General features: G+C 48.2%; 1 protein-coding gene across 2 annotated transcripts; it reads right to left on the bottom strand.

Moving 5' to 3' along the window:
• Nucleotides 1-1600: 1600 nt before the first annotated feature.
• Nucleotides 1601-112384, bottom strand: CABLES1 (Cdk5 and Abl enzyme substrate 1). Of its 2 annotated transcripts, none has more exons than XM_028098323.2 (10): nucleotides 111456-112384; nucleotides 63772-63843; nucleotides 58487-58579; nucleotides 40921-40998; nucleotides 23513-23609; nucleotides 22135-22291; nucleotides 20987-21090; nucleotides 7324-7430; nucleotides 5961-6168; nucleotides 1601-3023 (listed from the first exon to the last, which is right to left on the bottom strand). In XM_028098323.2, the coding sequence occupies exons 1-10, from the start codon at nucleotides 112307-112309 to the stop codon at nucleotides 2883-2885; spliced, it is 1911 nt and encodes a 636-aa protein (XP_027954124.1). In that variant the 5' UTR covers nucleotides 112310-112384; the 3' UTR covers nucleotides 1601-2882. The 2 variants fall into 2 exon arrangements, with proteins under 2 accessions (XP_027954124.1, XP_027954125.1); XM_028098324.2 differs by lacking the exon at nucleotides 111456-112384 and adding an exon at nucleotides 68759-68827.
• Nucleotides 112385-144179: the final 31795 nt, after the last annotated feature.

Consider the following 144179-nt stretch of genomic DNA (forward strand, 5'->3'; position numbering starts at 1 on the left):
CCTTCAGCTCAGGTCCTGACCCTGGAGTCCCGGGATCGAGTCCCGCATTGGGCTCCCTGCTCGGCAGGGAGTCTGCTTCTCCCTCTGACCCTCTTCTCTCTCGTGCTCTCTCTCATTCTCTCTCAAATAAATAAAATCTTTAAAAAAAATAAAAACAAGGGTGGGGGGAACACAAAGAAACGAATAGCTTTGCATTTGGTGTGTTTCCTATGTCCATGGAGGTTTGCCTGGGGGGAAACGGAGGGCAAATAGTGACCTCAGGCCCCTGGGGCAGCTACGCCAGGGGCGGGGGAACAGACCCCTCCCAGGCGGGGCCCCTGCTCAGGGACAGAGCAGCTACGCGCGCCTGTCTGCTCGGCTGGTCTCCATCTCTGATGAAGAGGCAAGGCTGACTAGAGAGAAGCCCAGGCTGGGGCACCGAGCCAGGCCCAGCAGCTCGTCTAGTGCGGGCCTGCGGGGCACGCGGCTAGGAGGGCTCCCCTGAGAGAGGCAGGGCTGAACCTGCCCCTTGTGGTGGAGGGTGAAAGGGCAGGGCCTCCAGGTCTTCTAGAACAGTCGGCCACGTGGCCTCCGCCTCTCCATATAGGCACAGAGTCCCTGCCTCCTTGTCAAAGGCCCAGGCTGGAGCAGTGTCGGGGACGCATGTCACCGGGGTGGCTCTGGCAGTGGGTGACCTTCGTCTCCTACCCTCGGTCTCCTCCTCCTACCTTTGGAAAGCTCATGTCAAGGACAAGCAAAAGAAGCCTCTTGACAAAATCATTCTTAGACCCCTCCCCGCGCCACAGGCCAAAATAGTTTAAAAAGAAGTCTTAGGAAATTGTTGGTCCATTTTTTTTTTTTAAGTTCATCTTGTAAATGCTGAAAACCAAACATCCCCAAATTCAACACTACTAGCCTGATTTTAAGACCCAGGAAAGACCCTGGTGGCATGTGTCACCCATCAGCCGCCCCCCTGAACTTGGCAGGACCTCCAAGGCAGATGGACGGTGGGGAGCTCTGTGGGCAGTTTCTAGATGCCAGTGGCCTTGCTCCTCAGAGAGGCTTTCCCTCTGCCAGGGACTCGCCAGGGACTCACCAGGGAGCCGAGCAGGCTGCGAACCTGGGGCGGCTCATCAGAGTGGCAAATGACAGACACCAGGAGGGAAAAGGGCATGTTCAGGCGCTAGAGGTGCTCTGAACACCTCGTGCTTCATTCCCCATTTGCCTCATTCGCAGGAGGTAGGTACCCCTTAACGGTTAGCTGATTTAGAGATTATGTTCATCGTAGCCCCTGACAAAATCAGGGTCTTGCCACTGAATCCAGCCAAGGAAATTGGTTAGCACAGTACTCAGTACTAAATTCAGTTAAAACTAGGACTCTGGAGAAAGGGGAGTGTTCTGATCTCTCCCCAGCTGTTTCCTAAGTTCCTCCATCCTGTAGGCCCCTCAGATTCTTTCTAGCTCTAAGTAAAGCTGTGCTCGGCCTCCCCGGCACCCCTTCCCTGGGGGGGATGTAAGAAGCTCCAAATCCGTGTGCAAGTGGGGATGGTGGCAGATGAATCCGTAATGCAGGGCAAGGGGTGACCGGTGACACACAGGTGTCTACACATATGCATACATGTATATAGAAACAAAGTATTTTAATTCTCTTTTTACATGGCCCGAGGCCTCCTCCTGTCAGAACTCCAGCAGCCCCCCCCCCCCCCACCTTGTGGCTGCGAGGTGCGATGGCCTTTATGGCCTTTAGTACGGGTCGTCCCGGCCAGCTGGGGCAAGTCACAGCTGAAATTCTGCACAGACCGCTGTACGGGGCCATGAGCAGCCCCTGCCTCTCCAGTTGACCGAACCTCAGCTCCAGCTGCAGTGTGTCCCAGCTGTCAGAAGCCTCCAAACACCAGTCATGCAGCTTACACCTACTCTGGATTTTTAGAAAATATTTATACAGAGCGAGCACAATCAACGTGCTTATTACGCACTCTAACGTAGAGCACAGGCATACACACCACGGAGCGCAGCCCCGGCTGGCTCCAGCGCGGGCAAAGGGCGGAGGTCAAATGTGCGCACGCGGCCTGGCAGCGGGAAGAGGCAGAGCACCGCAGGCCACACCCTTCCACGTGCCCCGGCCGACGCCGAGAACCGTCTTCTTTGTCCCGTTGGTGGCAGGAGCAGTAACCGAAACTCTGGCATTTTCTGAGGGCAGAGGATGTCAGACCATCTGTTGCGGAGGGAGGGAGGATGGCGGAACCCAGAGATTATGTAGAACTAACTGCCGAAGGTCAGGCTGGCTCAGGACCCCCAGGCAGAGGTCTGCTCTGTGGTGGCCGGGACTGGCTTTGGGGGCCGAGGAGGGCTGACATGGAATCTCTCAGACACACACATTCTCCCCCCTGCGTGCCCCGGGTCTGGGGGGGGGGGGGGCGTGGGAGTGCACTTCCAAGAGTGGACACACAAATAGATTGGCACACTCTCTTGACACAGTGAACCCTCTTTTAAAAGCTCCTCCCTGGCTGCTGCAAATTCTCTTCCCCACTCTGCTCTAGAACTTTGCACTCCTAAGTTGGACCAGGTCTGGAGGGGAGGCCCCTGGACCATGCTTGCGAGGTTTGTATGTGCCCAGGAAGAACACCAGCGTGGGGACAGCTGGGAAGTCTTGCCAGGGGAAAGCCAAAAGGCCTTCTGCCACCTTCCACACAGGTCTCCCCTTTCCCTGCTGCGTAATAAACCGCTCACGGCTCATCCCGGCTCACCAGGACTCCCTGAAGAGTTTCCGGTACTGCTTCTACTCAAAAACATGTTGGGAGGAAAAAAGGTTGGTATGTCGAGTTCTGTTTTTGCATTTCCAGTAGTAAGTGCTGTTCCACGAGCTCCGAGGAAGTGGGCCCTAGCCCTCCTTGGGGCCTGTGCTAGGAGCTCTGGATTAGGCGTCTGTAATGGGGCATGACTTCATGCTCCGGCAGATGAAGAGCAAACTCCAAGGCCACTAACACTGGGAATTCAAAGGCAATCAGTTCTCGTCTATTTAGCCGGAACTTCTCTTCCAGTTTCTGCAACAGAATGAAAGGAAATCAAGAGCATTTTAGCTTTGAAATAAAAATCTCTCTCCATGTGTACGCTCTCTATCCACCCGGCAGTGAGTGTTTACGGAGAAACCACTTAGGGGCAAGACTGTGGAGGAAGAAAGGGGGGCATCAGCTGTACTTCCTGCTCTCAGTCCTAGTGGAGAAGGAACTGAACCACCCCAAGGATGCGCGGCCTGCCAGGCGCCTGACATACGGCCCCTGACTTCATTTAATCTCTCAATAATCATGCAAAGTCAATGCTATATTCATGTCCCCTTCACGGGGCACAGAGAACAGGGTCAAGAGAGCAAGAAGTTTGTCTACGGGGACACGCACAGTCAACTGCAACGCTCAGCTCCAACCTCAACCGGGGTTCAAACTCCACCTGTTACCGTAGATGATTCAGGTGTGGAGGGAAGACGACAAAGGTCACAAATCCTCTACGACAGTAGTAACTCTGTGGTAAGTTCAGGATTGGGGCAGCTGACTATGCAGCTTGGGCCTTTCGTTTCACACGCAAGGACCCAAGACCTGCTGCGATCATCTGCCTTTCAGGCCGTGGTCCAGCTGGAGCCTGTGGGTGTGAAGGGCCTGAGCATGCAGCTGTGCTCAGCTCGCACCCAGGGCCTCCCCCTCCTCCTGCACAGCCTCTCGTTCCACCCAGTGGTGGAGGCTGCGGGAGCCGAAAGGAAGGAGAACGGGGTGGGGGTGGGGAGGTAGGGAAGGCCTTGTTTTCGCCAGGGTGCATTCTGCTCTGGCTTAATAAAAACAAGGACAACAGAACTCATGGGCAGAGCCATTAGTGGCCATGTTCCAATTACAACTGGGAGGGGACCTTGAGTCAGCCTCACAACTCCTGCCAATGTCTGACCGTGGCCCGTAGGTTCTGCATGGACACTATAGGCTTTTGCCGGATGGTCCATTACTCGACTACCAATAAATGTGCATAACATCACACTCGTAGAGATTAGTTCAGTGAATATGTAAATCTGTTGATTCTCAGCTCTGATTTGGTAACCAAAGATCCCTTCCATGTTCCTAAAAGTATATACAAGTTAGACAATTATGCGCCATTTCTTAGAAGCAGTAAAGCACTGACTTAACACTTTCTCCCATCTATGGATGAATGGATAAGCAAACTGTGGGATATACAGCCAGTGAGGTATTATTCAGCCTTAAAAAGGAAGGAAATTCTGACACCTGTTACAACATGGATGGATCCTGAAAACCTAATGCTAAGAGAAATAAGCCCGTCACAAAAGACAAATAGTATGGGATTCCACTTACGCGAGATCGCTCGAGTCAGGTTCAGAGACAGAAAGCAGAACGGTGGTGGCCAAGGCCTGGGAGGGGAGGGGGAGTCAGTGCTTAATGGGGACAGAGTTTCAGTTCTGCCAGAAGAAAAAGTTCTGGAGATGGATGGTGGTGACGGCCACACAAGAGTATGAGTGCGCTTTATACCACTGAACTGTACACTTAATAAAAACGGTAAGTTAAAGCAAAAAAGAATACTCTTTCTTATGTGGGAAGTACCTCCAACAGCTCCCTTTCTGCTTTTTCTCCTTTGCCGCTGAGCCAGCCGCACAACCAGACACACAGGGCATTGTTGTAGCCACGACTTGTAGTTGCTGGATTCTGAGCTTTGCAGTCTGGGGCCTCGCTGACCCTGGAGGCTCAGCCCCTTTTAGGTAGGGTTAGCCAGTTCCTAGAGAGGGTGCACAACTAGCCAGTTCCCAGAGAGGGTGCACATCTTTAATGTGCAAAGCAGCCAATCTGAGGCCCACACCTCCACCATCTCCCCCATCTGCCTCTCACACTCCACTTGCCCTCAGCACCCAGGGCCAGGGAGACAAGTAGGGACAGCGCAACTGCCCCAGAGTCCACTCAAATGACTCTAGCTAGCCAGTCCGAAGCCTGCGTACCCTGACTGTTCCTTCCTGCCCAGTTCCCCCTTCTCCTTCTGCCTCCTGACCAACCACAGTACGGTGTTTCCCGCCCCCCCCCCGCCCCAATTCATATGTGGACACCCTATCCTCCAACGTGCTGATATTAAGTGGGGGGCTTCAGGAGGTTGAGGAGCTGATGAGTGCAGTCCTCAGGATGTGATTAGTGCCCTTGTAAGAAGAGAGCAGACAGCCTGCTTGTTCACTTGCCCTGCCACGTGGGGACATAGTGAAAGGGAGGCCGTCACAAGCCAAGGAGGGCGTGCTCACCAGGACCTAAGTCGCTGTCACCTTGATCTTGGGACTCCCTGGCCTCCAGAACCGTGAGAAGAAAGTGTCTGGTTTAAGCCGCCCCGTCTATGGGATTTTGCTATGGCAGACCGAGCTAAGCCACTTCTCTTGGGAACTGTGATAAGCAGCTATCTTTTCAATGGCAACGGTCTTCTGATCTGTTGGTTTTACTGTTTCTCAAATTTTCTATGAAAACACTATTTTAAAACAGGCATTCACATAGCCACCCAAGATTGGGGTTTCCTTGCTTTGAGGGGGCTCTCCTTTAAAAGGAGGAGGGACCCCTCAATCAAACCCATGCCCTTCCTCAAAGAAGAGGCAACTAAGGCCACAGGAAGCCAAGGTCTGTTGAGCCAAAGTGTCTGACGGACGCTCTGTGGTCACACTGCCCCCAAGTCCCCTTCCCGTGACAGTGGCTTCTGTGGTTTGAGAATAATTTCACCCCTCATGGTGTCTGGAAATGGATTTTTATGGCCAGACCCAATACTGGGGATCTTCGGTCTTGTCAAAGTGGACCATCCCTCTGTTCCAAGACAGCCTGAGCTGTGGGGGGCCCGACCTCCACTGCAGGATGACCTCACAGCCCCAGTCTCTCCGTGGCTACTAACAATCAGAATTCTGCCGGGTAGGATCACCACCCAGGTTCTTCCCATGTGCTCCCTCAGCCAACAGGACTCAGGTCACTCACGTCAATTAAATGCTTCACTTCGTGCTTTTTCAGGTCACTTCCGATTTTGGCTGCTAATAGTACACATGCTCCAGCACAAAGCTTCCGGTTCTGTTTGTTTAGCTTTCCCTTGAGAGCGAGCTTCTCAAAATAGACAAAGGCCATGGCCACTGTGGGCTCCTCGAAGCCACAGTCCTCCTGGGCAAGCTTCCGCATCTCTCGCTTCAGACTAGAGAAAGACAGGAAGGAACATTATCAGAACTTGGCAGTTTCAGGACTCCAAAGAGAAAGACTAGCCCGTCCTGAAAGCATTTCCTTTTTCTCATTCCCAGAAGGATGACATGGAATGGGACTAAATCCTGAGGCGTAAGAAATTTCCATTCTACGTGGGTAACAGACTTAAGCTGCTGGGGCTCTTTTCTCTTGGTGGAACTGTAGACCACATCAACAAGGGACACAGAAGGCCACACTGAACCCAGGTGGTGTCTGAGGGTCTCTGGAAACTAGGTGTAGAGCTGTCCAAAGGGAAACTATGAGGGGAACTACGATCATTCCAGACAGACACCTAGAGAAATAAACTAGGTCCTTGGTATCAACCCTACTGAGGATCTGCCATGTTCAAACACTATGACGAAGAGGGATTAGGACAGCACAACAGCCAGGGTACTGAGGAATGCTACCCAGCAAACGGACAAAGTGTGACTACTTCATTTTTCTCACATCTGGCTTGGAACATGCCAGAATCAAATCAGTATTGGGCTACACAGCATGTAAGTATTGGCACATACTCCCACGCTGTGCTGGCATATAGTCTAGCTTCCGTCACTATGTGCACTGAGCGTCTGTCCTGATAGACGCAACCCCAGGCAGCTCCTCTCCGACCCGGCAGATGTGGGTCACCACAAAGTCAATCCAATCAGCTGCAGGGGAAACATGGGCCTGACTTTGCTTTGGCTGTCAAATCTCGGGTGGACGACTGTGGGCGAAGAATTATCTCAAATGCCATCAAACCAACTCTTTTCTGTTTTGTCTACATTTGAGAAAGCGGGGAACTGAATGTTTCCTATTGAGTTTTCTGTAACATAACCCTGACTGAACTGCTAAGCCTCAGACAGTAGGAAATACTGATTCTTTCACTTAAGGAAACTCCCCTCACACCCATGTCAACTCGTGTCAAGAGCTCTGCCTTCTGCCCTGCTTCTCTTGGCTCTCACTCACGGAGGCAGGAGTCAGCCAACACCGGGTGAGCCGCTCCTTGCCGCACGCACCTGTGTTTTACTTCCCCAAACTACACGAGGAACCAGCATACAAAGCGTGAGGTTATTCATGCATGCCAGGAGAGGGCTTGAATGGAGAGTTCAAGTGGATGTCGAGCCTCACGTACCTCCTTATTTTGCTGAGTGTTAACTTAATGTGAGGAAACTTCTCCTTGAAGGTCTCATTCATGTCCTTCTTGAGATCTGAGGGCTTCACGTAGTCGATTACTGTGGTCTGTAACAGGTCGGGCAACTCAGGTCACTCTTTTAAAAATTTTTTTAAAGATTTTATTTATTTATTTGAAAGAGAGAGACAGCCCCAGTGGGGAGGGGAGGGCAGAGGGAGAGGGAGAAGCAGACTCCCCACTGAGTAGGGAGCCTCACATGGGGCTTGATCCCAGGACCTTGAGATCATGATCTGAGCCGGGCTCCCTGCTCAGCGGGGAGCCTGCTTCTCCCTCTGCTGCTCCCCCTACTTGTGCGTGTGCTAAGTCTTAAAAAATAAATAAATAAATAAAATAAGGGTCATGGGTAACAATTATGTGCACATTATGGCCAACTTATGCCACTTCTGACAGCACCAAGCGGTGAGGAAGCCCGGAGGAGAGGCACAAGGGCCCCCTGAGCCCGAGCACCTGCAGGGACACGGTGTCTGGGACACAAATCCCTGCTCCAGCAGGCGACTTTGGGAAGCAGTGGCCTCCACACAGCCAGCAATCAGTGTCTGGCAGGGAGGGAGCCCCTCTTTCAGTTCCTGGGCCTCAGCCTGTTACTTAGCAGCGTTTAGGGCACGGCCGGTAGACCCGCACACGTGAGGCTTCAAGCCACACTTGACCATCGCTAGTCGTCCGGCTGTGGGACATTTATCTAACTACCCCAAACATCAGGTTCCACATCTGTAAGACGAAAACAGCTAACAGTGCCTACTTCACATGGCTATTATAAGAACGACAGGGGAAGTCAAGGGCTCGGTGCTGCGCTTGGCATACAGCAAGCACTCGATAAACGTTAGCTATTTTTTCGTTGTGGGAAAATATACATCACATAAAACTTACCGTTTCAACCATTTTAAAGTACGCGGTGTGGTGGCATTAAGTACATTCATGCTGGTGTGTGGCCATCACACCACCCATCTCCGGAACTTTCATCATCTTGCAACACCAAAATTCTGTCCCCCCTTCAACAACTCCCTGTTCCCCCACCCCCACCCCAGCTCCCACTGGCAACCGCCATTCTGCTGTCTCTGAACCTGACTTCTCTAGGCCCCTCGTACAAGTGGAATCATAACAGTGTTTGTCCTTTCGTGGCTGGCCTGTCTCCCTCAGCATCATGTGCTCCAGGTTCAACCACAGTGCATCTCAGGTCAGAATTCCCTTCCTTTTTAAGGCTGGGTAACCTTCCATTGCGTGTACATGATGTCAGCTACTAGTAACAGTCCTTTAAACCTTCCGTTTCTTTTTCTTCACCTCCCCTTCTTTTTTTTGGCAGGCTCTTAGCCCAATGTGGGGCTTGAACTCACAACCCTGAGATCAAGAGCTGCGTGCTCTCCAGACTGTGCCAGTCAGGCGCTCCTCCCCTCCCCCTTTCTAATCCCATCCATCTTTAAAGACTGGTTCCTTCGAGCCCCTTCTGAGGCGCCGGGTCTTCCTGGCTCATCTGTGCTGTACGGTATTAACTCTGAATGAAACACAGTCTCTGGCTGGGTCTCACTAGGTTGGCCTCACTCCCCCTCCTCGGGATTCTGCTTTCGAAGGGCAGCAACAATGCCTGATGCCATGGGGCGCCTGGGTGGCTCAGTTGATTAAGCGACTGCCTTCGGCTCAGGTCATGATCCTGGAGTCCCGGGATCGAGTCCCGCATCGGGCTCCCTGCTCAGCGGGGAGTCTGCTTCTCCCTCTGACCCTCCTCCCTCTCGTGCTTTCTATCTCTCATTCCCTCTCTCTCAAATAAATAAAATAAAAAATCTTTAAAAAAAAAAAAAAAAAAAAACAATGCCTGATGCCTCTCTGGCTGGCTGTTGGCAATAACCTTCGCCAGGCAGAGCCCGGGAAAGGAGCAGGTACGGATTCTACCCAGAAGTCCCGTTCCTGGGGACGGCTTCTGCGGCCTGGCCTCTCCCGAGGGACACATCATCACGTTCCTCCATGGCTCTACACCAGCGGGTGGCTAGCTGTAAACACCTCCGTTCAGAAGACGCTTGACCGGACAGGATTTTAGAACTGGCACGTGGGAGGCCTCCGGTGTCCATTAATAACCGAGAGGAGACACAGCCAGCATGTCCCGATTCACACTGATCTAAACAGCACCTTTGTAACAGCAGCTTTGGCGAGTAAAAGCGAAACCATGGCAAGATGAACTCAAAACGGTTCCACCAAACTTGTTCAGAACCTTCTCAAATTCTGGGTGGAAGCAGACTTGGTGCGATGCCAAGAGTTCTTCCATGGCGCCATGTCTTTCTGGCCCGATCCAGAGGGCTCTCCCTCAGCTGGCCCAGGACACAGCCGTTCTGGGAGCCGCCCTGTGCATGCACCTGTGATGTGCTGGCAAGGAGCTAGGGAGTGGCTCCGTGGCCCCAGTGTGCAAACACGAGCATGCACACACTTGTGTGCAGTGATGTTGTGCTGGGCGGCAAGAGGAGTGGGGCATGGGACTTCACGGAGGCACTTACTGTCTCGCAGAGTGGGCGCTTCCCCTGTGGCAGCCCTCCAAGATGCGTTTATCATCCCTGGCAGACGGGGCTGAACAGGATGTATGATTTGTCATTTAGGAAAGCGGCAGCAGAATGGGGAACTACCTCTAACACGGTTACCTCAAGCTGGGCCCACTGTCCAATCAGCCAATTCTTCTGTTCCCAAAATACCCAGCCCTCCCTCCCTCTTCTACCCCACACCAGGCACCCCGAACTCTCAGGGACAGACTCTCCTGCTCATCCTTGGTGGATGCAAGTCTCGAGCAGACTCACAGGCCTTTGCTGGGGACTGAAGCCCGGTGAGCTCCAAGCAAGGATATCCCAGAGCGGAAAGGGGTGGTCTGGATCCTTCCCTGTGGCAGCCACAGCAGCTCTGCTCTGCCCTGTACGCAGATACACACACAGAGAAGCGGCCTGCAGCTGCGAGCCAGCCACCTCGTCTCCCGGACGTGGACGCAGAGGCTCAGAGGGGGGAAGGGGCAGGGCCAGCCCCGGAAGCCGGGGCTCCCAGCTCACCACCTGCACTGCCTTCCTGCGTTTCCACTCTTAATCGGGCTAAAAGGAGCAGGGGAGCCAGCTCGAGACTGCCGGCAGGTAGGAAGGGCCAGCTGGCGGTGGGCAGCTCTGCCTCCAGCAAGGTGGCAGCCCTGAGAAAGAGGTTCAGCCTCCTGAGGCCTCGCCTCTGCTTCCCTGAATGAGGAAAAACACCTGGCGCGGCTGCTTCACAGGTTTCTCCCGAAGCGCCAACAGAGAGAACACCACATACCTAAGGGACACTGGAGAAGTCTATCAGTCTATCAAGAGCACAGAGACAGGAGATGGCAGATGACTGGGCTCTGCTCCAGTCGCGCTGAGTCAGCGTGTGAGGGTGGCGGGGGGGGGGGGGGCGGAGGGGGTCTGGGATCCATCCCCACAGTCACGTTGCCCGGGTGACTTGCACACCCAGCAGAGTCTCCTTGTCTGGCTAGCACCCAGCCACGGCTTGGCCTGGAGCTGCTTCTACGGGATCATCTTCCCTAAAGCCCCAGCGGCCAGGTCACTCTTCCAGTGATTCACCTTCACTACATGCTATGGTCTGGAGAGCCGGCCCTCTCCCAGGATGCGCCCTGCTGTACGTCCGGATTCCTTTGCAGCTAGGATTCCAAATACCATTCTGGTTCCTCCTGTCCCACGCACCAGCACAAGAAGGTACCGCTGAAGCAGAAGCTGGGCTTCTTTCTGCTGTTCTTTCCATCTCAGAAGGACCTCACAAACACCAACAACCCAGCTCAGCTTGCAGCCTTGAGCCCAGGCCTTGCAGGAGAGACCGTTTTCACAAGTAACCCCGTCCTTGCTCTTGGGGTACAGAGCCCAAGGCCTACTTTTCCTGAGAGCAGAAGTGGACACGTACATTTACTTCCAGGCTGGTCCTGGAGAGGGGGGCAGATGGCGGGCCAGTGAGCCAACACAGAGTCCCTGGGCCCAATGCCTGGCTCCCAGTGTGGGCAGCACACAGCAGCTGCAGGGAGAGCCAAGCCCTTCAGTCACCTAGAAGCCATCTTCTAGGTGACAGAATTCCTCTGAATCCAGCTCTGCTGTCCAGAGGTACAGAAGCAGCATTCTGTCATTCTCCCTGTGTGGAGTTTCCAGCCTTAAGGCCATGTCCTTGCCACTGTTCCCGGCGTGGAGTGGGAAGCCTGCTGGCAGCCTAACCCTCTACTTCTTTATCTGGCTGTCACTGGGCTACTCTGTGGGTCTTTTCTAAAGTAGGTATGGTACATTTAGGGGTGGGGGATCTCTGCAAACCTCCATCTCTGTCAAGCCCCCCCATTTCCTGACCCCCATGTGGCTGGCAGCCTTCAGGACAGTGTGGCAGAGAGAAGGGCTCCATTGGATATGGGAGAGCTGGGCCTGGCCTTTCCAGGCTGGCTGCTCTGAGAAGTCCAAAGGCATCCAGGGAAGGAGAGGAGAATACGGACTATTGGAGGTTGCAGCCACCATCCCCAAGGCACGGGCCCAGTGATGCCATTACTTCAGTCTATCTGCTGACATCGATGGCGGTGGGGTAGGCTGGCTTCTGGGGCAGTGAAAGGCCTCCACGACGCAAGACAGCAGGAGAATGGTGGTGGACTGGGGATGCCAGTCTGAGCACCTTAGGCAGGTAGAGAACCCAACAGTGTTTGCATCAGTTTCCTGTGCTGCCATCACCCAGTACCACAGGCTGTGCGGCTTAAACAACAGTCTCCCGGTTCTGGAGGCTACGAGTCTCAGATCAAGGTGCCAGGTGGGTTCCATTCTCTCTCAAACTATGGCTAGAATCCTTCCTTGCTTGTTCCTAGCTTCTGGTAGTCCCAGGCACCCCCTGGCTTGTGGATGCATCCCTGTAGTCTCTGCCAATCCTCACCCGGTATGCTCCCCACGTGTCTGCTCACATGGCTGTCTTCTCTCTGGCTCTCTGTTTATAACGACATCAAGTCATACTGGGTTAGGCCCGCCTTACTCCAGTATAACCCCAGCTTAACTAGTTTATATCTGCAAACAGCCTAGTTCCAAATAAGGGTCACAGTCTGAGGTCGTAGGGGTTAGGATCTCAACCGTTCAACCCAGTGCAGCGGTGCTTGATCGTAAGGGTGCTGCTACACAGCCTTGTGGGGCTCACTCCAGCTGCTCTTCCCAGGCTGGACACAGCTGCCCCACTGGCCGTGGCTCTGACCCAGGCAGCAGGTGCTCTTGGCCTTGGCCTCGCTGTGTGGGAGCCCTTCTAGTTTTTTCTTTCTCCACCTCCCTTGCTTGCTGGGACGGCTCCATCTTCAGTCTTGCTATAGTCTCTGCTTCTCTGAACTGCGGCTCTGTGGGGGAAGATCACAAACTCTGGAGCCATAACCCCTGGGTCGGACCCCAGTTCCACTGCCCAGTAGCTGGGGGGCCTAGTGAAACTGCTCAGTGTCCTGCTTCAGGTTCTTCATCTGGCTTCTCCATCATCTGCTGCATGTCGACAGATTTGTGGGTCTGTTTCAGATTTGACTTAAAACTCAGCAGGTTGGGGCCCACAACCAGGGCAGCTGAGTGGGCAGCCCCCAAAGCGACTGTCTGCTCCCTGCTGACCCCGCACAGCCCAGACTCTGGGTACTGGATGAATGACCCCGAGCCCACAGCTGCCGGGTCAGGCAGTTCCCAGAGGGGATGACGTTCCTTGCTATCCTCCGCTCCAGTTCCTATTGAGAACCGCTCTCCAGAACAGAAGCAGCCACGATTCTCCTGCGTGGTCCTGTCTTGAGGGTGCCTTATGACCTCTTGAGAGGCAGGACCTCTCGACCACCCGGAAGGCGGCTACCCTCTTTCCAGCGACAGAGGTGAGCCGAGGGGGCAGTACCAGAGGCTGAGCTGCACGCATGGGGTTACAAAGGGCCCCCAGTTACTCAGCCCTTCTGGTTTGAGAGAAAAATGAACTAAAAGTGAGGCCACTGCTATGCACCAGGCTCCCCTTCAAGTCTAACTGTATAGAGACTCATAATGCCCAGGTTTTGCCCGTGCACGTTACTATGAATCAAAGAGCTAATAAACAGGCTGTGGTTCCTTCCTGGCCTGGGACGGCCTGGGACAGACGGAGTGACCACTGTTTCCAATGCCACCTAATTCCAGGCCGTGGGATTTGCCAGATGTAGGGCCCAGGGCAGAGGCCGACAGCTGGGCCAGGCTGCGTGGCACATGGAGAGCTCCAGTCCGGTGGTGCTTGCAATTTTGCAGAGGGGGCCATTCCACTCTTGGGATGAAAGGTAGCCTGAGTGCACGTTCGTGCGGTGGCCTGCCTGCAAGGAAGCTGTGTACGCAGCTGCATGAAAGGGGAGAGAGGAAGGTCAGCTGGGAGGAGACCACCCAAAACGCAGAGGCGCGATTCAGAAAGGGGCCCAGCCCGCTGGGGAGGGGAGGCAGCGTCACGAAGGCCCGCCGTGAGGCTGACACCTCAGCTACCTTCCAAGACACCAGGAAAAGAGGGGAAGGCCAGAACTTAGCTATCTATCTGGAAGAGTCTACCATATGGACACATTGAGAGATCTTTGGCTTTTTCAAGAACAAAGACTAACTTAGGAGAGGAGGGAAGGAAGGGACCTGGGTCCTCCCCGGGCTCACAGCACCGGCCACAATGCTGTGCAGGGGGGCGCCTCAGGGGGCGCTGGACGCAGTGGGAGATGGGGGGGGGCAGGTGAGTCAGGGAGCTGAGGCAGCAGGTGTGTGTGGGGGTACCTATTCCCCAATAACAATGCTGGAGAACAAAGAGGGGCTCAGAGCTGACAGGCTGCTGGATTGGTTTCAACTGAAAACAATATAAAAGGTGCTTCCACTTTGGGGCCTGGTAAGTCCCTCCTGTCTTCCCTACCCTCCGGCCCTGCACATCTCCCCGGGAGTTCTTATGAGCAGCTCAGAACAGATGTGCACTTGCTCTAGACTCAGCTACAGTTCCCCTCTGGGTCAGAGGAGCTCCTGGGGCAGAACATTCCAAAGGAAGGAGGGCTATCAGGCAGTGCTCCCTGCAGCTCCTTCCAGCCCCCAACGGCCCCCTACACAGCCCCCGCATGGCCGGGGTCCTCCTGCCTGACCGTCCCGGCCCCCCAAGCTCAGCCGGGCACTGGAACGCAGATGTTCCGTTCTCACTCAGGTCGTTAAGCAGAGCGGCGGCCCTCCCTCCATCCATCTAACCACGAACAGCTGGGCATTTCGGCTCTTCTCGGCATTTTCCCCTTTCAGTAAGAGAACAAGTAAATCACAAGGAAAACTGTGGGAACGAGTGGAAGGCCTTCATAGCCTGGGGCAGCATTTGTTGCTATTTCTACCCATCGGATTCCAAATCCATAACCCTGGATTTACTCTCCCGTCCTAGCCCTGAGGGGGGCAGCTCTTCAGTTTCCCTCACTAAAATGAAATCGTTCGCAAATCAAGGAGAGAAACACAGGAAAAACTGCTTTTGCTTCAGGTTTACACTGCTAGTGTGGATTTACCAGGAGGTGCAAAGCAGGCCCACAGTTTCAGGTATTTGTCAAATACTTATGTGGTACTACAGAAACTTCTAGAATAGTGTCTTCACTCACTTGAGAGGACTCTGGGTGGGTGTGGCCCTGAGTTCACTCACACACACACACACACACACACACACACTATTTGGATGCACTTCTAAATACATGCTTCTTAATTGGTTGCCTCAGAGCAGGAGCTGATGAACTGTGCACGGGGTACCATGTTAAGACCACAAAATGGTCACTGAAAATCTGAGACAACACATAGAAAGGAAGCAGATGCTACAGCATCTTGCGTAAAATGTAAAGCTAATATTTCATTTTGTATTCTTAAGAAAAGATGAGAAGAAAACCACAATATTGATACACACTACAACATGGATGAACCCTGAAAACATTATCTAAGTAAAAGCCAGACACAAAAGACCACACAGTGTATGATTCCATTTTTATGAAGTGTCCAGAACAGGCAAGTCTACAGAGACAGGAAGATTCGTGGTTGCCGAGGGCTTAGGGGTGGAGGGCCAAGGGTACAGGAGCTTCTTCTGGGGATGATGAAAACGTCCTGAAATTAATTATGGTGATGGCTGCACAACTTTGTGAATGTTCTAAAAACCACTTAATTATACACTTATTTTCTATTTTTAGTGGGCGCTATGCCTAATGTGGGGCTTGAACTCAACCCCTGGACCAAGAGTAGCATGCTCCACCAACTGAGCCAGCCAAAGCGCCCCTATACACTTTAAAATAAAGTCAACTGTATGCTATGTGAATTATATCCAATAAAGCTGTCACATACACACAACCCAAAAAAACCCTAAAGCCAGAAAACAAACCCACCACAATGCAATAGGGCATTTAAGAAGGCATTTTATTTTAACACGTGCACCAAAAGCTGGTGGGCCTGAGATCCCACTGCTCAGCTCCTATGCAGGTGCCTGGCAGATTTACCGTAGAGCTGGGGAAGCTCTAAAGCCCTTCCAAGTCTCAGGAGAGGCCTAGCAATGGTGTTATTGTAATGACTTATTACTTTGCCTAAACTGAATGAGCTTCAAGCACCTTGAAACCTGAGGGCCCTGGAAGGAGCCTTACAAGGGACGATCCCCTGGGGCTCAAGCTGCTTTAGCTTCTCTGTAAGCCCACCCTGCAGACAGGTAAGTACCTATGTCATCAAGATGGCTTTCAGTGGAAAAGAAATACGGTGAGGAAAACCAGAGCCCAACTGCCTGCCACACAGAAAGTTGACTTTGCCTTCCTTTTATTGAGTCTTAAATTTCCCACCGCTCAGCCATCTCATACTGTGCCGAAAAAGTTCTAAGACATATTCCCACAACACTGGGGAGGTCTGGGGGTAGGAAGGAGGAGTTTTTCTAGGAGTAGTGAATAGGCACTTTATCAAGAAGATCAATCCAAGAGATGTCCTCTCGAGATTTATATACCTACAGATATCATAAAGGTTATTAGTCGGTTTTCCTTCTGATGTCAAAACAGTTTGAGAGGGATTTCTTCCTGAGACAGGAAAAGGAACCAGATACACATTCAAATAATGTTAACTTTGTTGGCATTATCTCAGTCAGCTCTTTTGCTTACTTTCTCCTCTTAATTGCTCACCACACCCAGAAAAGGAAGAAAAAACAAAACCACTACTGACTTCAGCTGCCAGGTTCTAATGATAAACAACCACTTTCTGGCAAAACTTTAATTACAAGGCAGGCGGCGCACAGAGCAGGAAGCACCCGGTTCTCACTCGAGGCCTCGAGCCCACCCTCACCACACTGAGAAACACCATTATTAAGCTAAGGCCCTATAAGAACCTGCATGTAGCCAGGAGGCTCAACATACTTTCCTACTCTGTGGTCACCGTCTAGAAGCTTCAGGGCCAAAACCACAGGGGCAGCTGCGACTTCGGTTTCTAGACTTGCCCCACGAGTTTTTTTTTTTTTTACTTCAAAGTTTCCCCTTTGCCCTTCCACAGCGGCTAATCGTGGGAGTGACTTACACAGGTGAAAGTTAAAAACCAGTGTCACTCTGAATGCAAGGCCAGCTCTATAAACGGCTGCCACAAACTTTGTACATGACAGGCTTCCTTCTAGGCCTCAGGGAAATGTCTGCCTCTGGAACTCTCCCACTTTTGAAGGCATGGAAACTGTGGCCACGAGTGGCCTTTTTATCTCGTACTTAGAACACACATGAATGAAAATACACATCCAACCACATCCTGGCAGGTTAACATCAGCTACACTAGGACCCAAAAGCCCGCTCCTGGGTATTTACCCAGGAGAAATGAAAATATTTGTCCATGCAACATTTGTGTAAGAATGCCCATGGCAGCAATATTCATGGTATCCCTACCCAGGAAACCACCCAAATGTCCATCAATAGGAGTGGAGATAAATAAATTGGGGTATGTCCTTACAAGGGAACCCTACTCGGCAATTTAAAAAAACCCAAACTACTGATATGTGCAACATGAGAGAATCTCACCTATTCTATGAAGGAAGAAGGACCAAAAAAAATAAAAAATAAAAAGCACATAGTATATGATTCCACTTATATAAAGCGCTAGAATAACTAGTTTATGGTGACACAGTCAGAACAGTATGGACAGGAGGGAACTTTCCATGCGGAAAGAAATGTTCTATCTTGATTGAAGCAGAGGTGACAAAATTCATGGAACTATACACTTAAAATGTGTGCGTTTGATCATACATAAATTACAACTTAACATGAAAAGAGAAAACAAGTAAATGGTGGCTGGGGGATGCAATGGGGCGAAAGGTTTAGCGCATCACTTTCTGGGTTGCTTGATTCTGCAGAGGCCGCATGAACATCTCAAACCCTGAAATGCCACAGCCCCTGGTTCTCAGAACAGCCCCTGGTTCTCAGGCTTGAGGCCTCCACTGGGCTGGCCTCCCCTGAACTGCGCTGGCGACCTAAGGGAGGCAGGCATAGGCTTAGGCACTAGGACCCCACAGGCCTCGAGGGCCAATATGAAGGGCGGTGGGCAGTGCTGCGTATACAGTCAGCCTGGCACCTGGCCGCACCCTTGCCCAGCCTTCCAGCAAAGGCCACTGACAGGAAGACCTGGGGGAGGGGACAGAGGAGTCGGGGCCTCACAGGCTTCGCACAGGTCTGACATCCACCTGCAGGGAGTGCCCTGCCAATGATGAGGGTTCCTCTAAGCTGGGTGAGTTTGTCTAGGCAGAGTGCCTCCCACCCACCCACAGGCCAAGATGGGCCCCAGACCCTCAAAGAAGGTTTTCAACAGCCTGGGTCAAGTAACCGTGTAGCTCTGTTTACCCTGGTAGTCAGTGCCTATTACAAGCACAGCTCCGTGTGCCTGGGGTCGAGTAAGTATGGAAAATCTGTCAGGATCATCATTCTCTGGGCTTGCCTTCTCCACTTGTGTGTGTGTGTATGCATGTGGGTGCACGTGTGTAGAGGGAAGGACAGTGACTGTCATTGTTAAAAATACTGACTTGATACACTCTTCCTCTTTCACCCCCCCCTTGACAAGACAGGGTCTTGCACATGGGCCTTTCCCACCAAGGCCTGGAATGGCTGCTCCTTCTTACCCCTCACACTCACCTTCAATGCCATTTCTTCAGGGGAACCTTCCTGGAGGTAGACCTCCCACCTTCACCCCCCCACCCCACCCCCATCATCTCCTACCACTTTTCTTCACCCTCCTCATGACCGCAGTGACTTGTCTGCTTGCTCACCGTCTGACTTCCCCACCTGCTGTAAGGCTGAGGAAAATGGGGATTGTGGCCAGTTTGTTCTCCACTATATAAGGAAGCATCTGGCCTGGCACACAGTAGGGCCTCAGTCAGTACTGGCTTAGTGGACAAATTCTGTATCTTCAAGCAAACCAACCAAAACCAAAACCCCCATGCATACTTGTGCAAGTTTGCATGTGAAACAGCCCCATAATCCCTGCCTGCTCCTAGAGAAGTCTCCTGGGAGCCAGTCTGAGGCTCTCTGTAATACAAGACATGCATGGCAGTGACAGAGGAGAATGCTGAAAAGTGGCTGTCCCATATCTGATCAAAGTACAAATCTCTGCGGCCAGAAGAGGAGATGTACATCTTATGGAACTGACCAGAAAATGCAGTTCACGAGCCATTTCATTCTCTAAAACACATACTATTACAGGAAGCAGGGGCTGCAGATGCAAGCTGGGAAAATGAAAAATGAGCCAGTAAGGAACATAAAACACAGAGGAGAGGACATATATGCTGACTTCGCAAGTCATCTAGCACACTGCCCAAGGAGGAAAATGGCCTGTGTGCACAGGCACGTGCATGTAGCTGCGGCCCAGAACCTTGAGGCTCACAGTGAAATCACTTAAAGAAAAAAATAAATAAGATCTGGCACCAGACTGCCACCAGGCCTACAGGAGAGGCCCATGTCATCGCCAGACATAACCCAGCCCAGAGAAGAGCTCCCTGCCACACCCCAGTCGGTCAAAAATAGTGCCCCCTCTTATTCTCTTGCTTACTTAAAAATCTGTTAAACTGTTGGCCCAGTCATTCTCACGTCCTCCCCTGAGGTCGGCCGTTCTGCCACTGACTGCTGAGGGATGTGGGAGGCCCAGGCCAAGTGAGAAGAGCACCAGCCTCAGCCCCCACTTCCTGTCAACTGTGACAGCCTCACTGACTCCCCAAGCCACAGTTTCCTGACCATTACTTAGTTAAGTAAAGCAATGAACAACATAAAGAATCCTATTCTTACACAAGTCATGACGTTTCAGTTGCTTCCTCCTTCACATGAGGGCGGTGATTCTAGCCATTTATTAAACACTTATTATGTGCTAGCTTACATGAATATGGCCTGGCGCTGTAAAAGTAACAACTAATCTTAACAGGTCTCGGAGTGGGGGGAAAAAAACATACATGGCTCTGGTTCTGCTTTTTGTGTTAGGAGCTGGGAAATAAGGTTGGGGGAGTGAGAAGCAGGGGCAATTTTAAACTCAATGCCTTTGGCAATTCATGCTGACTCAGCATAGTGTATTAGAATAGGATTTTTGCTGGAAGCAACTGCGAAGGACCTGAGTTCTGCCTGGTGTCTCTCTGATGGCAGCTACTTGCCAAATGTTCAGGGAAGAAAGCGAGGCTGGAGGGTGGAACCCCAGTGCTGAGACCTCTCAGCTCAGAGTGAGTGTTCAGGGGCCCTCTGAGTAAACGGGGTCCCACTCTGGCCTCTGCAGACACAAGAGCCCAGAAGAGAAAAAGGACCGTTTGCTCATTCCCAAGGCTGGGGCTGCTGAGAACGGCAGGGGCTGTGGAGGAGCAAGGGAACTGGAGCGGGATGTTGTGAGCTGCGCCCGCCCCCTTGGGGCCTGTCAGGGAGGTGGTGGGAGCGTTCTGGATTGGTGCTGTCCTACCTGATGCTATGTGCGGCAGACCTGGCCTGGCAGCTTTCCCACAAGCCCAGCTCTCCCCTTCTCCCACAGCTGCCCAGGATCCGCCTGCCGCTGAGTTGGGGCAAGTCTGCCCCAAGAAAGTACACAGGACCCAGACAGGCCCCACAGGCATCTGGAGAAACGGCAGACCAAGTGGTGGGAAATGGTGGTCAGCCAAAAGCAGAAACCAAAATTACACAAAGGGAAAACAGGAAGAGTCCATGAAGCAAAAACGGCAAGTAAAGGTTTTGCATTTAACGCCCAGAGTGGCCTACCTTCGCTCTCTCAAGAATTCTCTTGACAGAGAATTCTGTCATCTGGAGCCCAGTGCCCACTGTTTGCCTGGAGTGCACGTGGAGGCCTACAGTCACCAGGGAACTCCAAACAGAGCTGAACCTGTGGGGCCTGGCCCTCCCCTAGCAGGGTCTACAGATGTAGGAGCTCAGGTGTGTCCCCCCAGAGGTGAGGGTCCCTGACCAAAGTGGTGTATGCAGGCCAGGTGACCAGAAGAACCCAGGACCAGCCTATGCTGGGCCTTCTGTGAGCAACCTACACTGGGGAGTCCCCCAGAAGCTTCCCAGGCCGCGCAGTGTTTGAACCAGCCCCCTGATGCCAGAGAGCAGCCGCCTATTAGGGTGAGCATGCCTGAGGGGGCAGCAGGGGTGAGGCTGAGGGGGTGAGCAGACTGTCTCTCCAGCACTACTCACCATGTACGAAGGAAAGATCAGAACTCGTTTGTGCTTGCCACAAGGCCACTGGGGGTCATCCAGGAGATTTGGGTCATAGTCCATAAAGTCTCCCAGGTCGCTACCTGAGGATCACACACAAAATAATCAATAGGGGCCCCGGACTCCCTGAAGCAGAAGCAGGAGGGCGAACGCCAAGACTAAAGTTAGACTGAAGCAAGGCCGGCCTCAGGTCGTTGAGCCCAGAGTCACAATGCACACTCTGCCCCTCAGGAAACATCCCTACATGCCAGTGAAGGGTATCCCCTGCACGAGGGGGGGGGGTCACAAAATACTTAACGTTCTGACAGTTTTTCCACTTTAGAAAACTATGTATCACTCCCCCGGACCTGGGAGAGCACAAAACCTCACAGAGCATGAAAGATAAAGCGAGCACTCGGGTTACAAAATGGGGCACCAAGAAGGCGCACTTGCTAAACCTGCAGATCAAACGAGTAACTCAAGTCCTGCCACGTGAGCTGCATGTTTCTGGTGTGAAGGCTTCCAGGCAGGCTACCGTGTCCGTCCACAGATCAGAGCGGCGCCAGGGCAGACAGCTGTCAATGGCTAGAGCTGGTGGGAACCGAAGGACGGTGCTTCCGAACTCAGCACCCAGACAGGCCTGAGGAACTCCCCCTTCACCTGGAGTTTCTCTGGAGTTTTCTCCCTTGTTCGCGTCTTACAAAGGTGTGTAGAGGCAAAGCTAGAAGCAAGCAAGCCCTCCTTCACACTCACAGGCCACGAGAATCACAAAAAGTTCTCACACCTGATCCCAATCGGAACACTGGGAAAATATCGGCAAGAAGCACGGTGAGATAAGGAGCTGAGTGGGGGGAGAGGGCGGTCCAGCCATTATCTGCACGCTACAGATGGCCTTGGCATTTGTCCTTGCGGGAGCTTGGGAGTTGGTGGCTAAAACATCTCATTGGTGAGGCCCCCCTGTGGCCTGGCTGTGAACTTGTATGGTCTGAAACTGGGCTTGCCCCAAAGTCACGTGGCCTGTGGGATGGGTTCATGCTCCGTCCAGAGGCACCCGTCCTCCACTCTGCACACAGGGAGACCCAGCCCACACGGCGCACCGAGGCACCCTTCTCCACGCGCTGCCCGGCCCTGGCCCTGCCCAAGGTTACCTGTGTCCAGGCTCCCCTGGGTGCTGCTTGCGCGTCCTATGGAGAGGCTGCGGTGGCTCAGGTTACGGAACTGGGAGAAGGAGGAGGTGGAGTCTATGGTATTTCTCCGGGCTCCGAAGGCATTTGTGGGTAACAGAAATTGGGTGTAAGAAACAGTCTAAAAGGAGAAGACAAAAACGGACAAAATGGATTACTCCCAGGCAATGATAGGTTTGCATTCATATTCTTACATCTGCACTTCTAAAATCCAATGAGATCTGAGATGAAATTTGTTTTGGTATTTGTGCCAAAACCTAAACTCAACTAATTTGAGGCTACGTATAGTTTTAATTTATTGCACTTTGTGTGAATATTCGTGTCATATGGTAGTTTGAGAACTATCCCAGAAGCACTGGGATGTTGTGTAATACACGAGGCACATACCGCACTGGCTTTTTCTCTTTTTTTGAACACCACACGAGCTTTATACCCCACCAAGTGCAGAATTCCAGAACACGTCAGGCCCCAAGAGTGTCTGATAAAGGGCTGTGGCCTTCTGCATGTTCCGTTGGCAGATGTGATCTCTGATGCTTGTCTCTCGCTCACCTCCCTCATTCCTGCGTGAACACTCAACCTTCAGGAATGGACACAGAACAAGTGTTTTTCTTTCCACCTACTTGGAGAAGCACGGCCCATATACCCCCTGCTCGTGGGCTCAGGGCTGATGACGTCCGGGCACAGTGGTGACCAGCTGTTCTGGCAGAGGGGAGGTGGGGAGGTCACTAGCTGCCCCAGCAGCTTCAGCTGGAAGCAAGCTACCCTGAGATGGCTTCCCCAAATACTTGCTTCATCTCCATAAACAGGCTTTTGAAGGGTTTACAAAGATTACCTGGATCCAGCACAAAAAGGTCAAGTTCATCTTTGAACTTTCACCCCTCAGACTTCCACCCAGCAGCTCACTGGATTGCAGATAAGGAGGAATGTAACAGCTCTCCTGCTAGGTGCTCACTAAGGCTGACAGACTCAGCTTCTCAGGACCGTGGGAAGCCTCCCTCCCCCACCCCCCCAAAACAAACTTTCTAATAGCGGGAATGTAGCTTGCTGACACCATCGGTTAATGCATGCTCAAACCACTCGATTCCAGAACATGCATGGGTGTGTGGGATACTCGTCAGTATCCGGCATTCCATCATAAATAGCACTGGGGGAGAAATACTATGCTGCTATTTCCTCACTGGCTCAGTGGGTTTCTGAGGGCACGCTAGGGGAGAGGGGACGGGCTGGCCCCAGACCTGGTTCCTCCACCATAAGCAAGGGTCGTGGTCTGTCACGCTGCTTCCAAGTCCTGACCCTGGTGGTGTCGGCAGCGACTTGCCGATTGGAAGCTAGGAAGCCTTACCTTCCCGTCAGCTCCCAGCTCCACACCTTCAAGGCCAATAATCTCTTTCAAGCTCACAGCACCTGTGGACTGCTTCCCTCCATCCAACTTCAAGTCCCTGGGGAGGACAAGCCCAAGGAAAAAAATGCTTTGGTTTGTACTCAAAAGAGCCACGACGATGTTTACTACACAAGACACCACAATCACACTGACGAAAACGAGCACGCAGGCCCTGGCCAACAGGATATCCCTCTGACCCTCCTGGGGGCCCGTTAGCACCACCTTGTTTCATCCACTTTGATATAAACGAAATGCAACCCTGCAGATGAAAGGCAGGCTCAGAAGCCGAAGGACAACTGATGATCCTCTATACAAGGCCCCTCAGCTCACAGTCCACTAACAGGAAGCCAGGGAGCATTCCCTGGGCATCACGGGGCAATGGTTGGTTCTCTTAGGCTCTGGCTGCTGGTTTCATTTTAAAGCTGGCAGAGACCACCTCTCCTGGCCGCCCCCTTTATTAGACAAGAGAAATCAATTCTTGTCCTAAACTGTTCCCAGGAGTACTGCTGGTAATTAAGGGATTAATGCCACCACAGTCACCCCAGCCTCCTCGCCAGGGGACCGGGAACACGATCATCTTTCTATAAAAGAACAATCTCCAGTATTATCAGGCATTTACACAGCACTTCACAATTTACAAAGACTTCTATGCATCATCTCTGCCATCCCTTAACATGAGCCTATCAGACAGGTATTGCTATTATTATCTTATTTCACAGAGAAAAGCCCACAGGAGGCTAAGTGGCTTGCCAAGGTCACCAGGATAGTAGGCTGTAGAGACTGGTTTTGCAGCCAGGGCTGTTTCTAGCACCTCAGGTTGCCTGAGAGACGCAAGACTGAGCTGGCTGTGGTTACGCTCAGGTGTAACTGCTCACATTGTCAAGGATAATCCCCCTCCTTGCAGTGGTCCTCGGGCTTGGATGCTGATTAGAATCACCTGGGGATCTCTGACAAACTACCGCAGCCTGAACCCCACCCGCAGACATTCTGTTTCAGTTGGTATGGGGTGCAACCTGGGTGTCAGTTTTAAACACTTGCCAGGGGATTCTAAAATGCAGCCATGTTTGGGAAGGACTGTCTTCCAGTTTCTGGCTCTAGGATGTGGTGCTTGTTAGTCAAAAGTCATCTCAGGCTCGGCAGTGTTCTTGCTGTGTGGCCTGGAGAGAGGCACCACATTCAGGGGCTGGCTCCCACAACCTAAGCAAGAACAAGCAAAATGTAAAGGCAAGCCTCTCCAGGCCGAAGATAAAGAATTCAAGAAAAAGAGAGGGAGCCGGGTGAGTGAGGGAAGAGACAAGGAACCTCCCCTTCTGAGAAGGAAAACAGGGCTTCTCTGATTTAGTTGAGCGATCACTGGCTCTGTAAGCCTACCTCTAATGCAGAAGTGTGATTAATGACAGTTTTAAAAGAAATAGCCAAGGGGCACCTGGGTGGCTCAGTCGGTTAGGCATCTGATTTTCAGCTCAGGTCATGATCTCGGGGTCCTGGGATCAAGCCCCGAGTGGGCTTCGCGCTCAGTGGGGAGTCTGCTCGTCCCTCTCCTTCTGCCCCTCCCCACTGCTTGTGCATGCTCTCACTCTCAAATATTAAAAATAAAAAAGGGAATAGCCAAAATTTGCATCCAGTAAGTACTGCATTTTTTAAAGGTAGTCTCCTTAGGACGCCATGGTATTGCTATGCTCAAAACTTTCTGGAGCCCGTCTGGGAATCAACACTAAAGTCACGCAAAAAAAAGCAAATAACCAACCCAATCCAGTCTGCAAACTTTGCATTTATACATATTTTTGCTCTGAACACTATTACTTGAATCAGTGCTCCCCCCCCCGCCCTGCCTACTGACTGGACTGTAAATGAGTGTGAATGACTTCAAGTAATTCCAGGCATCAAGCTCACCCCCTAGGGATGGTGCAGAACAGTAACTCATAGAGCTGTAAACACTGCTAGAAGTTGCAGACCCATCCAGAGCTCCAAGCATATTCTGAGCAATGAGAGTACTTTCGGGATATGCCTCCTCTGCAGGGGGCTGTGAGGTCCAGGATGATTGAAATCACGTCACTTTATAAACATGCCCTGTGAAAAGAGACCTGCATTCCAGGTATGGATCTTAAATGTGCAGCTGGAAGGACCACGCAAGCAGGAGGGGAGCCGAGCGGGGCTCAGCAAGGCCACCAGAATCCAGGGATGGCACATGCCAGAGACCACCCACCCTGCTGCCCTGCCTCCTGCGGGAGCCATCCAGGCTGCCGGCCCTCACAAAGGGAAATGCCAACAGAGCAAGAACCTGAACCAGGCAACGAGGCAAAAGTAGCCGTGAAGGGCAAGAAGAAAGGGGACAGCCATGGCAGCCCAGGAAGGGGAGCAGGTACAAAGAGCGCAGCGCCTTGCATTTCATGAAAGGCTCTCCGGCTCGCTTCCGCGACGTCCTCCTTGCCCGAAGTGCACCCTGGCAAGCACGTGCCTCAAATTCCCAACTCCCAAACAACTGTCTCCTTGTTTCCATTTTGCCAGACAGAAAATGTTATTTAGGGCTGAAACTAATTTAAAAGCAGGGCCCATCTTCATGAGGTAAGGAAACCCAAAGAAATAAGGATATTAAAATATGCCCATTTTAAGAGTGCTCCTGAATGGAGAGTTGGCTGCAGGCAGGGACAGAGGCTCATTCCATGTTTGTGTCCAGATATACACGATGTCTGATATGTAGTATTTACTTAAAGAAGCCAGGCAGCCTGGCTCTTTGCTGTCTCATCAGTGCTGGTTCCTTAGCTAAGTGCTCTGCTGAAGGCTGGTATTAACACGAGCCACACGAAAATGCTGTTATTTGCCCATTTTGACCTATGTGCACAGTGATTTCACATGGCACCACCTGATTTACAGAAAGGGTGTAGGACTACTACAGATAGGACTTACCCGTGAGTGAAAAGCAAGCAAGAGACCTATGGCCCCGGACGCCCCCCTTTGAGGGGAACTGTGAATGGTGCAGCTGCTTCACTCAGAAAATAGCTTTTAAAAACTCCAGTGAAGGGACGCCTGGGTGGCTCAGTCAGTTAGGCGTCTGCCTTTGGCTCAGGTCATGATCCCAGGGTCCTGGGATCGAGCTCCACATTAGGCTCCTTGCTGAGCAAGGAGCTCCTTGCTTCTCCCTCTGCCTGCCTGTCTCTCTCTCTCTGATAAATAAATAAAATCTTAAAAAAAAATCTTTAAAAAAATCAAAACTCCAGTGAAAAAGGACTAAGCAGAAGTCCCCGGGGAGTAGTGATAAAATCTTGATGTTTTCTTTCTAACATCATTATTCTGAATTCTCATTAAAATGGTGTAGGAAAACAAGAAATATCGGTTTGGCTCAAAAGCCGGCATTAACCCTCCAGGAGCAGGAGAGAGCTGGGGAACACAGAGCTGCAGCTGTAATTGAAAGCAGACTGAAGTCGGACTTTCCAGTTTCTTTGAAAAGCCTAGGAGATTATTTTTCCCAGATACATGTAGAGTCCAAATATTAATTTATTTATGTTCCACCTCCTTCTAAAAATGGCATGGAGGCAAGTTCAAATACCAGATGTGGATACTGGCCAAAACCGTGTGCATTACGGTTTACATGCTGTAGCTTGCACTCACAGACAAACATGGCTAGGCAGGTCCTACGGAAGGATCTCATTTGGACCTATGCACTAACAGAACCAGGGGTCAGGAACCATGGACAATGCAAGGGTCTGTTTTCTTCTCTTCCGCAGGCCCGGGGACACTATAGCTCAGACCTACTTAGCTGCAAGAGCTCATTTCTCATCTATTCAAGTTTCTTTTGCAAAGGCTGTAAGCAACAGACACACTCTGAAAACCCAGCACAAAGGTTTTCTTACAAAGTCTGGCCAGTGGGGATGGGGATGGATGGGAGATGGTTTAAGGGGGTACGGGGTAGGGGCTTACAGAAGATGCGGGAGGTGGTGAAAACAGAAGATGAAAATGCATTTGGGGAGACAGCCATATACCCTTAAGCAAGGGGCAGAAATAGAGGTTCTTTGTGGAGCGAAACCCTATTCTTCAGAGGATGGCCCTGCAGTTCATTGAATGTAGCTCTCCTCGAAAGCCTGTGACTTGGTGGTTGGAAACCCCCTGGACGTGTCTTAGTTTCGGCTCCCACGGCAAAGAGCAAATACACATGATTTTGCAGTTGTGGAATCATCTGGTCAGAGCACATGGCCAATCTAGATATCCTGGTGCCCAAAGGGGATTACCTAGGTCACTGTAACCACACTACGGCCACTCCTGATTTCATCCAGTGTAACGGGCAAAATGATCTTTCATTACCTTTTCTGATGCTCAAGGAGCCGTAATGCATGGAACTGATCAAACAAGATTCCCTATTAAATAACAAGAAGTTTCGGGGCACCTGGGTGGCTCAGTCGGTTAAGTGTCTGCCTTTGGCTCAGGTCACGATCCCAGGATCATGTTGCAATGTTGCTCATGATCAATGTTGCAAATGGGGCTCCCTGCTCCACGGGGAGCCTGCCTCTCCCTCTGCCCCTCCTCCCCTGCTTGTGCGTGCTCTCTCTCTCTCTCTCTCTCTCTCTGACAAAATCTTTAAAAAAGAAAAAAAGAAGTTTAAGGTAAGGCCTTTTCCTTAAGGAGCATATAATTAGTGAACCAATGTTACTCCTAATAAAAAATGATTTAAATCCTTAACACCTGGAAAGTAGATGGAACTGTGTGAGTAATCCAATTAACTAGTTTCCAGGGCTTTCAGCCTCCAAGATGGCCTGACTGCCACTTGTGATCATTTAATGGTGCTCTAAACTTGAGACCTTGGAATGCCAAACAGAAGCATCACTGGGCACTTGCTCGTTAAGGGACAACAATAGTTTGAACACTTTGATGCATAAACAATTTAAAAGCCAGTTAAATATTAGGTTTTCCAGATCTTTCAGAAAAAAAAAATTTGCTGCAGAGAGCAAAGCTTGAAAGCTGATTAGGAAATACCACTTGTGAGCTAGTTTTAATTAAGAGATTATGCATCAACTGGAACTCAGTGATACAAGCATTTATCATAGTTTAGGAAGTCCTATTTCTCGCCTCTTCAGATACAATACAGCTGCCATCTTGGATTGGATCTGCTTACTTGTATCAGAGCAGAGCGTTACACCACCACAGTTCAGAGTCAATGGGACAAAGCCCAGGGCTGACAGGAAAAAGTGAAATCAAAGCGGCTTTTAGTCTACAAGTCCTGCCCCTCACACTCAGCACTCCATCGATAAGCCATCCCCTCAAGGTTAACTGGCAGACAATGAAGGGGACTTAATGTAGCTTACACCAAAATCTTTGTCTAAGGGCAGCTCTTATAAATAGCTGGATAACGGCATGATTCATCCATCAGATCATTCCAGAATCTGTCTGTGTGGGAATATGGCTGGTGTGAGGAAAGAAACACAATTTGTGAATGTGTAATTTTCCACAACGAAAAGAGATGTGCAGGGGGAAAGTGGGTAGGGAGGAAGAGGGGGATAGCAGGGGGCACTTAGGCTTCCAGGCCCCCTCTCAGAAGCTATGTCACAAAACAATCAACACTCAGGAAACAGACCCAAGAGAATGACCTCATCTGAAATGCCCCCCATGCCAAAAGCTAAGAAGGACATCAACAAATACCACGTGGGCACTGCTCTTTTATTTTTTTAAGATTTATTTATTTATTGGGACACCTGGGTGGCTCAGTCGGTTAAGTGTCTGCCTTTGGCTCAGGTTATGATCTCAGGGTCCTGGGATCGAGCCCCACATTGGGCTCCCTGCTCAGCGGGGAGCCTGCTTCTCCCTCTGCCTGCTGCTCCCCCTGCTTGTGCTCTCTCTAGCAAATAAAATCTTAAAAAAAAAGATTTATTTATTTGAGAGAGAGTGAGAGGGGAGCTGGGGCGGGGGGTGGAGGGGACGTAGAGGGAGAGGCAGAGGATCTCAAGCAGTCTCCCCGCTCAGCGTGGAGCCAATTTGGAGCTCGATCTGATGACCCTGAGATCACAACCTGACCCAAAACCAAGAGTCGGACACTCAAATGACTGAGCCACCCAGGCAACCCTGGACACTGCTATGTTAAAACATGCCCCCAGAAGTACCTTGTGCTGCGCTGCGAAGCCATGTTCTTCACCACATGGTCTCACACATATCCACAGTAAGCGAACCCAGTCACTATCGTTCAGTCAGGTCTGGTTATCTGAATGGGTCCGTTCCTACACACACACATCATCAAGCTGGAATCATCCGACGTGGTTATTTTACATAACCGAAGTTAACTGGGTTCACTGCTACTTCCTTCTGATTGGATCCCTATATACAGAAATACCTACTGATGTCAGTTTCAGGAAATAAAGTGCATCTGGGCGCTTGTGTCAGTCCCCGTATGCAGACAGTCCTGGGACTAGCCCTCAGTACGATGCCTGCAGTCTCTCACTCACCAGTGGGTTGTGTTCCAAAGCTTTTGAGTTGGCCTTCTGGAACTCAGAACGCATTTCCCACTGAAATGATGTTGCAAATGGAGATCAGCCCACAGTGTGCTCTTTTAGCCTATAATGTCACCAAACTAGCCCCATAGTAAAGCAAGAGTTCTGGTTTCAGGAGCAACAGCTCAGAGGCATGTAAGAGGGTGAAGAAATAGGAAAAAGTGGAGTCTCTCTCATGGTTTCCTGGTTTGGGGCTAACCTTCAACATTTTAAAGGCGATCAAGTTTGCATTATTTCCACTTTCCTCTCTGGACCTCCTTTTCCTTCTCAGGACCCCAGGATCCTCACTCCTAAGCTGTTCCTGTCTCACAATTTCTCCCCTCTCTCTACTTCTGAACCCATAGATTGCTTGGCAGCTCCTGGCCCCAGGGTGATAGCACAGCAGCCCAGAGGACAGGACCAGGGCCCAAGAGGAGGGGACAGTGGTCTTAGCTCTAACACTAAGAGCTGTTAATCAAGTGGGGTCTGCCTACTTAAGAGAGTCGGGAAACTTACTTGCAATTTATTTTGTAAGCAAAGGGTTGCCAAGCCAAACCACAGATCCACACTAGAAAAGAGAAGGCAGTGACTCATGTGGATAAAAGGCAAAAAGACTCCGTCGGGCCTTGGCAAACTGCTGGTTGAGAGAAGAGGAGCTGGTTCAAGGCTGGGACTCTTCCCAGAAAATAGTATAATTTACAAGCTTAATCTGAGAGGAGTGTTTACAGCTATGAGAAGGTTTGATGTTACAGTTATAGTGAAAGAGATGGGCAACATCTGTTCCTCTTCTGTGACCAGCTTCCAATAGCTTGTTTTGAAAGGTGGGATTTGGCAAAGCTTCTTCCCACCAGCAAGAGAGATGAAAACAAAACAATCAGCTCCTCATATCCCATACAAGCACATGTAGGGGATAAGAGAAAAAAAAAGACTGGAAGGAAATAGGCCAAAATGTTAATGAAGGTTTTGTTCAGGAGGTAAGGGCTCAGTAAATTTTACCTTCCTTTCATTTTCACACACATTCTAGATGTTTAAAAATAAGCATGTACCACTAAGGAAAACAATTTAAAGACCAGATAAAAGCAGATCTGAAGATGAATCCCTTGTTGTTTGTAGAAACAGGGCCGGCTAACTCATCAAAAATCGGACTGAGATTTGCTGTGTTGGGGCAGACTTAAAAAGAACAATGAAATAATTCTGTGACTCGACAAAAATGGAACCAAAGTGAACATTTAATGAGTACCTACTACGTACGGCCTGGCAGGCTGCTCAGAGCTTTCATATTTAATACTGTCAAAACTCCAAGGCTGACATCATAGCCAGTTTTACAGATGAGTGGGCCTGGGACCAGCAAAGCTAATTAATTTGCTGGGACTGCGGATTCTGCCTGACTGCCGGCTCTATCCCACGCATCCTATGCTCCTTGGCTTCAGATGCCCCTCAGCACCAAAGGCAGGGATGGAGGACTGTGGTTTTCCTACTGGGACCATGAAGGATGGAGTGGAAATGAGTGGGCTTCTTATTCCCACTCACTTTTCTGGAATAACTGTGGTTAGCTATTTTATTTATGGGCATTCTGTGTAAACTTGTATTGGAGGAATGATTTCTTCAGAAAAAAAAAAAAAAAAAGTCTGAAAACCACAGGACTGAACAGTCTCCAAGTCCCTTCTAGCTCTAAAGATCTATCTTTGGAGTTGAAGTGTGCTCCTTACCACTGAACTCATGAAATAGCATGTGGCGAATCTTCTGGGTCATGTATCCTTTAGGGAGTTAGCCTGGGGATACCCCGAGAAGTGGCAATGCCCTCATGTCCAGGAGGGGCTTCTACACCCTTGCAAGTGGTTTTTGCTCATTGAGCTCAGCCCACAGGCCTGTGTTATGAATGACAACTCACCCTTGTTAATGATTAGTGGGACTCGGGCCCAACTGCAATTTACTTGAAAGGAGTTAGCGCAGCCTGTAAGCCAGTCTTCAGTCTAAGCATGCAAGTAAATCCCAACATCTTCCCAACACATGTGCCTGATTAGACATGGCCATGCTGGGCCCCAGAAAAGGCCAGACAGCGAGGACCAGACAACACGCCAGTGTGTGAAGGTGTCAGTGGGTGGTGGGAAGGACCAAGGCAGAGCCTCACTTCACCTAACATGGAAAGGGCACCAGTGACAAGATGAAGCTCCCCACTGCCCCATGGGTAGTACTGGGCCTGGGAAAACCAACCCCTTCTAACTGTGCAAAAGTCAACTCAAAGATGACCCTTGCTTTAAGCAAAAGCAGTATATATGAAAAGGAAAATCACATGTTGATCAAGGGCTGGAAAAGCCAGCCAGCTGAAAGCCAGGAAACTGATGGGGCTTGGGCAGACCAGGTGTGACATCAGCAAAAGGCCCTTGGCATTCCTGGGTTTAATATGCGGGGTGTTAATATTTGTGAGCAACTCAAGGAGCACAGCACAAGTGATCCATTGTGTTGGTGAGGCTAACATATGGGGGAGTCGTCTGGCTGGGTAGGTCAGGCGAGGGAACCTAGTTGGGGCTTAGCACCTGCATCTGGGTTCAGCCTGACCCCACCTTTAGTCACCACAGACTTAGCAGCTTTCACTGTGGCCATGACAGTTATTTGCAGAAAAGCAGGGCGCAGAGGTCCATGACCGATCATCCTTGTTGGCATCTTCCGGGCCCCTCCTTCTGACTGCCCATCGAGTGCTGCCATTTCTATCAAGATGCCCACAGGGATGGGGTGCCAGGCTGAGGACCCCAGGGAGCACCTGCTCCTGCTGAGGCAGACAGTCTGGCCATCATTTTTAGGGGGCAATGATATAGTCATAAAATTAGCCATTCTCCAAAGTCTAGAGACACAGTCCTCAGAAATACCATTTGTATCATTCATTCAACAAATACAGTGTCACTAGGCACACTGCGGTGTGAGTGATGCCTTGAGAACTAAGACAATCCACCCTCAAGGAGGGTTAAGGTCAAATACAAAGACATGAAAATGTATTTGTTAAGTGCTCAGACAAGCCTAAGGGTACCATGGAACACGAGTGGCCTCTTAGTAGGGCCTTGAGGCAGGGCGTTAGGGGGGACTATGAGGGTGGCCTGAGAAAGGGCCCTGGAGGAGAGGTCTGAGTTCCATCAGTAAGAAGCTCCAGTGGGATGAGGGGCAAGAATAGTCTTTCAAATTCTGCACCAAGTATAAATGCCCCAAAGGCAAGGAGAACCTGTCATGGAGCCGGGTATCCTACTAAGGCCAACAAGAGAGGCCATGGGAAGAAGATGGGTCTGAGAGAAGAACTGAGGCCAGAGCCTAAGGCCCTGTCTCTGTGCTCACTACTCTAGAAAACCACAAAAGAGACTTTCAGCAGGGGTCATAAACCTCGAGTTGCAAAAATGACAAGCATCCAGGGTGCGAGGGCTCCCACGTATCTGACTTTGGTCCTATTTTCCTAAACTCAACACTAGTTCCGGCTGAGGGCTGTGGTCAGGAGCCCACAGTGGCACTGGTGAGAACCGAGGGGGCTGGCAGCACCAGTTTCGGGGCCCAGGCTGGGAGGCTGCAGGGCTGGGGGTGCTGCTTTCGCCTGGGATTTGGAGATGTATGGAGTCTGATTAAACATTGTCTTCTCAATAAAATTGAAAAAAAAAAACAACAAAATGAAAGTGAAACAAAGACATTTTCCGATAAAACTTGAAGCAATGGATCCGTACTAAAGAAATAGTAAAGGAAGAGCAAGTTCTTCAAGATGAGACCAAAAGATAGCCACCGGGAAATTTAGAAGTTTGGGAAAGAATGAACACTGGAATGAGTGTTTATCTGGGTAAATGCAAGGTCTATGTTTTTGTTCCTTTCTGCCATTTCCCTCTATTTCTTTACAAACTACACGACTGTTTGAAAACACTAAGAGTTTCCTCTTTCAGGGAAGCATGTTTGCGGGGGTGGGGGGGGCAGAGTAAAGGGATCCTTACATCCTGAGGGTTCCCTCCTGGGACTGATGCTGGGTTAAGGCCTGGGGTCCTTCGGTGGCCTCCACAGATTCAGTGTGGGCACAGGTGGATTCTCTAGTGAGCCACTTATAGCAGAGATGGCAGACAGGCCCACAGTACCCAGGAAGGCCAAAGACTACATTTCCCAGATGCCCGGAGGCGGCCTACGTTCTGCTGAGCCCAAGCCCTCCTGTGGAGGCTGGAGGTAGAAGTAACACAGAGTGGAGCCGGGGGTCAGAGCTGTGGGGTGGAGACATCCACAGCAGTGTTTCCACAGGAGAAGCCCAGAGTGTGGCCGCACGTTTGTCCCAGCTGCACTGCTTCCCACGGGCTCGCTCCTGGGTGTCTATACTGCTTTCTCTCTTTCCTGGACATTCTGTGGACCACCCTAAGTCCACTGCCTGCCCCCAACAGTCAGGGAGGATCCTGTTGTCTGAGCATATCCCACCCTGTACTCCATCTCTCCGTGCCCATCAGAGCCACAGCAAGACTCTGAGTTCCTAAACTGGAAGAGCAGGAACGAAGGACAGTTATTAGAAGCATCTTGTTTTATCTAACAGATGATTTCTTGAAGTGCTGTATGCACGCAAACTCTGCTAATCAAATGATATTTTAAGAAAGAAGAGAGCTCATTAAGCAAGCAAGGAGGCCTTTTATTTAAAAAAAAAAAAAAAAAAAAAAAAAGCCCTGTCACCAATCCTTTTGTGAAGGAAAGACATATTTGGTGCTAATGTAACTACTTAGCACACTTTCTCAAAGAGCAGCATTTTCCAGCATGGTGTAAAGACAGGAAGAAGACCCTTACCAGTGTCTGAATCGCCTCCTGGTGGTGTTTGTGGGGTGACTGGCTAGGGCTGGGTGGGTACTGGGGAGACCTCAGCAAGCAGCACTTCAGGATCCTGAACCAGCGACGCCCACACGCAGCCTGGGTGTCTGCACCACGCTGATACCTGCATCATGCTACCTCCTCCCCACTTCTATGGACCCTCCTATTCTCTAGCCAACAAACATTCAGATGAGGGGAATCACAAATTATTTTCACCCAAGACTCCACCCAGAGATGCCTGGGGTTTGCCCTTGGAGGAGCCAGGCTGCAAGGTGAAGTACAACCTCCAAAGCCTTTGGAAGGTCACCACCCAGCACCAACGCCACTGGGTCCCCAGGACATGGCCCTCCTAGGGCACATACACAGAGCTCCACCAGCACCCAGATACGCACTAGCCAGCCAGTGTCTCGCACTGGTGGTCCTGAGCCAGCAGGCGGAGCCCCAGGGCATGACGGTGAAAAAAATACACACTCGGCTCTCAGCTGTGCGTCAGTGCTTTGGGAACTGCTCCTGTGGGGTCCGTCTGCCCCAAAGCAGAGAATACAGCACCTCACAGAGCCTGCGGTCGGCCTGCCCGCCCTCCCTCCTACCTTGGCCACCACTGCTATGCCAGTCTGCCCCAACCTCATACCCGCAAACTGAGAATTCCAGAACCCACCTCATGAGCTTCTGGTGAAGATTAAATGAGTGAATGTATAAAAAGCCCTTAGCATGGCGCCTGACATACCATAAGCCTTTTTTATGCTTCAGCTTGTGTTCCTACTGTTACTGTGTTCACACAGATGTGGGACTACCTAATCAGCAAATCCTAAGGAAATAGGCTCTTTTTCTCAAGTATCTTTATCTATGAATCAAGGCAGGAAAGAACAGTTTGAAGAGTATAGTATTTGCTAAACAACCAGAGCGGTCTGCTTCAAGCAGGAGCTCTAGAAATCACTGTGAATGATTCTACTGTCAGCTTGGAAATATAAACCTGATGGCATACAAAATGACCCCAAACAAGCCCACACTGGGAGACCATGTACCAAACAAAACTGCAAAGTCACCAGACCTGTGCTTAAAACAAAAAAAACAAAAAAACCTCAAATTTTAAAAAACTGAATGGAGAATCATTATTCAGATAGGAGCTCTAGTTCTAGCAGCTGATTGTCAGTGGATGGAAAGTGTGAACAGCATGCCTCATTCATAAACTCCTCATTCAACCAGACTTAACAGCTTCCACATTAGCAAAATTGACAAGGATGAGAACGGAGTGTGCAGGATCTCTGGAGAGTCTAGTCAAACCTCCACACTGTACGAACTGAGACCTGGAGCAGGCTGAGTGATGGGCCTGTGGCCGTGACGTCCAGGACAGCTCACTACTGTCTCTACCCCCTCCCCTCACTACCTAGGGGAAATCGCTGCAGTCTGGGTCAGCAATGGGGGTCCTGCGGGGATGGTGCTTTACCCAATTCTCTCAACGTGCCAGGCGTTATAGAGAATCCCCACCCCACCCCCAAGCAGTTCACAAGGGGCCAGACCACCTTCTATATCCTCAGACATCAACAGTGAGGCTGGAAAAATCCTTCTCCGCTTCTCCAAGACCTCATACTTCTAAGTCTTGATTAAGAGCTGCTGTCTCTGGGGAGCACTCCCTGATCCCTGAGTTCCTTGAGTACCTTCCTCTGTGCTCCAGCTGCACACTGCTGAGGACTCACTTCATTGTTTGTTCTTGCATCTGATGGTCACTGTCTTTACTAGCTGGTTTGTGTCTCCTACCCTTAGAGGGTGACAAGTCAAGAGACATTTTCATGTTCACCACTGTATCCCTACTGCTTAGAACAGTGCCTGGCACATGTAGGTTTGATGGGTTCTGTGGAGTGAATGAGTAAATCCTGCTGTGCCGTAGTAGTGCCTGAATTTCTACTCAGGAGGCAGGCATGGGTGGCAATATACTTGGGAGGGGATGGAGACTTACACAGCAAGCTCTTGGCTTTTACTGCCAATAGTAGATACAATATAAATGTGGGTGTTGCTAAAGATCTGGGGGCAGTTAAAGCACTCCGTAGCACTTCTCTGGGACTCCCAAGTTGTGCTGGGTTGGTTGTTTACATGTCTGGCTTCCAGCTTGGTAATAAGCTCCTGAAGAGTGGGTCTTACTCATCCCTAAACCCTCCCAGCCTCCATCAAGGCCTTGTACCCATAGGGGCAGAAGAAACGCATGAGTAAATGAACGAATAACTAGTAAAACCTCTCCTCAGACTGGCCTGTCTGCTTTGTTCAACTGATGTCAGGAGCCAAAGTAAGTGCTCAGCTCAGTTTAAAACCAAGAACAAAGCTTTGGGGTCAGGGCCAGCCAAGACGTGAGAGCCAGACTTGGGAAGCTCCAGCGCAGCAGGAGAAGCCAGAAAACAGAGCCGGAAAGAGATAAGGCCATCCTGATAGATGCTTTCCTCATAAAAGAGGTTCAAGTACACACTGGATGAACTTCTGAGTTTCCTGTTTTTAAAACTTCCTTATGATGAAGTTGGAGCTGGACACCATCCCTTTTAGCAGGGGGGGTTTACGCTTGTCTGGAATAATCAGGCGCCTGTGGCTCAGTCCATGTGCATAAGCACAACAGAAAAATGGCGACCAGAAACCACAAAGTCAATGGGCTAAGGTGGCTGGAGTACTGGGTTCTGGAGCTGCTGGTTCTGCTGGGCATCCACCCCTGTGCCCAAGGGGCCCCAGCTATGAAGCAAGGAGGCCAGGCCACGTCATCTCTGAAATCCTTCCCACCCCTGCAATGCTTGGATTTGTGTCCCAGTCACACCGAGAACTCCAGCAGAAAGGTATTAGTTAATACAGGCATGAACTAAAGTACCGTAAAGTATGTATGTATATAATTTACCAGTATAAATACTTCCATTACTTGAGTATAGCGATTTCCCAATACTTAATAAAAACAACCCTAGTTTTAAGTGGCAGTTATTCATGAATAGGATGTCTGCTAATCAAAAAATTTACAAAGCAGTACTGCTTCTTCATCCTGCTGCTAAACTACAATATTTTGAATGGTGTTCGTAGTTTCTTGTGTGAGTTCTTAAGCAGAATATACTACAGAAACAGGCATGTTCTTTTCTCTGTCAGGCATTACAAAGGACCTGGTGTTTTTCTGTTACAGAAAATTAACCTTACTGCACCTTGGTTTCCTCATTTGTAAAGTTTGAAGGAATAGAGTTTATTCATGTCAAAGATCTAAAGTTTATGCCCTGTGATCCCCCTAAACACACTTTGTTGCTTCCTCTGGGGCCAGCAGCTGGAGAGCTGAGCGAGCCGGCCACCCTGTGCCATCTCCCCTGTAACACACGGGGCCCTCCCAGTGGGAGTCAAGGAGACCCAGGCAGTGACGGCCGCCCCTCTCCCTGTACCCTGGTGGCCAGCTAGCATTTCCTCCAGGTGTCAAAGATGGGGACGGCCATGCATTTCTAATAAGGATATCAAACAGATAGTCTGGGTGATCTCTTCCTGGGCAGTTTAAGTTAAAATATGTTCCCACGAGCTCTGCGTAAAATGCAGTGATCTTCAAAGTTAATGACACCGGTAGCAACTTGCGATCCCCATCCTACAGAGGAACAAAAGCAGAGGCTCACAGAGGCGAGCGATTCGCCCAAGCAGAAAACTACAAGTCTCCCGAGTTCTCCTCATCGATCCCCACATTGCGTTTACTTAAGAAATGTGGGGTCCTTGGGGCACCTGGGTGGCTCAGTCGTTAAGCATCTGCCTTTGGCTCAGGTCATGATCCTGGGGTCCTGGGATCAAGCCCCATATCAGGCTCCCTGCTCTGCGGGAAGCCTTCTTCTCCCTCCCCCACTCCCCCTGCTTGTGTTCCCTCTCTCGCTGTGTCTCTCTCTGTCAAATAAATAAAATCTTAAGGAAAAAAAAGAAATTTGGGGTCCTTGACAAGTTGGCCCCATCTACCTCTGTGTGAGGTGCTGTGCTGGACCCCGTATAGTCAGTCGCCCTGTGAGTCTTAGTTCACCTCTGCGAGACAGTTATCATAAAAGCTCCATTTCACAGACGGCTTTCTGTGAATATGGAACTTGTTTTGCCTGTTGGCCAGAGTGAGTCGTGGAAAGTCCTACGGCTGGACAGACTTGGGTTCAAACTCCCATTCTGGCCCAAAGCTGATGTTTGAGACCGTAACTCTTGAGGATCAGTGGTCCTATCTATAAAATGGGGATAAGTACTTGGGTACCATAGTAAGGGGGCCCCAGAACTTGGAAATAAAGGCACCATTCCAGAATGAAACAAACACGGAACAGTTCTAAGACAAAAGCACAGAGAAGTGAGATTACGTTACAGAAACCGAATGAGTTCTCAGCCAGGAAGAGCTGGCAGTCACCTGACCGAACATCTTTAGCATTAATTAAAAGTGCTAATTAATTGTATGTGAAATTTTAATGTGTCTCCCCCTCTTGGTTTTAAGTTCCAAGAGACAGGAACCAGGCCCACCTTTATCCCAGCACCTACTCACATAAAAGGACTCAATAAGTGAATAAATGGACCATGGCCAAAGGAAGAATACATCAGTCAGAAAGGTCAGCAAGGGAAGCCCAGAAAAATAGAAAAATAAGGCCAACCCCACAGTGGCCATCCAAGCTGGCCATGAGAGGACATACTTGCACAGAGCCTTCCACGGCTGATTCAGATCTCCCTGGAAATGTGCTCACAGGCTGGTCACACTGAAATAATCTGGGCCCTGGGGTGATGATTTGTGTAAGATTAATGAACTGGCCTTCTGGGTCACACAGAGGTCTGTGAGCTGGTACCACCTAGTGTCCACAGGGAATAAGCCTGCTCTCAGGTGCAGCCAAACCTGGGACCACAGCAGGTGGGTAAGGTCACGCAAGCCTCCTCATGAGGTCTCTTGCGGGCAGCTCTGCCGGCCACGCCCAGGTGATCCTTGAACCCCTGACTTGAAGGGTTTGCTGTTACTTTTTCGAGAACACCTACTTTGCAAGGTTGTTGTAAAGATGCAGGGAGTGAAAAGGACCGGCACAAAGTACGTGCTCAATCAACAGTAAGATTACTGCTACTCTTTAAGGCACACGTCTAATAAATGACTGAGTCAGAATTCCATGAAGAAGATGTGTTACTTTCTGTCCAAAGAAGCTTACGGTGTAGAGTACAAATAAGGACCGTGGTGAGTTGAATGGGTGCGAGTCTGACAGATCTACGGTGGGGGGAAGGAAAGCCATGGTGAACAGGCATGACCACGGAAGAGCTCGTGCAATATGGTGGAAGATGAATAAATGGTGAATCAGCACCAGGGGCCACACCACCCTCCCTTGGGGCGATGGTCATGAGTGGGTAGTGTGTCGTTGTCACAGTGTCTAGGGGGCAATTCCAGCACTTAGTTTGTAGAGGCCAGAGCCAACATCCCGCAAGATTCCTGGCATCCTATGGGGTGAGCTGTCCTACCCTAAATACCAGCAGCTCCCTGACAACACCGGATGCAGTAACAAGTGAGGGGCAAGGCTGCAAAGACTCAGAGGAGATGAGCACAGAGTTTGGCACGGGGACTAAAGGGGAGGCTCTGCAAGGACAGAGCCTCACTTACCTACTTTTCTTCAGAGCAAAAGGAAGGGCTTGTTGAGCTAGAGAAGTAAGCGTTCCTTTGGCCTGTGGTGAATCACAGAGGTCTGTTCCTGGTACCATTTTGCTTTGTTATTTGCTCCAGCTTGCTGGTCAGTTTCCAGCCCCAAGCCCAAGATGCAAGAGGCAGGACGTTCACATGGTTTGTTTTGATTCCTTTCTTCACCTACCTTTCTCCAAAAGTCGACATGGCCCTGAGGAATGGGGTGGGTCCCCGGATTGCTCTTGCTTTACAGTATTGGAAGAGGTGACAAAATGCACATTTGGAAACAGCAGGCCACACGGTGAGGACACACACACGCACACACGCAAAATAACAAGGAAGCTTTCTGGCTGAAAAGAAAGTGGAGCTTTCTTTCTTTCAAATTTACAAGTACTGAATTTGCAGTGTCAAAGCAAGGCAAGTTCTTTGAAATGGGAAGGCCAACCACATTACGCACATGGTGTCACAACTTTTCACCCAGAGAACTATAAAGCAAGCATGCATATACATACCCAACTTGGGCACTGTCACGATAGGGCAGCACTGAAAATATACTACAGAAGGATCTTCTGCCACTGATAAGGACTATTCTAAAAAATAAAAAAAAAAAAGAACAAACAACAAACAAACAAACTAAATGCAAAGACTGTTAAATTAAAAAAAAAGAAACAACTGTAGCAATTAAGCATTTGTGGAATTCACAGCAATATTTGCACACTCCCGCGCCTCCCCTGACAGATGGTATTCTGTGCTCCTTGCAAAATGCAACCTCAGCGCAGCAGAAGTCCGCCGCCTCTCCTCAGCCAAAGGTTAACACGCCAGACGCTGGCGAGGGTCTCTAAGGAGTACACACGAATCCTCTCTAGCGAGAGTTGGCTGTGGGTTGCACGGCAGGACAGAGCAGACAGAGCCATGAGTCTGGAGCGCCCAGTGCTGCCAACAGTCATGCCACACTGGAACCATCCATTTCTCCTCTGCAGTGAATGATGCAAAAGCAATAGTGCCAGAAACCGTGAGCAAGAGTCACTTAGATGCCATTGTGATCGTTGGGGTTTTTTTTTTATATGCTGGCAGCATGTTAGGTTCTGAGAATAAATTAAGGGAACAATTACATAATCAGTCTTAGCCTCCATTCCGGCTATAAAGATACTACTGGAAACAGTTCTGCATGATACTCTTATGCAATCAAAGGCCACTTAAGAAAACATTAAAAAAAAACTCTCAAAAGTACTTATCCTGGCATATGAAAATAACTTTTGCCAGAGAATTGCTGATAAAAAAAAAAAGAGAAACAAGTGGAGGAGATTAAAAACCCAACATTCTTTAACACAGTAGCAACACACATCAGATTTTTCTTCAATAATCATGATGATAAAATCAGAGGAAAAAAAAAAACTAATACTACTAACTGCATCAAGGTTTGGAGATTGTGACCTTATTTTTACAACTATGATATTAAATTGTCTACCTGCCCAGTATAAAGTTGGGTTCCTTGGCACGGCAAAGCAGGCCCTCTGTCTTCTGGCTCTTTCTGCTCCTCCGGTCTCAACAAACAGGACTACCCACTCCCCACCCCCCCGCCCACTCTTATCATTCACCCATCCATGCTAAAGGACTTGCTGTCCCCCACCTTTAAAAGACCCTGCTGCCTGCCGTGTCCAATTTAGTATGCTTAGTGAATTCCTATTTATTCCACCAAACCTAGCTGAGAAGTCATGGCCCCAGGAAGCATTTCCTCCCCCTTCACCAAGTTACTCATTCCCTTTTTGGATCCTTTCTCTCTGGCTCTTTATTTCCACTGCCAGAAGGACACCGATCACAAAGGGCTGCTCACCGTTGCCTCCCTCCTCTTCCAGAGGATGAGTCCAAGGGTGGGGCACATGGCAACCCCTCCATAAACAGTGTGGGCAATGCTGTGCTTCAGAGCAGCCCCTGAGTCCCTGTCACTGGGAAGGCAGGACCAGGGCTAACCGTTCATCGCACAGTGATTCATGTCGACAATGGTTTACAGGACTGAAGCCATGGTCCCAGCCTCAAATATCAGCTGTATCATCTTTGTATGACCTTGCACCCTTTACTAACTCTTCTGAGCCTCAGTTTCCTCAACGAAAAGGACAGGATAAAATTACTAACTAGCCTATAGGAATGCTGTGAAGAGTAAGTCAGTCTATACTGGGAAAGCCCTCAGAGCAATGCCTGGCAAATAATGACACTCAATAAATATTAACTAGTTTTACTGGGAACTGCCTTCTTGAGTTGAGGGACGTTTTACCAGCATAGCAGCTGGATTCCGAACCTCTTCAGACCTCTGTGCTAAAATACACAGGCCTGCTAAGATGTCAAAGGTGTGCTCCAAGGGCAGGTGAGGGATGACACATGACTACAGATGTGTAACCCTCACACAGAGCTGTCTCTCCTCTCTCGAGGGAGAGGCTTCTCATCAGATACCATAGACCCAAACCCTGTCACTGCTGCAAGGACAAGAGTGCCACATCCAGAGTGGGCCACTAAGGCCTCAAGGGCCAAGAGCTAAATAAATCATGAGCACACCACCGTGTTAAACACCAGCCAGCCTCCTCGGGCTCTCTGGGTGACCAGCAGCAGATCCGGACACTGTAATGCTTGTGTACGTTTACTTAGGCAGACATAATAATAGTTAAAGCTAAGTATCCATTAGATGCCCAATTCTAAAAGCTTCAACTGATGAAAGCAAGTCAAGTGACATGCCAAAGGGGACACACTAGCAGGTGAGACCAGTCGGGGATCCGAAGCCATGCTCTTAAGCACCATGTGCCCTGATGCTTTGCCCTTCTCTAAGACTTACTAGAAGAGTCTGTCCCTGTGGGTTTGCCTGGGTATCCACGGACTTCCTGGACACCAAGCAGTCAACCTTCATCCACATTCTCTAGGGTGGCTTTTCAGCCTGGCCTGCAGGTGACCAGGCTGGGAATGGGTGGGGCCAGAGGGTGACCTATCACAAACTGCCCTGACATCAGAGCTGCCGGCGCCTCATTCTCCTGCTCTGCTCAGCCTGAGCGCCTTCCCAAATGGAAGGACAGAGGTTCTCCAAATAAGCCCCACCAACTCCTGCCATCCACCCAGGAGAAAAGCCTGGAACTACTCATTCCTCGAGGCGCTCAGCATCCAAGTCTCCTGCAACACAGAAGAAGGAACGTATCGAACAAACTTAAATGGCTTAGTGTTAGTGCGTTTTCCTCATTACTTAGTGCTAATGTGTGCTTCCTTCCCACACACTGAATTTGTTTGGACATTTCTAATAGAACAAGAAAACGAGAGAACATAAATGCATGGGAAATTATTCTTTCCAAAGTTCCATTCACAACGTGCCTTTTAGCAAATGGGGTGCACTGTTCTCTAAACGAGTGCTCATCTGTGTGGTCCTCACCATTTAGGTCGAGAAGAGGCTGACAGCCTGAGTCTCATTCAGAAAAACGTGTTATTCTACTGCACAGGTCAAGCTGAACAACTATGAATATGGAATGTTTCCCACCAATCCAGTAGAGCTAGTCCTTTTCTTGTTGGCCATTCTCAAGCAGCCAGAGCGGCGAGGAGATAAGTAAGAACATGGCATCTTTGAGTACTTCCCTTCCATTTCTGGGTGGAACCATCCTGTTGACTCCCACGTTATGCAGGGTTCAGAGGAGGAATCCAGAGCAGAGACCCGCACAGCAGTTCGACACAAGTCTGTGGCTGTTCAAGCCCTGGGGAGCTGGAAATAGCCAACAGAGCTCCCAAGAACACATCCAACGTGTTTCCCGAAGTAGCTCCAAATCCAGGAGGGGCTTCAGGCTTTAGCCAGAGCAGGCAAATATCAACAAGTGGCAAGCTCTTTCCTTCTATCTCCTCCACGAGCAACTCTGAGCAGTGTGAATCTAAAGAGAGGCCCATCGTGACCAGTTGCTGTGTCCCAAACCTGGAGGATTCCTGTGAATTTGCAGCTTTCCTCTTTGTAAGTAATGGGGAAATATCCATCATCATGGTGATGCCCAAGAAAATCAGATTTGTTTGCCTTCTGTATTTGTGAAAGAATTAAATCAGATGGTAGTTGTCAAGAAATGACACAAGACAGCCACATTCCATTTCCAGGGGACTTAGGAAACTGGCTACCTCCATGTGTTGGCCTCCAACCGCTGTAGTTATTTCTTGTATGCCCAAGTTGCAAGCAGAAAGCCCACACGATTTTCCCTTCTGTGACACTTAACACTTGACTTGGAGTCAAGGTGATCAGAAAGCATTACATAAAAGATTATAACTTCAAAAGAGAAATTAATTCGAGAGAGATAGGTCTTTAAGGAATTAAAGATCACATTTCCATACAAACATCTGCCAAAGAAGGAAAAAGAAAACAACAACAAAACAAAGGAAAAAGCTCCCATCCCAGGGCTGCGGCCCACATGGGCAGAGCTGCTTCTGGATACACAATGTTTTCCAAACCTCTCCAGGATGCGTTAAGAGCACCATCTTTCTTCTTCACATTGCTTCAGTTCCTTGCTTAGAAAAGTGTTTCTGGTATGAGGGAACTAGGGGTTCCCGGCCACAAAGCTTCCAAAGGCACACACTGCCTTGGAGATACTGGAGTGTTCCAAATAGCCAGGAGATGCACAAGGGTCCCATGGTCGACAGAGCATCACAGACCACAGTCATTAAATCTGCTCTCAACCCCTTAGCCCAGAGCCAGGCAAGATCTCATGCCATCCTGGACCCTCAAGTGTTCCCTCCAATGCTGAAAACTGGCTTTCTGTTCTATTTCCACAACCCTGGGGCATCTCTTTTGGCTGTGAGAAAGTTCAATCTCTCCCAGGTGAAATAGTCCATGAGAGCAGAAATACGCTCTTAAGGACATAAAAACAAGCTACTAACGTCTAAAGTTAAGAGCAAAGAAAATCACATTTGCAACAATGGTGGGTGAGCATGAACACAGCCCAGGGGTGTCCAGGAGTCTACGTTAGATATTGGGCATGCATGTATATTGCATTCCCCAATTCTGTAGTTCATTCCCTACATGACCAGGAAGAAAGAAAACACACGCCTGCAAATGTTGGTGTCAGAGATTGAATCGTGATCCCCCCAAAAAACATGTTGAAGTCCATGGCATCTGTGAATGTGGCCAGAAATATGGTCTTTGCAGATGTAATCAAGTTGGGATGCATTCATACTGAATTAGGATGGGCCTCAGACCCAGTGGCTGGATTTCATAAAGACAGACATTTGGAGACCCCCAGATACACAAAGAGGAAAGGCTGTGTGACAACAGAGGCAGGGACCGGAGTAGCACAGCCAAAAGCCCAAGATGCCCGGGACTGTCAGCCACCCCCAGAAGCTGGACTAGGTGACAGATGATCCTTCTCTAGAGCCTTCAGAAGGCACAAGGTCCTGCTGACACCCTGACTGCTGACTTTTTGGCCTCCGGAGTGGTGAGCGAGCACACTTTTACTGTTTCCCTGATGATTTGGAGGGAAGCCCTGGACAGTGAATCCAGCTGGCATTGGGTCACTTTGCTCCCATGGCTGTGCAGCGCCACACGCTTCCCGCGCAGGTGGGCCGCGCACTCATGCACAGTGGCCGGGTGCGTGGAGAAACTAAAGCTGTTAAGATTGACGCCAGAAAACAAACGATTATTATGAAATCTCAGGATCAGAGCCTGCCGGGCGCTTTCTCTTCCCAGCCCCCGCCCCCCACAACTGCTTCCTCCTCCCACGGTATTTTGTTACAAGCTGCGGGGGAGTAGGGTGGGGGGGGGAGCCTTGACACCCCCACCTCGCTTTCTGAAGGGCTGGCAATACATAGCAGATGAATGAAAATTAAAACAAAATCAAGATGTTCTTGCTTCCTCTATTTAAACTCTTATTAGCCCTGGGGGTGGGGGATGCTCTTCCTCCTTAGGAACACTCACCCCTGCACGTGCATAGTTGGGAGGAGGGCAAGAGCAGACCACCTGCGGGCATTCCGAGCCTGCTCTTCACAAAGAGCTCTGTCCCTTGCATCCTGGAGTGGAAGAAGACAATCTCCCAATTCTGGGAGAAGGACGGAAGGAGCCTGTGCAGAAGAGGGACTAGAAGCCTGAGCAAGAGGTAGGGCTGAGGCCCGGGGCAGGTGTTTGGAATCCAGGTTGGGTCCTAGCGGGGGAGTGGAATTCCAATGGGTGGGAAAAGGGAACACAGAGCCCAGGATGCGGGGAAACACGACCGTCGCAGGGATGTGTCAGGCTCCCAGGCAGTCAGAGTGAGGGGAAGTGGGGGACCCAGAGCTGGCCTGAGTTAGATGGGAGAAAGCATCTGAGTAGCCCACAAACACAAGCCGGTGGTATTAGCATGAGTGGCTATGTTCGCCTACTCATCACGACTGCTCACACCACCCCCATCTTCACAGCCACCCCGGGACTGCCAACACCGCTACCACAGCCAGGCCGTCACCGCCGGCTTACGGGGGCCTATCTTACCCCACGGCGTAGGGAGTGGTGGAAGACCCCTGAGGAACAACTGTGTGTGATCTGCCTCTCCTCCCTCTCCCTTCACAAATACTTCCTGAGCACTCACTCTATGCCAGACCTTGGGGATGTGATGACGGATGACAAAGATGAGAGCTCCATCCTCACAAAGCTTGTGGTGGAGGGAGTGGCCTGACTGGGAAATAAGAGGTTGCTATCCACGGGACAGCTAACCTGGCCTGAGGGAGGCAAGGTGGGCTTCCTAGAGGAAGTGACACCTAAGCTAAGCCCTGAGGGATAAGGGGCTAGGAGAAGATAAGCTGGTGGAGGGATTGTATGAGTCAAGGCTGAGAGGAAAGAGTAGAAGGCCTACTGGAGGAACTGAGAATGCAAGAAAACTCTGCTGACCTCACGTGCCTGATCCACCAGGGTCTCCACGCCCCTCTGTGAGTCACTTTGACCAACATTTACAGCACGCTCAAAGCTCAGGCTTGGAGGCTGTTCACTAGAATACCCACACTGAACTGCACACTTACTAAGAGTCAGTTATGTCCATCCACAACCTGTTTATACCAGTTATACTTGTTGCTCATACTTGTTCAATAAAGACTGCACAGACTGATGAAATGTGAAGGGAAAAAAGGAGCAACGCTACAAAGAAACACCAAATACTTAAAAAAAAAAAAAAAGTATTCAAGTAAGTCACTTTTTAAAAAAGGGGGGATGCTAGAAAGACAACTTTCAAAGATTAGCAAAACACTGAAAATCCAATAGGATTTTGCACTTAAATTCTTGAGTAACTTTAATGACGTTCAATCTGGGGATGCCTGGCTGGCTCAGTCAGTGGAAAACGTGACTCTTTATCTCGGGATTAGGAGTTCGAGCCGCACGTTGGGTGTCAAGATTACTTAAATAAAAATCTTGGGGTGCCTGGGTGGCTCAGTCACTTAAGCGTCTGCCTTTGGCTCGGGTCATGATCCCAGGGTCCTGGGATTAAGTCCCACATCGGGCTCCCTGCTCAGCGGGGAGCCTGCTTCTCCCTCTCCCACTCCGCCTGCTTGTGTTCCTGCTCTCACTATCTCTCCGTCAAATAAATAAAATCTTAAAAAAAAAAAAAAATCTTGGGGCTCTTGGCTGGCTCAGTCAGAAGAGCACGGAACTCCTGATCTCAGGGTTGTGAATTCAAGCCCCACGGTGGGTGTAGAGATTACTTAAAAATAAAACCTTAAGGGGCGCCTGGGTGGCTCAGTCGGTTAAGTGTCTGCCTTCGGCTCAGGTCATGATCCCAGGGTCCTGGGATCGAGTCCCACATCCGGCTCCTTGCTCAGCGGGGAGCCTGCTTCTCCCTCTCCCACTGCCCCCTTGTGTTCCCTCTCTCACTGTCTATGTAATAAATAAATACAATCTTAAAAAAAATCTTAAAAAAATACATAAAATAAAAATCTTTAAAAAAATTTAAAAGTAAATAATATCTTAACAAATAAAATAAAGAAGCCCAATCTGGACATGGCAGCAATAGGTGGGAATAATGATGTGTGGTTTTGATGCCAGAGACAGAGTCCGATCCACAGGCCAAAATGCAAAGAAAAGGCTTGGCATCAAAAAAACGTGCTGAATGGATGATCATCAATATACCCTAATGTAATTTCTGTGGAGATTTCTTCCATGGATCACTGAACTCTCCTCATAATCACACACTTACTATAAATAATCCTGCAGAGCTGGATGGTGTTTTGGTGATCGAAGATCAGTAGAAACTGGTGAGGTTGCAGGCTTGCTCCTAAAAGGCCTCCTGAGCTGGGGAGGGAGTGAGTCCTGGGGCTCAGGAAGCCCGGAAGTGGTTAAGACGGTGATGGTGACAGTGACCAAAGCTGTGGCTAGATGAGCTCCCCAAGACAGGGTAGGCATTAGAGCTCCTGACAGTTGTGTGAGCAAGAAAGGGAGCACGTCTGCGGGGGCGGCCGTAATAAGGGACCACCTGCAAATGGCTTACACACAGGAACTGCTTATCTCTTGGTCCGGGAGGCCAGAAGTCCAAGCCCACGGCGTCCACAGGGCCATGCTCCCCTCTGGCGAAGGCACTAGGGAAGGGTCTGCTCCAGGCCTCTCTCCCAGCTCCTGGTAGCACCTCCGCAGGTGGCAACATAACACCAACCTTCACATAGCCACATGGCATTCTCCCTGCATATAGGTCTGTCTCCAAATTTCCCCCTTTTAACAAGGACGCCAGGCAGATTAGATTAGGGCCCCGCCTGGCCCCAGTACAATCTCAACTAATTACATCGGCAATGACTCTGTAGCCAAAGAAGATCCCATTCTGAAGTACTGGGGTTGGGACTCAGCAAAAGAATCTGGGGGGGTGGGGGTACACAAACCAGCCAGGAAAAGGGAAGTAGGAAGAAAACAAGCTGAATGTGAGGTTAAGAAGTCTAACCTTGAGCCATGGAGCCCTCTACTACCTGCTCTTGTGCGCCACCAGGACAGGACCGGTCGCGGTGTCCTGAGCCCTGGCCCCCAGCCCGAAGCCATCTGCACGGTGGTTTTCTCCTTTGACTGCTGTGTACCACTGGTGGGGACCGTCCCAGGCCCTCTCACCAAGCAGAGAATGGAAGCAGAACCACCAAGAGAAGGTTCTAACTCCCAATCCCTACCTCTGTGACTCATTTTATTTCCTGTAAATCAAACTGGTTCAAAAGCAGCAGCAAGTGTTTGCACACTTTGAATACGTCCACACACGTGAAGCACTGAAAATCATCTGTCTAAAGCTTGGTGCAGAGTCCCAGTATAAAGGCACGGATGTTAAGAGCTAGCCTGATGGCGCCGGCCCCGAGGTACCTGCATCCCCGGCAGATGGTCTACGTGTTCAGCTCCTCCCGCCACTCACAGCACCAGGGAAGGTGCGAAGGAAAGCTGCTGGGTTGGCACACGGAGGGCGGTCCTGAGGGCCATTTGGGGTCAGGAGTCCAAGCGAGTCCTGGGGATGGCAGAAGCCTTCTTCAGTCTGTCCACTCACTGCCCCCCAGGCCTGAGGTTTCGGGCTGACGGCTGCTTACAGACACAGGTGGGTACAAATAAAGATGCTTCCCTGCCAGCCTGCGCTATTGGGGGATGGCAGGCTCCAGTCTTTGAACACTAACAAAAGCTCCTCGATGGCAAAAGCATGCTTGGGAGGGGCAGATATTACACAGCGCCTCACAGAAGACGCTCGACATGCATCAGATCAGATGCATTCATTTCAGGAGAGAAAAGGCAAATGACACTTTTCTTCTTTCGAAAAGGTTGGTCCAGAAATTAACTAGAGGTTTTATTTATTTTTTTTTTTTTGAGATGTGCCATTTCCTCCAACTCGTTTTTCAAACTAAACTAGGCTGACAGATTGGGACTGATGAGATCACAGGCAAGGTCTTAATTTAGTTATTACCCATCCCATGCCTTCCCTCCAAAATTTTCAGTATAAAAAGAAAAGGCTACAACTTGACTTCAGTTACCATACTTTTCCCACCTGACTTTGGAAAGCAGATAAAGGAAGCTAAAATCTTTTATATTTTTTCCTTCCTGCTGAGTCCACACTTTAAAGAGGCAACACTCTAGAGCTCACCTCTTTGTGTCCACCCCATCTCAAACCCTTTTAAACCTCTTTGAAAATTCCTCCCAAAGGATGAGACAGCCCAGTCAGTCACTGCAAACAATTCTCTGCCTGTTCAGAGTGAAACGATTCTCAAAGCAGACCCAGGGGGTGGGCGCTTCCAGTGTACTTGGCAGCCATCACCTGGGTACCGTGCAGATGCCTGAAAACCAGTGCCAAATCATGCCCACCAGCCACGTGCCTGAGGGTGTCACCCACTTGCAATGAGGGCTCTTGCCTCCTATCACTCTCAAAGACAAATGTTTGAGGCTCAAGAACTGGAAGCACCAAGAAAAAAGGTCCTTTCCTAACAGGACCATGATGGTCACTAGACATAAATGCCCTGAAAGGTCACTAGGCCACCTGCGTGTCTCCAGTCTTCATGCTCAGAAGCTCCACCTTCCGTTCTGATGGCCCCGTTCCACCTGGCCAGCAATCTGCTCTCCACTGGCACTCACTGGCCTGGCAATGCTGGTCACATCTGCAAGGGTGTATCTTATCCTCAAGCACCAAGATCTGTCTTCACTTTTGCTGAACCTCTCTTCCCCGGCAGACAGTGGGGCTCTTTGTATAGATGCAGATTAGAGTGAGCGGTGACTGGCTTTTCTCTGACTAAGCGGCCCACAGCTCCCACGTGACAACCACTCTCCTCACAGGATATTCAGGGGCCTTGTTCCAGATGCTATGGCACGGGATCACTGGTCATCTCTCTTTCGTGACAGAGGGTTTGCTCATACATTTGTAATAGTTTTTTGAAGACTTCAAGTCATTTTTAAACCTCATTATCAAAACAAACTCACTTTTAAAAGACAATGCACAATATACACATCCGCTAATTTTCTGTAACGATAAGGTTACCAAAAAAGTCCTGCAATGCTTGCCCTTGATTTTTGGCTAGCCGGAGTGCTCCTATTCAAACGCAAGCCAGACCACACTGGTCCTCTGCTCGGCACCCTCCACGGCTCTCATCGGGCTCACGATAAAAACAGACCTCATCACAATCCATCCTCCAGAACTTCTCCTCCTGTCTCCCCCTCTCTCTACTCGTCTCCCATGCCAGCTCTCCTACGGTTCCTCAAGCATACCCCACAGCCACGTTCCAGCCTGAGTGACTCTGCGGCTGCTGTCCCTTCCCCCCAATACCCTTCCCCGCTGGAACAGCACAGAGCTAGCTCCCTCACCTCCTTCAGACCTCTGCCTTAAAGTCTCCCCACTGGGGTGCCTGGGTGGCTCAGTCTGTGAAGCGACCGACCCTTGATCTCAGCTCAGGTCATCTCAGGATCATGAGTTCAAACCCTGAACTGGGCTCCGGGCTGGGTGTGGAGACTACTTAAAAAAAAAAATCTCCCCATCAGTGAGGCCTTGCCCCCCGCCTCCACCTCCTCAGGGAGCCTGTAAGTCCCTGAAGGAGGATCTTTGTCTGATTTATTTATAGAAATAACCCATCACTTCCAACGGTCCCAGCGCAGGGCAGGTGCCAGTACCCGTACAGGTATCACCCTGCATTCCACGTAGTTAAGGAACTACTTTATCGGGCACCTTCTGTCTGGATGCACATGTCTCCTTCCCCAAAAATGGCTGTTTATATACAGGCAGTTCAATGAAATGGACTCTGGCTGTTCCCATTCACCATGTGTCATTCATCCTTCCATGGGGAAGGGGCTTGGAAAATCCTGGGCCACTGCAGTGAAGCCATGCCAATGCAAATCCAGTGTTCTAAAACATGACACTCATGCTGATCACAACAGGACAGATGGGACTGACCCTGGCTGGGTGTGAAAGTGATGCATTTCCCTCCTGAGGACAAGCTACATTAGCTCACTCCAGAGTTACAACACACTGCCAGGCTCTCTGGAAAACACTGCCCATCTAAATTCCAAGATACGTTTCACACGAACTTCTGAAGAGCCTTTATCCCGAACTGTAAACGATCACCGACCTCCATTACATTTGTGCCTGCTGAGTTTAACCTCCCTGAGCTGGGCCTAGCATCTCCAGCCGCTGGGGAACTGAGGCACGTGGTCATCATCTGTAACACATTCCCCTTCTCCCCCTGCCTTTGGTCTCCCGTATGGCCCACAGTGAGGCTTGCTGGCTTTGGCTCTGCAGAAGAGGCAACACGCTCAGGAGAACATGGTGTGCTACGTTCCTTCGAGCCCCGTTCAGGCGGACTGTGGTCGCTGCCTGCAGGTGCTCCAGCTTCACAATCCCCCAGCGACCGCTGGGCTGGGTGATAATGAGGAACAGTCTTAACATTTCGCCGAGATCAAGAAATGTCATGTCTATGGCAGTCCGCTAATTTACTAACCTAGTTATTCCATCAGTACGAAGATGAAGTTAACCTAACGTGACTCCTTCTCAGCGAAGTCACGTTGACGACTAGCAACCTCCACTCTTTCTGAAAGCACGCGAACCATCTGTTTAACAGTCCTCCCCAGAGCTCTGCCAGCAATCCGCCTGAGGCGTGCTTGCTAGCCTATGATTGTTAGAGCTCACCCTCTGCTACCATCTTGGTCTCTTTTTGACTTCTTTAAGGCAACATCTGCCTGGCATTCGACTTAAAACTTCCTTTATTCTCAACGACATTTTAAAGATCATTTGTTGTTTCTAAATTCTTCCCATTCCCTGGGATCTAGGCCCCAAAGACTAGCACTCACTTCAAAATGTAAGGCCTCTCTCCGTTCCTTTATTCCACAATAAGTGGTATCTATTTACTGAATGCTGTGGCGTGCCCAGCACGTTGCCTGGTTTAGAGTCGCCATTTCACAGTTCTGCATGTTGAAGAAGCGAAAACAAGGCCGGCTGCTGGCATCTGCTCTGTCCTTGTACCACCAACCCCAAGAAGTTTATCATCCCTTCTCCCTCCCCTTCTGAATGTGGTTTTAAAAGCCCCATGGCTATTGCTGGCATTTTGTTTGATTGTGGCAAAATACATCTAGAACAGAAAACCATTTTTCGGTGTAGATTCACTGTCATTAAGTACATGCACAACCCTGTGCAATCATCACCACTGCTCCCAGAACTTTTCCATTACCCCAAACAGAAACTCTATCCCCCTCACCCAGCCCCTGGCAACTGCTTATCCACACTGTCTCTATAGATTTACCTATCCTGGTTATTTTGTATAAATGGAATCATATACTATGTAACCTTTTGTGTCTGGCTTATTTCAGTCAGCATGCTGTTTTCAGGGTTCATACATAATGTAGCATGTTATCAGGACTTCACTCAATTATGGCTGAATAATATTCCTTTGTACGGATACACTGTATTTTGTTTATCCACTCATCTTCTGATGAACACTTGGTTTGTTTCTACCCTTTGGCTGTTGTAAATGATGTTACTATAAACACTGGCAGACAACTATCTGTTCGAATTCCTCTTTTCGATTCTTTTAGGTATATACCTGGTGGTAGAATTGCTGGGTTATAGGATAATTGTATGTTTAACTTTTTGAGGAACTGCCAAACTGTTTTCCATAGTGGCTGCACCATTTACATTCCCACCAGCCACGTACGAGTGTGCCAATTTTTCTTTCATCAATCTTTACTTCACTCTGGACTTTAGGGCTCCTCAAACTATTCTTACAAGTTTACTTAAGCCATTCTTTTATTAGTCTTTGGCCTTTAGCTAATGGATTTTAAAAAGCGGAATTCAGTAGTTTTCTCCAAATCCACCATGACCTGCTGTCTGATAATATTTGGACTTTTACCTCCCACCTCTCCCTTTGATTATGAGAGCGAACTTTGCAATCTGATGCCTGGATCTGGATCCCACCCCCCACTCTCCAGCTATGTGCTCCAGCTTCCTCCTTTGTTAACTGGGATGGCGAGTGTTTTCGTTTCCTATGGCTGTGGTAACAAATTACCACAAAGTCAGTGGCTTAAAACAACAGAGTTATCATCTTCTAACTCTGGTGGTCAGAACTCTGAAATGGGTCTCATAGGGCTAACATCGAGGGGTTAGAGCTGGTTCCTACTGAAGGCTCGAAGAAAGAATCTGTTTTCTTGCCTCTTCCAGCTTCTAGGGGAGGCCATAGTCATTGGCTCATGTCCCCTTTCGCCATCTTCAAAGCCAGCAATGGCGAGTTGAGTCTTTCTCACACCCTATCACTCTGACACTCTCCTGCCTCCCTCTTCCACATTTAAGAACGCCAGTGATTACCCGGGCAAACCCAGATAATCCAGGATAATTCTATTTCCAGGGCAACTGGTCAGCGACCTCAACTCCATCTGCAACCTCAACTCCCCCATGCCACGTGACCTAACATAGTCACAGGTCCCAGGGATATGACATGGATGTCTCTGGGGGGCATCATTTTACCTAACACAATAATAGCAATACTTTCCTCTGAAGGTTGTTTCTAAATTCTTTCCCTTCCTCAAGATATACAGTTCCGAAGACTGAAAGTCACTTAAAAGATCTCTCTACTCACTTACCCAACAATTACCCACTGAGTTAATGAAACAAAGCATATAAAGTACTTAGAGCCTGGTACCCAGTAAGCACTCAATAAATGTTACCCATTATCACTTCATGATCCATGTATTTTATAATCCCTTTTGGCCATGTGGTTGCAGCCACAAGAATCCACCTCATAGTCTGAACGTTCTGAGATCTGTCTTCCTAAAACCCAGCCAAGCACCGCTGCCTTTCACAACCATCAAGTCCAACACAACTTTCCCATTACCAACCTATGTTGTGTTTGTGTTACACCAGAAGTGGAACCGGAGCATGGCGGCTCCCCTCATCACGTCCCCTAACTGCGAGGAGATAAAGCACCACGCGGGGCTGGTCAAGAACTCATGATACCATCTGGTCCCAACGGTAGAGCCGAAGCTTCCATCACCGGGTTTCTAACCTGTGTCCAGGCCGCAGCCTTCAGCCCCACCTGGCTCAAGGGTCTGCAACATGACGCCGAAACACGTCGAGCTTGGTGCTCTGCACTTTATCCCACACAGAGCCTTCCAGCAGGTCCCCCAAGGCCAGCTGCACAGAACTCACTGATTTTGAAGAAGGTGAAGATAGGTTTTCCTTCAAGAAGATTCCATCCTCCATCAGAACCACACCTTTTATTTAAGGTGCTCACCTCTACTTCAGACATTGAGATTCCTCTAATGTCACAGAGAGAAGTGGGAGAACATGAAGCTGGCCGGGCCCCCAATGTTTGTTTCTAAGCCGCTACCCCGACATTGCTGATCATTACGTCCACTTGAGTCTAATGCAAGTATTGTCTTTTATCACATTTGGTTCTCAGTTTTTATGATTTTTCTCCTTCCTGTCTTAAACCGTTTTTCATATTCACAGGTTGGGCACTGAGGCCCAGAACAGATGCTCCCCTCTCCTGGGGTCAGCTTCACTAGTTCTTGCTGAGCCTGGAGCCCCAACCCCCTTCCATGTTGGTGCCAGTGACACACACTCAGCAGGCCTGGGGACGGAGCAGCCTCCACTCTGAGGTCTTCAGGTCCAGAGCAGCAAGTGGGCGCCGGGTCCGGCCTGCAGTCTTGAGTCTGGTGTGCGCTAGTCGAAGATCACACGGACACTTGGGAGCTGGCATAGCCATGAGTGGGAACTGCTGTAGGACTGGGGCTGGGGACTCTGAGGGCCCCTTCTCAGTCTCCTTCCCCGGGTACAAGAGGCAGGATACCCAGGGCATTCCATTTTCAGTCTAGACCTTCAAGCTCTTTAACGAATACCTCCAGCCTTCGCTGTAAAGCCTCATTCCTTCCCAACCCCGGCAGGCAAACCCAAGCTCGATCCACGCTCCAAGAGAACGCACCCTCTGGTGTGGTGCCGCGCACGTGCCTCAGTACACCCTAGATGGCAGAATCAGAGACCCCTGACCATGCACCTGCCCCTCCGAGAGCACGACCAGGATCCCTCCTCCCCACTGCTGCTGGACTACAGCTCATCCACGCACCCCTCTATTAGGACAGTGTCATGCCTGCTGCCCAGCTGTGGTGGGGGCAATTCTTTCCTTTCTCAAAAGGCTGGGTCACATCCTCCCACTCATCAGCTCTTGACCACAATTTCCTTCTGTCGCCTCAGAAATCGTATTTTCTTCCTGGTGTCCTCTCAAGTTCTTTCATCTATCTAAGGACAATCCAGCCTTACCAATAACCCAGAGGAAGAAAGGAGAGCACCTCTCACCTGGGCAGAGACAACTGACTGTGGCACAGCCCATAGTCTGTGGTTCCCAGAGCAGCGCTTAGCTTGCTTTCCTGCCCTAAATTCCAGTTCTCAGATCTTCAGATAAGCTAATAATCCTTCCTGGCTCCCTCTGAAAATTCCCCAGCAAAACTGCAAGCCACTGCATGCCTTCTGGACTGTTTACGCTGCTCCTGGGTCAAGGGTGCGCTGGGGAGGCCAGCTCTGTCCTGTACGCCGGCAATCCCATCGGCCCAAACGTCTTAGTAGCTACATCCTCTCACTCCCACACCAGGCCAGGTGCTTCGCTGCCGCTGCATCCTCCGCAGCATCAGCACCACCAGAGGTGGGGAAGCCCACTCATCTGGCCCACTTCTTTGGCTTTGTCTTGATTTGATTTGGGAATTAAAGGCTATCTATGTTTATTTTATGGTTAAGGAGATTATGACAAGAACACAAATGTAAATAAACGATGAGTAATTATACTAAAAATGGCATGAGTGAGGTTTCAGTTCAGTAAGAGCCTCAAAAGAAAAATAAAACAGGACGGTTCAGGGAACAAGGCACAATAACTGAGAATGAGATTAAGTGAGAGAAACTCAGAGTATTCTCTTTAACAGATGACAGCTGGGTACATTTTAACTAAAAACTCTGTATTTAAAATAGGAATATACACCGACTACACAAACCCTCGTTGATGAGGGAGCTCAGTTCTGCTATTCTGAAACCACTCAAAAGCTATAAAATTATGTTCCTTATTTCAGTTGGTTTAAAAAATAGATATTAACTTCAAGAAAACAAGTCTTTAAAAACTGTAATCATTAGTGTTATCTTTCGGGTCGTAGAGCGTGTATTTTATACCAGATTACAGACAGGTAGGCTGGGCCTCAGTCAGTCCATGCGTCTAACTCAAGACTTTTTAGCAATTTTCATTTGATATGGATTAGAGATTATCAGTGGGGGCTATATGGGTTTCTGTAAATCCGGAGGCACTAAAACAAAATGGTCTCTGTGGAAGGACCTCTGCTCTGGGGTGGTGTCTCTGACTCTCCCGCTAACGGGAAACTGCTCAGCAGGTCACAGGTCAGTGGGGAGGAGCCATCACTAAAGGGTACAGAGCATCAGGGATCCTGAGAGGTCTTGGAGCTCTGTTCCCGTGCTGCCGTCAGGCTGCCGTGAATAGACTCATTAGCCCTTCCAACAGAAGCATGCCCGTGACAAGGATCTGATCTATTCGTCGCCAGGAGTTTTAATATCAGGGTTACGCAAATTTCAATCAGGGTCATTTTCATTTAATAGCACTTTCCAAAAGAGCAATGGAAGAGCAAGAGAAACGCGTGCTCCAGATGTCGGCAGGCCCAGGAATCCGAATCGGCGCCCAAAAACCACCTGCTGGCAAAGCTGCCATCCTGCTCTCCTGAAGAGTCATCGGAGAGCACCAAAGCCAAGTTCAGGCACACACTGGTGGGGTATTTACGGACCAGAGCATACAGCCTTAGTGAAAAAAAGGAAATAACACGCAACAAAGCAGAAAAAGAAAAAAAAAATGCAACTTTTTCTGTTCGGTTTTCTACGAAAATGTATTTGAGTGCTATTAAACAGTCCCTTTGTAGGCACCCTGAAAACCTCACTGAATCTTTGGCCGCTATTGAGAGCATCATTTTCTATAGACTTCTCTGGGTGATTCTAGTGCGAGTGGGACGGAAACAGTCTGTTTGGGAAGGTTCTGTGAGGTTCTGTTCATGTGAGCAGCGTAGGCTTCTCTGGCCAGGCCAACAGTCCCCTGCTCCCATCGTCACTGGACACCCCCCGCCCCCGCAGGGAGGCTGGAGGGGCGGTTCTCGATAGAGTGTGATACCTGCCATTCCTGGTATCGTGCTGCCGCATGTTCTTGATAAAATGAATCTTCTTAAAGTTCTTTGGTCTGGGCGAACCTGAGAGAGTTCGACATCTGAAAAATAAAGTCATTTCAAAAACACGGTCAGTTGCCCACAGGACAGCTGAGACATCTCCACACAAAGACAGGAAGGAAGACCAGACAAATGGTTTGAATCACCCCGAGGATAATGAGGACAATACGGCTGGAAGAGAGGAAGCTTAAAAAAAAAAAAAAAAAAAAAACCACAATGAAAGACAACTTCCTTGATAATCCTGATATGGGTCTCTGGAAAGCCAGCTAATGAAAACTATTGTCCTCACAGTTACAATAACATAACCTACATGGATTCCAAAGACATTATTCTTTCTTGTCATCTTAAAAAGAATCCTCCTGTATCAACACCAGTAACGGGAACAGAAAACTGTGAATTTAAAGAATTTACAGGGGGAAGAAAAACATTGGAAAATTTAGTTTAAAAGCAACGCCAGATCATTTTTCTTCCGTAGCAGGACTCTGGCCTGCACCACCTGGACAGCTGCTTCAGTGCTTAACTTGACTATGCCTGGAAGTCACGGCTTTACTTGGAACAAGCCACTGTTTTCTCTTTCCTTTTTTCCCCAAGATACATTTTTAAATGAACATTTGTTGAACAAATGGACTGGGATTCAAATTACTTTTTTCCTGGAATATATGACACTGCTTGCCCTACAGGACTAACAGAACACACCACAAGCTAGAAAGATCTTGTTTGTCTGTATTTTTTTCCAAGTTACCTGGCAAATTCTAAAGTTATACAACTGCAACAGTAAGAAAAAGGGCAAGAAAAAGAAATCAACAAATAAGAGTAGGAAGTTTGGTCTTGTCTTGAGAAAGGGAGCTGTGATGTCTCTGTTTGGGTTTTTGCTACCAATTTTTTTGTCTACTTAAACCTTTCTGACCATTGGCCCCAAGGACTGGCTCCTGCCATGGCGTGTGGGTACTGAGGACATTAAGCTTCGAAGAGTGAGTTTTGGAGCAGCAGTGCCCGGCTTCCCAAAGCCACACTGAGCTCTGGGGTAGGGCCACCACCCGAGTTCAGTCAGTTCTGAACTTTGAGGCTTCTGGTATAAGACTAACAAGATGACCCAACAAGGAGGTACAGTTGAAGGCAGGTGGGCCGTGGGGGCATGCTGGGGTACAGGACTGGGAAACGGGCAAGGTCACAGACCTGCACAGCAATTCCAAGGGCGCAGCTCAAGGGAAACTGGGTGAAGTCCCTGGCCCAGACGTCAGGTGTATGTTCCCTCAAGCCCCCTTACCACCCTCTAATAAAGACCCAGTTTTCCTAGAAGCCATCCCCTGGGAGTGCTGAGAATGAATTTTTTTTTTTCCTACTTGGGAAAAAAAAACATACTGAAGTGAATGAGTGCAGGCTAAAGCAAAGACATGGTATATTTGGTAGCTTTCATTGGGAAAACGGGGCTCCCCAGTCCTTGGGTCTAGAGAAGGGAAAGTCCCGCTTCACGTCCACCACATCACGGCAGGGTCCATGGACCATGCAGAGCCCATGTGGCCCTGTAAGACACTTCAGCAGCAACCACAGTCCTCCCTGCCTCTAGCCCCAAACTCACCAACTCTGCCATCCTGACCTATCACTAGTAATAGTTCAGATCCCTCCTGGCCTTGTTGTGAGGATTAAATGTAATGACATATACAAGAGATTCATAAACTGTCAAGTGACGCATTCAAATACAAGCATTCACATTCATACATGTGTATATACATGTAATTATCTGTATACAAATCTTGGTGTTGTGATTATTAACAGACCATTAACTACAAAGCATGCATATTTTGTTATTATTTGCTTCCTATATTCTTAAAATTGTAGCTGTCACCAAGGGTCCTGAATTCTTGGTTTTAGAATCTTTTAAAGACCTGTATTTAGTCAATGTTTCCCGTGGCCTTCAGGCAGGGTTTGAACAGACAGCACCCATCAATCCCCCTTCCCACTGCAAGCTTCCAAACTCAGATTTAGCCTTGCCGAGGTCCAAGGGCATGGAGCCTCACTCTGCCTTCTTGGGGCAGCTCTCCCGAAGCAGACCTAGGACCCCAAACTGCCTCAGTTCTACCTCCAAAATGACTGTTTGAGTCTGCAGGCCACCCAAGGTCCCCAAATGTCTCTCACAAACAATGCAGAAGGTTCTAGAGACATGTAGCCACTGGAGAGAAGAGAATCTCTGAAAGCATAAGGCTATGCTTCCATTGGTTTCTGGTTAGGGCCAAGTGTCCAGAAGTGTCCTCACACCCTTACCTTGCTTCCCCTCAAACAGCAGAGCTTCCTAAGCCAGCCAGCCAGAGGACAGTGGCCCAAGAGCTGGACTGTGACAGGTTAGTAGGTACTCTTGCCCCCAGCAGCCCAAAGCTGGTACGGATCCCAGCCCAGAGGAGGGAAGACCTGAGTTTCTCTCTGCCTCCCGTGCCGTTACCCTTCAGGTTTGCGCACAAATATTCCCCGGCCTTCTGCTAGAACTGGAAGTCAGCAAAAGGGCCACAGGGGATTGTTGGCACTCACAGGGGGAGGAGGAGGTACCGATAATCACTGAATGGTGCAGCAGCCAACACCCATCAACCCAGACAGGCCGGAAAACAGAGGCAGGTGGAGATGGCTGGCACATTTGCCACCACCAAACTGAGGATTTTCTGGACACCTCGTAGCAACGTCCTGGCTCCTTAATACTAGGATACCAGGTCACCAACGGGCAGGTGGACAACTCCTTAGTCTAAAGGCTCTCATTATGAATGCTTAACTCCTGGAGTTCTAGGCAGGTGCAGGACACTAACTTACTAGCAAACTGTGATGTGCAAGAGAAACCAAGACTTTAAAAAAGAATGTATCAGCACCCAATTATAAGGGCATATGCTACTAATCTAGCCCCTCCTTTAGCAAGTTGTTTGTTGTCTTGCATTTTTTAAAGCATTCAACTAAACCACCAGGGAATCTAAGAAATGTTTTAAAAGAGAACTGTGGCATTAGCAACCATTGCCAAGGAAACTGGAAGACCGAGCACTCAGCTTGTGGCAGGTTAAGCAAAGAACGAATTAATTTCAGTATCCATTTAAAAACATACATCTTAAGTGATGCAAAATTAAATTAGGATAGAATTAAATTAAAAACTAATTTAATGAAAGATTAGCTCTTTCTTGTTAGCACTGATTACAGCATACACTTAATTACGCAAAAGGTTTTTAATAGATGCCTTGCAGCCATTTGTTCAATGTGCTGAGTTTAAAAACGAGCTGGGCTAATAGCCTTCCGCCCCCACAGTTCCCAAAACACTTCAGTATCATTACTGGTACATTCATTTCACAAAACTGGGAGCTGGAAAGGACCTCAGAGAGCAGTCAATTTGCCCTCCCATTTTACAGATGGGAAAACTGAGGCCCCAGAGAAGCTAAATAAAATGTCTAAGGCCATGTAACCAGTTAGTAGAAGAATCAAACCAAGAATTCAGGCCCCCAGACTCCCAAAGGAATATCCCTTCTGCTATGCCATGCTAACTTTATTTCCTAGGAATAAGTACATTTCTAACTTAGTTAGTTGTTACTTTTAATTCTATTATAGTTCCACACAGCATTACATTAGTTTCGAGTGTACAATATAGTCATTCAACAATTCTGTACAACACCCAGTGCTCATCCTAAGTAAATACTAGATCTTTTTTTTAAAAAGTCTATTAGGTAAAATAAAGCCTTCCCAAATTGCCCAGATTGCCTTGGCTTCAGACTTGTTTTTTAAATTTTATATTTACACAAGATTTGTTGGAAATTAAGTATAAATATTCTGTAAGTAAGAGGTGGGTAAGTTATAGCTAAGGCAGATAAGCCCTTTCTACTGTGCCCACTTATAGTATCCGGCCACTGAAGGGTAGAGGGCAGAGGATCAGCTGGGTGGATTCTGGGAGGAGGGTACAGAGGTGACGACGCGGCACGTGATCAGACACACAGCAGGTAGCTCCTCCTCGCCCTTCTCCTCCCCACCCCCCTTTAACTACCTGAATCCCTGAGGACAGAGTAACATTTTTTACCTGGTTTTCCTTGACTCACAGCTACCACACTGCTTTAATTGACACCTCTCACAGACTCTCGAAACACCAGGAGCTTTCAAAAAGACTTCAAAAGTGGAAATCGGACTGGCTGGCCCTGACTTTGTCTTTGGAATGACATCAGCAGCAAGACTCAGTCACCCAATACTCTCGATCAGATCCGCTGTCTGTCTATGCTCCACCTTTCATCCAGGTGGTCAGTGGACAGGACTAACCTGGGAGTAAAGCCCAAGGTGGGGAAGGGGCGGGCTCCACGATGAGAGAAGCCTCCGTCCACAGCAGCACTCTCTTAAGCTCAAAAGAGGAGCCCACACTTCCGAGTCCTGGCCAGGGGCCAAAGCACGAAGTGTGCAGACGTGGATACCGGAAGCTGGTCGAGCCAATGGGAGCGTACGTTCTCCCGCGGGCCTCCCTCGGAGCAACCCGCGCGCATGCCCTGTGAAGCCGTGGCGCATGCCCTGTGAAGCCACGGCGCCTGCCCTGTGAAGCATCCGCATCCCATCCTGGCTTGGTTCCTTCTGCCCGAAGAGCACCCCGCAACCAGACCAGCTGAGCGGCTGTGAAGACTAAAGGAGATGTGCTGTGCGAATACGGTCTCCTCCACTCAAGGAGGGTCAGGGAAGACCAAGGCACAGATGGGGGTCGGCGGTGAGGTACAGGATGAGAGCAAGGAAAGCTGCCGGAGGCACGGCACAGCTCAGCCAACTGCTGTCACCCAAACACCTTGCGAGCACCTCCCCAATCCCAATGGAGAAATCACTTTCAGCCCCCAAGGAAGCCCTCACAGCTATCCTAATTGAGTTTCCCCAGCAACTAGTGATGGAGTCATGTGGTAGGCACCTGCTAATGAAATCCAGGATTGTGATCACTGTGTCACTGCACCTAAGAAAGCTGGGACAATGATGGTCTCGTCTTCATCAAGCAGCAGCTTTGACATTGAAAAGGAAACAGCACCCAAATCCACCGTGCAAACTGGGCTTTGCCAATACATAATTGAGATTTAATACTGCTCTAGTGGTCCTCAGGCTTGGGGTTTCCAAACTATGAGTCTGGGGATCAGGCCATCATTTAAAAAATTTAATTCTGTACATCAAGGACTTAAAAAAAAAATCAGACTTTGGCTGTCATATTGTACTGCAGGCCATTTACATACACATAAATACACCAGTAAAAACTTACCTCCGTAGAGGGGCATTCTCCTCAATATCTTCCAGAGTCTCCAAGGATGACCTCTGGGAGATGAGGCGACGTCTGCAGAAAGAGGGAAGAAAATCTAGAAGTTAAAAACCTCATTGTAAAATGGATCACGCATTTCTGTAAGTCTAAAAGTTCTAAAAAATAAAGTCTATTAGAAAAAAAAAAAGACTGGACAAAAGCTGTCTTTAAGAGGCTGCCATTTTCCCAGCCTGCACCCTGAATGCCAGGCCCATCTTGCCTTGCTGAATTCTGAACATTCTCCCTGGTTAATAGTGCCACTTTATGTTGATCCTTTTAATGCTGCAATTTTCTCAAAAAAGACAAGATGCCTCTTATTTAACTTGGAAACTGTGTGCAGTTTTTCTAAAGCATTAGATAATACTGTTAAGTATTCAAAACCCCGTGGTCTGAACCAGGTTAACTGATAAATTTTAAAATTGTATTAAATAAAATCTCAAAATCATTAGGATGCAATAAAAAAGTTATGGTCTCTGGATGGCCATGGTTTCAAAAGCAACTAGAAACGAGGAAGACATTACTCCTTTGGGAAAGTTTCTCAGAGACCAGTAAGAATAGACACCAGGGCATGATGGCAAAACATGGACTCTTCAGGGCTGCTAAAGAATTGCAAACCACCAGCCAAAACCTCCTGAATCTAGTTTCTTTTGCCAGATTAAAATAAGAACAGGTCCTAGTTAACTGAGAATATCTGTTATAGGGACCAGGGTGGTGTGCAGAGGCTCGTAACTTTACAATCAATCCATTTGAACGAAGACCATCATTTCATAGTAAATGGTTTGGCTGAGGAAGTAGATAGAAAAAAATCCGATTGGGTTTTTATCTTGAAAAAAGGGGACTATAGGGCGCCTGGGTGGCTCAGTCGGTTAAGCGGCTGCCTTCGGCTAAGGTCATGATCCTGGAGTCCCGGGATCGAGTCCCGCATCGGGCTCCCCGCTCAGCGGGGAGTCTGCTCCTCTCTCCAACCCTGCCCCCTCTCATGTGCACTCTCTCTGTCATTCTCGCCCTCTCAAATAAATAAATAAAAATCTTTAAAAAAAAAAAAAAGAAAAAAGGGGACTATAATGCGAAGGATAAGCCTATTTCATATTACATTTGATAAAATTAGGCTAAAGACATGCAATTATAACCATGTTCTAATTTGTCCTAAAGAACAACAACAAAATGAAATGAGTGTTCTTTCTTTGGTTTTGTGTGTACTTTTTCTGACCAACTACCCTGGAACCTTTTGCTTTATGTTTTACTTTTAATAAGACAATCAGAAAGGTCATTTTTGCAAACGATTCAAGGGCTTCATCAATTTTCTAAGTGCCTTTCTTAATCTTGATATCAATTCCTTTCCAAAAGAGTCATCACACCCCTTCTTTGTTCTTCATTGGTAAACTGGTATTCTCTCAGACCTTCATTTGTCAATGTGGGAGTACCAAGAGTTCTATAACATTACCTCCAGTGTCTTCATGACACACTGGATCATTTGCAAGATCTGCAATGTCCCTCTGCACTTAACTTACATTGAATTTCCACTTCCATAATGTTCCCAGATTTCTAATAGTCAGCCAGACCTGAGGCAATGGTTGTGGGGAGACATGGGTCTTACCTGAGAGGGGTACACGGGGGCCCAAGGGGGTGGGACCTGATTTTATAGGTGGTGATTTTGTAGGTGGCCAATTCATTAGTAAGTAGGGCTGTCCTGCGCAGCTCTATAACTCCAGGGACTCGGCTACACCAGGACCCCTGTGACAGCCCCTTGCAGCTGTGGCTTTGACCTGACCAGGCCATCAGTTGAAGCACAGCCCTTCCATGTACAGAGTCCCAGGCTGGGATAGGGCAAATGCCCAGTCAGTCACACTCCCACCTGTCACTGTTCCTAGGGATCGGGGCCCCCACGGTCCCCAACGAGAGAAAGGCGCAATTCCACAAGCACCATGCATGCTGAGTCAAACAAATTCAGATTTCGGTCCTGGGGTTCAGAGGCTTTGGAGTCTTAGAAAACTCCTTAATCTTTGAGCCTCAATTTCCTCATCTACGAAACTGGAAAAGGAGAATAAGAAACAGAGACAGATTCCCTGGCACAGGGCAAAAAATGATGGGTAGCTACTGGGTTTTTTGTTGTTTTTTTTTTTAAGATTTTATTTATTCATTCATGAGAGAGATAGAGGGGGGGAGAGAGAGAGAGAGAGAGAGAAGCAGAGGGAGAAGCAGGCTCCCACGGAGCAGGGAGCCCGATGCGGGACTCGATCCCAGGAGCCTGGGATCGTGACCTGAGCCGAAGGCAGACGCTTAACCATCTGAGCCACCCAGGTGCCCCGCTACTGGGTTTTTGACAACACTCCAGTTCCCCCCACTGAGGCTGCACCCTGACCTGACACCTCCCCCACCACCCCCTCATCCTGGCTCAATGGACTGGGATCAGCCTGGCTGTCCTAGCTCTGGCCCCTCCTCCAACCCCAGCCAGTAGCAAGGTCACCCCAAAATGGCTTATGCCTGAACCCACCTGAGGCACACACTCCTTTGACACCTACATCCTCTAAGAAGAACTGCGTGCCACCTTTGCTGATGCACTGGCGACCTGTAAAATTAGTTCCCCCAGGCCTCCTCCAGCATTTGGGGCTGCCTCCCCGCCCCTCCAAGAACAGCGTGGCTGGGACTCCAGCTGCAAATGCCAAGTGAATCCCATGGTGAACATACAAGGCCCTGGCATGTAGCCTGGGACCCCAAAGGCTCTCGTCCAACACTGAGACCAGGATGTTCACCCTGGAAAAATAGGTCCATTCACAAAAGCACGTAATCCGACAATTTCCCTATCAAAAAGCTGTATCCAGCTCTTCCTACACCAGAAAAGAAAGATGCTTACTTGGAAAATAACCAAATTAGAGGGGCACCTGGCTGGCTCAGCTGGTAGAGCATGCAACTCTTGATCTCAGAGTTGTGAGTTCAAGCCCCACGCTGGGTATAGAGATTACTTAAAAATAAAATCTTACGGGGCGCCTGGGTGGCTCAGTCAGTTGCATGTCTGACTCTTGATTTTGGCTCAGGTCATGATCTCGGGGTGGTGGGATCGAGCCCTACGTCCAGCACAGTGCTCAGCTCAGTCTGCTTCTCCCTCTCCCTCTCCTCCTCCCCCCCACTCATCTGCACTCTCTAATAAATAAATAATCTTAAAAAAAAATAAAAGCAATCTGTATGCCCAAGGTGGGGCTTGAACTCACAATCCTGAGATCAAGAGTCACATGCTCTACTGACTGAGCCAGCCAGGTGCCAAGGATTTGTTTTCTAAAAGCCAGTACAGGGGCGCCTGGGTGATTCAGTCGTTAAGCATCTGCCTTCGGCTCAGGTCGTGATCCTAGGGTCCTGGGACGGAGCCCCGCATCGGGCTCCCTGCTCAGCGGGAAGCCTGCTTCTCCCTCTCCCACTCCCCCTGCTTGTGTTCCCTCTCTCTCGCTGTGTCTCTATCAAATAAATTTTTTAGAAAATCTTAAAAATAAAAAATAAAAGTCAGTACATCTGGGGCGCCTGGGTGGCTCAGTCAGTTGAGTGTCTGCCTTCAACTCAGGTCATGATCCCAGGGTTCTGGGATCGAGTCCCATATCAGGCTCCCTGCTCAGCTGGGAACCTGCTTCTCCCTCTGCTGCTCTCCCTGCTTATGCGCACGCTCGCTCTCACTCTCTCTGTCAAATCAATAAATAAAAATCTTAAAAAAAGGAAAGAAAAGAAAAGCCAGTACATCTGATATTCTCTTCATGAGTTGAACAGGTATAGATTCACACACACACACACACACACACACACACACAGAATTTAAGGTCTGGTATCCTTAAAGGGAAGAAAACCCAAACGCCAAATACCCACTTGTTCCTTTAAATTCAGTGGATGTGCTTCCCTTCTTCATGAATGGAACCCAAGCAACATCCATTTGACCCTTGAACACCATGGGATTGACTGCGCAGGTCCACTTACATGTGAATGTTTTTGATAAATACGGAACAGTACTACAAGTGTATTTCCCTTCCTTATGGTTTTCTTTTCTTCAGCTTCCTTTATTATAAGAATAGAGTATATAATACCTATAACATACAAAATATGTGTTCATTGGCTACTTGTTATTGGTAAGGCTTCCTTCTGGCCAACAGTCTACTAGTAGTTGTGGGGGAGTAAAAAATTACACGCAGATTTCCCCCTGCACACGGGACTGGGGGGCAGTGTTCCTAACCCCCATGTTGTTTAGGGACAACTGTATATATTCTTTGAGAGAGACATACAGAGTTTGCAAATGACATTATAGTCAAAAGGCGCCATGAAAACAAAGATGCAGTACCTAACCTTCCCACTTAAAATAAGCCTTTGTTCACTGCCGCAAAGGCATGCCCTGTGGTGTTAACTCAGGGGTGCTCATCTCTGCCTCTTGCCACTTGCTAGATCCTTCCAAGGTGTGTAACAACCTCTCCCTTTGCATTCTATCCTCAGAAAGCCCAAAATGGAAGAGAAGGCTCAGGGCAGGGGGCCAACCTTCACCAGGCACTTTTCACCCTGCAATCCTGCCTCATAAATGAAGTCCATTACCATGCAAAGTCCTCATCATTGGGCACAGTTAACAAGCAGAGGTCTTCGCATGTTTAAATGACTGACAACACATAGCCTTCTTATTAAGCAAGCAGACATTAAGTAAGAGCCCAAGCATTACGTTTCAACATCATCAAATGAGAAGAGGCCATGACTGGTCCTTCAATTGAGTCGTCAGGCTTCCCTGCCTTGTCTGATGGTTACGATTTGGGCCTTTCCACACTGTCGTTGAATACTTTTGAGGCCAATGTGGCTCACATTCAATGACTACACACACCAGCTTCCCTAAAGCCCCCAGACTCATTTGAGAACATTATCTTTTGAAAGCTGGACTCTGTCTAGACAAGTAAGTGCTAATCCGTGACAAGACTGCTTATCGGGATACACCTACCTGGACCAAATTAATCCACTTATCGTCGGGGCTGATGGTTCATTGCAGAGCAAGTCACTGTGTGCTCCTGAGACTCAGGGCTGGTTATAATGAATCCACTTAGCTAAAACTTAAGGAAAGGTCACTGGGAGAAGAGAGGGGGGAAAAAATCACATGGAAAAACATGTGACTGGGGTAACAATGGACTAGACGAGGCAAAACCCAGGCCCAGTATTTGGAAAGTGTCTTTTAGGCACGAAAGTGTCAGCGCAGTAACAATGAGTAACTATCCACACAAGCTGACGGAGGTAGGGCAGCTGCCCAGCCATCCCGAAAGGCCTCCTGGCCATAGCTCTTGTCAGCCCAGTTGGCAGCGATGCTGGGGACCCGAGGAGAGTGAGGCGCAAGGTGGGAGCTCTGCCCCGGGCATCTTCATCAGAGCTTCTGGAAAGGGGTCGTCTCTTAGTGCAGTAAGCAGAGTGCCTCTGAGAGAGAGCTGATATGGGCAGGGGGGTAACTGTCAGACAAGCCTCACCAGAGCTGGACTCTGAGCTCGCTGCTGTCCCTGCTGATCAGGGGGTCAGGCAGGGTCATCCGAGGGTCCAGCTGGGCCCGCTGGTCAAGGGCAATCCCCTTAAGGGGTGACCTGAAGCAGCGGCTTGACTCAAAAGCCAATGTCAGGCAGTGGGCCCCGCAGGGGACAGCATGTGACTCTGACAGGACCAGCAAGTGATGAGGAAGGTGGCCCCTGGCCTTAGCCTCAGTGTCAAACAAGGAAGTAAGTTTGGATCAATGCTCTCTCCCCTTGGCTGCCCATTGGAACCCCTGGGGCCCGTTAAAAATCTCTGGGAGCAAAACACAAGCTTTGAGAGCTAGAAGGAACCTGGACCATCTGGGCCAACCAACGCTATCCTCACAAAAAGGTAATTTCCTCCGTGGCTCCAGCTCTCCCCATGTAAGGAGCCCCCTTCCTGGCTATAAAACGGGCCACTGGAGGGCACAGTTATGCCTTCACAGGTGTGAAGGAAGTAAGGCCATCATGGATACCTCAGTTACACAGGTGATGGGCAAGCCGAGGTCATGGCTTAAATCTGCTCAGTTATTATGACCTCAAAAAAGAAAAACACAACCACCACAAAATAACCTATAACTAATATAGTCATAAGACATGCACATACTTGTACTTTATTTGCTTTTTTACCAATGTCTTTTACCCGCTGACCATCTCCCTCAGACAAAACTGAACCACACTAGACGGTGGGCTGACTCAAGTGAGGGGCCATGCTTTCCTCACTTGTTTGGCCTAGGGATAGAGCATATTTTAGCAAACAGTAGATACTCAATTAAGGCTGGCTGAATAAAATGATGAACTCCATCATCAGGCAGGGGGGTTCTCATGGACTTTTCCCAAAAAGCACCTGATTTTCACTCAGTGCTTTCCTATACACAGTTATCAGTGGGCTCTCTCTACTCAATATATGAGTTCCCAGTCTGATCAACAGAAGCTCCAACAGCATCCTCAGAAAGCTTCCCAATGTCGCACTGCAACAGGAAGTAGAGGGAGGCAGAAGACCCTCATCTAGCGGAAGGGCAGGAAGGAAGGGACAGCTGAGTGACAGTCACAGGTATAAGACATGATGTTTAAAATGGGTTTCTTCTAAGGGGGTGCCTGGTTAAGCGTGTGCCTTCGGCTCAGGTCATGATCTCGGGGTCCTGGGATCGAGCCCTGTATTGGGCTTCCTGCTCAGTGGGGAGCCTGCTTCTCCCTCTCTCTCTGCCCTTCCCCCGGACTTGTGTTCACATTCTCTGTCTCTCATTCTCTCTCAAATAAATAAATAAAATCTTTTTTTAAAAAATGGATTTCTTCTATTATTACACATTCATTTTTCCAAGTGGAATTTGAACTGCTTTTATGACTATAAAAGTAACACATCTCACCATAAAAAAATTCAAATCAGGAAACGTATAAAGTGGAAACTGAGAAATGACCTGCAAACCCAGTAGCCAGGGGAACCCTGTAAGAATCTGATGTCCTCTCAGACCCTTTCCCTAGTTCCACATCTACCTAGAAATGTAAATATATATATATTTGTCTGTAACTGAAACCGTGAAAAGAAAAAAGAGTTGACTTTATAAAAGCAAGGGGCAGTGGGAACAGCACCCTGCCTTCGGACAAAGCTGCAATCTGTCTCCCCTGTGGAGACGCTCACAGCGCCTGAGCAGGGTATGAAGAAGGAGGGGCCAACAAAGAATCCAGGGTTCTCGCCTAGAGTACCCTGTTCTCCAGCTACGGAAGGACGTCAGCAGAGGTGAGAGGTGGGGGACCAAGGGCCACCAGGAGGAGTGGGTTCCAACCTCACCTCGAGGCCTGGTCCCGATGCCTGCAGGTTCACAACATCAACCTGCAGGTGTGGGGGAGTGGTCCGAAACCTTTCTGGGGTCTCCGAGAACTCCGAGGACTATCAGGGTGCAGACCCCCTTCCCCAGGTAAAGCTGGTGCTACAGAGCTGCAGGCAAGGAGTCAGGGCTGGACACGAAGAAGTCCCACCTCAACCAAGAGACTAAGGGAGCTTCATCTCTTAAGTCTCCTTTTCTGACTTATAGAGCTCAAAGCTTCCAAGGGGCCCAAACAGGACCCAGCAAGAAAACAGGGAGGCCACTCACCTAGAAACTAGCAGGGCTGGTCTCTTTAGCAGATAGAAAATCTCTTGGTAAAATGTCCTGAGATCCTACCCTGTCTCTTATATCTCCACATCACAGACCTATTCTTTTGTTCTAAGAATAGTGTTCAGTTCATGCACAAGAGGTGTTCCTAGAAAGCAGAGCAGAAGTCTGTAATTGGTAAGCTTATTTACTATGGGAGCCTACTACTTAAAGGAACCCTCCTAAAGAGCAGAACCTCCATACATCCAAGAATCATACTGTCATTGATATACCTTTGGGAAAACGCTAGTTTTCAAATACCAGGCTCTCTGAAAGCCAAGTGCACCTCTAATATGCACCATTACTTCCTTCATTTCTCTAGCATAGCTCTGAGTTGTTGACACCACAGCATCAGAAGCTTACTCCACAGATTCAGCAACTAAGTTACGATAACTTTGTTCATGATTTGGCAAAAGTTAAAGCCAAGATTCCAGATGCTCCTTTAGCAGAAGTCAAATTAGACTGGGCTCAATGAAGAAGCAAACTGTTTTTGCACCAATACATATGTGTTCACAGATGAAGAAAGAAAAGTCAGCTGTCACCTCTTAATAGAAGCTACATACACAGTCTTAAAGCAAAATCGGCCTTAGCTTCAGCATGAAGATGTTTTTAATAGATTCAGGCTTAATTCTGCTTTGCACAGATCTAAAGCCTTGTCCAGCAGCAAAAGTGGTGATGGAACTGAAGATGGCCCTTATTGCTCACCTGGCCACGGCTGCCTGTCTGACTGTGGAGGAGACCCCAGAGGAGAGCCAAGGAATCTATCACTGCAGTGGCAGGCTAGCTGGGCCAGGTCCCCAGGCTGGGGCAATCAGCCAACACCCTACTGGACCAATCAGCCCTTGCTCTGCCTCTGAGCAAAGGACACACAGCAGGCTTGCCTGTGAAAAACCTTCCACAGCAGCTAATGCATCTAAAGCCAGCTCCATACCCGGAATACGGATGGAAACAATTCAAACACCCCAGCGGGTCGTGGAAATTTTCCTTGTAAAAAGAAGGAAAATAGAAGATTATCTTTAAGAAAAGGGGGGGGGGGTCACCTGGGTGGCTCCATCGGTGAAGTGTCTAACTCTTGATTTCGGCTTGGGTCATGATCTCAGGGTCATGAGATCGAGCCCCACATGAGATCGAGCCCCACATCAGGCTCCATGCTCAGTGCAGAGTCCGCTACATTTTTATACGCAGGTCAAGAAAGCAACTTTAAGTGTTTACAGAGAATACAAAGGCACTTGGCTTGCCTGAGTTTACTTTCATTTCAAAGTTCTCATCAGACTTGCCAAATCCTGGAAAACCAAGGTGTGAGGTCATCTCAGTATTTAGGGCTGTTCAGAGACAGACTTGTTGGCAGGATTTAGGGACTGGCCAGGTACTCCCTCCTCAGATGCCTGGGTCCACGCTGCCCACCACCACCCTGCTAACCTTACAAAACACCCTTTCCGTCATGTCATTCCCCAGGGTAAGATCCACAAAGATTTGCTGTGGAAACAAGTTCAAACTCCTCTGACAAAGGGACTAGATGGGGAGGTCAGAAGACAGCAGTGTCCCACAGCACCCCGGGTCACTGCAAAGGCCCTTGCCCAGTCTCCTGGGACACCCTCAGGGTATCAGGAAATAAAGGGGCCAGCCAGGGCTGTGGGCTGGGTGACAGTGTTGTGTTCTAAATTGACCAAACGTGCAGAAAGCAAAAACCAAAAGCGGACATAATCAGGATTCAGAAAGGTTTGGGGTTTTGTGTGGCTGAGCGATAAATGATGTTGTTCTTGTGACAAAACATGCTGTATACCAACCTGGGGATCGAGGGGAAAGAGTGAGGACCAAGCCAGGACACGGTGAGGGAGGGAAAGAGAGATGACCAATGGAAAACCACTCAAGAATAAAAGGGTTAGCTTCACCCTGGAGACAAAAGAGCTCTGTCAATCTAACATAACCAGTGCAAGAAGTATGGGGCCAAGTCATGGATGTTCTGGATGGACATCAGAATTCAAGCAATCAAATCCAGTGGTTCTCTGCAAAAGGGATTCCCTGGGCCAGGTGGGGGAGGGCGATTGGAAATCCAACACCTTGGGCTCAGAATTTAAGGCCAGGAGAGACCAGGTATGGCATGAGTGAGCTCAAAGGAGAACCAAAATTCAATTGGGAAGAGGCAAGGAGAAGGAGCAACCCGACTAGCGTGAGAGTGTCAAAAGGCAAATCTAGGGCGGATTTCTCATACACCTGTCCTACCAGAGCTGAACAGGATGGAATACCAGGTATGTACCAGGCACAGAGGAATCCTTGGAAGCAAAGTCAGGGAAGAACCTAAAAGGAGCCAGGAAACAGGCCCCCTATCAGATGGCCAGGGTTGGTTCTGGGAGGAGCTAGAATGGATGGGTGGGGCTGGGGTTGGCGCCACTTAAGTGTGAGTGCACCCTCACGCAGTGTGTCCTTCTGACACCAGAAGAACAAAAGAGGTGTGCGAACACGTGCAGGGCTCCTGTCGGGGAACAGGGGTGCAGACGCAGTAGGCTGGGGTTGTTTCCTGAGAAAGAGGCTGAATGCAACCGGTTCCCGAGCCTGGTGAAGGCCCACGAGCACCGAGTTGTATCTGATGGATGTGTGGCCTCCATTCATCTCAAGCCTCTTCAGGAAGCGTGTTTCATCCTGGACACTCTTCTCTGTCCTCAGGACGGGATGTTCTCTTAAAGACCGTACCCTGACAATGGGCTGAGCACGGGCGCTTTGCAAGAATGCCTTTGCAGGCTCAACACTTTCTAAGCCACATACACACTTTCCATTCAAAAGCAAAAAGAGGGCTCTCTACACTCAGCTGTGTGGGGTTTGCCGCACAAAGGCTGAGGTGCACCTCCTCCACGAGAAAGCCCAACTCTGGCAGGAGGGGCACCCCTCTCCCTGGCTCCCCAGTCCTGGAAAGATGAGAGCTAATTTAATTAGGACCAGCAGGGAGTCAGGAAGGCTGGTTACTTCCACATCAGTATTTAAAGGGACCTCTAGGAGGCTGCCCTTGCAGCATAATCGCTCCCCTGAGTTTCTCCCTTGGTTCCCAGCCTGACCTTTCTCTGTTCTAAAGGGCCTTCAGGAGAAATGGATTTTGACAGCTCAGAAACAGCATGCAATTATTTATAGCAAATTCAGGATTGACGGGGTTCCATCAATCTTTATTTTCTAGTTTTTCAGATTAACCTTGGCCCACGCTCAATAGCAGCTTATGGAAACAAAGACTGATGCTTCCTTGTCCATCCGGCTTCAAACCACAGCATCCTCTCTCCTAACACGGGGCCCAGGTGATCTCATTTCTTTCTGGAAGGCTTTTTAAAAATGCCTTATTTCTCCTGCCCCAAATGTTAATTCCCTTTATTGAAGCTGAATGGGGATTGGGGACTTCAGAATCACTGGCCTCATAAGGGGTTTATGGGGCAAGGAATGCCCCCAAGTGTGACCGAATCTTAGTTCAAAAGAAAACTCAGAATCTACTTTACTTGCTCTTCATCCATCCAAATCCTACCCTCTCCTCCTAAGGCACCATGCAGAGCCACCTGCTCTGCAAAGCTGTCCCTATTTCTGAATTCCTACGTTTGGTATCTTTACTGTATTAGGAAATATTCATATCTAGATACTTGTAGAATGATTGATTTTATTCTTTTTTTTTTTTAAGATTTTATTTATTTGACAGAGATAGAGCGAGAGAGGTAACACAAACAGAAGGTAGTGGGAAGGAGAAGCAGGCTTCCTGCTGAGCAGGAGCTTGATGCAGGGCTCGATCCCAGGACCCTGGGACCATGACCTGAGCTGAAGGCAGACGCTTAACAACTGAGCCACCCAGGCGCCCCGATTTTATTCTTATTTTTAAACCTTGTATCTCCAACCAGACTGCAAGTACCTTGACCAGATAACTGTCTTTCCTTCTTTGGAACTCCTTTAATAACTACATTACCTTGTCATAACAAATGTTAAATAAATCCTGAAGTATAGCACAGCATAGTCTGTGGCTACCGCTGGCCCACTCGGGGGGCGGGAGGGGGTGGGGCCAGGGATGGATCTTCACTGCTCCCGTGAGACCCTCGGGCAAGCCAACAGAAGCCAAAGCCATACTGAGAATGAGTTTCAAAACCAAAGCTGGGGCCTTGGGGGATCATCGGATCACTGATATTCAAACTTCTGAGCAGCAGGATGTTTTTTTCAAACTAATTTTATGTCAAATCCCAATATGTAAAATAGATTAGAATAATTGAAAATTTTATAAATTGGATGTATAAAAGGTACTTATAACTCAACCACTATTAGAGCAGAGAAGCTATTTTGATGTACAAACAGTATGAAACCAGGAATTATGGATGACATTTCTAGTCTAAGATCAATGTCAGCATCTAATTTGTTTCTTTTGGTCTTGGTTGTACAGTACAGAGATAATCTCAACTGACACAGACAAGTAGGTGCCTATGGCAACCATTTTTAAACATCTCAGGACCCAATTCAATTAAATAGATGTGGCAGGTGAAGCTTAGTTGCACAAAATCAACTTATTCTGGCAGCACAAATTAATTAATGCATAATTAATGCATACATAGTTACCCATGTGATAGGGTTTGCTATAGAACATTATCGGGTTTATATTTTACTGCAGTTTTTAGAACATTTACATACAACTATATATACGTAAATATCATATATTATGCATGTTAAATTTATATTTATATATTAATACACAACTATATTATATATGTACATACATACCATATGTATTAAATTATGTATGTATATATTATATACATGTACATTACACCTCAAAATGTTAAACACAGAATTACCCCACATGACTAGCAATTCCATTCCTAGATATAACCCAAGAGAAACAAAAGCATACTTCCGTAAAAATTTGCACAACAGCCAAGATGTGAAAACAACCCCAATGTCCAACAACTCACGAATGAGTGAACAAGATACAATACGATTTGTCCATAAAAAGAGTAAACTATGGACACATGCTACAAAACGGATGAACCTTGAAAACATGACACTAGGTGAAAGAAGCCAGTCACAAAAGACCCCATATTGTGGGATTCCAAATATATGAACTGCCCAGAACAGGCAAATCCCTAGAGACAGACCGTGTCCTTTAGTGGTTGTCCAAGTGCTGGGTGTGAGACGTGCGGGGAATGGGGAATGGCTGCCAATGGCCACAGGGTTTCTTTTTAGGGTGATGAAAATGTTTGAAAATTACATAGTGGTGATGGTTGTACAACTTTGTGAGTATACTAAACCCACTGCATAGTACACTTTAAATGGATGGTGGTGTGAACTGTATCTCAATCAAGCTGTTAAAATACTTACATATGATATATAAATGCTAAAATATCTATGCTATATATATATATATATATATAAATGCATATTGAGGAAAAACACATAGTGAAAAATAGATCAACTGTTTGTGGAATTGCGAAAGTTCTTGCCGAGCTCCTCAGAGCTCTAGATAACACAGTGTTGAAGACTATGGCTCTGGTTCAATTTCCCTTGACCAGAGCTATGGAGACTGAGAGGTTGCCCGACCTGCCCAGGCCAGAGGCAGATGGGAGGAGAGCAAGGCTCGGGTGCAGACTACCTTCCAGCAGAGGGGCTTCCTTTCCTTTTTCATGTGGGTCGAACTGGTCCTTTTGGGTTTGTTTCCAGCCCTCCACACCAGGCAGTGTGGGGGAAGGGAAGGTGGACCTGGGCAAACCCTGGAAAGATCCTGGAAACCCTGGAAAGACAAAACCCAACACCTGCTGAGCACCCACAAAGCCACCCTTTCTCCCTGTGGGGCAAACAGGCAACCTCCTTGATGCACACATCCAAGTGTTTGTTTGGAGCTCTGAGACTTCAATTTCCATAACTTATTTCCCTAGCCTCTAGTGGAAGCCACGCGGGCAAAGGACTCCCTTTGTATTAAAGGCTGATCCTGTTTTCTAAGAGAGAACCTGAGAGCAACTTCAGGCATCCAAGAAGCAAGACGGAAGACAATACCCCCTCTGAGGTGCTTCTGTGCTCCCGTCAGCATCTGGGGAGGTAGTTTAATTTTTTAACAGCTCTTTCGGAGCCCTTTGAAAATATATTATTAGCGCATCTGCCTCACCGTATACATAATTAGCAACCACAGTTCTAATTACCAGGCTGTTCAGGAAAGTTTCCAAAGTGAATTTGCGGCATAAGAACTGTGCCTAAAACCACATGAATATTCACTTAGATGTAATGTGGATTCAACTGTTCATTGGATTCTTTACAAAAGCCTATCCCAGAGGCCTGAATGGCCCCTTTATGCCAGGGCTTCTGTATGATACCACATGGTTATTGTGGAAAATAATATTCCTAACAACCTGGAAGGTGGGGGGGGAGGGGAGATACATGGTTTTCAACCAATGTTTTCAGAAAGCAATGGACTAAAATAAATGCGATCACCTGCCATTTTATTTCCCTAAGGATTTTTTTTTTTTAAGATTTTACTTATTTATATGAGAGGAAAGAAAGAGCACAAGTAGGGGGAGGAGCAGAGGGAGAGGGGGCAGCAGACTCCCCGCTGAGCCCAACATGGCACTCGATCCCAGGACCCTGAGATCACGACCTGAGCCAAAGCCAGGCGCTTAACCCACTGAGCCACCCAGGCGCCCTTTCCCTAAGGATGTTCAATGGTGTCACTCTTCAGCACAGGATCCTTAGACTGGGATGCCTGACTTCCCAGGGGTTCTGTGCACTTTTAAAACCAGGTGCAAAGTGTGTATGTGTGTATGTACATATGTCCACTTCCCCCTCTTTTCTAGAAAAGAGTCTATGAGATCCCAAGAAAAGATTAGAAACCACTGTTATCAAGCAGAGGATGGTGCTAACGGGGTAGCAGAGGTAACAGGCAGAGGTCCAGATTCAGCTGTCACTATTATGTGACGCTAAGTGAGACGGCATTACCCTTGTTATTACTGTCACCACAATACACACAAGTACTCAACGGTCCCGGGCATCAGGGATACAAAGAAGAGTGAAGAAACACTGACTCAGCCCCCGTTCTGGGTGACTCATGACCTTGTACGGAGACAGGGCAAACAAAGTTCTAAAATGTCAAGACTTTGGGGCGCCTGGGTGGCAGAGCTGGTTAAGGGTCCGACTCTTGATTTCAGCTCAGATCATGACCTCAGGGTTATGACATCGAGCCCCACATCAGGCTCCGTGCTGGGCATGGAGCCTGCTTAAGATTCTCTCTCTCCTTCTCCCTCTGCACCCTACCCCACGCTCACACTCCCTTTCTCAAATAAATAAAATCTTAAAAACAAACAACCTTCAAGACTTTAGTCAGATTCTCACGGGCCAGAGCTTGGGATGCAGGTGAGCTCTGAGCTATGCCTCTTTGTCACGGACACAAGGCCAACGCAGTTGTAGGGAACCAGAACTCCAGCGAAGGCCCATGTGGTGGGTGGGTGCCTGATGGGGGCCAGGCCCAGGGAGTTGGGGTTCCAGGGGGTGGCAGCCATCTGGAGAGAAACTGAGGGATGACAGTCAAAGCGACACCAGACTAGAAGTGAGAGCCCTCTTTGAAAACTGAGTAGATTTCTAAAAATCGCAAGGAAAAATAATAACACCTTGATCTGTCAAAAGTCAAATAGTAACAAAACAGAAAGACGTTGTAAAGCTCTACCAAGAAATAGAGGCATAAGTGAAGGCATGCAGGGCTGACAGGAGGATATATACCACGGGAAGGCTCAGTGCGCAGGAAACTTCCCCTTGCCACGTGGGACAAAGCTCACCAGAATGATACACCATGTGTGCATTCAGCCATTCAGCCATCACGCATTACACACCCGTGACAAGGTGCTGGGGAAGCAAGGCTGCAAAGAGCACGATGCCTGCCTCCAAGAACAATCTGGTGGGGAGACCCATTAAGACAGAATTACAAAAGTGGAGAGTGCACCAAAAGGTGTGTTCGAGGTGAGAGCAAGGAGGAGCAAACCAGGGAAGGCCTCCTGGGTGTCAGCGCTGGGAAGGACCCAGGAGATCACTAATCCAGGGGAGGAGACCTCGCACCACCCAGCTGCCCAGGTCATGTGCTGGCAAAGCCCACCAGCCTCCAATCATGGATGACACTATCTGGTCATCCCTGAAGGGAAGAGCAAACCCTCACCTTCTTTGCAGCCAACACATATGAACAAAGGTTTTAACCTTACCAACACAAAACACCCCTCCAATTTGTCCTTGCTCCCTGCTCAGTCTGAGACATTCTGTTCCTGGATTCTGACATGTGTCCTTTGAAATTGAAGCTTGTCAAGCATCAGGACAGGTGAGGCTCGCTCTGAGGCTGGTCTGTGCCTACTAAATTGGCTCTAAGATTTAATGCCTTATAATCATCAACAGCCCATTTTCCCAGGTTCATAGAAAACCCAGCAGCCTGGCTTTGGCTTCTGCTTTTAGACTAATAAAAAGCATGCGGGCATCAAGGGACCCAATGCCCATCAACATGCTGCCTGAGAAGCCTTGGGTGTGTGGTCTTGGAACCCAGAACACTGAGCATAAAGCTCAGAAGCGTCCCTGCCATCCAACCCCCCAGAGGCGCAGAGCGAAGGTGTGGGAGAAAGGGGACAGTCATCCTGTGTTCTCAGATATTCCTTCCAACAGCACTGAGGCTCTCAGGAGGAACATCACACCAGATCAAAAAGCCGGCAGGCCCTGGTTACACATTTATATTTCATTTTGTGAACATTCTGTACTAAGCACTCTGCTAAAGGCTTTTTTTTTTTTTTTTTAAACATTTGAGAGAGTGCACGGGCAGGGGGGAGCGGCAGAGGCAGAGGGAGAAGCAGAGCCCCCTGCTGAGCAAGGAGCCCGATGCGGGACTCGATCCAGGACCCTGGGATCATGACCTGAGCCGAAGGCAAATGCTTAACCGACTGAGTCACCCAGGCGACCTTCTGCTAAAGGCTTTACAGATATCTCTGTGTTTACTTCTCACAACACCCCTACAAGGTAGGTCCTACTGACTTCCATTTTACAGATGGAGAAACTGAGGTCCCAACATGGTGTATAACTTGCCCAAGGGCACAGAGCCAGAAGGTGGTAGGTAAGGAATGGGGAAATGTCTATACGACACAGTCTGAGGTGGCACTTTGCAAAGGGAGATTCATTCTTGCATCTCGCCTTTTCCAGAACTACAGCTCACAACAAGTGTCTCTTACAGAAGGAATGGGGCTGTCTTCCAGAGGGGAACTGGGAAGGACAGAGGGCTGCTCAGTGATTCCTCCCTCCTGCAGGGCTAGCTGACCCACTCAGGGCCACCGCCAAGCCTGGGAAGGAGCCACCTACTCTGAGGCCCCCTGTGGCCCCACAGGTGGCTGGCTCCAATAAGGGGAAAACCAACGGGATTTTGAAGGAGTCTCTGGAGAGCCTCTGCAGGTCACACACCACTTCAAGCCCCCTCACTACCTATGGGAGCAACACACCTGTCCCACAGTCCTTGCAAATTCTGAGGAGTTCTCCAGAAGTTTGTTTCAAAACAAGTGAAGCTCTTTCTGTCTCTGCTACCTTTGAAAGGAAGCTCTTCTAGCTTCAAACAACTTCAAAGTTTATTTTCCAGTGAGAGCTATTTTGCCAAAAAAATAAAGTTTCACCCAACTGGGGAGGGATGATGGTTTTTAAAAAATTAACTCCGGGGACGCCTGGGTGGCTCAGCTGGTTAAGCGTCTGCCTTCGGCTCAGGTCATGATCCCAGGATCCTGGGACTGAGCCCCGCATCGGGCTCCCTGCTCAGCGGGGAGCCTGCTTCTCCCTCTCCCACTCTCCCTGCTTGTGCTCTCTCTCTCTGACAAATAAATAAAATCTTTAAAAAAGTTTTTTTTAAATAATAAAAAATTAACTTTGGAGCACACAGCAGTTTGTTTGTTCATTGGAGATCTTTCCTTTGCTTGGTGACTGCAGCTATTCATGGGGCAGCAGGAGCAGAGCGGCGGTTGGACAAGCGGTCTAAGACTTCGGCATGGGGTAAAAGAAAATGGCCCCAGGGGCGCCCGGGTGGCTCAGTCGGTTGAGCATCCAACTCTTGGTTTCAGCTCAGATCATGATCTCAGGGTCAGGGGATCGAGCCCCGAGTCAGGCTCCTCGCTCAGGGCAGAGTCCACTTGTCCCTCTCCTTGCCTCCTCCCACGTCTCTCTTTCATAAATAAAATCTTTAAAAAAGAAAAGAAAAGAAGAGAAAATGGCCCGAGCCATGCAGACTGCCTACAGATCCACAGCTGGGAAAGCACCCTGCAAAGAGCTGACCACCAAAGCCCCTGGGAAAAGCACCCCCTCTACTAGTGGGGAAAAATCCCCACGGCCACAGGTCTGGGACCGTTGCACTTCAGGAGGTCCATGGTTACCAGAAATCCACCAAGCCTGAGCATCTGATCCAGAAGCTGCCTTTCCAGAGGTTGGTGAGGGAGATTACTCAGGATTTCAAAACCCATCTGAAGTTTCGGGGTGCCGCCATTGCCTCGCTTCTGGAGGCCAGTGAAGTGCGGCTGGTGGGCTTCTTTGAAGATCCTAATCTAGGTTCCATCCAGGCTGAGCATCACCATCGTACCCAAAGACATCTAGTTGGCTCACTGGATACGGGAGGGGGAAGCTTAAGTGAAGGCAGTTTTTATGGTGTTTTGTAGTATTCTGTAAAATATTTTCGTTTAATTTGTAACTTTTTTTTTGGTAAGAAACTGTTTATAATATGTTGCATTTGTACTTGAATCACTCCGTCTTTCCCTCCGGCTCAGGACGACTGTGAAAAGTGACTCTTCACAGGCCTCGGTGATGTGAGTACTATTGCTCAGGAGGAGCCAAGTTGCTAAGATGCAGAAGGGACGGGTCTCATGATGCATGTTTCTGTATGTGAATGACTTGTTGGGTAGCTATTAAAGTACTAGAACTGATAAATGTGTACAGGGTCCTTTTGCAATAAAACTGGTTATGACTTGATTCAAGGGTTTAACCATTGGGGCTGTTAAGTCTGACCATACATCACTGTGCTAGAATGTGGGCTTTTTCAAGGGTGAAGATAACAAGTCTTAACCACAGTGTAGCTTACAGTTAGAGTTTCCTTAAAAAAAAAAAAAAAAAAAGTAAACATGGTAGTGATAGAATACACTATGTGCATTTATAATAGTTATTTTTATATATTGTAGTGTCAACATTTTTATTTTTTTTAAAGATTTTATTTATTTATTTGAGAGAAAGAGAATGAGAGATAGCACGAGAGGGGGGAGGGCCAGAGGGAGAAGCAGACTCCCCACTGAGCAGGGAGCCCGATGTGGGACTCGATCCCAGGACTCCAGGATCATGACCTGAGCCGAAGGCAGTCGCCCAACCAACTGAGCCACCCAGGCGCCCTAGTGTCAACATTTTTAAATTAAATGTTTTACGTTAAAAAAAAATTAACTTTGGGGCGCCTGGGTGGCTCAGTCGTTAAGCGTCTGCCTTCAGCTAGGGTCATGATCCCGGGGTCCTGGGATCGAGCCCCACATCGGGCTCCCTGCTCGGCAGAGAGCCTGCTTCTCCCTCTCCCACTCCCCCTGCTTGTCTTCCCTCTCTCAGTCTCTCTCTGTCAAATAAAAAATAAATAAATAAAATAATAATAAAAATTTAAAAACTAAAAAAAAATTAACTTTGGAACCTTGGATTGGGCCACACGGCAAGCTTTGCTCTTGGAACTCTAAGGCTCCATTAACAGAACTGTGTTTTCCTCACAGACTAGGCAGGTTCTTTGTAAAAGGTCTGACATGACAGGCTTAATGTATTTAACCATAGGACCAGGTCTTTAGGTGACTGGGGCCCAGTGGAGACCCTGCATCATGGGGACCTGTGGGGGGATCCCTCCAGCACAGATGGGCATGTGCAAACATCTGACTGCTCTTCTGCCCCATGGACGGCCGTGCCCTCGTCCTCATCACGGGAGGCAGTGGGGGCGGGGGGGAGCTCCTCCTGAGGAAAGAAGCGGAGGGGCCAGGGACTCCTCTTGCAGGCTCAATAGTCAGCCCTGGCCTGGAGCTCTATGCCTTGCTTGCTTTTCTTCTTTTTTTTAAAGATTTTTATTTATTCATTTGAGACACAGAGATACAGAGAGAGAGAGAGAGAGAGAGAGAGCGCGAGCATGAACAGGGAGAGAGGGAGAAGCAGGCTCCCCACTGAGCAGGGGCCCGAAAGATGTATTTTTTTGTATTTGAGAGAGAGCATGCAAGCGAGTGGGGGGAGGGGCAGAGGGAGCGAGAGTCTCAAGCAGACTCTGTGCTAAGCTGAGCATGGAGCCCGACATGGGGCTCGATCCCATGACCCTGAGATCATGACCTGAGCCGAAACCAAGAGTTGGCCGCCCAACCGACTGCGCCACCCAGGTGCCCCTATGCTTTGCTTTTTTCTGCCATTAAATTTTTTTTTATTGTGATAAAACATGCATAACATAAAATTGCCATTTTAACCATTTTTAAGTGCACAATTTAGTGGCATTAAGTATATTCAAATTGTTGCACCACCATTAGCACCATCCATCTCTAGAAATTTTTCATCCCACACTGAAACACAATCCTCTTATTAAATACTAACTTCCTAGTTTTCCTCCCCACAGGCAACCACCATCCTATTTTCTCTCTGTGATTTTGATTACTTTAGGTACTTCACGTAACTGGAATCATTCAACACTTGTACTTTTGTGTCTGGCCTATTTCACTTAGCACAATGTCCTCAAAGTCCATCCACATTGTGCATGCGTCAGAATTCCCTTCCTTTTAAAGACTGAATAGTCATATACATCGCTACTGGGCTGAGACATTCATCCGCTGATGGATATGTGGGCTGCTTCGGCTGTTGTGAATAATGCTGCCGTGAGCGTGAGCGCAAGTGGGCAAATACCTGTTTGAGTTCCAAGCCTGTTTTGTTTTGTTTTTTTTTACTTTTAAAAGGCAAACTGGTATCAGTTCCATCAGATACCTCAGGAGTTGCCCCTGGGTGACCCTGAGGGGCCTCAGGTGTGAAAGGGCAGAGGGAGTCCCAGGAGCTGCCACCATCTGAATTGCCCACACAGCCACGGGTGTCACCCAGAGAGTTGCCAGCTCAGCTCAGCTCTACGGTGTTTAGGGGAAACGGCCCGTTGCTTCTAAGTGTGAGAACTGACGGAAGGGTACAAGCCCTTGCAGGCTCAGGTATCCTTCCACGCCCCCCAGACACACCCTCCCCTCCAAGGAGGCAAAGCTGCCTGCTAAGCTCCCCCAGGGCATACCTTGGGCTACAGGGGTTCTGGTTTGGAATGGCCCCTTCCCTCCTCCCTCTTGCCCCTCTCTGCAGAGCCTCTCCTTGCTCCCATGGCATCCTGAGCAGTGCTCCGTCATTGCAGCCCTGCACGGTCTGGTGGATGTTCTTGTCTGGCTCTCCTAAGTGATTCACAGGTTCCTAAGTCCAGGACTAATACACCTTAGGTGCACAATAACTACCTGTTAAATGACTGAACAAACCAAAATAATCAGCACCTCAAAACCCCCCAAAACAATTAGCACCAAATTAACACTATCCAAATTACGACCAACAGAATCTAACCAATATGATTTCCATACGGATGGCACCTTGCTAGCCTTTTAAGGGCTAGTATTTTGAAAGAGCCAATAAAAGCACAAAAAGGGAGGCATCTGGTAAATAAAACAGACCCTGAATCTCCAAACAGCTTTTGAAAAAATTGGCCTGCTGCTGGCCTGAGGATTCGCAGTGAGGGTGTTGGGGGGCCAGTCCCAGGTGCACACAGGTTTCCAGCCATGTGAGAGGAAACATCCCCGAGTCTCCCAAACAAGTCTGGAAAGTTTTCATTTTTTTTTTTAAGTAAAAAAAAAAAAAAAAAAGACATGGAATTGAAATTACCATTAAGCAAACATAAAATATTAAAAGCATACTCCCAGGAGATTAGGGAAAATAATTTCCGCTGATAGTGATCTCGAGATTAGTTTTATGGACTGACTCGAGCCACCAGGCAGTGAATGAGCGCTCTGGTTTCTATTTCCAGCTTCCCCCGTCCTGGTTAAGTCGTTTGGAGCTAACTTCTCCTTTTTTTTTTTCTACCGTAAAATGAGGGGAATGCCACACTTCCTCCTCCATTAAGATCTTCAGCAGAGAACTCATGCTCAACACAGAACCCGCGGACACCTGACTCTGGAGGAGGCACCAGGGAGAGAACCCACTCCGTTTCTGAGAACGGAGTGCTATGCAGGCAGCAAGAGTCCCATGCAGGGTATGGTTTCGTGACAAGGGAGAGTGTTCACAATGTCTTACTCAGTGATAAAAGGAAACTTACAGAACGGTATGTGCAGTTTGGGCTCTAGTATTCAAAAAGATAGAATATATTTTGTGTGTGTGTGTGTGTGTGTGTGTGTGTGTGTGTATATGTATATATATATACATACATATATATATATATATATATATATAGTAACAGATAATAATTGGTCCATGTGTGCACGTGTCCTACATCAAAACATTACCTGGTCATCTCCAGGTGGTGGGTTTACGGGTAGTTTGAATTTCTGCTTCTTCTAAATGTCTCACACAGGTATTCCTTTTTCTTGCCAGAAAAAACAAAACAAAACAAAACAAAAACAAATGTAGTTTGGGAAATGAGGTATCCATGTTATTTAGAAAGATATAAATATGTACTGTTATGGTATTCTGGGTAGGATTAAAGTATCAATTGGAGCCATTACTGAAAAAAATAGGGAGAACGGGCAAGAAATAAAAGGTTGATAAGACAGCCCATTAGGATTAATTTCTGAGCCAGTTGCTTGCACACACATGAAAAAAAATCCCTAGAATTGCTTCTTTCCAGTAGACAGGCAATCAGTCACTTCCCTTGAAATGTGAACTTTCAGGCACCAAGTCTGATGAGGAATCATTGCATTCAAACTAAGCTTCCCCTTCCCTTTGTAAATCACCCCTTATGAGAGATTGCTTCTAGATGGGTGGGGGAAAAACAGAACAAAATCTTGAGTGTGATTTATACACATTCATAGCAGTATTCACAAAAGCCAAAAAGTAGAAACAATGGGAATGTCCGTCAACGTATGAATGGATAAGCAAAATGTGGAAAATATACACAATGGAATATAATTCAGCCTTAAAAAGGAAGGAGATTCTAACATATGCACAACATGGATGGCCTTTATGCTGAATGAAATAAGCCAGTTATAGGGCGCCTGGGTGGTTCAGTCGTTAAGCGTCTTGCCTTCAGCTCAGGTCATGGTCCCAGGGTCCTGGGATCGAGTCCCACATCGGGCTCCCTGCTCCACGGGAAGTCTGCTTCTCCCTCTCCCACTCCCCCCTGCTTGTTTTCCCTCTCTCACTGTGTCTCTCTCTGTCAAATAAATAAATAAATAAAATCTTTAAAAAAAGAAAGAAGCCAGTTATAAAAGGCAAATACTAGGGGGGCCTGGGTGGCTCAGTCAGGTAAGCAACCAACTCTTGATTTCGGCTCAGGTCATGATCTCAGGGTCATGAGGTCAAGCCCCGCTTGAGAGTCTCTCTTTCCCTCTCCCTCTACCCCCTCTACCCGCTCTTACTCTCTAGCTTAAGAAGAAAAAAAAAAAAGGCAAATACTGTATGATTCCACTTATATGGGACACCCAGAACAGGCAAATTCAGAGATAGCAGAATTGCGGTTTTCCAGGGCCGGGGAGAGGGGGCGATGGGGAGTTATTATTTAATGGGTACAGAGTTAAGAGTCTCCCAAGATGAAAAGAGTTTTGGTGATTAACCACAAAACAATGTGAATGTACTTAATATCACTGACCTGTATGCTTACAAATGGCTAAGACGGTAAATTCGATGTTATATAAAGCTTAGGCATGTGGGTTTACACTCCCTGTTCAGTTCGGTTTACGGATGCAAGGAGCAATTTCTGATACACAGAAACCCAACTTTTCCCAACATGACCCCTGTCTCCCAGCAGAGGCTGGTCTGTAGTTAAACCTAACACGGGAAAAGAATCTCATTCCCGCTTCTGCAACTGGACACTCAGGGAGAGATGCTTAAAAAAAAAATACACCGGAAAACACACAGCCCACACATGGCCCATGCACTGGCCCGCGCTGCTGGCTGATGTGGGGGCCCGGGAGGTCAGGCGGCACATTCGCCCCAGGCCATCGTGATGATGACACTGGACTGTGTCGACCTGGGGAGTGGGGGGCCTGGCCAACAACAACACAGTCATGGGCTAAAGGGAGACAGCCTTACCCTAGCTTGCAAGGTGAAATTAGGCGTTCATATCCGAAATCATCTTCATATTCAAACAGAGCTGAAAGAGCCATTAGTTGCTTCCAGAGAGAGTGGTGCTCCAGGCGACAGAAAGTTTCTGAAACAATTCCACTTCCTTGTAACGCTGGTTTGTCCAAAGCAGTGCAATGAAAGACCCCGCAGGTGGCCGCAGAGCTCCGAGGACAGCACGGCATTCCAGAGAAGAACCCAGACTCGGTAACCTGGCCATCTGGGCTCAAACGCCAGCTCTGTAACTTCTCAGCCCTGGGATCTTAGATGAGCTAATCACTCTGACCTCTCTCTACACCTCCTCCCTGGGGAGTCCACCGTCTCCCTTCGCCCTGAACACCTGCTGATGATGCCAAAATCTGTTTCCCCAACCTGCCTCCCTTTGGAGCCCCAGGCCCCTGTGGGCCCCTCTGCCTTCCTTAAACCTCCACGTGGCATTCTCACGGCAGCTCGGACTTCATGCACCAAACTCAACTTCTTCTTCCTCTCCCATTAAACCAGTCCCCCTTGAGCTGCCCCCCCTCAGTTTCTGGTACCAAGAAGCCAAGTCACAAACCCAGGACTCATCTTTGACTCCCCTCCCCAACACATCCACATTCAGCAGCAATAAGTACTGCCTCGTTTATTTCTGAAATAAACCTTGAACCCTGGTTCCCCAGCCTGATCATGGCTCATCTCCCCATCTCCTGGGTAGCCAATGTGAAGTAACTGGACCTGGCGGCTCTGGGCTTCAAACCCATTGAGTGTCTCCCACGGCACTAAGAAGAAACGACAAACCCGTTCAGGAAACCCGTAAGGCACAAGAAGCCTAGCCCATCTCTCCCCCTGACGCTATAATTCTCAGCCACACTGACCTTCTTGCATTTCTTCCCCCAAATGGGATCTTCCTAGCCACATGGCCTTGGAACATGTCATTGTTCCCTCTGCTGTCCTTAACTCTTTCCCATCCACTCCTCCCGTACTGGTAGCTTCTCTTCCAGCTGTTGAAGATACCTCCTTCAAGAAGCCTTCCTTGACTCTACCCAGTGGAAGCTGTTCTCCCTCCTCCATTAATCTCTCGCACAGCCCACGTTCTCTTCTTCCAGGGCACTTATCACATCTTATACCCATATTTGTACTTACTTACTTACTTCTCTTAATTGTCTGCATCCTGTCCAGAGCTCTTAAGTTCCCTGAGGGTGAGAACCAATGACATTTTGTTCAATCCCTTATGCCCAGCCCCCAGCAAATATGCTTACGCAATAGACATTCCTGAAAAAATGAGCCTAAGGAAAACAAATGTCAGGTACATGCCTCCCTTATGCGGCCTAAGTATCTGGAAGGACAGCAGGACATTAAGCAGCTGGCTATCTAAGCTAACAATATCTTGCTTTTAAAAGAACGTTAACCCACCCAGCAATCGTTAGAAGTGATTATCTAGATGATACAAATTTGCTTGCAAACGATTTATCACAATTTTTTTTAGAGTCTTCCTGATACTTTACAAATGTGGTTGTTTTTTCACCTTAAATGAAAAAGAAAAAAGCAATTCACAAACACGTAAAGCATGATACCACTTAAAAAGTGAGTGCACACGTATGCAGGCACCAGCCCGTGCACAAGTCCTCAAACTGTGAGAGCAGAGTCTGTGTCCGTGGCCTGTGCCTGCTCTAGTCCCTGTCACAGAGCTCAGACCCGACAAACAGGGCATGGACAGTGGAAGACAAATGGAACCCCATCCTAGGAGTCACACCAAAGTGTTAGCAGTAACGGGATGACAGGTGATTGGATTCATGTTCTGTCGCTCATTTTGAACGCTTCAATGATTTAGATCTAGCTTTTCTGACACATAGATTCCCAAAAAGCATCAGTGAAGTGTTTTATCAGAAAGTGCAGAGGCGAAACGTAACGGATAAAGTGAGAGTTGGTTTTGGGTTGTTTTTCTCCCATTTTTCAAAGCAAAATTTTTATCACAGTCCACAGGCCAGTTGGCGTTTAGCAGGGCCTGCACCGGGATGGCTGGCTGGCCAGCTCAGATAGTGGAACAAGCAACTCTTGATCTCAGGGTTGGGCGTTCCAGCAGGTGTAGAGATTACTTAAAAATAAAATCTTTAAAAATATAAAAAGAAGAAGAAGAAGGGGCTTTCACCGACAAGGGAGTCTCAGGATGAAGACCTGACAGAACACAGGGCCCCTGCAAAGCATGTTTGGGGACCATCTGGGGAAATGCCTGGGAGCACATCCCCCCAACCCTGGGCCCTCTGCTGACTGCAGACAAGAGATGGGCGGAAGTCCCTCTAGGAAGGGCCGACTGGACAGACCGGCTGCCACCGCAGCACTCAGGACAGCAAACAGCAGGGTGGCGTCCCCTACACGGTGCACCGTGTGCCTGGCCCCACGCCCGGGGCAGAGGGCTTGCAAAAGAAAACTGGAAGATGACTTTGCCTGTGTCTTTTCCCATGTCTCATTCAAGACTCTAGTAATCCATCACCAAAACCCCTATTTAAAAATCAACGCATCTTGAGGGGAAGAATGAAGGGGGGGAAATCGGAATGGGAGACGAACCATGACAGACGATGAATCCTGAGAAACAAACGGAGGGTTCTAGAGGGCAGGGGAGTAGGGGGATGGGTTGGCCTGGTGAGGGGTATTAAAGAGGGCACGTATTGAATGGAGCACTGGGTGTTATATACGCAAACAAGGAATCATGGAACACTGCATCAAAAAAACTAATGATGTGGGGCGCCTGGGTGGCTCAGTCGTTAAGCGTCTGCCTTCGGCTCAGGTCATGATCCCAGGGTCCCGGGATCAGGTCCCACATCGGGCTCCCTGCTCAGCGGGGAAGCCTGCTTCTCCCTCTCCCACTCCGCCTGCTTGTGTTCCCTCTCTCCCTGTGTCTCTCTCTGTCAAATAAATAAATAAAATCTTTAAAAAATAAAAAAACTAATGATGTAACGTATGGCGATTAACAACATAATAAAAAAAATCAACACATCTTTTTGGATTGGGAGAATTGCTCGGGAGATCTTCTCTTATTTAGGCAATTTCAAGGGAGCCACTGATTAAGAATTACCTTACAATTCTCCAGAGACATGAAAGAGTCCTACCTGCCATGTGAGAATATTTTTAACTTGGCAATGAGTTAAAAAAAAAAAAAGTTAAACCTTTGTCATTTTCTCTATCTAGATCTTTCGACGAAATGAAAAAAATTCAAATTCTGTGGAGAAAAATATAAAGAACCTCTGTAACACAGTAGACTAATTTTAATCTCGCTAGGAGTAACAACCTTTTGTCTGTGCATGTGTTTTAATTATTTATTTTTGAATTTAAACAGATGTCTTTTATAAACTCACACAGCCAGGATCATCTGACTGGAATCTATTTAGCAGTGTTATCTCACACCGTCGCCTCCAGGCTGAGTAAACACAGACTCTGAAGAAAGAATCACTTGTTCACTGATAAAAAAGTGTGTACAGTAGAAGAAACTATTCTAGGGTAAAAGGTCTACTTAAAATGTGTCACAAAACACTTGCTTATAGGAAAGGTGCCCTATTCTCTTAATAGGAGTTTTCAAACAAGAGAACTCTATATTATAGTATGAGCTCGTATCATGAATGCAAGCAGGTGAGGCAAAGCAAAGTTTACTATCAGATAGGACGAATAGGACTTCAGGTCTGCAATTTTTTGTAAGCAAATAACAGAAAGCACCCCCCCTCCAACCCAGGGCTGCAAAGTTCCAAACCCTGTTTCCAGAGAGCAAAGAGGAATCACCTGCATTGCTCTCACAGTCCAGGGTCCTATGTCCTTGCTCCTAACGGAAGCATGTCCCAGAAAAGATGAATTTTGTTAAACCTGAGTCCGTGGGGGGGGGGGGGGGCGTGCAGGGGAGCTGGGGGAAGGGGAGAAATGCAGAAAGTAACTTGACTGTCCCAAACTGGGGCTTCCAGAGAAAAGAGAAAGAACCGATTTTTTTCCAAATGACTACCACATCGTAATTGTACAGATGTGGAAATAAGATTCCATCCTTTGCAATTATCTTTCTGCCAGTGACACAAAAGGTATTACCAAGGAAATGGGTTGGCGGCCTGACGTCTGTTTAGAAAGGTATGGGTCTCATGTGTCCAGGGATGGCTTCCGTGTGGGGACCCTCCACACAATGTGGTACCCCCATCCGTGTGGGGCACACAACTGCCTCTTACTAACATCTCTACCAGATGCTGAGCAGCGGAAGGAAGGAGAGAAAAACCCTGGCAGTTTTAAATACACTTTAGTAGCCATAAAAATGGGAGATTTTAGGGTGACATGGAACCGTGCTCTTTATATGCCTTAAGCATGCTCAGCCTTGTGACATCTCATTCTTGTCTTCTCTTACTTGAATGTTCACAGGCAGGGAAGATTAAACCCAGCAGGTTGCCTGGCACCCAGCAGGTGCCCACTAATATTTGCTCATCTGATTAGCTGTCCACTCACCAAAAATGACACAGATGTGACAAAAGTCTGTTTAATTTGCAGACAAACTGGATAAATAAAGCTCTAAAACAGATTTTCCAGGTCTGAACTATGTCACCCAAATGGATCAAAAGGACTGGAAAATTGCAAAATCTCCTCTTGGCTCTGGGCCATGCAATTACAACCATATGTTACCATTTGCCTGATTTTTAGAGTCATCGTTGACTGACTCGACATGAATTTCCTGAGTACCTATCCTGCTAACCAATAATCATGGCTAACACACAGAGGGTTACCGTGTGCCGGGCATAGACCTAAGCACTAACTATGAATTAATTCACATAATTTTCACATTAACCCCACACAGTGTTAATACTATCTTTATTTTACAAATGAGGAAACCAAGAGTCAGGAAGGTTTTTCTTGACTTATGAAGTGCCCCAAGTCACACAGGTATTAAGTAGCAAAGCCAGGATCCAAACGGAGTCTGGCCTCAGAATTTATGCTCTTAGTCACAATGCTATGCCACCTTTATCTAATGAGATCATAGAGAAATTATTAGGAAGGTAACTTTTTAAACAGTATTAAAATAGGATGTCAGCAGGGGCGCCTGGGTGGCTCAGTCGTTAAGCATCTGCCTTCGGCTCAGGTCATGATCCCAGGGTCCTGGGATCCAGCCCCGCATCGGGCTCCCTGCTCGGCGGGAAGCCTGCTTCTCCCTCTCCCACTCCCCCTGCCTGTGTTCCCTCTCTCTCGCTGTGTCTCTCTGTCAAATAAATAAATAAAATCTTTAAAAAAACACACACAAGACGATGTCCACATTCCAACTCTACTGTGTGAAGCACTTGTCCTATCTCTCACCTACGCCTGTCTGCCCAGCATGGTGCGAAGAAAACGGCATTCAGAGCCAGAAACTCAGATTCGGTTGGGATGCGGGGCCTCAGAGTCACATCAGCTCTCGGGTTCTAGGTTTCCTTTGTCAAAAAAACAAAGCCAGACCTTCCCCTATCAAGGATGTTATCAGGAATAAATATAAGAACAGGTGGGGCAGGCCTTTGTAAAACAGAAAACACCCCCCTTCCAAGACTCTTGAAAAGCCTCCAGGACACAGCACGCACTCAATAAATACCTGCAAAAAGGACGGTCGATTCTCCTTCTTTGCAGATTCCATAGCTGTGAATTCACTTACTTGCTAAAATCTATTTGTAACCCCCCAAATAAATACTTATCAGGCTTTTGCAGTCATTCATGGCCATGTGCACAGGCAGGGCAGGGAAAATTTTACAGCTGAGGTGACAAGGTGAGGCTCTGCCTTCCTGTCTCCGTTCTCATACCGTAAACAAGTGTCCCTTTCGATGCACTTTCAGCCCCACATTTTTTGCATTTTTGTTGGTGATTCTGCTGTTGAAAATGCCCCCCCTCTTCCCCGGCAAAGAACTGAAGTGCTATTTAGTGTTAAGTGCAAGACGGCTGCAAGATGCCCAAGGGAGAAACACGTGTATGAGAGAAGCTTCGTTCAGGTGTGAGTGACTGTGGGCTGTGAGTTCAGTGTTAATGAGTTAAGTATCTAGTAAGGTATCTTCACCCAGAAACACACAGAAAACAAGGTTATATATTGACTGACTGATGAAAATGTGAGCAGGGCTCATAGGAGCCCACCCCTGTCCCTCCCCTCGAGCGACGGGGCAGTGCTCCGGGTCTGCAGCTAACTCGGTGTTCACGGAGACTTGACGACTTCATGAAACAGGACTATTGCGTGACTCTTGAACAACATAGGTTTGAACTTTGGGGGGGGTCTATTTATTTCTGGATTTTTTTTTTTTTTTTACAGTACCGTGCTGAGAACTTATTTTCCACAAGTCTACGGCTTGTCCCCTGTAGGAAATACCAAGGCCCATGTGGAGGCCACGGAGTGACCTCACTCCACTCCATTCCTGCAATCCTCCAACTACCCGGATCTGATATTCCTCTTTTCCAGACTCAGCCTCAGAGAGTGATTCTCACCAGAGTCGGACAGCATCCAAGGTGTGGAGCCAGACTTCAGACTCAGCCAGCCCAGTCATCCCAGCAACTCTCCAACAACTCAAAATGGGAAAATCAGCCTCTATTCTTACACAGCAGCACCTTTTAGAAAGCACTCGGGGAACATGGCAGAGGTGTCAGGCCATGCAGAATTCATTTTTATGAGTCATTCAAATGCCAGCAAGAAAAACAGCCTGGAGGATAAGGGAACACTGTTGAGTCCAAACCGAAGACCCAAAACTAAAAGCTATTTTTTTTTTTTAAACCATAGGGGAAAACGTACAAGCCACCCCATGAGCCTGGGGTCCTGCCACATGGAGACCACACAAGGCCAGCTACCCCAGATAGAAGTGCTCTTGTGCTTCTCCTCCGACCTGAGCTTGAAGGGAATGGAAATGCAACTCCTAGCTCTGGACCCAGTTACACAAGGCTGAGCTAGCTCCCAGCACAAGTGGGAGATGCCAATGTTAATAAAATGTCACCTCAATTACTTTTGCCAGGGTTATAAAAAGAAACTGGAGACTTCCTCCCTTGGGCATCTTCTGTTAATTGCCATTTATAAAAGTTCTGTTTGCTAGGCCTGGAATATGCATTATTTTTCCTTTGAAGACAAAAAAAGAAACTTCTAAAATATCAATCAGCATTCCAAATGGCAAAGTGATTTGTTTTCCAACTCACACTCTAGGATCAGCTCAGGAGTCTGTCTGAAATGCAGGCATCTGGTAACAATTTGTGACAATATAAAATCAAAGCTGAACTCCCGTGTAAATATTTTTTTTTTTAGCCCAGATTTCACCAGCCTGCACGTATCTTATCCATTTCCTTATATTCCAGTCTTGACTTTTATTTTCCTGGCTCCAAAAGAACTAGAGTCATACATAACGAATGTCACACCTCTTAATAAGCTCTACAGGCTAAATCCTTTCCAGCTCGGGGAAATGCAGCTTGCAGGGAGGGTATAACCAGATTGGGCAACCAGATTGAAATATATCATTCCTATCTCTTCCAGTCGGCCTGGCCTCAATTATTCACTTGCCTTTGGAGCAAACAGGGCCGAACAGAAAAGTCTGCTGTAGTTACTCTATCTCCACATAGCTGCTCCCCACTGACACATCCAGAGTCAAACATGCGCTGAATCGGTAAATGACATCAACATCAGGGTATATTCTTAGACAGTAAAAGTGTCAAACAGTACGAGTGTCAAGAAACACCCGGATTCTCAGAACATATCTTGCTCAGGAAGGGTCACAAAACTTGTTGGGTTAAAACGATGCACGTATCAAAGGCAATAAAGCACCGTAGCAGAAGTACGGTCTCACTGGGGAGACAGGATCCCTGCTCTGCTGAGCTCTACGTGACTTGGCGGGAAAAGTAAGTTCCCTACTTTACAGGGTGAGGTCTGCCCCTCCAAGATATGCAGAGCACCAGCACAGTATAAGGGGATGTAATAATCGCATCAGATATTTACCAAGAACTAACTATGTGCCAGGCACTGTGCTAAGAGCTCTACAGAAATCACTGGACTTAATCTTGGCAGTCATACCGTGAGATGTCTGATTATTACGGGCTGTTTCCATCCTCTTTATAGATGAGAGTGGACTTCCATGGGGATTACAGAATCTGCCCAAGGTCACACCCAGGAAATGGCAGATCTGGGATGTGAAGCGATTTCCATATGCCTCCAGAGCTCAGAATGTCAATGTTCTGTAAACATGTCGTTATGATGAAAAACCACCAATAAAACAAGAAAGAGATACAACTGTGCTGAAATATTAACACGGCATCGTGGCCTTACTCTGAGTCACAGGGCAAGTACGAAGTCACCCCGACCCTGAGTCCCTGTTTAGCTAGTGCAGCCGACCAATCTTGCAGATGGGCAAATGGTGGCTCCTTTTCCCCTGGAGAACGTAGCTTCACCCTCCATGTTCCAGATCACTGGGACCTCAGCACCTGGTAAAGAGCTGCAAATATGCGCAAGCTGAACTAGGAATTATTTGCAAAATCTTAGGATCTCACTCAAGGATATTTTTTTCTTTAATAAAAAGAGATGACAGGTCTTTATCTGAAATTAAGTGAACAAAATCTGACTTAGGGTATTTTTTTAATTGATATGCAAAACATTTACCTTAAAAGGTTAATTATTAGAATTTTTAGGCCAAAGAACTTGGGAATGAGCATAAAACTTGAGATCATCTCTAAGCAGAAATATCCTTCTCCACGTCGGAAGAAAAAGGAAAATGTATGCATCTTCACTCAAAAAGTTCCTTCTGACCCTACAGATAGGCCACCTCAAACTATCGGGGAATTTTGTAAAAGCATAAGCTGGGGGGTGGTGCGGAGAGAGTGAGAAGAAAGAGAGTCACCTCCGGGTCTACAATTTTTCTTTTTTTAAAGATTTATTTATTGAGAGACAGCGAGAGAGAGCACGAGCAGGGGGAAGGGTAGAGGCAGAGGGAGAAGCAGACTCCCCGCTGAGCAGGGAGCCCGACACGGGAGGCTCGATCCCAGGACCCTGGGATCATGATCTGAGCCAAAGGCAGATGCTCAACTGACTGAGCCGCCCAGGCATCCCTACAATTTTTTTCAACCTCACACATTGGATCGTGCCCCTGCCCTCCTCCCTATCCCAGGGACAGCACTGCCCTCCCATCAGTCCTCACACTAGAAACCTGGGCTTTTCCCTGGATGCCCCCAGCTCGCTCACCCTCCACAGCCGATTCATCTCCAAGTCCTCAACCCCTGTGGAACCCCTGCCCACGCCTCCCCACCGCCCTCATGTGAGTGGCGGCCACTTCCTTTCCTCCCCGGCCCCCAGCAGCAGACCTCTGCCTCCCACCTGCGGCTCCCCTCATCTCCTCTTCTTCCACATTGCGGCGGCACATTATTTCCAAACCGGAATTTTGGAAATGATTCCCCCCAGATGGAAACCCTCTGATGGCTTCTGGAGCACTCTCCCGGTGACAGTCAACATCCCCAGCGTGGCCCTGAGTTCACTCACTCTCCTCACTCTCCGTGCCCCGGACGCCACCCTTCGTCTGCTTCCTCCAGGACTCCCGGGCTGGTCCTGTGGTCTGCTTCAGTGCTCCGCACCCCGCTAACTGCTCACCCTTCAGACCTTAGTTCGGCGGGCACCCCCAGGAGCCAGCCTTCCCCCCCACAGCTGGGTCCGACCCACTGTGGCACTTATGCCAGGCTGCAACAGGATCAAGGAACTCCAGACTGCAACACGCACCACAGCAGCGGTCTTACACTTGATGGGGGGTTATCCAGGTCTCTCGCCAACTGGAGGTAAGCTCCATGACAAGAGGGACCACCAAGTCCCCCATAAGTTCTGTCAGTTCTAGTCCATCTGGAGTCCGTCACCCCCTCGCCATCTCCACCCTGAGGCCAGGCCACCATGTCTCTTGGCAGGATACTTGCCTGGAGGCAAGGGGTTCACAAATGTCTCCCCACATCCATGCCTGCCCTCCTTCGATCCACTTGCCACACAGATGTCAGTGGGCCCTTCAAAGAGAAGCCAGAGCACCGCTCCCCTGTGTGGCTCTCCCACGGCTTCCAGCTGCAGCTGCAAGACAGTGGGCACTGCCCACTGCGTTCTACAAGGCTTGGTGGATTACAGCCCCTGCCCAACTCTGGGGCCTGAGCTCCCTCCAGCCCTGCATTCACCATGGTCCAACTACCCCCGCCTTCTTTTTCTTCCTTAAACACATCAACCACCATGTTTCCATCCCAGGGCCCCGGGACACATGGTTCCTGATGTCTGAAACACATGTCCCATCTTAAGTGGCTAATCGCTTTCTCATTTAGAAAAACCTTTCCCAGCCATGATGTTTAAGGGATGCTTACAGACCTCAACGACTCCCTCCAGAGCACTCTTCAGAATTTGCTTGATGTAGTTTTTTATGGTTGCTCTTTTTTTGCCCATCTCCACGCCAGAGACTAAAACCTAGCTATGAGGGCAGGGGCCCCCCATCTCTCTGGCGCCCCACGGTACCCCCAGTCCTTGGCACATGGCAGAATGCTTCCAACACACCTGCTGGAATACTCGAACAAACTGCTGAGATCTGCAAATAGAGGGAACTGTGAAATGCCAAAGGAGGCAGGGAAGACTAACTGAAAGGGCCCCTCAGAGCCAGAGTCTGGAAACTCACCAGAGAGATGGGGGGGAGGCACAGAAAAGGAAGATGAGCCTAAAGCAGTCATGTGGAGCCTCCAACCTGAATGCCCTGGGCCCTCGGCAGAGCCCCACATCCGGAGAGAACTTCCACTGATTCACCCTCGATAAATGTGTTGAAGCAAAATAAAAATATGTCATATAACACCAGACACTGTTTACATCTTCCAGAAGATGCAATAAAGCTTGAGACACAACAGGCTTTGTCCACAGCGACAACGCTGTTCCCAAACTTGCATGGACCCCAGATAAACTTCAAGGGCCTTCAGGGACAGATGGCTAGTCCCCACCTCCAGAATTCTGGATTCAGCCTGGCTGGGTGTGGCCTGGAAAACTGCATTTCTAATGAGTTCCTAGGTGATGCTCATGTTCCTGCTCCAGGGACCACATTCTGAGAATGACTAGTCTACAGCTATGACAAAGAACTGAGCAAAAACAGAAGTGTTCACCAGAGAGTTTAGGTCCCCCCCCCCCACATTCCACAGTACCCCAGCCACCTATAGACACACTTTCAGGCTGTGCATTGGGATTTCTGTCCTTTCCCACCGGCCAGGATGAGGAAGGCTGGTCCACACGGGCGGAGAACCGGATCCAAGTCGAATACTGAGACACCACCATGCGTGTGTTTCCCTAGGGAAATACATTAACACAAACTGGGTGGCTTCAAAAAAACAGAAATTTATTCTCTCAGTTCAGGACACTAGATGTCCAAAATCTGGGTGTCGGCAGGGTTGGTTCCTTCTGCTTCTTCCTTGCTTCTTCCAGTTTCTGGTTCTTGCTGGCAATTCTTTGGCTCATAGATGCATTGCTCATTCTCTGTCTCCATCTTCCCTGGTGTTCTCCTCTCGGTCTCTTGTGTGTTCACATGGCCTTCTTATGAAAACACCAGCCCCTGGCTTCGGGGCCTACCCTCCTCCAGTAGGTCTTAACTAATTACAGCTGCAAAGACCCTATTTCCAAACAACGTCAACATTCTGGGGCTCCAGGTGGACCTGAATGTTGGGGGACATGATTCGACCCAGTACACGCCTCAAGGGCTGCAGAGGTGGGTGACCCAAGGGACTTCAGAGATGACAGGTAGTGCTGCCACTGAGGGACATGCCCTCAATCCATGTCACGATGACAAGCTAGTGTCACATGTCTGTGATGGTCAGAGGCCCTGGTGCTGCCTCTGTGCTCAGGCCGCCACCTTCCTCTGGGACCCCTCAGCCAGCTTCATCACCAATATCCTCACCTCATGGAGAAAGTTTCCAGCCTCCATGAACCTCCGGACACTCTTCCTAAAATTCTGCATGTGTAAAAGTAGAGGAACTCCCTAAAAGTGAAAGATTCTGGACACACACAAGTTCATCCTTTCTGAATGTATAATGAGGATGCCCAAACGGTGAAAAACGTAAGGCAGGCACTCCTGGGGTCATCCTCCTCCATCTGACCTGCCTCCAGCTGTTGGAAATCCAGCTCTGCTCACACTGCCCCTTCCCTCCATGCTCTGAAACGAAACTCACGTCCACAATTCAGCACCCAGTGTACTGAGCCATCGTGCGCTTGCAGGCCCAGCTCCAGGGCCCTCTGCGAGAGAGCTGCCCGCGCCCACGGCAGCAACAGCGAGCCTGACCTCTCTTGCTACCCAGGAGCCCAGCCGCCTTGGGTTCTACTTCTCTCCTGGAAGGCAGGTGCTGGCCCCACTGATCTGTGAACAGTGAAGCCACTTGACTGTGCACACTGAGGCGTGTGAACAACCCGGCACACAGAGGGGTGTGGGTTGCCGCCAACCCAACACCAAGCCATGCTGGGAGCCCTGGACTCTAACTCTGCTCGAAGAGAAGAGGTGAGGGCCACATGCAAAAGGACCTCTGAACAGTGAGGAGGACAAGTCACCAGAGTAGCATACAATGGACTCCATGGTCATGACCACATGGGCTCAAGGGGTGCCCCAAGGTCCCTCACCTTCTTGGGGATATCCTGCTTAGAAAAGGCAGCTGGGCAGGCAACACACAGACCACAGAACGAGGGCTGTGGCTTCTGCAAAGGGAGGGAGCAAAGGTGCATCTTCTAGAATTTTCTTTGGGGGCAGCAGTCCCACGTGTGCCCCGGGCAGCATCTTCCACATGCCTATGTGTGGGCCAGACCAGCTGTCGCCCTCAACCTCACCACTTTGCAGTTCCAATGGGACAATGCTGAACATGTGAATTCAGCCTTCCTTGCTTCCCGTCCCTGAGACCTTTATTTTGGCAACGGAAATCGTCAAGACTCCAGTGTAAATAGAGGCAAAACACAGGGCCTAACGGAAGGGGTATTGTTTTCCTTCACCACTCTGATTTTACTTTACTACTATTTATGAAATTAAAACTATGCAGCAAATTATCTGTTCAGTGTACCATAGCATGAGCTCCAACCAAGGCAAACAACCCCGCACCAGATGATCTTAGCAGACCCCGTCAAGTTTCTCAACAGATGGCGTAAGGCGCAGGGCAATTTGGAGCGGACTTCACAGCTATTATTTGACCGATCAACTACCAAGGGCCAAACCTCCGCAAGGTGCTTCATGCTGCATTCTTATTTTAGGGCTTGCAATACTCCAGAAAGGCAGGCACTCTCTTCTCCATTCTACAGATGAGGATGCTGAGGTTCAGAGGGGTTAACTGAGGTGCCCCAAAGTGCAGTACGTGGCAGAGCCTTCCAACTCCAAAGCTGGTCTTTCCAGTCTTGAATCTGTTCACCCAATTAGCTGAGGAGGAGGCTGAGCAGTCAGGGGCAGGGACCCAGGAACCAGCACCAAACACTGACTTTGGAGCAAGATGTTACTGGGGAAATTTTCCACAACCAGGCTTCTTGGGCCTGACCCAGAGCTTATCACATGAAAATCAGCATCCCGCCTGCTGAGAGGCACTGGCCGGCCAAAACTATGGCACAATATTTCTTTGTACTTCAACATACTGGATACAAAATTCCGGCTCTGTCACACCCATAGTTCATGACCATGGACCTCTTTGTTCTTCATAGTCTGGACTTCCTAATCGATAAAATGGCTAGCACACTGCCTTTTTGAGATGACTTGATGAAATAATCTATACGAAAACATTCTGTAAACTGTAGAGCCCCAAAGAAGCAAAGAGAACTTGTATCATCAGATGTTTTGTTTTGCGATGGCTAAATCGAGTCCCTCAATTACTACCCACACGTGACCATGGACGTCTGTCATCTTCCTTCTTCGCTATTCCCCCTCCAAAACAACCTTTATTCAACTCATTAAATACCTAATGAGAACCACCTTTCAACACTGGATCAACCATTTGTCCCCTGGTGTGCCAATGCCTGTCCTTAGGCAAAACTACAGACATGGCCTGCCCTCTAGTTCCTGACATTCTCCAGCCCGTTTCCTAAGACAATCAAGGCAGACATTGGGTTGTAAGTGTTGGTTTTATAAAATCATTGGGGGGGGGGGGCGCCTGGGTGGCTCAGTCGTTAAGCATCTGCCTTCAGCTCAGGTCATGATCCCAGGGTCCGGGGATGGAGCCCCACATCGGGCTCCCTGCTCGGCGGGAAGCCTGCTTCTCCCTCTCCCACTCCCCCTGCTTGTGCTCCTGCTCTCACTCTCTCTCTCTGTCAAATAAATAAATAAAAATCTTTAAAAAAAATAAAAAAATAAAAGTAAAATAAAATAAAATCATTGGGTTAATGAGTAAAGTGCTTTAAAATAAAAATCCATGTGCTAGGCATCTTTGGCACTCTCAATATTTTACTGATCTCTTCTTGAATGCTTCGTCATCTATCATGGAGTTGAGCTTAAGTATAAGTACACCCTGGCCTTTAAATCAAGCACAGGACCGGGCTCTCTCACACATACACATATTATCCCATTATTCCAAGTCCTAAACTTCTGGCGTTTGCATGTGCTGCTTTACGAGCTTTTTAGTCTTTGTAACTAAATGTGCAGCAATAAACTCCAAACCGCATTAACGATAACCCTGTTAAATATAAACTAGTGTGCAATTATCCAAAATGCTAACACAAACAAAAAGGGGGGAAAAAAGCCCAGGAAACTGATTGAGTATATGTTCTTGGAGGCCTTTAAAAACCAAACAAAAATAAAAATACAACATCACATAGTCTGTAAAAGAGAATAATGGCTAATACTTTTGTGATTCCTACACATAATACTAAACGGTCTGCTTGAGCTCCACAGTGTCTGTGCAAAGCTTGGTTCTTAAATTGCACGTAGGCTGAAACTTGAGGGGGTCCGATCTTTTTTTGTGGTGGAAAGTAAGTGGTGGTGACCTTTGGGGAAATTCACATTACGTGAAGTAGCTGATTCTTATAAAAAACGCTCTGGTTTTCAACACTCTTCTCCTGATGGTGACATTGTGCATAGCCCCCCAAGGGCAGAATGGAACCAAATGATGTGTCGGTAAACCAGCTCTCTAGAGGGGAAAAAAAGAGGAATCGCTGACTTGTAAAGTTGACTGATTCCTGGGGTGTAAATATTCCCATCAGGATTGATTTCAGGCTATCAACGAGCTCAGATTCCCCCATTGGTTGTCTCTAATCCCGTCTGTAGGAGCCAGCTACCTACCACACACCGGGTCTAGCAGAAACCCGCTTAGAAGCCAGAGAAACCAGAGTTCAAATCCCAGCTCTAGATCCCAGCTGGGCCTTTGGCAAGTTTCCTTTACCCCTCCAAATTGTAGCTCTAAGATGGCTGGCATCCCCGCTCCACAGGATTGCTGCATAAATGAAAAATGATACACGTAAAGCACACAGGAGGGGCTCCTGGGTGGCTCAGTCGTTAAGCCTCTGCCTTCGGCTCAGGTCATGATCCCGGAGTCCTGGGATCGAGCCCCGCATCGGGCTCCCTGCTCCGCGGGAAGCCTGCTTCTCCCTCTCCCACTCCCCCTGCTTGTGTTCCCATTCTCACTGTGTCTCTATCAAATAAATAAGTAAAATATTTAAAATAAATAAATAAATAAAGCACACAGGCTGTTGAAAGGCACTCAGAACTCCATACACATTCCCTCCCCTCTCTGGGGAAGGGGAGAGGCAGACAGGGGTGAAGTGGGCCAGATGGGGGTACAACTTACATCACCTGCCTCACCCTCACGATGGGGGCAGAAACATGCAAGTGGGGAGGGGAGGTTCCTTATTGCACAACTGAGGAAGGAGGTGGCGGGGAGGCTGTTTTACCAAATAAAGGGTTGGGGGTGACCGCTGCATGAAAATAAAAGACCTAAAAGGCTGGAAGGGGGTATCAGGATTATTGGGGGACTTTGAGGACCAAGGGGCCCCACAGATTTTTAAGCAGTTGGCAGTGTCTTGGGATCAAATTTCCCTACTAACCATCAGAGAATGTGGGTTTTGCTTGGTTCTGTGGCTGCTCTACAGAGGGAGCTGCTCCACTTTGCTGAGAACCAGCCCCAGATCATCACCAACCAGCCCCCAAGGGGCCCAAGAACCAGAGAGGGGTCGGGGCCAGTATGCACAGATGATGCACCGGGAAGGAAGAAAGTTAAGGCTGGGATGGGGCGCCTGGGTGGCTCAGTTGGTTAGGTGGCTGCCTTCGGCTCAGGTCATGGTCCCAACGTCCTGGGATCGAGCCCCGCATCGGGCTCCCTGCTCTGCAGGAAGCCTGCTTCTCCCTCTCCCACTCCCCCTGCTTGTGTTCCCTCTCTCGCTGTGTCTCTCTCTGTCAAACAAATAAATAAAATCTTTAAAAAAAAAAAAAAAAGGAAGTTAAGGCTGGGAGAAGGTGCTCAGTGCCAAACAGGAGGGCTCTGCGGGGTGACGGGTCAGAAGGAAGGGGCATCTGGTGGGAGGGGAGTGGGGACCCTTCCCACGGAGAAGCCTGGGGTGCCCTGTGGAAAGCCAGCACAGCATGGACATGACGGGCAGCGAGGGGGGCGAGGACGGTTTGTTGGGGGGGGGGGAGCGGTTTGCTGTGGTTGCCAGAAGGTGGCCACACATGAAATACAAGGAATTTAAAACGGACAGGGTCAGATGTGGGTTTCGGAAAGTTCTCTCTACCAGCCGGGGGGAGAAGGAGTGGGTGGGCCCAAACAGGGGCCAGGAGCCTCCAGGAGGCAAGGAGGTGAGGGCGGCCAGGGAGGGATGAAGGCCAGGGCACCCCTCCAGGGTACGGCGCACTGGGCTGGGGCAGGGGGTCGCACACGTCTCCTGTAAGGAGCCAGAGAATAACTAGCTTAGGCTTTGTGGACCGTGCAGTCTCTGCGACAACTACTCACTGCTGTTCTTGCCGCACAAGGCAGCCAAAGGCAATACAGAAATGAACGCTGTTTCCAGAAGACGTTATTTATCAACAGTCCGTGGGCCGCAGTCTGCCCACCCCGGAGTTGGGGGGAAGGGATACAGACGGAGAAGACACAGAGGGCCCAAACAACGGAAACATACCCAGGAAGGAGCAGTATTGTTCCCATTTCACGGATGAGAGCCTCGTCACAAAGGCCACGGGGGCCACAGTCGGTGCTGGGAGGGCCAGGCTCGTGCTCGTGTGTGTTGTGAGCCGCCGCAAGGCATTTGGCAAAGCAGCGGATGCATAAACTCAGCAACGGAAGCCGGGCCATCTAGCTGAGAAGAGTTCGGGAGGCAGGGCAGGCACCGGGCAGGACCCGGCTCCTGGAGTCATGGGAATCCTCGCCCACCCCCGACTGTCCTCTGGGCCCTCCCTGAATGCCAGAAAGGCAGAAACTGAAATAAGGCCCTTATGGTCATGTAGGCCACCCTCTGCCCGGTTCAGCTGAAGCCAGTTGAAGGAGCGTTTACGAGCCTGACTCAAACCACAGCGCAGGAAGACACAGACTCTGGAGCCAGACAACCTGCATTTTTACAATTTTTTTAAAGATTTTATTTATTTGAGAGAGCACGCACATGCAAGAGAGAGCTGAGCAGGGAGCCCGACGCGGGACTCAATCTCAGGACCCGGGGATCATGACCTGAGCTGAAGGCAGACGCTTGACCGACTGAGCCACCCAGGTGCCCCTAGACTACCTGCATTTGAACACAGCACCCCCACGGACTCCAGGGACTTTCTGCTTCAGAATGGGGGTGATGCATCAGTAGTGCTGTCTCGGGGTGGTTATAGATATGAACTTGCTTAATCCTCATAAAGTGCTTAGAATAATGCCTGGGACATGTTTGGTAAATAAAAATACCATGTCAAGGCACTGAGTCCGGTCCCACAGGGGAGGGGCTCAAAACAACACGTTCACCTCTAACCAAGCACTCATCACTGGAAACATTGGTCCATTTGTTATTTAGATCTCCCAACAGACAGAGACCTCCTTTTATGTCTCTATCTCCCATGACTAGCCCACTGGCACCTCACCAATGAGAGTCATCACATTCAATGTTTGTTGAATAAATGACACATGGCAGTAAGTACCCAAACTAGAATTTCCTCTACTACATACCTGACAGATAAAAAGTACCTAAAGTCACCCTTTGCCCACTCTGTGGCCTTGGATTCCTGCCCCTCCACGTTTTTTAGGGGGCTGGAATCAATGTCTACAAAGTGCTTTGCAAAGCTGAAGGCCCCTGAGCAAGCCAGGAGGTCAGCACAGATCTCCTTCTCAATGGGGTGTCATTGGTTGGGGACTGACCAACTCCCGAGGCAGTGGCTTCCAGCTTGGATGGCCTCCTAAAGCGGCCAGTCCAGTTATGACACCTTCACTGCCAGAGGGAGCACAGCTGAAGGTGTTTGGAAAGTTCTCTCTTACACCAGGGGAAACCCACTCATTCCTTCATTCATCGGCACATGTCCCGCCAACTGGAGCCACGTGGCACCAACTCAGTATCACTCCAACATCCCATTCTAAGGCTAGGTTAGCTACATGTTCTGAGCTAAACACGCCCCGTCCTCAGCAGCAGGCCCAGGACTGAGCCGCTCAGAGCCCCAGGCCAGGAAGAGTGGCAACTCATCTATCCCAGCCCTTTAAGTCCCTAAGGAAACTGAGGCCAAAGGTGGAAAGCGACCTGTCCAGGGTTACCAGGCCTGGCAGGGGCTGGCCCAGAATCCAGAGCTGCCAAGTGCTGACTGGCATCCCTGATTCACACCATGTCACCTCACCGGGCCTCACCTACCTTTCCTTCCCAGTGTGCTTTAAAGGCCACCTGCCCCAGACCCCTCTCTCCCCCAACAGCTCTCCTTCCCATGGGAACAAGTCCATGCAAGCAGAGCCCCCCAGGCCAGCCGTGGGGACAGGGTACATAGCCATGCTGCGGCTCCCCCACCCCCTGTCCACAGGGCAAAAGGTCAGCATTTTGCTGCCCTTTCTGGGCACTTGCCAGCAGTGAGCAGCCTTCCAATTTATATCCCCTTCTGAGTTCGCCCACAACATTACAGGCTTTGTGAGTGCAAAGGGGAGGGCAGCGGGTGAACCCCGGGCCACTGACCTCAGTCTCTGGCAGGGCACGGCCTCTGCCGAGTCTTGGGCAAGCGTCCTGACCAGGGCCCTGGTCCCAGCTGCTTGGGACGGCAGCTTTGCCCTCTGTCATTCATGTTGCTGGAAAGATGGCTTAACAATAACCTGGGTTTGCTTATTGCTGGAGGAGATCAAAGTCCTGTCCGGATTTCTAAAATCCAGACGGGTCAGGTGGCTTACAACAGGAACATAGGGTGGTGACTTGCCTGAGGTCACAAAGCGAGGAGGTAACAAAGTTGAGGAAAAACGTCCATCTCCCTTCTCTTACTCTGGCTGTCAATCTCCTGGTCAGCCCACATAACTTCCCCTTTTTTCTTTTCACTGAAGGCAGGGACTACGGATACAGCACCTGGACATTCACCCCAGTAGGGCCAAGGCAGAGGGAGGGGTGGTTAGAAGCTCTACAGCAGCCCGAGCTCTGCCCCAATGGACTGAGTGACCTTGAGCACATTACTTAGCAACTCCGACCAGGCTTCTCAGAACAGTCACAGTAGCCAGTAGAGCCTTCCTTCTCAAAAGGCTGTCCATTTGCATCCCACTGTAGCTGTTAGAAATGCAGATTCGAGGCTCTCCCAGACCTGCATTATCAGAATTTTCCCATTCTTTCAAGGTCCTAGGGGATTCTAAAGATATTTACATTTGCGAAGCCCGGATATTAAAGCATTTGGAACATGCCTACGCAGAGGCAGCCCTCAGCCCTCAATTACATAAGCCCAATTCACACTTGACACAGGCCCCGGCTTCCTAGAGGAATCAGACCCAGAAAGGCTGATTGACTTGCCCAGGGTCCTGCAGTGGCTTCAGGATTTGAACCCAAGACTTGGGAGTTCTTTTGCACCCACAGGCCCTCTTTCCATGTACGAACTAACTCTCCATCCATAAGGCACAATGCTAACGCAGGTGCTCTAAGAAGCAAAGCCCTCGTGTTGTTTTGTTTTGTTTTTTAATTAATTCCCTGGTCACCGTGCAGGGTCCTCAGTCAGGCCTGATGGCTCACACTGGTTCACCCGGGCTGGACTCTGTGCTTCTGGGCGGCTGCCTGCGATTCAGAAGCTCAAGGAAGTGGAGTGGCCCAGGGCAGCTGCCCCTGCTGCCGGAGATGAAATTTTTAAAGTGAAAGGAAGACTTAAAACACACCTTATAAATTTACACTCCCTTTCACCTATTAACACCTTCAGCACACAGCTGGCCCCGCCCAAGCACGACACACAGCAAGGTGTCAAGCTAGAAGGCATCTTCTTGGCTTCCCACCTCTGACACCTAGCCAGAGAGCAAACCCCAGCATGATGGCTTCCCAGGGCAGGAGCCCTGTCCAGCAGGCTGGGAAGATGCCCAGGCCCACAGGACTGGGTTCCCCAGAGGCTCCGATGGAGACGTGAGCAGAAGCAGCCGGGGGCCCAAAGGTTAAATGGGGGGGAGGAGAGATGACTCAAGAGTAGAGAATCACACCAGTATGACTGGCCTGCTGCATCCCAGACAAACATTTCCAGTCCACAGCTCCAAAATTGTTCTAGGGCCTACCCCATGCAAGGCATAAGCATATAGCTGAGTGAGGGAAGAAAAGATGGCAGCCTTGGGGGATGTCAAAGATCTGGGTTCCCATCTGGGCCAACACTGGTCTGTGAAACCACCTACCTACACACAGGGTGGCTGTACAGATTCAACGAAATATAGGTCAAATGTCCAGCCCTGGGCACAGAAATGGTGCCTGGGCACAGAAATTTTCCTCTGTTGTATTTCAAAGTCTGGAGTCCGAGCAATGATTGCAATTGGTTTTACAAGTGTCCAGACAGAAATAACACACAAGAAAGCGTTTCATGGTTTCAGACAGAAATTCTGATTTTTATATATTCATAACAAACCCAATATAGGATATCTCAAGTTCATTATAAAGGCAGATTTCAGGTTAACTATGGCAATGCCTTCCAAACTTTCATTTGTCTATGAATCACCTGGGGATCTTGTTAAAATGCAGATTTGCACACAATCTGGAATAGGACCAGAGAGTGTTCATTTCTAAGAACTCTGGTGAAGCTCAAGTTCCCAGAGCCCACACTTTTGAGCAGCGAGGTTCTATGGACTTCCTTAAATAGTAAGAGATACATCCAAGGAAGGTATAATTTGATTTAAAAAGGACATCCCAAGAGAACACCCGTGAAGTAGCATATGGAACCACTCTGGCTAGCGGGGTATCTTAAAGGGAGGCACACCAGGGAAAGCCAATGGTGTTCTCATAAATTGCCCCTGGGCCCTATTCAAATGAGTTTCTACTCTACATCACACAGTTTATGCAGGTAAAAGTACTCGTTAGTGGTCATAAAAGCAGCACACTCAATCAAAGCAGTGTGGTGTCAGAAACAAAGCATCCTAGAATATTTCATGTTCATGACCACTCCAACAGCTGTGGCCAAGCTAGACTCTTCAAGGCCTTTCTTAAATCCCTTTTTACCCATTTACCTCCTCTCTGTACATTAAATTTCATGCTGTTTCTGTTGACAGCTATAAAAAAGCGCCATCAAGTTGCCAGATATGGATGATCACTAAGTAGTTAAGGCAAATGTGACTGTCAGGAAGCATTTTCTCTTGACTGACTCATCCCAACATGCGTGCTGGGGGGTGGGGGATCCATAAAACATCCAAGGGGTTCATATTTACGGGACTGGAAATTAAATTGTGGCTATTCTTTGGATCAGAAATACTAACACAGGGGCGCCTGGCTGGCTCAGTTGATGGACCATGCGACTCCTGATCTCAGGATTCTAAGTTCCAGCACCATGTTGGGTGTAGAGAGGACTTAAAAATAAAATCTTAGGGGCACCTGGGTGGCTCAGTTGGTTAAGTGTCTGCCTTTGGCTCGGGTCATGATCCCAGGGTTCTGGGATCGAGCCCCGCGTCGGGCTCCCTGCTCAGTGGGGAGCCTGCTTCTCCCTCTCCCTCTGTCTGCCACTCCCCCTGCTTGTACTCTCTCTGTCAAATAAATAAAATCTTAAAATAAAATAAAATCTTAAAAGAAAAGAAAGAAAGAGATAGTAACATGGAAGATTTTCCATATCCCCTGCAATGAGATTCTTGGAGAAAAAGTGTGGGGTAATCTGATCCCCAGCTGCTTTTAGCACAGGAACACATCTGTCTACCGTGAGACACAGGCCAGCCTTGCACACTGGCTTAGAATAACATGTGCGTGTATTACAATTCCTGTCATGACCCTCTGGCCTGGCTAGGCTAACGCTCAAACTATAGAGTCGTTATGAGCCAGTGTGTGATGTCAAGCGGTAACAGCGAGCTGCCCAGAAACTGCTGAGTATGCACCAATCGCCCAGAAAGGAAGGGATTCCCCTCCTGTGCACTTGCCCGCTGATGGGGAGATGCGTGCTTGGACAGGAAATGCCAGGGCCAGGCAGTCACCTGTGCCCAGCATCGCTAATTCATCCATGCAATCACGAGGCTGCCTCCCTGTTCCACACCCCTCCCTGCAGCCCATGCGCAATCACACCGTGAGGCTACACACCTAGGCAGGGTCATGATTTCATCCTTTGGGGAAGAAGGAGCAAATTTCTGGATGAGCCTTGCTTGTTTTTCCCCGTCTGCCTGTTGGGGGAGGAAGTGAATTTTTCCAATAGCCCACCTTCTTACTTAGGCCAGAAAAAAACGCCTGAGCTTTCAAAAGAGCGGTACAGGAGAGCGACTGGAACAGAAAATGTTCTCTCTCATCTTGAGGCCTGCAAAATGTTTCCATTTCAAAAGGGGAAATCGGGGCCCCCCGAGGTTAAAATAACTGAGCCAAGGTGGAGCCCCTGCTATAACTTCATAGGGGACCTCATTAGCTAACAAGGGAGGATACTCCCTCCCAGGAAACAGGCCTCCATTTCTCCACTGCTCCCCAGGCAGGTTCTTCTCCAAACTCTGTTCCCACTGCTGACACAGTCCTAATTCCCAACTGTCCTCTGAACATATGTTGACAAACTCCAGCTTTTTCCTTCACAGTAAGCAAATTTCCAACATTTCAGATTTTTGCTAAGATGCCTAAAACCTGCAGATTACTTAAGCTGGCCAATTCAAGCTTGTAACTAACTCTAGCAAATTCATCTTGGAGAAAAAAATCCTCAAGCCCTATTTCCTCCCTGTCCCCAAACTCCAAAGACCCGGTGCAAGGAAATGTAAGGATTTTCCATTTCTTAGGAAAACGCCAAGTTTTCCTGGGACACGGGACTACTTTGAGTGCAGGCAATAACTCCTCTCAGGAGGGATTCACCGCGCGTCTTCAAGCAGCTCAGGCTCACACGCGCCACTCAGCCACCAGCCGGACCCACTGCTGGACTTTGCGCCCCGCCAAGTCTTGCCTGGCGTGGGGAGAGCGCGCCTCTGGGTCTGGACGGGGTTTCTAGAAGTTCGTGATGTCCTCCTTGCAATGGGAGGTTTGGGTGCAGCTGTTTAATGGGCTCCCGCAACTCCCGACTCTCAGCATGAGCGTGATGCTTCTGCTCTGCGAGTGCCAGGCTCACGCGCGCACCTGAGAACACACACTCCCTGGGGACTCTCCCTCTTTCGCGTGCCCTCGTGCTTTGGGATTTGGGCCAGAAGCCCAGGGATCCGGCAAGGCGCCGGAAGGAGGGAGCGACCGTGTCCCGCGGCCAAGAGCCGGCCGGGAGGGACGTGCGGGTTAGGCGCTCGTCGCGTCCTGCATACTCACCGGGACCTCTGCAACTGTTCCAAGGCGCTGGTGCTGGCCCCCTGGCCTGGCTGCTCCAGGGAGCAGTAGTTCTGCGAAGTCTGCCTGGAGAAGGCGATGGGCAGGATTCCCTGAGTGAACGAGTTGAGGCGACCCCGACTGCCGCTCCCACTCCCGGGGGTCCCGGAGCCCAGAAAGGCGGCCGCCGGCACCTGCACGCTGGAAAAGGCATCGTCCTCCTCCAACTCCTCCCGCCCGGCGTTCCCGGGCCGGTCGGGCAGCTGCGGCGGAGCGCAGGAGGCGAGAGGCGCCGGCCGGGGCGGCTGTAACTGCTCCCCCGACGCCCGGCCCGCGCCCAGGGGGCTCACGAAGCCCCGGGTCGCCCCGGGCCCGAGCCCCGCAGCGTGGCTGCCGGGGGCCAGGAGTGGCAGCGGCGAGGGCTGCGGGAGGCAGGGGCCCCATCCAGCTGCTACCGCCGCCGCCGTGCCCGCCGCGGCGAGCGCGTTGCAGCCGCCCCGCTCGGCGGCGGCGAGCAGGCTGAGCCGAGTCCTCGCGCCGCAGGCGCTGCCGGCTCCCGGCTTGGCCGCGCCGCTCTCCTCGCCGCCGCCCCACTCCTCGTCCTGCAGAGGCGGCCGTCCGTCCAGCGAGATGTTGGTGAGGAAGGAGAGAGCAGCCTGGCGGCGCCGTGGGTCCATGCGCGGCTTCCGGGGGGGCTCGGGCAGCGGCGGCCGGGCCGGCACGGCGGCCGTGGGCTGGGGCTGCTGCGGCGGCGGCTGCGATCCGCGGGTGCCCGCGGCGTCGGTGCCGGCGCGGCTGCTGCTGCTGCAGGCTGCCGTGCCGGCGGTGGCGGCCGTGGTGGCGGCAGTCGCCGCCATTGTGTCCGTCTGCGGCGATATTTCCGCGATGCCCGGAGAAGCGAGCGGCGCCCGAGTGCTAAGCGGCGAGCGCGAGCGCCGGTGACCCGGGCTGGGCAGGGCGCGGGGCGCAGGCGGCGTGCGCGGCGGCCCGGCCCCCCCGCGGGCGGGCCATGCTCGCCCCTGGGTGCTGCGGCTGGGGACGCCGCCGCCCCGGCCCACGCGCGCGGCTAGCTGGCTCGCTGGCCGGCCGGCCGGCCGCCGATCGCTTGGTCCCGGGCCCTCCCCGCCCCTGCGATCTCCTGCCGCCCGGCTCGGTAGTCCGTATTTATAGGTGCGCGCGCCCTGCGCTCGCGCTCCGAAGCGCTCTTTGCAATAACACAGTATCACGTGTGGGGAATGAAACCTGGGAGGAAAACAAAGCCGCAGGCGGCGGCCGCGGAGGCAGGCGGCGGGAGGCGAGCGGCCCGAGGAGGAGGAAGAGGAGGAGGAAGGGAAAGCCGAGCGGGTGGCTGGGCGGGGGATCTGCCGGCGGTCCAGGTAGCCCGAGCTTCCTGCGGGGAGTTTGTGGCTCCCAGGGCGCGCGGGAGCCAGCTCGGGGAGGCGAGCACGTTTCGCCGCCGCGCCCGCACTGGGAATTGGGGGTGCGAGCTGAACCCCGGAGTCGCGGTTTGAGGATGTGGTCCCGGGAGAGTTGTGGGTCTGCAGGATAGTTACTCGGAGGGACGCTGAGATTTGGCCCAGGAGCTTGTTAACTGGACCCCGCGCGGCCGTTGGGCCCTGAGAAATAGGTCCTTATTTATAGTTACACGGGCAGGTCCACAACCCCTTATGTGGATAGTCCCACCTTAAAGCTGCCCCTTAACCACTAAGTTTGTGTCTCATTCATTCGCAGGCCGAGGGTGCAGACCCTGAGATAAATGTACACCCTCGGTGCATAAGAGCCCAGGCTCATTTGAACATCTTCTGTTTGGGCCGACTAATTTACACATCCCCATTTGATGGCGCTGTCACTTTTCATCTCTCTCTTAGCAAAGGCCAACGTCAATTTTTACTCTGTGAAGACCGAAATAAAGCTGTGATGGCCTCACACCCTTTTCCCCTTGTCACCCTGCACATTTCGTGGATTATGATCTTTTATCCCATATAAACTGGGAACAATATGGATGGTTACTTTCTGTCATTTGTTTCATAAACATCCGTTTGGCACCTACCATGTCTTCTCTTAAGATGGGTACCTGCCCAAGGATTCGATGACTGTTCCAGAGCAGCAACTCTGGACCTGGGAGGAGTCAGGGAACGCTGTACCTCGGGGCCCTAGCCCCAACAAATGCCTGTGTTGGCTGAGGGGGGTGAGAGGCCAGGGGGCCCCAGGAGCCACCTGAAAAAATGTGTACTGGTTTCCCTGTGTGGTTTGGGTGACTTACCAAATGTAGTAAGGAACGATTGTCACACTTTATTAAGCGCTGCGACGTCTAAGACACCTCTCTACACTTTTCTGAAGGAGAAGCAATGTGCTTAAGATCAAGGGATTAACTTAATTAAAGGTTTAAATTTAGCCCTGGAACTAATGGGTAACTCTACATTGAAATTCCACTCCTCTTCAAGTTCAGGAAAGTAAATTGAGTAATGTGGAGCAAATACACCAGAGATGTGCAGCCAACCTGGAGTGTGAGATATGGGTGCGTTTCAGGTTACATTTGCTTAGGACAAACATGACACATGGCCCTTTGCATGAACAACTGTTCATATTTTATGCCATTTTTAGGCCTTTTGAAAAAGCAGAGAATGGGATCTATTTATAGCAGCCTTACAGCAGCTAAATCAAAGCTTGGTGACCAGCTCTGTGAAATTTCATTAGGAGTTTAATTATTTTGTTTAACTAACTACCTTGAAACTTCCAAGCGGCTTTATTACAATTAACTTAATTTGCATGACCACTGGCCTGGTTGTGCCTGCAGGCAGTGTTAAATGAAAGATACCAACTCTGTTCATGGTAACTATTTTTTATTACTAAAATGACTAATGGTGATTGCACAACATTTAGAGAATAAGGTAAGTAAAGAGAAGTTTTTTTTTTAAAGATTTTATTTATTTGAGAGAGAGAGAGAGAGAGAGAGAGAGAGCACATGGGGGGGGGTCAGAGGGAGAAGCAGACTCCCTGCCAAGCAGGGAGCCCGATGCAGGACTCGATCCAGGGACCCCAGGATCATGACCTGAGCTGAAGACAGTCGCTTAACCGACTGAGCCACCCTGGCGCCCAAAAGAAGTTTTAATAAAAAAGCATCACTAACAATCTCATCTGCTATGCAGATAACTGTTAAACTTTTTATTTCTGTCCTGTATTTTTATTTTATTTTATTTTATTTTTTAAAGATTATTTATTTATTTGACAGAGAGAGACACAGCGAGAGAGGGAACACAAGCGGGGGGAATGGGAGAGGGAGAAGCAGGCTTCCTCCTGAGCAGGGAGCCCGATGCGGGGCTCGATCCCAGGACCCTGGGATCATGACCTGAGCCGAAGGCAGACGCTTAATAACTGAGCCACCCAGGCGCCCTGTCCTGTATTTTTAAACAAGTGAAAGTATGCCATTCGTGTCTTGTGATTTTTGTTTGTTGTGTTGCGATCATCTTTTCAATCAGAATATTCTTTTATAGGATCATTTTAATGGCTGCATAGTGTTCAAGTCAATGGAGAGATTATAATTATTAAACCTATACCCTATATTGAACATTTAGGTTGTTTCCACTTTTGCTGTTATAAAGAGAGTGGTGATGACTTCCTTTGTTCTTCTAAATCTTGCTACCGTCCAGTATCTTCTGAGTTAGACAGATGCTGGGGCAAATGCAGTATCATGTTTTTAAGGTTTCCCATCCAAAAAGGTTGTTGCAGTTTGTTCCTTTATACTCTTGCCTGCAATGTCTATTTTTTCATCAATCTTCATTTCTTTGTCCATCTGATATAACTCTTTGTCTGTTTTGGGTGGCAAACATGCAGACTAATTTCAAATATTTATTAAAGCATCAACCAAGAATCAGTATCTTATTTAACCTCCACACTGTTCCTGTGATCGATTGATTCTCTTATAGGGATCATGAGAGATATGGTTTATTGTTCACCTACTGTGTGTCGGCCACAGAATATTTCTATTTCCAATCCTTTGCACTCTGCAAGGAGGGACGGTGGTGTGTTATTATCGATATTTTACAGACAAGGCTCAGAAAAATTATTTGCCCAATGACATCTAGCTCGTTAACTGGGCCAGTACACAAACCTTTCATAGTCTAAGACCCATACGTGGTCCTGCGCCCTCTGCTGGTGAGGACGTTTTATGCGGCGGTCCATCTCCAGATTTAATCTTACATTTGTATTGAAGAGTCAACTCATCATGGAAATAGTACAAACTTGGAAGGAAGAGTTTCAAGAGCAAGTCTCTTCACCTCTCCAAGCCAATTTCCTCCGCAGGTTATTCTGAGGTACAAATGAGACTGTTTGAGAAGCATTTTATAAACCTTAAAGTACCTTTAAAAATGTCAGTTGTTATTTATATCAGCCCAATCTACATACTCCCTGAATTATTCCAAATTCACTTATTTTTCACCTATGAAATCACTAATTAAATATTACTGAGGAACTTCTATGTACATAGCACCACCTTGCTACAAAAAGAAAAAAAAAAGTGTGGCACTTTGCCCTTGTGCCCTCTATAGTGAAAATAGTGGGAAGCAAAGCCAAAGCTCAGGACACATTTAAATCAAAATGTGAGGGGCGCCTGGGTGGCTCAGATGGTTAAGCGTCTGCCTTCGGCTCAGGTCATGATCCCAGGGTCCTGGGATCAAGCCCCGCATCGGGCTCCCTGCTCAGTGGGGAGCCTGCTTCTGCCTCTCTCTGTCTCTCTCTCTGACTCTCATGAATAAATAAATAAAACATTTAAAAATAAATAAATAAATCAAAATGTGAGGCAGACTCTGATCAACTGATCAAATGAGCAATCAGACTGGAACTGTGAATGTTATCAAAAGGACCTTTATATTTGAGGTGAGGTCTGTGGGGGAGGCCTCAGCCAAGAGCCAGAATTTCTACTGACCTGGGTGCTTAAGAGCGAAGGGGGGGACACTTCAGGAAGAGGATGTTCTGCATACACATTCCTCATGGATTGCAGGCCTAGAAAGAATTTGAAATGTAATTCTTGGCCTGCAGAGGTTTTTGTGTTTTGGGGGGGGGGTCTCCCCGCCCCGTTTACTTTAATACTGCCCCTTGCCAGTACCCATTCTAAAAACTTTTTTTTTTAGATTTTATTTATTTATTTGACAGAGAGATAGAGAGCCAGAACACAAGCAGGGGAAGTGGGAGAGGGAGAAGCAGGCTTCCCGCGGAGCAGGGAGCTGGACACAGGGCTCGATTCCACGACCTTGGGATCACGACCTGAGCCAAAGGCAGATGTCTAAGGACTGAGGCCCCCAGGCGCCCCATTCTAAAAATCTTTTTTTCATGCATCAACAGTTCTGATTGACACGTACAGGAGTCAGTTAAAGAAAGAAAAAGAACCTATAGGTAATCACTGACCCTTTAAAAAACGTAATTCTGCAGAACTTCTTGTCTGAAAATTAGCTTAGAGATGACAGTGGATTACACTCATAACAAAAGCCATCAGACGCTGTGGTTCTGCTGCCTGCTTAAGAGCTTACACACTTGTAATCTTTGAGGGCTTGAGCTTGGGAAAATGACAAGCTTTTTGCCTTGGTTGGCTTGGTAGGTTTCGTAATATCTTACTTTGCAGAGTTGTGAGGATTAGTGATATTATAAATTATCTAACTAGCAGAGTATCTCAAGTAGGCAGCTGTTATTAGAAAAATGCAAAATGTAGAAAGTGCACACAACAAAGGCCCCAGGATATTTTTGGTTCCAGGTTTTTGTAGTTTGCACTAGTCCTGCCAAGAGGGAGATGGGACCACGAGAAACTTCAGATGCCGGCTCTGGTTCAGATCACATTATTTTACTGCATGTTCCATAAAAGCACGGCCAGCACTCAAACCAGGCCAGTAGGTCTAAAGTACAGGCAGAGTACCTGTGAGAGACCTGCTGCTTGCCTTCATCAAATGAAAGTTAGATCGCCAAGACTTGAAACGGAGAATGCCCAAGACATGGTCCTCAACACCCGAGCTCTTCTCCCTGCAATTCACCTTCCCCGTGGGGACTTCTTTTTTTTTTTTTAAAGAGTTTATTTATTTATTCATGAGAGAGACACACACACACACAGAGAGAGAGAGGCAGAGGGAGAAGCAGGCTCCCAAGGAGCAGGGAGCCCGATGCGGGACTCGATCCCAGGACTCTGGGACCATGACCCAAGCCGAAGGCAGATGCTCAACCATCTGAGCCACCCAGGCGCCCCCCCCCCCCGTGGGGACTTCTGATCATTTCTCTCGGCCAGGGAGAAGGGCAAGGACATGAGGGGTGTCATTGTTTCCCTTTACAATTCGGCGCAGATACTTGAATTTCCTTCTTTAATTTCTCTAGGCCATCTGAGACCAGATGCAACACCTAAGTGAGACTTAACTAGAAGCTCAGGGATATTGAATGCAGAACTGAAGTCAGTGAGGACCATAGAGCCACGTACAGCAGCTAACAGACCATAGAGCCACGTACAGCAGCTAACAGACCATAGAGCCACGTACAGCAGCTAACAGACCATAGAGCCACGTACAGCAGCTAACAAAATGTGACTTACTCATAGTCCTCATCCCAGTATTTCCTAAACGCCACTCCAGTGCTAGGTTCTGGGTTAGGTTCTGTGAGTACCAAGGAGAACAGGATGTGATCTTGTCCTGGAGCCCGCAAGCGAATGGCAGAGGAAGCCACATCCATATTGTCACCCAAAATACATCAAGTATTTATTTTTTTTAAGATTTTATTTATTTGACAGAGAGAATGAGATAGAGAGAGACAGCATGAGAGGGGGGAGGGTCAGAGGGAGAAGCAGACTCCCTACTGAGCAGGGAGCCCGATGCGGGACTCGATCCCGGGACTCCAGGATCATGACCTGAGCCAAAGGCAGTCACTTAACCAACTGAGCCACCCAGGCGCCCTACATCAAGTATTTAAAAGAAAGAGCTGTATGCACAGCATTCGACTAAACCCCAGCATACCTCCAAGAGCAGAGGTTATTTCAGCCTTTGCCCTTAGCACCACTCACCTAAGACACCCCCCTTTTCCTACACAGGAGACACACGGGGGAGATGCATTCCTGCTCCTCGGTTGCCATAGTGCGATCCTCCAAGTCTCCTCGTCCTGTCTGAGGTCCTGCCCTTCCCTCAGTGCTTGGTACCCGCAGCCCAACACCTAGGCCCACATAGGAACACTTTGCCTCCAGACCCCTCACACTCTGTGGAGGAAAGAGAAAGAATGATATTTTACGACAGTCCCTGCCTAGGAGGACGTGGGGCCTCCAGGCTCTTAAAACTTGTAGGAGAAGCTGAGAGACCCAGGTGATGGGGGCACGTCCGTGGAGTGTATGAACAGTCACGTAAGCCTGTGTTACTAATTTATTAAGGACAATAGTTTAAGTCAAGAATGGATTTAGATACCTCATTAATCTGGGAAGACGTGTTTTAGTAAAACCGTTCCTCATCTCTACGGTGTTTTTAGAGTAGATATCCAAAGACAACAGTGCAAATCCTTTTACTCTTCAAATTCCTCTGATCCATTGGAAATCTCCGTTGGATGCAGCCCAGCCAACTGTGAGGGAGAAGGCATAGACATCTAGGGTGAAGTGGCCTATCCCACAAGCCCACCATGAGAAGGGCACAGCCAAAGGACACAGGCTTGAGTTTGTAGATCCCAACTCTCTCACTAACCCCGTGACCCCTGGGCCTCAGCTTCTCCATCTCAAGGCTGAAGCAAGTCCTATCTACCTTGCATGGTTATTGTGCAGATTAGAACCAGGGTGTGTGTAAAACATCTCCCAAGTGTCCAGCACATAGTGGATGATCATGAGTGGTGGCTGTTGTCATTATACAAGGAACCCCAGAGAAGCACACTGTTTAGCAAGTGGGCAGAGGACATGGTAGAAACCTGGAGTCAGACTGTGTTAGGAAAATACATTGCAGATGCTTCCATGAGATGTCCTCAGTCTTCCAGACGGGCATTGTTCATGCCCATAATGCCATCCATCATCCCACTGAGGAATTTTTATGGTATTAGTATTTTCAAGAAAAATCAATGAATTTTCTTTGTTGTATTACCTTTATACTTAAATCATAGCAAACTGTTAGTTTTGTTTTCTTTGAGGTTAACCCATTTTTTAAAAATTATACTGGTCTGCATGCAGAGCCGGCTCATGAACAAAGAAGAAAGCACTTTTCATGTAAATCGTAGAGGCTAACCATGCAGCAGACATACGGCCTGCACGCACCAGCCTCCGCAGAAGGCAGATCTAAACCCTGAACGAACAGGGGCGCCTGGGGGGCTCAGTCTTTGGGCATCTGCCTTCGGCTCAGGTCATGATCCCAGGGCCCTGGGATCGAGCCCTGCATCGGGCTCCCTGCTCCGCGGGAAGCCTGCTTCTCCCTCTCCCACTCCCCCTGCTTGTGTTCCCTCTCTCACTGTGTCTCTGTCAAATAAATAAATAAAATCTTTAAAAAAAAAATAAACCGGGGCGCCTGGGTGGCTCAGTCGGTTAAGCGTCTGCCTTCGGCTCAGGTCATGATCCCAGGGTCCTGGGATAGAGCCCCACATCGGGCTCCCTGCTCAGCCTGCTTCTCCCTCTGCCTCTGCCTGCCTGCCTGCCTACTTGTGTTCTCTCTCTCTCTCTCTCTCTCTCTGTCAAATAAATAAATAAATAAATAAAATCTTAAAAAAAATAAAATAAAATAAACCCTGAACAAACAGGCTGGCCTACAGGGCTCTGTGTCTCGCAGCATAATAGCATTATTTTATAGTGTTTGCATTTGTTCAGGTCATTGTCACATCAGGGTGGGATGGATGTGGCCCGATTCTGGGGGAAACCTCACCACTTTGCCTGCCACTGGGAAGTGACAGTGATCAGACTGCTGAACTGATTGGCGATCCATAGTAACCTTGACTGTTAAGTGGGCAAATGATATAAAGAGTCAGCTCACAGAAGGTGAAATGCAAATGCCTGGCAATCACTTGTAGGAGGGACTATTAATGGGTCGCCTGGGTGGCTCAGTCAGTTAATCCTCTAACGCTTGGTTTTGGCTCAGGTCATGATCTCAGTGTCATCGGTCTGCACTCAGCTGGGAGTCTGCTGGAGATTATCTCCCTCTCCCTCTTCCTTCTCCTCTGCTTCTCCCCCCTGCATGTGCTCTCTCTCTGTCTCTCAAATAAATTAATAAAATCTTTAAAAAAGAAAGAAGGAAAAAAGGGCGATTAAGAGTGATGGACACACTTGGGGCGCCTGGGTGGCTCAGTTGGTTAAGCGACTGCCTTCGGCTCAGGTCATGATCCTGGAGTCCTTGGATCGAGTCCCACATCAGGCTCCCTGCTCGGCAGGGAGTCTGCTTCTCCCTCTGACCCTCCCCCCCCATGTGCTTTCTCTCTCTCATTCTCTCTCTCTCAAATAAATAAAATCTTAAAAAAAAAAAAAAAGTGATGGACACTCATAGTGCTTGTGGTGTCGACTGGAACAACCTTTCTGGAAAGTCTGGCAGCAGACTTTACACTACGTATGAAGAGCTTTAAAAGTTCATGATTGAGAGCATGAGCTTTGGGGTCATACTGACTAGGTTAAATTTTGGCCCCACTATCATGGCTTTGAGAATATAGAGCAGTAACTGATGTGCTTCAGTGTTGTCATCTGTGAAATGGGAATAATATCTAATTTATAGCATTGTTATGAAGATTTGGTGCATTAACAGTGCAGTAAATGCTGGGGTTCCCCAGGTGGCTCAGTCAGTTAAGCCTCTGCCTTCAGCTCAGGTCATGATCCCAGAGTCCTGGGATCGAGCCCAGAACTCTCCTTCTCAGTGGGGATTTTGCTTCTTCCTCTGCCCCTCACCCCATTCATGTTCTCTCTCTCTAATAAATAAATGAAATCTTTATTTTTTAAAAGATTTTATTTATTTATTTGAGAGAGAGAGAGAGCACGAGCGGGGGGAGGGTTAGAGGGAGAGGGAGAAGCGGACTCCCTGCCAAGCAGGGAGCCCAACGTGGGGCTCAATCCTGGGACTCCCGGATCATGACCTGAGCCGAAGGCAGATGCTTAACCGACTGAGCCATCCAGGCACCCCTAAAATCTTTAAAAAAAAAAAAGTGCAGTAAATGCTTGGCACATGGTAAGCACTCCAGAAACGTAGTTGTTGTTTTGTTTTCTTTTTTTTTTCTTAATTTTATTTATTTATTTCAGAGAGAGAGAGAATGAGAGATAGAAAGCACGAGAGGCAAGAGGGTCAGAGGGAGAAGCAGACTCCCCGCCAAGCGGGGAGCCCGATGCAGGACTCGATCCCGGGACTCTAGGATCATGACCTGAGCCGAAGGCAGTAGTCGCTTAACCAACGGAGCCACCCAGGCGCCCTTTTTTTTTTTTTTTTTTTTTTTTTTTTTTTTTAAGTAGGCTTTTTCCAGCCCAATGTGGGGCTTGAACTTAGGACCCTGAGGTGAAGAGTTGCATGCTATACCAACTAAGCTAGCCAGGCGCCCCAGAAATGTAGTTATTTTAATAATCCTAAGAAGTGGGCGCCTGGGTGGCTCAGTTGGTTAAGCGACTGCCTTCGGCTCAGGTCATGATCCTGGAGTTCCGGGATCGAGTCCCGCATCGGGCTCCCTGCTGAGCGAGGAGCCTGCTTCTCCCTCTAACCCTCCCCCATCTCATGTACTCTCTCTCTCTCTCATTCTCACTCTCTCAAAATAAATAAATAAATCTGTAAAAAAATAATAATAATAATCCTAAGAAGTTATTGAGAAACAAGGTAAAAAATTTATGCACAAAAATATTCATTGATGCATTATTTTAAATAAAGAACACTTGAAAAAATTAGCCCTAAATGTGAACATTGGAAATACTAAGTAAATTATCATTTACTCAAATAATGTTGTGCTTCTGTTTTTGAAAAAATTACCTTTACTGAACTTTCTTAATGACATGAAAAATGTTTTTTGAAACAATGCTAACCAAATAAAGCAGAATAGAAACCAGATAGATTACAGTATCTCAACCTTGTAAACAACAAATGGAATTGTTGTTTTAAATGCTAATATGTGTCTAAAGGCTACATTGTGACCAGAAGTTAAATCACTGGCTAGCAGGATTATGGTGATGATTATGGTGATTTTTATTTGCTTATCTAAGTATAAATAAGCATGTGGTCATTATAGGAACTGCTTCTCAACTGACAATTTTTATTTTTATTTTTTTAAGATTTTATTTATTTGTCAGAGAGAGAGAGAGGGAGAGAGTGCACAAGCAGGGCAAGTGGCAGGCAGAGAGAGAAGAAGGCTCCCCCGCTGAGCAAGGAGAGCGATGTGGGGCTCAATCTCAGGACCCTAGGACCATGACCTGAGCCAAAGGCAGACGCTTAACCGACTGAGCCACCCAGGTGTCCCTCAACTAACAATTTTTAAAAATATTTTTCAATGCATGGAAACAAGTTCTGGAATAAAATGTGCCCAAACAAATGGTGGAATTATTAGGGACTTTTTTCAGTTTCTTTAGGGATATTAGATGGCATCTAGCTTTCTCTGCCATTGTTGGGTAGGAAGTGGTTGAAAGAAATGCCTTTCAGGGAAGGGGCTGAGTATGAATGAAGGATAAGAAAGGAAAGGATTTTTTGGAAGTGACTGGCAATGAGGAGACCTGCCAGAACAGCTACATTAAAAGATTTGTAGCAGTGAATAATGGGATATAAGGTTGAAAAACAGCATATAGGGCCAGATCATGAAACCCCTGAATCTAAAATAAGGAATTTGAGGAGTGCCTGGCTGGCTCAGAGGGTAGAGCCTGTGACTCTTAACTTCAGGGTTGTGAGTTCGAGCCCCATGTTGGGTATAGAGATTACTTAAAATAAGGAATCTGAACCTATAGGTAATAGCCATAGATGATTCTTAAACAAGAAGTAGCATGTGTGAAGAGCCACACCGACAGAAGATTAATTTGGTGAATGTGCATTTGGGTTGAACAGAGAGACTCAAGGAGTGGAAAGGGTTTTTTATTCATTCTTCCATTTATATGTTTATCCATTCAGCATGCATTGAGCTCCTGCTCTATCATGCTCCCTTCTAGGCCCTCAGAGTAAGGCAAGGTCCCAGGCCTCAGGGAGTTAACAACCTGCTGAGAAAATTGGGGAAAGCGGAACAAAGGGAACAAGGGTGGGCTCCTTTTTATGTGCAAGCCCCGAAATAGCCATTTCTACATATTAGTGTTTATTGAATTCTCACCACAGCCCTGCTATTTATCCTGTCTGATGGATAAAGATCCAGGCTCAGAAAAGCGAAGCATGGTGACGTGCCTCTGGTCACAGAGCTGATCCCTGGATAACTCCTTCTGTAATATCTTAGGGTGGAGGTCTGCGTCAGTGGGGAACGGCTGAATCCTGGAGGTCGAAGAGGCCCCACAGAGAAGGTGATATTTGAACTTGGACTCTAGTGTACATGTGAGAAGGGACATTTTGAGTCATGCAAAGGCACGGGGGCAATAACGTTAGGACTCTATTACAACAAGCAGTGAAACTCGGAATTGGCAGAGAGAATGGAAAAGTAGGGTCAAGTGTGAGAGACATTAAGGAGAAACTGCCTTCCAGACTTCCAACAGCGGGGGCGGGGGGGGGCAGGGGGCACAGCTGTAATTCCTGAAAGAACCAAGAGTACCCTAGGGAGAAGAGAACATGTGAGAGGGCGAAATGCGGGCTAAATTTTGGCCTGAGTTCTTGTCCTACACCATCACACAGTGACCTCAGGGAAAGGTTAAGATCTTATGTTTCTAAATCACAACTTTGTCTTTATCACATTGAAAGAGAAGCAGGCTTTGAGTTTGTCCTGGCATTGTCTTTAATGTGGTTACAGATGGGCTCACAGGGTGCATGGCTGAGGACACTGGCCACTGGCCACAATCTCGCACTTCATTTGCCCTTTGAGACACAATTCAAAGCCCAAACAGCATTCTGGCCCCTGTTTATGATACATCCAAATGAACGCTTAGGAAACAAACCCTTCCAGAAACAGACCCCATTCGGCCATTTCCTAGGATCCCTTTGATTGCAGGTGACAGAAACCCTGTCCAAGTGTCAAAGTGGCTCACGGAGAATTTGTTCTAAAGATATAGGAAAGTCTGGAGGAACACCAAAACAGGGAAGCAGCTAATACCCAGCCGGACACACAGAGAACCGTGAACATGAATGCCCGGGGACTCGCCCTTTCTTGCCCCTAACCTTGTCTTGTGCCTGATTCAGGCTCATCTCCCTCTACAGATTAGGTTCCTCTGCCTTTCTCCATGGGCAAGAAATGTGGCCCCTCACAGATTCCCACCTTTATAACTTACAGTCTGGCCCCTCTAGGTTTCCATTTCAAATTTACAGAGAAAGACTGATTGGCAAAGCCTGTGTGGAGCAGGCCCCCGCCCAGTCAGCTTGGCTACCAGATGTTGGCTGCTGGAGGCGGATGGATGGTGTGTGGGAGGGGCTGCCAGTTTCCAGAAGGGAAGTGTGGGGCAGATAACACAATAGGGGCCTAACCTACTGGGGTACTTTATTAATTTCTCTAGGCTTAATTTTCCTGCTTGGAAAATGTAAATACACTATCTACCTTGGAGGTTCTTAGTGAAGATCGAGGAGGATAAAAAGACATCAGTGGTACTTAGACTTCCCCCCAAGTGCTCCTACAGGCAGAAGAGAGAGCTCCTAAAGACTCCTAACAGCCTGAGGGGTCTGTTAGTGAAGCTTAAAGGAGGACATTTCTTTGAGGTCCTCTTTTTAGCTTAAAAATGCATGCGCCATGGGAATTTGGCCTCTGATAACACTGACATCTCAAACCAGTAAAGAAAAGATAAATTATTTAAGCAGTGATGTTGGGACAACTGGATTGCTAGTTGGGAAGAAAAAAAAAAAGATCCCTTATAGTTTATACCAAATTCAATTCTCAACAGAAGAAATATTTAATTGCAAAAAAATGAAACCATGAAAGTACTTAGGAAAAGTGCTAAAAACTCAGAGCATGCAACCATGGTTCATTTAGTGCAGCACTGCAACTCCAGCATCTAAAGCAGTGCTTAGCACAGTCAGACCTTAGTACATCTTTGGAGGCATGAATTAATGAGAAAATATTTTTTAATCACCTCAGGTAGGGGAGAAGCCTAAGAATGGGAAAAAACCCAGAAGCTATGAAAGCAAAGGTCAATTCAGCTACCAAAAAAACCCAAACAAAACAAAAAAAATTACAGATGACTATATGGTGGGGGTGGGACCAAACTAAATCAAAAGACAAACATACTGAAGGGAAATATTTGTAATTCAAATCACAAAAGGTACCCTTCCTAAATATTTAAAGACATCCTAAACATTGATAAGAAAAAAGCCAACAATCCAATAGAACAATGGGCAAGTGGTACGAAAAAAACAGTTCCCAGAATAAGAAATACCAATGGATCTCAAACATTAAAAAAAAAGAAAGGGGGGGGTGCCTGTTTGGCTCAGATGGTGGAGTATGCGACTCTTGATCTCAGGGTCATGAGTCCCACATTAGGCAATGTGGGCAAAAAAGATACTCAAACTTTTACATGATTTAAGAAAAGCAAATAAAAATTCTAATGAGATACAATTTTTATATATCAAATTGGCCAAGGTCATAAAGTTTGAGAACACATTATTGTCTATTGTATATGGGCTAAGGGATGAGGAAACAGATACTCTGATAGAGTGTAGATTGGAAAAGCTCTGGACCTTATAGCATGCCCTATGATCCACTTCTAGGAATTTTTCCTACAGATACACTAACACATGTACAAATGAAGACTATTCAGGGTCATATTTGTTGTAGTGTTGTTTGTACAAGGAAACTATTAGAAACCACCATCATAGGGCTGGTTAACAAATTCTGGCCCACCCATACAATGAGATACTGTGCAGCTGTTAAAATAATGACATAATTCTTTATGAACATGTTATGAAAAGGTCTCCAACATGTAGTGTTATCTGAAAAAAAAAGCAAGCTGCAGAGTAGTGTGTTTTTTATGCTAGCATTTGTACTAAACAAAACAAAACAACAAACATATACATAGGTACTTACTTGTACTATGTATCGATTACCTCCTGGAGGCTTCCCAGGAACCTAGGAATACTGGTTGCCTCCTGGGAGTAAAGCCAGGTGGTTGGAGAACAGAGGGCCACATTTTCATTCTAAACTCTTTTTTATACTTTTCAAATTTTGTCTCATGCATGTATTACCTCTTCAAATAATAAACTAAGAAAAATGTGTTAATTTAGCACTCTGCTTCACAGTATCTCCACAATTGATGTAATGTAAAAATGTCTTAAATTACTTACCTTATACTAATTAACTTTCCCTCAAATCTTTGAGTGAAATTAACATTCTGGAAAGATGACGCGCATTTATCCTGGGACTCTGTCTCTTGGGCACACCAGCAAGTATCCCCTTTCTGAAGAGAAGAGAACTTTGCAGAGTGTTTGGCACATCAAGTAGCTGCCCTACAAATACGAGTTCCTGTCTCTGTGGGAACAGAACTGTTCCTCAGAGGGGAGCCCTGGAGGGAACCCCTGCTCCATTGGCAAGAACAGAAGGCTGATGAGTGTCTTATGCCATTAGTAGGGCCTTGGGAGACATTATCCAGTGAAATCCAAGGTTATACAAGGGCCCACATTCTTTAGCCTTGCCCAGGGCCTGGCACATAGTAAACTCTCAAGAAAATATGTTTTTGTAATGAATGAACATACCAAGAGTTATGGGATTTCAACTGAGGGAGTGACAGATGCTGTTTGCTGTTCGGAGGCACCCAGAGGACAAGGGGGAGAAGAAAGCGGGCATTTCAGGCAGAGAGAACAGCTTACCTTTGGGATGAGAGTGGAAGGGGAGGAGGCCAGCTGCAAAGGCCAGGGGTGCTGAGTACAGGGCTCCCCCTTGCTGGGAACAGCAATCCAATATGGTTAGACACCTCAGGGGCATCACCTGTGATGGCGGTTACCTGACAAAGTTATTTTATAAAGTTCCAGGAGCTGACAGGAAAGAAGGGTCTAGGTTCACATTCACTTGAACCTAGATGAGGCTTTGGGAAGGGAAAAGCTCAAGGGTAGGATGGAGCCCCCAACTCCGGGGGAAACTGACATTGGGAGGTGGGTGGAGCCATGGTCTCAGCCTATCGCTGCCTTATAATTCCCCTTCATTATGGCCAAGTGAGAGCCACGTGTAATAGATGGTTGTAATCCCTTATCCAGAATCCAAAAAGCTTTGAAAATCCAAAGTTGGTTTTTTTAAAATTTTGTCAGCAAAATCTGCCCTGAGCTCATCTGAAGTTACATATAGACTTTATTCATCCCACACTATTTATGTTTTGCTGTAGAAATATTAGTGTGCTTGATAATAGGATGCTGTTCCAGACCCCGCTGAGGGGTTATATAATATATCGTATGTGCACCACACTACTTTTCTTTTCTTTTTTTTTAAAGATTTTTTTTTAATTTATTTTTTGAGAGAGAGAGAGCACATGAGCGAGGGGAGGGTCAGAGGGAGAAGCAGACTCCCTGCTGAGCAGGGAGCCCGATGCGGGACTCGATCCAGTGACTCGAAGATCATGACCTGAGCCAAAGGCAGTTGCTTAACCAACTGAGCCACCCAGGCGCCCTACCACACTACTTTTCTAAGATCCGGAAAATTCTGAAACATCTGGCCCCAAGAGTTTTGGATGAGGAGTTACGGTCCAATATAATCCACCGACACACATAATGTTTAAAAATAAAAGTGAGGGGCAGCTGGGTGGCGCAGTCATTAAGCGTCTGCCTTCGGCTCAGGTCATGATCCCAGGATCATGGGATCGAGCCCCGCATCGGACTCCCTGCTCCGCGGGAAGCCTGCTTCTCCCTCTCCCACTCCCCCTGCTTGTGTTCCCTCTCTTGCTGTGTCTCTCTCTGTCAAAGAAAAAAAAAAAATCTTAAAAAAAAAAAAAAAAGAAATGAGTTGACTACTTGCCCCTAAAGGTAGATTCTCCTCAATGTGGCAATTCAAATGTAACTGATAGGGAAGCAAACCATAAGAGACTCTTAACCATAGAGAACAAACTGAGGGTTGCTGGAGGGGAGGTGGGTGGGGGATGGGCTAGATGGGCAATGGGTATTAAAGAGGGCACTTGTTGTGATGAGCACTAGGTGTTGTATGTAACTGATAAATCTCTGAATTCTATACCTAAAACAAATTTTATTATATATGTTAACCAACTAAAATTTACATAAAAACTTGAAATAAAACAAATGTAACTGATAAAGTTGTCTATACTTTTTTTGCAACTCAAATACTAGGAATGGCATTGCCATGATTTTCCGAAATGGTGCACAACTCTAGGTAAAGTTCCAAGTATAAAAAAACACCATCTCCCTCAATTTACTCAATAATGCATTCCTGGAAAATCTGGTGCCTGTAAAAACCATGCAAAATTACTGTGTGTTCGTTTGTAAAACATAATTAGGTTTTAGGCTCAGATAATTATAATGGCGTTTTCACTTACAAGATACATTTTAATGAGACATGTGAAAGTGATTCAGGATGCAGAACAATTATTTGTTGTGGGCCACTGCCTCACACATGGCAGGGAGCCTAGTGTGTGTCCCTGGCCCCACACATTAGCTATCAGCAGTGCCTCCAAACCAGACCATAGGACAACCAGGAGTGCCCCTCACATTTCCACAAACCCCTATGGTAGTGCCCCCTGGGAGGGGAACACTGGTCACCCCCAGCCCCACTGGGAGCCTCCAGGTGGAAGAAGTCAGCAGGGGCTGGCAGATGAGCCCGTGGAGTCCCAAGACAGGCTCTAGTCCAGTGGGGGAATCCTGCAGCCAAGTCTGGACTGAGAAGTTTGGATTTGAAAAACCTTGTCTTCCCTACAATCTAAGTCTCAGGGATAGAGACTGGAATTGGACACCTAAATTCCTCATCAGATGTGCCACCATGGAGGTGTGGAGCTCTAGGTGGTGAATCTACAGGTTTTGGTCTCAAGCTCCTTTCTCCCCCGCCTGTGAGGTGGCGCCTTCTGAAAGGGGCTGATGGGCCCCATGGTCCGTGGCAGATCGGCGGGGTGGTGTGTCAGGCAGCCCGTGGATTGTGTGCTCCCCTTTAAGAGTCATTCCAAGTCTCCATGTATCTTAGTGGTTAAAAGCAGCATTATTCATAGTAGCCAAAATGTGGAGGCAACCTGAGCATCCACCCCTGGGTGAATGACGAACAAATGTGTTGTAGATGTACAATGGAATATTATTCAGCCTTAGAAAGGAAGGGAATGCTGACACCTGCTACAATGTGGAGGACCCTTGAGGACAGTCTGCTAAATGAAATGAAGCCGGTCATAAAAGGACAAATACTGTATAAACCCACTACCTAGCGTAGTGAAATTCAGAGAGACAGAAATTGGAATGGTGGTTGCCAGGGGCTGCTATGGAGGAAGAGGGAATGGGGAGTTGTTTTTTAATGGGAACAGAGGTTCAGTTCTGCAAGATGGAAAGAGTTCTGGAGACGGAGGGTGGTGATGGCTGCACAACATGAGAAGATACGGTGAAGATGATAAATTTTATTATCTGTATTTTACCACAAATAAAATGTAGGTAATAAATTAGAGGATATGTAGATAATAAAATTTAGAAAAAAATAAAAAGCTAAGGCTCTGATGAGAGACTGGGGATCAAGTTCTGGCTCTGCTCCTCATCAGGATGTGGTGGATCTTGACCAAGCTAACCTCTCTGAATCTCAGTTTCCCCGTCTGTGAAACAGGAACAATGAATGACTGTGTTCTCCTCCCAGGGGCCCGATGGAGCTCACTAGATATGGTGCATGTACAACATGGGGTGCAGCACCTGCCGGGCACAGGGCTGGTACTCAGGAAGTGTGATGATTATCATGTGTGTGGGTTTTACATAGTCACTGCTCCTGAGAGCAATCTTTTCCCCCTCAGCCCCCCACCCGCACCCCGTGGAAGCACTTAGGGCATTTGGCTTAACAGCAAGGTGAGAAGGACACTGACAAAGAATGACTGGGGACCCCGGGGGGTGCACGTGTAACCTTCCCGAGTCTTCCTGCCTGTGGATCAGCATCCTCCCAGCCCACAGCCAATGGTCCTCAAGGGCACTCAGGGCAACTTTGCTGTATTTAGAGAAAGCCCTTCTCAACTGACCCCTGGAGGGACACTTCTTAAATTTAAAACCTCCGCTAGTCCCATGTAGACTCAGAGGGAGAGCTGATAATTGTTGTTGACAGCAGTAAAAGTGCATTTTCTTTTATTTTGGTTAAACAATAATTTGATTGGAAAATGCTTCCTGGTTGGTTGGAGGTAAAGCCAAAAGCATTTAACCCAGAAAGTCATGAGCTACCAGGAAATGTTAGACCTAGAGGGGATTCACTGCTGGTACAAGCTCTGAAATTGGTAGGAAGAAAGATAAAGAAAAGCGTAAGCAGTTTCTTTTTATGCAATGAAAAGTTTAAAAATGGAGCGTTGTGTTGCCATAGACACCATTTCTGGCTCTGGGCGGCTCTGGGCTGTCCTCCACGCCTGCATGCAGCCGCTCAGCAATTCGACATGGTTTTCGCCTGGGCAGCTGTGCCTCCCAAGTACCTCTAATGAATATCTGCGGCCCCAGGCTCCTGCGGAAATCCTCAAGCCTTCACTTGTCACCTTAATTTCCTTGGGAAGTGTTTCTAATTACACATTTCTTGCTGCCTGCCCCAGGTCAAGTCTTCTTGTATTCAATATAGGAATTGCAGAAAACCACAAAGCAGCCGATAGGACCTACCCACCCCCTGGAGTGGTCCAAATTGCTATGTGGTTGTTTTTAACTTAGTAGTTAAGCATTGCTGGGTGTAATAGGGCGTCATTTGCATGAGCAAGAACAAAATTAAAGGAACAGCACGTGCCTCATTCTTTATAACTCTGTAGAGGTTAGAACCCATTTCAGCAAGACAGCTCTATAATCATAGAACTTCCAACTCTTCAATACACGGACTGTTTATTTTAACTATTATCGCAGGGTCCTTGTGAAGAGGGACTTAAACTATTTTGTGTTGTTCCTTGGGACCTGCCATGTAGGGAACTTCTGGCAGTTTCATTTCCTGGAGGTGAAAACATCATTACCTTTAGACTCTCTTAGTTTAGGAAATTCTCCAAGATGTAAGACAACATTCACCAAATACTTTTTTTTCTTAAAGATTTTATTTATTTATTTATTTGAGAGAGAGAATGAGAGAGAGAGAGAGCATGAGAGGGGGGAAGGTCAGAGGGAGAAGCAGACTCCCCGCTGAGCAGGGAGCCCAATGCGGGACTCGATCCCGGGACTCTAGGATCATGACCTGAGCCGAAGGCAGTCGCTTAACCAACTGAGCCACCCAGGCGCCCTTCACCAAATACTTTTAAAGGAAACCGAAGTCAAGTTAAATCTAAATCCAGATGCTACTCTTTGGAAGTTAAGTTTTCTTTGAAGTCGAGTAAAATGGAGGCTCCTTTAGCTCTTGAAGAAAGGCACAGATGGTTTTCTGAAAGGAGGGGTTTTCCGGACTGGGGCCACCCCCTCTCCACAGGAGAGGTCTATGGCCACCACCCTCCCCACTCTACCTTGTGTTATGGAAGACTGAGCACTTGAGGGTCTGGAGGTATTGACGGACTGATCCTCTTGATGGGACTGAGCAGCTGGGCTCCGTTGAGACCCCAGGCAGTGCCCACTGGAGAAGGCTGGTTCTGGCCCCAGGGTGATGGCCAGCTGATGGCCAACGCACGAACCTGTCCTGACCCCACTTCCTAAAGGAATTTCATAAGGAAGGAACGGTTGCTGCAAAAAAATGACATTTGCTCAAGACTTCCTTCTGCCCATTGGCTCCTCCTCCTCCTCCCATCCTCTAAATGTTGAGCGCCAAGGGCTCAGTTCTGGACTTCTTCAGTCTACGTTTGCTTCCTAAGTGATCTCATCGAATTACGAAGCCCTAAATGAATTCCCTCTGTAGCAAACTATATTTTCCAGAGTTGGCCACAATATTTCCATCCTACATGCTCTTCTGTAATGTGATCTTCACATGCCTTTTATCAAGAGAAGGGATCTATAGCTACCACCCTCCCCATCTCACCTTGAATCTAGTCAGGCTGTGACTCTCTCGTAGCCCATAGAATGAAATGGGCTGTGAAATGAAAATGAAAACTTTCAAGGCTAAGTTAGGAAAGATGATGCAGCTTCTGCCTCGTTCATTGGTCTATTCACTTTACAACCCTGAACTGCCATGTAAGTAGTCCAACCATCCCAAGGCTTTCATGCTGTAAGAAAGCTCAAGCTACATGGAGCTTCCGGTTAACATAAGGATTCCGGTTGACAACCTCTGCTAGGTCCCAGTAAATAGACGGCCTGAGTTGTCAGATTTTTAAGTAAAGATGCTTCCATGTGATTCCAGGCCCACCTATCATGTTGCCTCCAGCCCTTGAGGTTTCCAAGCTGAGACCCCAGAAATTGTGGCATAGAGACTGAACATTTCTGTTGTGCCTGTGCTAAATTCTTAACCCACAACAGATTGGTGGGCAAATGAAATAGCTATTTTAAGCTAAGTTTTGGGGTCATTTCTTACACAGCAATAATATCTGGACTACCACCTATATGCCATGATTCCCACATTGGTATCTCCAGCTTAAGCCTCTCTGAGCCCTAGACTCACATTTCCCACTGTTTATTTACCTTTTCCACTGGGATGTCTAATAGGTTTGAACATGCCCAGGATCAAATTATTGACTATCTGCCTTGAAAAGCTGCTTTTCCTTCAGGTGTCTTCATCTGAAAAATGACACCATCATTTGGCCAGTACCCAACTGCTCAGGCTAACAATCTAGACATCATCAATGACTCCTCTCTTTCCCTCCCGACTCCCATCCTATCCATTAGCAAATCCCATGAGCTATACCTTCAAAGCATTTCCCAAATAGGACTACTCCTCACCTACTCCACTGCTATAACCCTAACCCAAACCACATCATCTCTGTCCTGGGTTACAGCTGTAGCCTCCGACCTGTTCTCCCTGCCTCCACACCTGATCTGTTTTCCTTTCCCCCCAACAAAGTCTCCAGGAGCCACAATAGTTGTCTCAAAATGTAAATTACATCATGAGCCTTGAGTCCTCCTGTTCCTTGTCTCACTGTTGATCACGAATGTGATGGGGACTGTTGGTGAGACCTGTGGCTTTCATGTGACCTGGACTTCCTCACAATATGGTAGCTGTGTTGAGAGAGCAAGCGTCTCAAGAGAGAGAAGGAGTGCTTTTTAGGACTTAGCCTTGGATGTCATGCAGCCACACTTCTGCCACATTCTACTGGTTGAGGCAATTCTGGAGGCCCACCCAGGTTCGATGGCAGGGAACAGAGACTCCATCTCTCAAAACTGTTATAGTCACATTCTAAGAAGAGCATGTGGGGTGGGATATATATTAGTGCAGCCATCTTTGGAAAATACAATCTGCCACATCATCTGAGAAGATTTAACCATGTAACAAAGAAAATTATCTACACCCCAAAAAATACCACATGCACATTGTAAATGCAAAAGGCAGCGTAAAGAAATGCTGCCTCTTTTCACTGAACCCCTCCTGTGGGCATCATGGGTTGGTGACAAGCATATTTGACTGGTAACCTTTTTTTATAGTACTACAGGGAGAGGTTGGGTCAACTGTGCCTGCTTTCTCTGGTCTTTGAAGGCAGGAGGAAGAGAGTGCTCTCTCCTTCACTTCTACCTCGAAAGCTCACTTCAGATGTCACTTTCTCTACAGACCCTCCCTGATCCCCATGGTGGGAGCACGGAGAGGTTTTACCCATCTCACAAGCTACTTATCCTTTCCCCCTTGTCTTGCAGTTATTCATGTGTGTCCTATACATCTTGCCTCTTTAAAAGCTCAAGAGTATTTTGGACTTTAAATTTTCAAGGGGCAGGGGCTTTTTAAAGATTTGCCCAGTTCCCTTCCTGCCCTGGTCTCTGCAGTGTTCACACATGTTAATTATTTAGTACATGTGCACGGGTGTCTATGGCATCTACATTTGATAATCCTGGAACACAGGAGGTGCTCGATTAAAACATGTTTTTAGTGAATGGATTGTAATTCACTAAACACAGGACACATAAGGGGGAAGTAAGCATTGAGAGCTCTTCCTGGCCTTCAGTCTCTTTGACCTTGTACAACAATAGAAGAACTATGACAAAACAGTATGATACACAGCTATGATTTATCAACAAAAGTCTGTGGGACTTAGAGCATTTTTTTTAAAGATTTTTATTTGAGAGAGAGATAAGGAGAGAGAGAGAGAGAGAGCACAAGTGGGGAGGCTGGGAGAGGGAGAAGCAGGCTCCCCACTGAGCAAGGAACCCGATGTGGGGCTCTATCCCAGGACCCCGGGGATTATGACCTGATCCGAAGCAGATGCCCAACTGACTGAGCCACCCAGGAGCCCCTAGAGAAAGCTTTTAAAGCCTATACAGGCTAAGTCAGAAAACGTAAAGAAGATTAATAGTTTCTACTGCATAAAACATAAAAGTAAAACACTTCTTTACATTAAAAAAAATCATAGGGCGCCTGGGTGGCTCAGTTGGTTAAGCGACTGCCTTCAGCTCAGGTCATGATCCTGGAGTCCCAGGATCGAGTCCCACATCGGGCTCCCTGCTCAGCAGGGAGTCTGCTTCTCCCACTGACCCTCCCCGCTTTCATGTGCTCTCTCTCTCTCATTCTCGCTCTCTCAAATAAATAAATAAAATCTTTAAAAAAAAATCATAAATGCAATTAAGACAAACAGCAAGCCAGGGAAAACTTGCCAATATATTAACAAAGGCTTCCTATCCTTAATGTTTGAAGAGGTCTTCTATATCAGCAAGAAAAAGACAAGTATTGCAAAAAAATTAAAGAGAGGATATAGTCAAAACAAAAAGAAAAATATAAATGGTTAATGAACAGTGAAAAAAGCCCTTTAATCTCATTAGGAATGATATATATTCATAGTAAAAACACAGTGAAACCATCTTTTTTTTATCAAATTGGCAAAATATTTTTATTGAAAGAATTTGCAATGTTGGCAACACTAGGAAGACTGAAAATTGATGTTTAAAGTTGCATGTCCATACGCCTGGGTGGCTCAGTTGGTTAAGCATCTGCCTTCGGCTCAGGTCATGATCCCAGGGTCCTGGGATGGAGTCCTGCATCAGGCTCCTTGCTCAGTGGAGAGCCTGCTTCTCCCTCTGCTGCCACTTCCCCTGCTTGTGCTCTCTCTCTCTCACAAATAAATAAAATCTTTAAAAAATAATAATAATAAAATAATAAAATAAAGTCACATGTCAAAAACCTTTAAAATGGGCATGCTCTGTGACCTGGCATTTCAACATCCCCTAACTTCTGTGAAAGAACATATTGCTGAGGTTTATATGAAGATACCTCAGCAATATGAGGTATAATCTGTTTAACAGAAAATTGGGATTAATGTCCAGCAATGGGGATTAATTTAAATTAGTTAAATAGATCACAGCACAGGGCGCCTGGGTGGCTCAGTCGGTTAAGCAACTGCCTTCAGCTCAGGTCATGATCCTGGAGTCCCGGGATCGAGTCCCGCATCAGGCTCCCCACTCAGCGAGGAGCCTGCTTCTCCCTCTAACCCTCCCCCCTCTCATGTACTCTCTTTCTCTCATTCTCACTCTCTCAAAATAAATAAATCTTTAAAAAAAGAATAGATCACAGCACCCCTTTCATGGCAACCATTTCAAATAGCCATTGCAAATGCTCATATGAAATAATATTGAATAAAGTGGGAACATATTCATGACATATAGTTAATTTAAAAAAATCAATTTATCTAGCAAATGTAGAGTCATTTTTCCCCTTCATATATATATTCCATAAATATAAACATCCATAAAAGCAGCCTATAAGGATTTACCACCAAAAATTTTAGGATTCTGTGATTTTTCTTTTTCTGATCTCTAGGTTTTTTTAAAACTTTCTACACAAACATTATTTTCCATTCAGGGCAAAAAAAACAAACAAACAAACAAACAAAAAAACCCACCATTATTTCTTGTAAGTGGTGTGGAAGTTGCCCCTGAAATATAGCTGGGAATGCGAGTTCTAGCTGTTTCCCTTGAAAACATCTCCGGGCCCCACAGGCACACATTTACAACGGCCTGTTCTCTCCTGAGAATAGAGTGGGGGTGGGAGGAATTCGGGTGAATGTTTGTACTTGCAACTCGTCCTGCAGTAAATCTTTAAGACTGTGGGAATAGGTGCTTCGCGTGCCCTCGGGCTGGCGAATGGACTTCAGGTTCCCTGTTCTTTGGTCTATATCTGGTTGGGCGGGGGTGGGGGGTGGGGTTCGGAATCGAAACGTCCCTCCAACCCTGTCGGGAGCATCTCAGTTTCATGGGCAAGTGATTCACTTTACTTGCTTTGTTTCGTCTCTGCGGAACTAAGGGGATGATACAGTTCTGCGCGCTGCCCATGGGGGTGGAGGTTAAGAGAACTAGAGCATCCTGCAGCAGAGTGCAAATGAGATGGGGGTGAGAGCTGGAGAGAGGAGGGAAACAAAGTTTACTTCTTTTAGCCTTTATTTAGCTCCCAGGTTTATGGGAATACACAAAAATCACACAAAGAAATCTGATGGGAATGGTTTCTAAAAACTAAAAAGTAACATAAACTGATGGTTCAGGCTTCATGAATTCCTCGGACTCTATTTCCAAATATAATTCCTATGTAAAACTATCCCAGACGACTTTGGGGGTCACTAAAACCAGTGAATATTGTAGGACAAAAAAAAAAAAAAAAAGGAAAAAGGTTTATGATATATGAGTATTCAGATGCTTGCATCAAATATTAAAGCCTGTCAGTTCACAGTGGAGAATACCCACCTGGCCATAGGTATAAGCAAAAACATTTCCTTTGACTGCAAAGTACTTTTTTTCCATTTTATTATTCCTAGTGTCAAAAATATAGGAAATGCACGAATGGTTTTAGCTGACTTTTTATGAGGTTTCTTTTGGATACAGGAAGCTTTGGATGACATAAATGAGCTCTGCATGGATGCTTCCAGAAGGTTTGTGACTCATCTGGAGGTTCCCAGGGTGGTCATCTCCACATCACACCTCATGGGACCCATGACCCATGACAGTGAAGTCAAAGGAGGCTATAATTCTCAACCTTCTTCAGGCTTGACACTTAGAAGCACTACAGAAAACAATAAATTTGGTGACACATCTGATGGGTGGCTTCCCCGTGTCAGCAACCACGCCTGCTAGGGACCAGGGCTATCGTGGCGTGTTTGAGCCCTTGACCTACTGAAGTTTATAGCATGAGGCCAAGAAGGGGACATTTATTTAATGGGCTTCTGGGCGTTTCTGTTCTTATTTCACTCTCAGACAAGCTGATCAAGGCAATGGTTTTCAACAACCTATCTGATCAAACTACTTGGTATTTAACTGAATTATCTCTAGAAAGGCTAAAGGATAGTTTAATAATCATACAAAGCCTCCCAGCTCGCTCGCTCTCTCTCTCTGTCTCTCTCTCGAAATATGGGTCACGTGCCCTACCTGTCCTCAGCTGTCTCCTGAATCTCTGCCCTCCTTTTCCTCCCCACACCCCCCAGATTTCCCCCAGCTCAGCCAACTCTGGCATTTCTCTCTCTCTTTTTACTCATTCTTTCCCAATGGGTTTTTCCTTCTTCTTACTTGTGCTCTCTGGGCTTCCCTGTATAAATCAAATCAGCCTCCCCTGGCCCTTCTCATTTTCCTCCCTTACCCTAACCCCGCAACAAAAGGCCCAGGATCTACCAGGAAAGGCAGAATTCTCCCTCTTGGGGGTGAAGACAGAGTATTAGACACAGTTAAGTCCCTTGACAGATGAGACCCTGGAGACTTAGGTTAAATAACTCTCCCAAGGCCACACCACCCTCAAGTAGCAGAACCAATCTTCAAAATTCCTCAACCCAGAGTCTGGGCTGTTCCCAGGGTACAAGGGGAGGCCCTAGGGAAGGACTCTGGGTGGATGAGGAACAGAATTACGTCATCTGTACCAACAGCCACATCCTCTCAGGGTGGTGGATAAACACCCCATCTCCCAGGAAGCTCCCTGTGGTGTGTGTCTCCAGAGAAGGTCACCATTCTCATTCTCAGAGGCCCGTCCTGCACAGCGCTGGGGGGTGGGGGGAGGTGTGGTTCACTCTGTTTGCCTGTGAATGGCTGTATGGGGTGGGGCCCTGGCTGCACAGTTCCTGTATTTCTCATGGTGCTTTTTTGGAGGTCTTGAGGGGAAGAACTGTGACATCTGCTCTTGGAGTGTTTCCCGGCCCTGCTGAGGTTCAAAGCCCTCATCTCTTCCGGGGGTTTTAGCTTCTGGTTCCTCCCGCCACTTCTCACTGACGCTTCCAGGAGGGGACGGATAACCTAAGCTTAAGCCTTGGGTTCTTATACCCTTGGAAGCGTCAACAGCTCTGGCAGATGGAAGTATTTCAAAGCCACTGAGGAAAGGGTGTCCCAGATGTATTTGTAAATATGTGATCATATACTCTGTAAGTTACTGTTATAGGAAATTCAGAAACAGCCACTTTTAGCTGATGTCTAGGAGCCATTTTGGGGAGTGTGGCGTGAGGGAGGGAAAGAGCAGGAAGGAAGGAGACTTCAGGGTTTCTGTAGAAACAGTTCGAGGGTATGGGGGTCGTCTCCCCCTTGCTCCCGCTTGGGTAGGTCTCCCCGATTTTGCTGGGCCCATCAGAGTCAGAACTCATTTTCCCATGGCCGAAGGTCCCCACAGGTTCCTACCTAACGCCCCCTGACCCCCCCCCAAGGGGGGGGGGAAGCTAGTGACCAATTCAAAGACCAAGGATAGGGAGAAAAGTTGTCTTCATCTGTGGACCAAGGGTCCCTTTAAATGAGTGAAACTCTGCGTGCTTGGGGCTTGAATAAGCCTGAACCTCCTAACTTATTTTTAGTACCCATCTTTGATCTGTTTTTAGCACAGTGACCAATCAACAGACAATTGACTCACAAAAGCCAGAATGGAAGGTAAGCTGAAGGAGGCTTCTAGAAAGCAATGCTACCTAAAACAAAACTGTTTCTCCGGGCTGCGAAGGCTATCATCTGCCAGCAAGCTTCCCAGGGGGAATCGGTGGCACTGGAGCAACAAGAAGGGAGTTATGGGGTTTGTTCCCCTCCATACTGAATCAATAAAAATAACAAATCTCGGGACACCTGGGTGGCTCAGTCAGTGAAGCGGCTCCCAGGGTCCTGGGATCGAGTCCCTCGTCGGGCTCCTTGCTCAGCGGGGAGTCTGCTTCTCCCTCTGCAGCTCCCCCTGCTCCTGCTCTCTCTCTGTCAAATAAATAAATCTTTTTTTTTTTAAAAAAAGGTAACAAACCTAGTGTGATTACAATAAAAATATATATTTGGTCTTTGTCACCAGTTCCTGAAACCGAGCTCCTAAATCCCTTGGACTATCCTGGAGGCTCTTCTGTTCTAATTAGGCTTCTCATAGCTGCCCCCTAGGTAGCTTCAAGGTGGGAACTTATCTCCAGAAAGACCAAGCCATGATTAGAGGGTTGGACCTCCGCAGAGGGAGAGGGGCTAGAGATTGAGTTCAACCACCAGTGGCCAATGGCTTAATCAATCATGCCTGTCCAATGAAATCTCCTTAAAACCCCTAAACAATGGATTTGGAGAGCTGCTGGGTTGGTGAACACATCACGGTGCCAGGAGAGTGGGGTGCCCAGAGAGAGAGCATGGAAGGTCTACGTCCCTCCCCTATACCTTGGCCCATGCATCTCTTCCATTTGGCTGCTCCTGAGTTGAATCCTTTATCATAAACCAGAAATAGTAAATGAAGGGGCGCCTGGGTGGCTCAGTTGGTTAAGCAACTGCCTTCGGCTCAGGTCATGGTCCTGGAGTCCCAGGATTGAGCCCCACATCGGGCTCCCTGCTCAGCGGGGAGTCTGCTTCTCCCTCTGACCCTCCCCCATCTCATGCTCTCTATCTCATTCTCTCTCTCAAATAAATAAATGAAATCTTTAAAAAAAAAAAAAAGAAATAGTAAATGAAGTGTTTTCCTGAGTTCTGTGAACCTTTCTAAAGAATTATCAACCCTGAGGAGGGGGTTGTGGGAAGCCCAAGTTTATAGCCAGTTGGTCAGAAGTACCAGAGACAAACGGGGGCTTGTGACTGGCAGCCGGAGTGAGGACGGTCTTGTGGGACTGAACCCTCAGAACCATGGGGTTTGCACCAATTCCGGGGAGTGTCAGAACTGAACTGAATTGTACGACACCCAGTCAGTGCCTGGAGAATTGGAGAACTGGTTGATGTGGAGGAAAAAAAACAAACCAAAACCAAAAAAATGCCCTCACTTGGTGTCAGAAGTGGTATGAGTGAAAACTTGTTACAAGTGTTCTTTTTTAAGGACTGAGAATTCCGGAACACTGACAGAATTAGCACTAGGAGTGAGAATGGAACAAAAGAAGGATATTTAATTAATAAACTTTTGGCTGTTTTCTGTTCTTTCACTCTTGGGCAAGCTGATAAAAAAATGGTTTTAAGCAGCCTATTCGATCAAACCATTTGTTGTTTTGAGTTTGGGGGGTGTTTCATTTCGTTAAGATAAAGGAAAGCTAGCTGATATGCAGAGTTGGGGGGCCCTCCTTGCAGGGCTGTGCCTGGCCCGCCAACAGTAGGAAGGACTTCACAGGCTGGGATCCAGAAGCGACCTGCTGGCCCTTTCGATGCCGCTGGACAAACAGCTGGGCCGGAGACAACACACTGAAGGAATGTTTTCTCAGCCTGGCCCAGGGAGGCCACGCATCTGTCCCGGCTAGTTGACCTACTTTCCGCAGCCAACATAGGGATCGGGTCCAGCAGAGACTGAGGCCATAAATCAGTGGTATGTGCATAATGTTCAACATTCTTCACATATTTCATGCTATATAAAATTAATATTATATTTTCAATTTGTTTCTTAGACTCTAAGTGTGTTTACTAAGCAAAGATGAGCCGATGACATATTCTCTAAACATAGTTGAAGAATTTTAAGAGACCAAAATAAGAGTTTAGACAGAATCACCCTCGCGTTCAATGAATAAGGCTCCGTGTGTTTGGGGTTTGAAGAAGTCTGAACTTCCTAGTTCATGTTAATATTTGTCTTTTATCTGCCTTTCGCTAATGATCCATCAACAGACATTTGAGCGACTACTTGAGAAACCTTTATGTACAATACACTGTGTTGGAGTCATTATCTCATGTCCTATTCAGACTCTGGAAAAGAGAAGCATTCTTTCTAGTTTTGTGTTCACAAGAAATCCCTTCATCAGTGTATGTTGATATTAGCAATTCTGAATCTATTAAAATATGGAACAGAATGAGATTGAAAGTTCAGAGTATAGAGCTGAGTACAGTCTTTCTAAAAACTCAGTTGCCAGGGCGCCTGGGTGGCTCAGTCGGTTAAGTGTCTGCCTTCGGCTCAGGTCATGATCCCGGGATCCTGGTATCAAGTCCCACATCAGGCTCCCTGCTCAGCTGGGAGCCGGCTCCTCCCTCTTCCTTTGCTGCTCCCCCTGCTTGTGCTCTCTCTCTCTCTGTCAAATGAATAAGTAAAATCTTAAAAAAAAAAAATGAAAACTCAATTGCCAATACACTAACGTGATGTGTCCAAGCTGTGATCTTCCTAGAAACTGTCTCCAAAACTCTGTCTTCAGAGAAACTCTCTAGTATTCCCTCCTCCCCGTGTGTTTTATACTGAACAGTAGTACGAGAACACTATCAAGTGCTTTGACACTCCAGTTGTTTTCCCAAGGAGTACATACTGTTGTTACTAAATGTCTATATGTTGTGAAATTTTTAGAGCTTCTCAAAAGCTCTTCATTAAGAGAAATGTGCTCCAGCAAGCAGAGCAAGCAACAGCCACACACACACACACACACACACACACACACACACACACACTTCAAAAATTCAGAACATTCATGCCTGTGTCAACATGATTTCAGATAAGCACCAACCCAAGAACCCAAACATGGTGTTGGCAGAGCCAGTAAATAAAGAAAAACACAGTGTTCTGCTGGCACTCACCTCAGCTGCCTCCAAGAGGACTGTATTTTAATGCCCTTTTATTATATCATCAACCCCATCCTATTTGTGTGTACTTTGGCATTTTACTAGGAAGTACGGTTTCTAATTTTTGGAAGAAAAAATAGCTTTCCTTAATTACAAGACTGTGGATGTCAGAAATTTAATTAAGGTTTAAAGATGTAGAATATGTAGTTTTTAAAAATCACATTGAGAAGGACCATGAGGATTCATTTTCGGCTATCACGAGGTACTACCCCCTGACACACACAGGAATTACAAAGCAGGTATTTTGGCCACAGTGGGTATCACAGCTCAGGCAGATGTATCAACTCTTGGTGGAGCTGATGGATCAAAGCTTTTTAAGCTGATTCTAGATACCAGACTGCTACCAATTCAGCTACCAGCATTTTAGTAAATATTATTTGAAAACTTTCCAGTCTATCATTCATGATGCATCTAGGTGAATTTCTCTGTCAGCTTTGGTACCAATTTTTAGAAAATAAAAAAAAAGTGAATAAATCAAAAGGAGAGAAAGAGAACATTTTTAGACAAACTTTTCCCTTGGATTCGATTCCATGAGAGCACCCAAAGACTATGAATTCGCTTCAGAGTGAAACACTGTGCTCATTCCCTTTCTTGGGAACGTGTCTGGGCGTTTGTTCAAGGGCAGCCAGGGACACCTACTTGTAGGAGGCTCAGGCATTGGGGTGTTTGGCCAAGAGCTGTGAAAGATGTGGGGCCAGAGCACACACAAACCCGAGGGCCTGGGCGGCAATGACTCAGAGGCAGGTGTGCCGTGAAGTGGAGAGCCCAGGAATACCCAGGGGCTGAGCGAGACAAGAAGGCCGCATGCCAGTGAGGAAAGTGGGTAGAGATGAAGCCTAAATTAAGACACGGTCAAAGGATGAGGCCTCTGTTCATTTCCTTTCCTTCCGCCAATTCTGTGCTTTCCAAGGATACGTCCTCTCTTGTTTTCTATGGTTCTTCAAAAGCTGCCCCTCTTTTAAGATCAGGGTTACATCCCTTTGCTCCACAAAGTGCTCCCTCCCGATTTGAGCCACAGCTCTTCCTTTCTTGGACTTAGGCTATTAACCAAGCGTGCAACTCATTGAGGACTTCATCTCCTGGTGTCTCTGATGTTCGGAATTGTTTCAATGTGTCTTGAGCTCTATGAGCTCTTTGAAGTGAGGGCCTAATCCATAGTGTGCGTGGCTAGACCAGGCATGCTCTTTCCAGAGGTCAGGCTTGCTCACTCCCCCAATGGCCTGTGGTTTATTGGATTGTTCCTTAATAAGGACAGGATCACTTCCAGAACCTGAGGCGAGTGTTGAGTCTTCCAGGGCAAGTGATCTGGGTGCAGCCTTGTTGAGATATGGGCATAAGTTCCCGGTGGTGTGTTCTCCCTACTTCTCCTATCAGTTTGCTTTCCAATTCTCTTCTATATTTGTGCTACCTTTTCTAGATTAGAGGACATTATCCCCTCTTTCTGGAACCTGCAAATGTTATGTTCTTATTGTATCTGAATATACTGTTGACCATTCAATCTTTGGCTTTCTTGACCCACTTCTTACGATTCCATGAGGGCCTTTGTTATTCAACCTTTACTATTTATCCTTCCCCTTCATGGATCATGTGACTT

Source organism: Eumetopias jubatus, unplaced genomic scaffold (genome assembly GCF_037043125.1).
Source record: "Eumetopias jubatus isolate StellerSeaLion01/CBP00866 unplaced genomic scaffold, mEumJub1_p1.0 scaffold_16, whole genome shotgun sequence".
Taxonomy (NCBI): Eukaryota; Metazoa; Chordata; class Mammalia; order Carnivora; family Otariidae; genus Eumetopias; species Eumetopias jubatus.

Excerpts from the sequence above, each read along its gene's own strand:
- CABLES1 (XM_028098323.2), bottom strand. The coding sequence starts at position 112,309 with ATGGCGGCGACTGCCGCCACCACGGCCGCCACCGCCGGCACGGCAGCC. Across the intron at positions 63,844-111,455 it reads GAACAGTTGCAGAGGTCCCG|ACGTCGCCTCATCTCCCAGA; the intron begins GTGAGTATGCAG and ends CTCTTTCTGCAG. Across the intron at positions 21,091-22,134 it reads CCAGGGGAGCCTGGACACAG|GTAGCGACCTGGGAGACTTT; the intron begins GTAACCTTGGGC and ends TGTGATCCTCAG.